Here is a 144,179-nt window from a genome sequence, read left to right on the forward strand (position 1 = left end):
TATGGCTTCAGAAAACATCTGCTTTTGAAATGCTGGGAGGTACTCAGAGTCGAATTCTGTGAAGAGATTAAGATTCTTTTATAATTCAATTTCATTACAGCATCAAATAGAGCCAGACTTTTCTGTACCATTACCTTAATCCCTTCAGCACCCAGATGACACTTGGTTTTAATTCCTAGTTCTTTACTTTTGTTAATAATGTCTTTGTTCCTTTCTTTAAAAAGTTTATGCATTTTATTAAATCCATTATCAGGAAAAACCTTAAGTTTCTCTTCAGCAGGATGCAATAAAGAAATGTCTATTATTGTATGGAAGAGGTACAGTAAACAAAACCCTTCTGTGTGTTTGTAGAATTTTTTGACAATTAAGCCATTCTGGTAGAATTCTGTTTTAAGCAGCACTGGCGTTAAGTCTGTCATGCTAAGCTTTATATAATGCACACAACTTCTGGATTGCCGTTCTTTTCTGACAAATTTTTACTATCAAAGAAAGAACCCACAATACACCACAAAGTAGTTTTTCAATAAATGCTCATTTTTCTTTATGGCTTCCTTTCTCAATAGGTCTTTTCCATTAGTTTGTGTTTCAATATATGGTCACACTCAAATCTTACCAATCAGTTCATATCCCTTTCCCGCTTTTCTAAGGTTGTAACTACAGCTCTACTCACATGTACAATAAGTATAGTGTAAGATAATGGAAGAGTGTTAGATGAATATACTGCATATGTGTTTATATATTTTATTGTGGTCTTGAAAAAGAAATTATGTAGTTTAACAACTAAAGTCCAAGCTTCTTATTTTTATTTATTGTCTCCCTTAACTACAATAGTGTTCTACTGAAATTAATAAAGGCGACGCAATAGCGTTGTGATTGATACTGTTACTTTGCAGCTCCCAGAAGACTATACCAGTTTATATGTTTTCCCTGGTATTTCTCTGGACACTCTTGTTTTTGAAACAACAGTTCTAGATTGGATTAATATTACTCAATATGTAATGGAGTTATGGCCTAAACTGTGCTAGTCTATATTTTATGCCTGATGCTGTTGGGATGGTTTGGTAGACAATAGCCTGAAAATCAATGGTGGGAGAAACATGTTTTTGCTGCCTGGCTTTTGAAATAAAGCATTTATGCCGATTGGAGGTCTAGGAATACCTCATTCTGAAATGAAGTTTAGCTGGTATTCAGCCAGTACTGCACATTCTGTTCACAAATAATTCCACAGCTTGGCATTTGCCATTACTTTTTTAAATATACCATTTACAAAGCACCTATGGAGTTTTAAAAAGTTGAATGTCAAAATGAGTTTTTTTACAAATGACACGTACATTTTACTTTCTCAAAGCCATTCTGAAGAAAACAAATCATTTCTAAGGAAAATACAATAGTCTAACCTGCTCATAAAATGGAGAACTGGTTGAGTTAATTATTCGCAAGATTAATTGATTCTTTGATTTTGCCCAGATTACAGTTAAGAATTTTCTACAGATTTATTTTTCTTAAATGTAGTATTTATGTATAGTACTCAAGCAGTGAACAATAAAACGAGTCACTTATTGTATTCCACAAATATTCCACGTATCTCGACAGTAAATTGTTCTGTTATTTAAGAATGTTATGATAAACTACAACATTTGATCAAAGCAGAAAGCAGACTGATTTGTTGAACAGCTATATCCAGACTTTGTCCGAGAAAAGCTTTATCAAGACCTTAAAGATCCTGCTCATCATTCGCTCTATAAATGCGTTCTCTACAGTTTGACGAGTAATATAATCCTGTAATTCAGAATAATACAACATGATAGAAGAGTTCATTTGTATTTTCAGCAGTTAATATCTTCAGTGATAATAAATAGCTCACCAGGAACCGTAACCACATTTAGTTTTTTTATCATTGTATACTCTTTATAGTATTAACTTGTAATGCACATGATTAATGGAGTTTCCTGTTCAGACGTATTAAGTTCACATTGGCCCTAACCTTAAAGCATTGAAAGACAAATACATTTCAGACTTGGTTTGTGTTGCTGAGTGTGTGTTTGACTACTACACCCTAATACAGGTAGTTTATGAGGACAGCCATTAAGACAGGATAGAGATATAATATTTTTACAGAAACACATTCCAATCAAAATCAATTTTTTTAAAGATGGGAAATATGTGGCAAGACTTTAAATAATATATAATGTAAAACTATATTTGCATTTATATTTTCAAACAAACAATAGGACTGTTTTGACATTGTTGTTTTTCTGACAACTGCACTGTAGCAGATGGTTCTGGAACTGCAAATCCAATTTTGGAAATTCCACTGGCAACACAATTTCCTCTATGCACTGCTTATTCTTTGACCCCATTCATACAACCTTTACTCATTCAGGTTAATTCTAGTTATTCACCTTTTAAATTCTCAGATCTCTGAAGTAAGTCTTAGGCTATACGAAAATACCTTCATTAATCGCAGAAAATTCCCATTACTATTTGCCATCATGGCCATCAACCTACTTGCAGTTCACCTGCATGGCTGTTCACCTCTAGTTGTAATTTGTTTTTAGGAACATTTTGTAATCATATGAGCACCTTTTTGTATACATATAATTTATTTTGCACTTTATAAATTATTTTATTGTTATTTATAGCTCTTTTGCGACACTCATTGTGTTGCTGTGGTCATCAGACACGCATCAGACATGAAGGTTAATGTCATGTATTGTGCTATAAGGTGGTAGTGCACAGCTTTTGGCATGTATTGGATCCAGTAACCCTCAACCATTTTCTCATTAGTTTTAATGGAAGCTAACTGGTGCTTCAGAGAAGACATTAGTGTTAGGATTTCTTTTTTTTTTTACTTTTTTAAAAATTACTTCTGATTAATGGCTTTGGTTTTAGTTTGATTCTGCTCTTGTTTGCTTCCCAAGTTTCAGACAAATATCTGTCATTTGACTTCATTCCTACCATTTCCTCTCTGTTTGCTGCCTGGTTGCAGTCCTCAGTATCGTCTCCTAACTATTATATTTATTTGCTAACATCTCTGAATTAAGCTTGGTAGATTTGTTGCATTTAATGAACCCTTCCCACCAAACAATGCAATTTCTAATCTTCCACTTTCACTCTTACCTGTAACTCAAGCACATTTTATTTCCCAGCCACTTGTCTCCATTGTTACAAATGCATTTTTTCCAAATTCTCTTTCATAATTCAAGTGCAATCTATCACGTATGTATTTTTGCTACACCTGAACAACCCCTACAGGCCATTGGATATTGTTTTAATTCTTCTTTACTTCAGATATCAACCTTGTTCAGAACCTCACCTCCAAGGCTACATGAAATGATATCCAACAATTCTGGTTCTGTGGATGACTCTGCATTTTTCTTGTCTTATATATAAATGTCTACACTTGAAAGTGTGTATGTCTGTCCAGCCCAGAAGTGGAGTTGGGGTAATGGCTCCACCTCCAAGAAATCAGACAACTCATTTAGCCACTAATAACACAAGTAAGGCCAGCACATCAGCAAAACGAAACCTCTGAAGAAAGACAAGGTCACTTAACTGCTAACATCGGCAAAACGGTATCCCTTTTACTTTTCCTCCCACCGCTAATGCACAAGCGATGCAAGCACGTTGGCAAAACGAATCCTCCTAGGACAGAGATGCCCAGAGCAGTTCCTTTCAATTACCAGTTTTTTTCTGACGATTTCAATAGTTTCTAGGACCCCAGGCTTTTTACAGCACAGGCTTACACAAGTCAACAAAAGCCTATTTAATATTTTGCAATATAGATAAATAAAAGATCACTAAGCTAGAATCACATCTCTTTAGACAGTGAATATCATCAGATGGTCAGTCCAGGGAATAAATCACTAATCTTTTCTGATTGAAACCAACATGCACAATACTTCCCCCCAATGTCCATTCCTTTACTCCAGCCAGAAGCCATAGGAAAACAGTACAAACTATGCCTTACCAAAGTTATTTTTTTATCATAGTATTTATTGTATTATATGTTTTTAATCTATTGTTTTATATTGTACTCTAAATCATTATTGTTGTGTTTTTTATTCTGCTGAGGTATGCCTTTGGATCTCTCTTTAGATATTAGTAAGTATACCTAATCTAATTCAATGAATCTCTTTAGACAGGAATTAAATTCACTGCTTTTACAAATAACTGAATTTAAGTCACATTGCAGATGAAAGACCTACTACATGTCTGGGGCCAGACCCAGTAAATTACTAGCACTTAGACTCCAGAGATGTCATTCCCATGCTTTCATTATGACCATTAACAAAAATAAGGTCTTACCACCAAAAATTACACCGAAATTAATTAACCCTTTTCAAATTATATTGGTACTTTCAGAAAACACAATCTATTTTCTCTCTGATATTTATTCTTTTCTATACATTGTCATTCTCCCTAAACTTATTTAAAAAGAGGCTTTCCTATTAGATGTCTGACTTTTAATGAGGAGTTGCACTTTATAATTATCAAGGAGCACTGTGGATGATGCCACAGGGCACTGTGTTTTTAATGTTTTAATTATTTCATATTCAAATAATCCACCCTTTGACAATTCTAGGGAACAGTGGGACAGGTTTCAAATAGCATTTCAGAAATGGAGTGGAACTACAGTATACATTGAATATGCTCTAGTTCTATATTCACCAAGCATTCCTTAAGCAAAAAATGTTTCAAAAAATCTCATAAATGTAAAATGTCTTAAAAGTTACCCATAACAAAATACTACTCAAGCTCCAGCATCACTAGACCATATGTTTTAGGAATGCACTAAATTCACATAATTTTGGATAAAACTCTTCACATACTTTTCAGACAGACTTGGTGTCACAATCACTCCTAATCCATTAACAGTGATATTTGGATTACTCCCATATGAGATTTAAGTGCATAGAAATATCCTATCCCACACTACTAGCACTTAGACTTACTTTGCTCAACTGGAAGAATTACAACCCACCTTCCATAACTCAGAGGGTAAGTGCAGTTGTACATTATCTAAAATTAGAAAAAAAAAACAAATTCTGTCTTAGAGGACAGGTCTAAAATGCTTTTAAAAGATAGCTAGAATTCACTACTATAATTTCAGAATAAGCACAAATAAATAAATATTTTGGGGTTTTATTCTTGTCTTTTTTTTCTTTCTCTTGGGTCAGGGTTAAATTTTGTTTTGTTTTTTTTTTACCTTTGTATTTCTATTTTTCTTTTGTGTTCTCTCCACTGATTTTAAAGTAAATTTCTGTATCTCTTATAGTACTCTTATTTGTTTGTCTGAGTAGTATGCCACTGTAATGTTCTGCTTTTTGCAATTAAAATTAAAAATAAATAATACATTTTTAATTATTTCATCAATTTGTGTGTAATGCTCCTGTCCTCCTTTCAGTTTCCTAAATAGCTGCACTGCAAATGCCTATGATGTTGAAACTCTTAAAATCTATTCATACATCACTATTAAAGATTTATTTCTTAATGTAAGTAAATGTTATACTATTTCAACAAAAACAGATTCTACTTCATTTGTTATTTTATGTTCCCAGCTGTTTAAAATATGTTCTGCTTTTTACTAATAAATATTGAATCCGTTTTCTACAGTGCAGCAGACTGACTCTGGATTTTTTATTTTTATTTGAAAATATTTTCCTGACATTTTAAGTTAAAATATACTATATGCTAAAAAGAAGCTGTGTGTTAATAAATCATTTTTCACTCATGCTGTTTTAAGCTATCTCTGGTTTTTGCAGGAAATGCAGTTAGTATGCCTAGCCTACGAGCCACTAGTGCATACATAAGGTTTCAGACACCATGTGGCTTAGCTTTAGAGGTTAAAGTGATAAAAATATTTGTGGGAGTCCTAGTGTTAAAGGAAGATCACCGGCCCTAGATGACCTTTCATATACTTTTTGGAAGCATCTATCTGACCCACTTTTCATGATGTTTATTTTTGTCATCTCTTCCATACAACTAAACTCCTATCAATATGGCAATGTCTGTACTTTTATTAAAAATGGTATGGAGCACTACAAATTCTTGTGTAATACCTTTGATTCAGTCTTTGAACAAAACCACTTGCCTGGCACCTACAAACTATAACCCACAAGTTAGTATAGTTGAATCAGGTTATTTCTCTACAAGCTAATGAGACCTTACACTTTTTAATGCCTCCTCAAATCTCCTTTACATTTTTAATTTGTTTACTTTTTATGAAATAGCATTTTATTCTGGAATTAACTGGTCAAATTTCACCTTTCTTCCCATTCTTCCTCTCACAATGGACTAGTACTACCTTCTCCTTTTCTTTCCTTTTCCCTTTATGTTTTTTGTAATTCACATTCTGTCTATAACAAGTCAGTGTACTTTTTGGAATCCAGTAGCAAAAGTTGGCACCTTCATTCTTCAGCACAGATTTTACAGGTATTCCAGCAAACATCCTCTATAGCACCACCTTTAATTCCATGATATAACTGGGCTACCGTTCTGCCAACCATGCCATATGTCACACCTAGACTTAAGCAGGCCACCTTGGATGCTGGATGTATGTCACAAGATGGCCACCTTTAATGCAGGCTGTATAGTAATCATCTTGATGTAGGATGTGGGGCAGCCATGCTGAATGTAGGCCTTGGGGTACCTATCTTAGCTGCTGTTTACTGGGCAACGGTGCTGGATGTAAGGACACAAAGAACTTATGCTGAATGTTGGCCACAGACTAGCCCTGTTGACTGTAATCTGTTGGGTGACAATCTAGGTGTAGTCCACACAGCACCCATGCTGGTTGTAAGTCGTGGGGTGGTATATTGGAAAGTAAGTCACAGGGCAGCCATGGTGGTTGTAAACTGTAGGTGGGTGACAGCAGCTTTTGAAGCAGACCATGTAAAAGAGGTACATACTGTAAGATGGCATCTGTGGCTGGCCGTCTGCTCGTCTCGCTAATCTATGTTTTATCTTTGTTTTTATGTATTAGTTTATCTCAACGGCCACTGTCGTGATTTTTACTTAACATATTTTCTTGCCTGTTTTCCTCTCAATATTCATCTCCTGATGGGATTTTATGTGAACGTCCACCTTTGTTTTATTCATCTGCTGACTTCTTCACCTGGACACCGGTGTTCACCTACATCAGTGAGCTGAATGCCTCTTGGAGACGCAAACGCACCCGCACCCACTGCCGTCGTGGAAGAAGAACCGGTATTGTTAACACTAGAATTACCAGAGCCTACGAAAAAACTCGTAATTCCGTCCCACCTTAAACTGCTTCTTAAATCCCTTCACACCTCTCCGCCAGCGCCCTTTGTCTTCTAAATGTGCTGATAAAGAGAAGCTCGGAGCAGCCGGCTATTCCATCCCCCCACCAATTTAGAACGTGCACGAACTTCTCTCAGCTCATGCCTTGATTGAGTATCTGGGAGTGAAGTGGAGTTTTAGAGTGAAATAATAGATCGTTGTTTGGAACACACGCATTTCATGTCTGTTCCGTTTCTACAGTAATCTGTGTCAACACATTGTTAAAACAGAAACGTTTTTTATATTCTAGTAGTAGATGACAAAATGTAGGCATAAACTATATAATGTATGAAGCCTGAAGTCCAAATAGCAAAGAAACATTTTCACAAGAATAACACAATTGCGCTTTTATTCAAAATATAACTGCAGAAACAAAAGCCGCCTTAACATGCGACATTGACACCAGTTTATTGTAACTGCCTCCGTGGTTCAATAGACTCAGCCCCGCTTGGGAATCAAAAGGTCACGAGTTCGATCCTGCGCCCCTCCGTTTTGAGAAGTAAACTGCTCTTAGTCTTACTGTTTTAGAATAAAAGCATACATTTGATTTCAGTCTGTAACAGCCGGTGCAATTTATGATCCTTGTAAAGGTTAGCTTTTTTTTTTATTCACTTTTCATTCTCTCAGTCGCGCTCAGAATCAATCCATACAACCCCATCTGACACGGCTGTTTTCACTAAAGGCGCTATAGCTCTGCAGTGTACCACGATGCATACTAACGCCAAACACAACCCAGGTTCTGACACACAAACGCTGGTGAAGCTGCCTTCTTCGTATCTCACCGTCACTTGCTTTTCTTTTTATTCAGTTTTATTGAGTGTTCCTGCCAGTCCCCGCATGTTGCTGTATGCTTTTCTTTTGTACTCCAGGACATGCAGAGGAAAGAATGGTAAAGACCAGTAACCGCGCTATATGCAATCATCAGACACTCCCCATCTGCCCGTGTCGTTCAAACACAGGAACATATATTGGTGTAAAAGTATAACAAAAGTGCACTTTTTTCCATCGCCTTTTCCTGTAAGAAGCAATGTACACACTCTCTATGCTGTGGTTTCTATTACACACCTGAAAGAAAGAGACAATACATGTGAAAATATCCAGCATACAGCAACATGCGGGGACTGGCAGGAACACTCAATAAAACTGAATAAAAAGAAAATCAAGTGACGGTGAGATACGAAGAAGGCAGCTTCGCCAGCGCCTGTGTGTCAGAACCCCGGGGGCGTTAGTATGCATCGTGGTACAACGCAGAGCTATAGCGTCTGTATTCTGTTTCTTTTGTACTCCAGGGCACGCAGAGGAGAGAATAGTAAAGAGCAGTAAGTTCGGCGCTATATGCAATCATCAGACACTCCCCATCTGCCCGTTGTTTTGTTATACTTTTCAATACTTTTATACTGCTCAAACGGGCATGCTCAAAAATACGTGTAATGCCACTAAAAGTGCACGCAGACACTTCATTTCGCAAACAAAACAAGTGCACTTTTATTCAAAACTACCTGTATAACCAAGAAAAAGAAAGCAAGTTACAGTAGGCGATTGATACGACAGCTTGCATGGTGCAATGCTAAGAAGTGCAGATTTTCATTCCGTGCTATATAAAATCATCACATTCAAATATTAACAGTTCCCACACACCCAAGGACCGTCCTTCCTACATTTACGACCGTGTACTTGTTGCCGTGTACACACCTCTCTGTGCTATGGTTTCTATTACACTGAATGAGCACCTGACACTGTACTTTCTTCCCTGGGGGAAGGTCCCGCATCAGAGAATTTCCAGTTCCTGCATAAATTCACACCCGATCTGACGCTGTTCGTTTTCAAATAATATTGCATTAGTGCGATTATATTTTCACATATATTGTCTCTTTCTTTCAGGTGTGTAATAGAAACCACAGCATAGAGAGAAGTGTGTACATTGCTTCTTACAGGAAAAGGCGATGGAAAAAGTGCACTTGAATAAAAGTGCACTTTTGTTATACTTTTACACCAATATATGTTCCTGTGTTTGAACGACACGGGCAGATGGGGAGTGTCTGATGATTGCATATAGCCGAAGTTACTGGTCTTTACCATTCTTTCCTCTGCATGTCCTGGAGTACAAAAGAAAAGCATACAGCAACATGCGGGACTGGCAGGAACACTCAATAAAACTGAATAAAAAGAAAAGCAAGTGACGGTGAGATACGAAGAAGGCAGCTTCGCCAGCGTTTGTGTGTCAGAACCCGGGGGGGGGTGTTTGGCGTTAGTATGCATCGTGGTACACTGCAGAGCTATAGCGCGTCTTTAGTGAAAACAGCCGTGTCAGATGGGGTTGTATGGATTGATTCTGAACGCGACTGAGAGAATGAAAAGTGAATTAAAAAAAAAGCTAACCTTTACAAGGATCATAAATTGCACCGGCTGTTACAGACTGAAATCAAATGTATGCTTTTATTCTAAAACAGTAAGACTAAGAGCAGTTTACTTCTCAAAACGGAGGGGCGCAGGATCGAACTCGTGACCTTTGATTCCCAAGCGGGGGCTGAGTCTATTGAACCACGGAGGCAGTTACAACAAACTGGTGTCAATGTCGCATGTTAAGGCGGCTTTTGTTTCTGCAGTTATATTTTGAATAAAAGTGCAATTGTGTTATTCTTGTGAAAATGTTTCTTTGCTATTTGGACTTCAGGCTTCATACATTATATAGTTTATGCCTACATTTTGTCATCTACTACTAGAATATAAAAAAACGTTTCTGTTTTAACAATGTGTTAACACAGATTACTGTAGAAACGGAACAGACATGAAATGCGTGTGTTCCAAACAACGATCTATTATTTCCACTCTAAAACTCCACTTCACTCCCAGATACTCAATCAAGGCATGAGCTGAGAGAAGTTCGTGCACGTTCTAAATTGGTGGGGGGATGGAATAGCCGGCTGCTCCGAGCTTCTCTTTATCAGCACATTTAGAAGACAAAGGGCTGGCGAAGAGGTGTGAAGGGATTTAAGAAGCAGTTTAAGGTGGGACGGAATTACGAGTTTTTTCGTAGGCTCTGGTAATTCTAGTGTTAAACAACGCCGACTCAAGTCCCAAAACTTGGATTCCCGATGCCTGCGAGTCATCTATGACCCATCTTCTCCTGCACAGGACTCCATCCCTGGCCCATGGGCGGTGGATACCGGATTTAATTTCTCCATTTCAAGGCAGCATCACTCTTTCTCGGTGTGCTCTCGGGGAGTAAACGCTGCTAATCTTCACACGCTCACCCGTGCTCATCCCACAGTGAGCTCTTCTACTTCTATCAAGGCTGCAATCTTGAACGTGCGATCAGTGTTTAATAAAACTTTTATTCTGCAAGACTTTATTATCTATACTAATAAAAGGCAAAGCCCTCACTGACTGACTGACTGACTCACTCACTCACTCATCACTAATTCTCCAACTTCCCGTGTAGGTAGAAGGCTGAAATTTGGTAGGCTCATTCCTAACAGCTTACTTACAAAAGTTAGGCAGGTTTCATTTCGAAATTCTACGCGTAACTGTCATAACTGGAACCTACTTATGTACATATATACCGGCCATAGCCTGCAGCTTGGTCGCCATGTGAGGTGGAGTTGCATCCCTCATCATCACAACTCCCACATAATTGAGTGCCTGCCCATATAAGGCCGACCGTCATTGGCAATCCAATAGAAACACTCTGCCGCTAAATATTTGCGGGTGAAGGACTGTGCTTATGCAGATGAAGATGAGATGGTCAGGGTGGTGTTTGGCACAAACTCAGCGAAACTGCAAGAGAAACTTTTAAGCGCCGGGTCTTAGCTAACATTAAATAAAGCCGTGGACATCGCACGAGATAGCACAAGCACAGCTGAGAACTTTTGATGCATGTACTCCGAGCGGCTCACGTGAACTGACTGTGAATGCAGTACGCAGACAAAAAGCAACAGCTCCAAAGAGCGCTGAACAAAAATGCATTACACAATTGAGAAGGCAGCAAAAGAATATGAAGCGAGTGACGCATACAAGCATATTCTTAAGTGCAGCTACTGCGGAAACAAAGCACACAGTGGAAAAAGTGAATTCCAGCTAAAGGAAGACAGTGTAAAAAAAACCCGTGCATGCAGTGTGTGATGTCTCAAATAAAGAAGAGGACGAGCTGTTTATTGATGCAGTAAGAAAGGAATCGATGAATGAAACCTGTTATCTTTACAACGGTTGACAAACACGGAATGAAACTTGAACACAACACATCCTCCAAATAAAATCCTGATTGAAAGAAATAATAATAATCAAATCCTTGACAGCAACACTCATAACAGTCACAAAACAATTACATTGACAATCATGTTACGTTATTTTTAAAATGTTCCCTTTTCTTTTTCATAACTTCTTTAACACACTACTTCTCGACTGCAAGGTGCGGGTATTTTGCTATATATATATATATATATATATATATATATATATATACCCCGATTTACATACTGTCAAATAAACAAACCACACGCCGTTGCGCAATGCACTGACGTCCGAGGTTCGATTCCCGAGAGGGGGTGCAGTGAGTGTGTATGCCTGATGAGCCCAGAATTAGAGCGAAACACGTATCGCATACTCCTTGCATTATTTGACAGCAAAACTATTTCTATATATATATATATACACACACACACACACACATATATGTATATACGTATATATGTGGATGTATGTGTATATATATATATATGTATGTGTGTAGATATGTATGTATATATGTGTATATGTATATATATGTTTATATATGTGTGTATATGTATATGTATTTGTGTATATATGTAAATATGTATATATACAGTATATATGTATGTGTATATATATATATGTATATATGTAGGTGTATATCTATACTAATAAAAGGCAAAGCCCTCACTGACTCACTCACTCACTCACTCACTCACTCACTCACTGACTCACTCATCACTAATTCTCCATCTTCTCGTGTAGGTAGAAGGCTGAAATTTGGCAGGCTCATTTCTTGAAGAAAAACGCTGAATACTTTATTCGCGAGATACAAGTTTAATGAGAAGACACGAGGTATAAACTAGACTTTGGATCACTTTGTAACGGAGTTAAAATTGCTGTAGCGAGAAACTTTTAAGTGCTAGCTAACATTAAATAAAGCCGTGGACATTGCAACATCACACAAGAGAGCAGCTCACAGGAACTGACTGAACGCAGTATGAGTGATCACTTCCATGCATCAAACCTGTTCAAAAAACGCATTACACAATTGACAAGGTGGGAAAAGAATATGCTCCAAGCTGAACTCCACAGCTAACGCGGTCTTGCAGAAGCAACTTCGTCACGCTGCCACCAAATACTCACAGAAAAATCCACAAGTTAATACACACGCTGTCTCTAGAGTTTCTCCACACTCAATGTATTCCTCGCATCCCCGTTACACCCTCTGATCTCCCATTTCAATTCAGATGCCTCCAATTTCCAGTAAGGCTCTGCTTCGCGATGAGAAGTAAGAAGTCTAAGGGACAGACCCAACAAAAGGTTGCCATTGATTTCAGGCTAGATTGCTTTTTTCCTGGACAACTATACGTTGCATTCTCAAGAGTGAGCTCGCGCAGCTTCGTCATATTACAACCAAAATGCTGAACTGACAACGTGATATATAAAGAGAACTATAATAATTGTAATAAACGAACAATAAAACAGCGGAGAACCCGTGGATTAAATAAAAAGGCAGCTTCCTTTTCAAAGCAAGGAAAAAGGATGGCTATGGTATACAAAGAGATCCTTAACAAATAGTTATTGGTATATTTTGCCTCAGTTTAAAAAGGTTTTCTTTTCTTCTTAATAAAAATTTAAAAGCAGTTCGTCGTTGCGAAGTGCGGGGATTCTACTATATACAGTAGATGTATATGTAGATATATATGTATGTATGTATGTGTGTATATATATATATGTAGATATGTATATATATGTGGATATATATATGTGGATATGTATATATATATGTGTGTATATATGTAGATATGTATATATATGTAGATCTTTATATATATGTATATATGTGTCTGTGTGTATGTATGTATGTGTATGTGTGTATATACAGTGCATCTGGAAAGTATTCACAGCGCATCACTTTTTCCACATTTTGTTATGTTACAGCCTTATTCCAAAATAGATTAAATTCATTCAAATTGAGCTCAGGTGCATCCTGTTTCCCCTGATCATCCTTGAGATGTTTCTGCAGCTTAATTGGAGTCCACCTGTGGTAAATTCAGTTGATTAAACACGATTTGGAAAGGCAGACACCTGTCTATATAAGGTCCCACAGTTGACAGATCATGTCAGAGCACAAACCAAGCATGAAGTCAAAGGAATTGTCTGTAGACCTCCGAGACAGGATTGTCTCGAGGCACAAATCTGGAGAAGGTTACAGAAAAATTTCTGCTGCTTTGAAGGTCCCAATGAGCACAGTGGCCTCCATCATCCTAAAGTGGAAGAAGTTCGAAACCATCAGGACTCTTCCTAGAGCTGGCCAACTATCTAAACTGAGCGATCGGGGGAGAAGGGCCTTAGTCAGGGAGGTGAACAAGAACCCGATGATCACTCTGTCAGAGCTCCAGAGGTCCTCTGTGGAGAGAGGAGAACTTTCCAGAAGGGCAACCATCTCTGCAGCAATCCAGTAATCAGGCTGTATGGTAGAGTGGCGACACGGAAGCCACTCCTTAGTAAAAGGCACATGGCAGCCTGCCTGGAGTTTGCCAAAAGGCACCTGAAGGACTCTCGGACCATGAGAAACAAAATTCTCTGGTCTGATAAGACAAAGATTGAACTCTATGGTGTGAATGCCAGGCGTCACGTTTGGAGGAAACCAGGCACCGCTCATCACCAGGCCAATACCATCCCTACAGTGAAGCATATTGGTGGCAGCATCATGCTGTGGGGATGTTTTTCAGCAGCAGGAACTGGGAGACTAGTCAGGATAAAGGGAAAGATGACTGCAGCAATGTACAGAGACATCCTGGATGAAAACCTGCTCCAGAGTGCTATTGACCTCAGACTTGGGCCACGGTTCATCTTTCAGCAGGACAACAACCCTAAGCACACAGCCAAGATATCAAAGGAGTGGCTTCAGGACAACTCTGTAAATGTCCCTGAGTGGCCCAGCCAGAGCCCAGACTTGAATTCGATTGAATATCTCTGGAGAGATCTTAAAATGGTTGTGCACCGACGCTTCCCATCCAACCTGATGGAGCTTGAGAGGTGCTGCAAAGAGGAATGGGTGAAACTGGCCAAGGATAGGTGTGCCAAGCTTGTGGCATCAAATTCAAAAAGACTTGAGGCTGTAATTGCTGCCAAAGGTGCATCAACAAAGTATTGAGCAAAGGCTGTGAATACTTATGTACATGTGATATCTCAGTTTTTTTATTTTTAATAAATTTGCAAAAACCTCAAGTAAAGTTTTTCACATTGTCATTATGGGGTATTGTGTGTAGAATTCTGAGGAAAAAAATGAATTTAATCCATTTTGGAATAAGGCTGTAACATAACAAAATGTGGAAAAAATGATGCGCTGTGAATACTTTCCGGATGCACTGTAAATGGCAAGGGACCTTGTATGTAGCTGTAATATGCGTCACTGTATTGTGTGCCTTTAATTTTCTCTCTCATTAATACTGGTTTGTATTTCCGTAAAATGCCTGTGATTTTGTCTAACAGTAATACAGTGGAACCTCAGTTCACGACCATAATTCGTTCCAAACCTCTGGTTGTAACCTGATTTGGTCGTGAACCGAAGTAATTTCCCCCATAGGACTGTATGTAAATACAATTAATCCGTTCCAGACTGTATGAACTGTATGTAAATATATATATTTTTTTAAGTTTTTAAGCACAAATATAGTTAATTATACCATTGAATGCACAACGTAATAGTAAACTAAATGTAAAAACACTGAATAACACTAAAAAAACCTTGAACAACAGACAAAACTAACACTGCAAGAGTTTGCGCTATATCCTTACAACTTAATAAACAACCAAGAAATGTAACATTGCAACAATGCACGTGCGTGCCTGTGTGTGTGTCTCTCTCGCGGGCCTGCGTGTGTGTGTGTGTGTCTGTCTCTCGCGTGTGTGTGTCTCTCTTAAGCGCGCGCCTCTGTGTCTGTGTGTGTGTGTGTGTGTCTCTCTCGCCTGTGAGTGTGTGTCTGTTTGTCTCGCGCACGCCTGTGTGTGTGTGTGTGTGTGTGTGTGTGTGTGTGTGTGTCTGTCTGTCTGTCTGTCTCGCGCGCGCCTGTGTGTGTCTCTCTTTCTCTGCACAGGGAATGCACAGGAAGAGACTGAACACGTGCCGTGTGGCCCCGCGCACACGCACTATACCAGAAGACACACACACACAGACACCTGGATGCACACATGGGTTTTATTAAAGAGGATGATATATGTGTATATGTATATATGTAGATATGTATGTTTATGTATATATGTATATGTGTATATGGATATATATGTTTATATGTGTGTGTATGTATATATATATATATATATATATATATATATATATATATATGACAGCAACACTCATAACAGTGACAAAACAATTACATTGACAATCATGTTACGTTATTTTTAAAATGTTTTCTTTGCTTTTTCATTACTTCTTTAACACACTACTTCTCCGTTGCGAAGCACAGGTATTTTGCTAGGCTCAAATAATCTGGATTTCTTTTTCATCACTGAAACCTGGATTGTAAATGGTGACTCTTCATGGTTTACTGACTTGGTACCATCAGGTTATTCATTTTTAAACTCTCCCTGGCTGACTCGTCATGGTGGGGGCATTGCCACTGTTTTGAAAAGTATGTTCTTGTGTCGGAGCCTTACAAAAGGTCCGTTTAGTAGCGCGAACTGCAACTTTTTGAAGTGTGCAGCTCCCCTTCTTTGTTGTTTGCTGTGGTTTATAGACCTCCTGTAATTAATTATATCTTCATTTCTGAATTCTCTGATCTCCTGGCTGATATCACCATCTCCCATGAAAAAGTATTTTTTGTTGGCGATATTAACATTCACGTTGGTTGTCAATAGAAACTTTTGGCTAATGACTTTTTATCACTATTGGACTCATTTGATTTTATCCAGCATATTAATACGCCAACTCACTCTCTCGGTCACACCCTTGATCTCGTTCTTACACGTGATATTTCAGTTAATAATATTGATTTATGTGATGTTTCTTTTACTGATCACTTTTCTATAATGATGGATTTGAATATTACTGTAGATGTCCCTACTACTAATTATGCTCCATGCTGATGTCGCTTTTTAAATTCTTCTATTATGCCTGATTTTAAAACCATATTCTCCAGTCTTGATGTGCATGTCCAATATGATGGTATCGATGATTCTGTCTTACAATTTAAGTCTTCTTGTAAAATGGTTTTAGACTGCTCCCTGGCTAAATGAAACTACATGATCGTTGCGACACGCCTGTAGAACTGCGTAATGGCGTTGGAAAAAAGATTGTCTGATAGTTTCTAAACAGTTTTTTAGGACTTATCTATTCAACTTCCATGTTGCAGTTATGAAAGCTAAACACGATTTCTTCGCTGATTTAGTATCCCGTCATTCTAAAAATCCTACGGTGTTATTTAATTCAATTAATGCGCCCATTCACCCTCATTCTGTGATGGGATTAAATAACACTGTTCTTAAATGTGAGCAGTTTCTTTCATTCTTTGTCAGTAAAATTGATAAAATTTGCTCTGTTATTGTTCCAACTGGCTATGAACTTCCTACTGTTAATCATGGTATTGTCTTGGAATCTTTTGATCTTGTCTCACGATTGACACCCTTAAACCAGCTCTCCAGTCCTCTTGATATTGTACCACCACGCCTCGTAGTGGAAGCCTTTGATGTTTTGGGTCCATCTTTACTAGCCATTATCAATGGTTCTGTTAGTGAGGGAATTGTGTCCTCATTTTTTAAACATGCTACGGTACATCCCTGTCTAAAAAAAGGGCAGAATTACATCCTGGAGTTTTAGCCAATTTTCGCCCAATTTCCCAAATGCCATTTCTGGCTAAAATATTAGAAAGAATTATTTATAATCAATTGGTTGATCACCTTAACTCCAATAATTTATTTGAGATCTACCAATCTGGCTTTAGGCATTATCATGGTTTTGAGACGGTCCTCCTTAAAGTATTCAATGACATCTCTATTATTACTGATTCAGGTGGCGCTGCAGTCCTTGTCCTCCTGGATCTGTCCGCTGCCTTTGACACTATTGACCATGAGATATTGCTGTTGCGGCTTGAACATCTTGTTGGGTTTAAAGGGGCTGCTCTTAACTAGTTCAGGTCATATCTAACTGGTATACACTTTTCAGTGACTTTAAATTCCTCTTTTTCATCTACTGCTCATCTTAAATGTGGTGTTCCTCAGGGATCCATTTTGAGTCCTATTTTATTGAATATTGAAGATATTTTTAGGAAATTTAACATTTCTTTTCACTGCTATGCTGATGATATACAGGTTTATATTCCCGTCTGCAACTCTGCAATAAATCAACTGCACAACTGTCTTTCTGAACTAAGATCCTGTATGGCTAATAATTCTCTTGATCTGAATCAAAATAAAACAGAGGTGCTTATAGTGGGTCATTCATCTAAAGCCCAAATTGGTCTTGGATGACTCAGCTCTTTCTCTGTCTTTTGCAAACCTCAAGTCTGCAATCTTGGTGTTATCTTTGACAGTAACCTCTCTTTTGAGAAACAAGTTAAAATTTGTAGTCAAGAGTTGCTTTTTCCAGCTTCGGTCATTGGGTAAGATCAAGCCTTTTTTATCTTCTAGGGATCTTGAGAAAGCTACTCATACTTTTATCTTTTCTCACCTTGATTACTGCAACTCGCTATATTCTGGGATTAGCAAAACCCTGATACGCAGATTACAGTTGGTCCAGAATGCTGCTGCATGCTTTCTGTTTGGGGCAAGAAAGTCTGATTCTGTTTCTCCAATGTTAGCTTCTTTACACTGGCTGCCTGTTAGTTTTCGAATTGATTTTAAAATCTTGTTGCTAGTTTTTAAATCTTTACATGGGCTTGTTCCTGCCTATTTATCCGAATTGTGTGTTTTACACTAGCCATCTAGAGTGCTTAGATCTTCTGGTCAGTTGTCTCTTGTTGTCCCTCGTACCAAATGTAAAACTAAAGGGGACAGGGCTTTTGCAGCTGCTTCTCCTCGCCCGTGGAACTCTTTACCTCATTACATAAAGGAGTCGTCTACAATTGAACTGTTCAAAACAAGATTAAAGACTCATTTCTATTCACTTGAATCCTATGACCTTCAATAATAGATAGATACTTTATTAATCCCAAGGGTAAATTCATACTGATGGTTTCCTCATTGTGATTATGTTACATTACTTCTATTTGTTATTTATTTTATTTATGTTCATTTATTTTATTTTTACTTATGTTATTCATGTTAATTGTATGTTTTTCTTTTATTCTATTATTGTAAAGCACTTTGGCCAAAGCATTCCTATGTTGTTTTAAATGTGCTATATAAATAAAATTGACATTGACCTATGTGTGGGAAGTGAAAAGAAGACTTATGAGAAAGAAGATTTTTGGAGTGAGTTGGAAGAAGTGATAAATAGTGTATCCAAGAGACAGAAAGTGTCAAGGAGAGGAATGAAGAAGGTCAGATGATAGTGGATTTTGCCAAAAGGATCAACAGTACAGAGTAATGGGGATTGTGGAAGACAGGTGAAAAAGAGAGTGCAGGCAGGGTGGAGTGGGTGGAGAAGAGTGTCTGGAGCAATTTGTGACAGATGGTTATCAGCAAGAGTGAAAGGGAAGGTCTAAAGGACAGTAGTGAGACCAGCTGTTATATGGGTTGGAGACGGTGGCACTGACCAGAAAGCAGGAGACATAGCTGGAGGTAACAGAGTTAAAGATGCTAAGATTGGTGCTGGGCGTGATGAGGATGGATAGGTATAGAAATTAGTACATTAGAGGGTCAGCTCAAGTTGGACGGTTGGGAGACAAAGTCAGAGAGGCGAGATTGCATTGGTTTGGACATGTGAAGAGGAGAGATTTTGAATATATTGGGAGAAGGATGTTAAGGGTAGAGCTGCCAGGAAAGAGAAAAAGAGGAAGGCCTGAGAAAAAGTTTATGGATGTGGTGAGGGAGGACATGCAGGTGATGGGTGTAACAGAACAAGATACAGGACAGAAAGATATGGAAGAAGATGATCCGCTGTGGCAACCACTCACAGGAGCAGCCGAAAGAAGAAGAAGACCTATGTGTGGTAAGTGTTGGTCAGGGTGGCATTTTAGTGTTAGATGAGCACAGCACATGCACAGGCAGTGCAGAGATTAGATCTGGCGTGATTCTGGTGTCAGATCCACCGAGATGAGGTACTGTACAAGAAAAAATACAGAGACTCACAAAAAAACCTGGCGGGTATGTTTCTGTTTCACACACATACAAAAACACATACCACTGCACTCTTTACCCCATACACACATAAACACATAAACATTCACCTGCACTCTTCCCATACAGAAACTAGATTCATATTCATTAATAATAATAATTATTATTATTAGTATTAAAGAACAAAACATATACCTAAGTACTTTGAAAGTCATAACTTTAAATAAAGTGTTTAAGAACTACCAAAACCTATTCCCATATTTACTATTATTATTATTAAAAAAGGAAAAAAGGAAAATGACTTTAAGAAACTACTGGAAAAACTCAAGCATACTGCTCATATCAGTTAATCAAATTAATTTTAGTGCCACATAATGTAATTGTTGTCATAAAATTTTAAAAACATTCAGTATCTAGCTTCAGAAATATTCACAAATTAATAAAGCAGGGGGGTGGCGCAGTGGTAGCGCTGCTGCCTCACAGTTAGGAGACCCGGGTTCGCTTCCCAGGTCTTCCCTGCGTGGAGCTTGCATGTTCTCCCCGTATCTGCGTGGGTTTCCTTCGGGCACTCCAGTTTCCTTCCACAGTCCAAAGACATGCAGGTTAGGTGGATTGGCGATTCTAAATTGGCCCTAGTGTGTGCTTGGTGTTTGTGTGTGTCCTGCAGTGGGTTGGCAGCCTGCCCAGAATTGGTCCCTGTGTTGGCTGGAATTGGCTCCAGCAGACCCCCGTGACCCTGTGTTTAGATTCAGCGGGTTGGAAAATGGATGGATGGATGGATAATAAAGCAGGAAAAACAAAACTGCAGCAACACATCCACACAAGACTTCATTGTATAAAAAAGATCCACCTCAGTATAATTTAGAAGCAACCAACACAGTGATACCTGGAAGTATGACAGCAAATAAAATTTAAATAGCAAAAAACAATCCAAAAATGCAACATTAACAACTTAATTAGGGGTGGTCATATTTTACATATTTATAGTAGACTAAATTAGACAGACCTATCTTATTTTACATAGCTGTTTGTTTAATACTCAACACTTCATTTTACAATTGATATTATCAATGGAACATCAGGTAAACTTTTATTTTGTAATTTCCTCAGCTCTATTCATGGCTAAAACACAAAAGGTTTGTCTTTATGATATATTACGGAAAGCTAGTGGCATCCTGTACAGAGTTTACTCTCAGGATGGATGGAGTAGTATTTTTTATTTACTTGTTTGTTTGTTTGTTTATTTATTCATTATTTTAACTGAACGTTCCATATGTGAAAGGCTACTTAAAAATTGTTTAACAAGGCTAAGTCAACAATAATTTTTCAGATGTGAAGATGACTGTCTGTACCAGGTGCGAAAGATGTTCTACCGTCATAACTTTAAATTATATATTATTTAGGTCAGGGGTATGCAACATTGGTCCTGGAGGGCCACAGTGGCTACAGGTTTTCGTTTCAACCCAATTTCTTAATTAGAAGCCAATTGTTGCCAATCTCAACAATTTTATGGCTTCTAAGGGTTCAATGTTAGGTTCTCATATCATAGATTTTCTCCTTTCCAAGGAGATCACTTAAGCGATTTGAAGCCTAAAACAGATCATTTTCAGCTTGTCACATTTTTCTCTTAAGTGTTTTATTAAACCAAACAGTGAATGATGAATCCACACAGGTGTAAATGGAAACAGGTTAGATGGAGAATTGCTGGCTCCTTTGTCATTTGCATCTTATTGCTAATAAGAAGCCATTAAAACAGTGAATGCAGCTGTTTAAGACTGAAATAAGCAATTAAAGGTTGGGAACTTTAACAAGTGAGACACTTCACACTTCAGTAATAAGTGCTTCATCAGCAATAATTGACTTCTCATTAAGAAACTGGGATGGAACAAAAACCTGTAGCCACTGCGACCCTCCAGGACTGACAATGCCTATCCCTGATTTAGATTATACACTTTATACATTTATATATATATTTATAAATATTACTTGACATTACAAATCTGTCATCCACCAGGTGAATTAGTAATAGAACAATCCAAAGAATTATACTTTCTACGACACTAATTGGAATAGATTAAAGCATGACCCTTACAATGCTGTCTTACATGTTATTTGAGTGTCCTACATCAAACCAGAATAAACAAGAAAATGTTGAAGCTTATTCGGCCTGAAAGCCAAAATTTTAATATGTCCTTTCAGACATAGTGTTTTTTTAAATTGAGCCCACTGATAAGATTTACTCTAGCACCATGGGAAACCAACATGATACTGACTGGGGAGACTTGCTGTCTGGGCTTTGAAAAGCTGAGTTGATGTTTTTAATATTTTGCAGTAGAAGTAGTGTTGCCATTTTGGGAAATGTCAAACTGGGTACATCCACACAATTTTCTCATTTCAGAGAGATATAGATGCTTTTTATTATTTTCCTAATCAGCATTTCCATATTTTTCTTAGTTCTCTAAGAAACACCATAATATCTCATTGATGGAATTAAATGTTATTATGTAAGTCAGATCTACCAATACCACCAATTTCCATAGTCTTAGTTAACTGATAGTAAAAAATATTACTTAAAATCTGTCATTTGAGAAACTTTAATTTCTTGTCTCTTGCCTTATGTCTTTCCATTATGAAGGCACTACATTTTGTCATGACCAAGCCATTTTACCAGCAACATTTTATTTGACAAGCCCGAGAGCGGCTAAAATGTTTTTTTTTATGTGGTGCCCTTTTTTAGCATCTTGATTTATCATGACTTGTACGTCTTCTGCATAAATTGTCCCTTGCACTTCATCTCATGCATAGTCTGTTATTTTAAATGCAGGCCTGTGTTGTATTAGGAATAATAAATATTACATTTGTAAATGGTTGTTCATAATGTTTTAATACTTTGACACGGCTCCCTATTTTCTAAGTACATGCAGCAGTTTTCTTTTTTTGGTCAGCTGTACCACAGTTTTGTAGAGTAACATCTACAGGTCATTTTTTTAATTGATATATGAAAACTGTAATTTTGACTGTGTAAAAAGTCTTATGAAACATCAGCTTACCTATAAGTGCTTACATATGTAAAATAATTCAACATTGTATTACATTGTTTCACATTACTATTATTGAAAACTTGGGATTTATTGTTCTGTTAAGAAATTCTTTGTCTGCTTAAAGTTTCTTAGAAGTTCTGCCCTCTCTAAAAATGATGTTCCCTCTTTCTCTATTTTGGCTTTTAATGGAACTATTCAAGCGTATTTTGAGAGTACATCAAAAAAACGTAAGGATAAATTTCCTTCAATTTCGTTGTAAAAGTGACAATGACAATAAAGATCGATCTATCTATCTATCTGAATTTTGAGTAATTTGGAGTCTTTTTTACCAGATCCTCTGAAGTGATTGTCCTATTCCTCTCAAAACTGATTTTGCAATCAGTTGTGTACACTATAGGCATTCCCTGGTTTCTTGCCAGATACTTACCCTGAAGTCCACTGCATTTCTTGAAAGTCTGCCAACACTGCCAAAAATGTCAAGTTCCATGGGAGTATAAATGATGTACAGTATGATGTCAGTCTGGCTGGTACAGTTATGCCTGCTTCATCCATAATTGATCACATCTCTTCACACACGGTGTACTTCCAAAGCTGCCTTCATCCATCCATGCCCTATATAAAACATGGCTGCCCTGCAGCCTTATTCCAAAATGACTACCCCAAAGAATAAAGTCAAAATAAAATCATTCCACATTCCAGCATGGCATCCCACAGCATACAGCCAAAAAAGCCTCCCTACTGCCTACATCAAGCATGGCCACTCCACACACTATTTCCAAGATGACCGTTGACTCTCAAACCTCAGATGCAGCATGGATGGTTTAACTTCCATTAACTTAGGTACATTACTGGCACGTGTTTAATGCTTCAAGCAAATATGCTACTCTGATTGGTGTAAGAAAGTGAAGGCTTTTGCTACTTACAACATATTGCATAATGCAGCTTACAAGCCTTTGTCTGTACATTTAAGGTAGCAGCATGGCTTACTCTAGAATCCTGTTCTTGAATACTGTTTTTAAGTATAGCACGTTTTCCTCCAAAAACCCCAATCAATAATATATTTAGTTAAAATATGTGCACAGTTTTTAAATAACATTTTATGGGTTTTGCTAATGAGTTTACAATAGGCACTGTTAGTTTTGAAACAATTTCATAACTGTCTCATTGGGTCGTTTATTTATAACTGTTTCTGTAATTTTATCTACCAATGTCTCTCCTCACATATTTCTTCTCTTAGATCTCTCTAATCTGTCTTTCTTTTACTCAGAGGACAATTTTATTCTTGAGTGCCACTGCCACCAAGTTTACTCTGGCCTCTTATTTGAACATCCTTAAGTCTTTTTCTGCTGATTTCTCAAATGAGGTGTTCAGACTTTGTACGTATTCATCAATTCCCTTAACAATTTATACAAATGGGGGTGTAATTGTCTAGGAGTGCTTTGTCTCTTCATTTACATTCTTTGGAACAATATATTGAAATAATTTTGATTTGAGGTTTGGATCATCAAGAAATTAAAATATTTACTTTTTTATTTGTATTGTTATTCACAATGTTATATTTGTTTAATGTTATGCTCTGAATTCTCTTACAAATCCATCTGTTATCTAGGACATGTGGTTGTCATCACTAGGTGTGTGGTCATGGAAGTCTTACATGATGATGTCATCAGCTTGGCTATATAAAGGTTACTGTGGTGGACAACACTTTCTCCAGGATTGCAGATTCTCTCTAGAGACACTCCCTGCACACTCCCTTTTAATTATGACTTAGTAAATTATATTGGGCTTGGTGTAAGACTTGAACAGTAAATACCTCTGGTAATGAACTTGCTTAGTTTCTTTACCATGATTCTATGTCTTCTGTGTTAAAATCAATTAATTTGCCATTTTCCACCTTGGCATAACAGTGGCCACCATGACAGCTATATAATTCTGTATTGAGAATTCAAATATTTTATTCAACAGTAAATGTAATTAATAACTTTGGTTTCTCAGTGAGTTTTGATTTACATTAATATACATACAAACAACTAACAGACAAGCAGGATGTTTAATTTTTTTGTGATTTTCTCAGCAATTTCTGGAAACTCAGCTGGAATGTATTGTTTATTATCTGTATTTATCGGACATGAACTTCACCCTTTAAGAAATATTGTTTACCAAAAATGCACCAAATTATAAAATTGTTACTTTTTATTTTTTTTTAACTTATTCCTCTATTAATATATTTTTCATTTTTCATGATGAAAAATTTGGGGATCATTAGTAATCATTCATTACATGTAATTCCAAAAGAAGGGACTTTGAAACAGCATCAAAGTATGCCTACAAATACACTCCCAAACAACTTCAAATAATTCTATTTTAAATCAGTCTACCTTGTCTGCATTTTGAGTGTTTCATTCAAATCTTTCAATAGCTTACCTCAGCTTGGAATGGCAATATGCTACAGGAGCTGAATAATAATGCTGTTATCTTTGTGGTATTTAATCAGCTTTAGCAAGGTCTAGAATAGTGGATTATTTAAATTGTAAAGGTTCAAAAAAATCAAAGTTTTGGTCTTAAACCATGGATATCCAATACAGAAGAATATTTTGAAACATATTTTATTTAGAGCTTCAGAAATCCATTGATGCATTTACTTATGATTCAGAAGCACATTAAATAGAAGTGTAAGTTTGGCATAATGAAAACGTGTCAGTTAAGCTTCCTGTCTTGTTAACTGGAATGTGAAACACAGCTGGTGGATTTTAATTAACACGACAGGTAATTTACACATTCTTCTTGAGTATTGCAAAATATATATTTGTTACATACCTTATTAAAAATAAGGTTGCTATTTTACTTTAAAGCAAAGACAATACAAATGGTGAAGGAGAAATGACAAAATAAAACACTGTTAGAATGTTGTTTTTATTTTTAACTCTTTTTGCACTGGAAAAATGCATTAAAAATTGGGACCAGATAAGCAGGGATTAGCGTTTTTCTCTGTAACAGAAATAGTTATTCCAACTGTCTTACATCTGAGCATTCATTTTTTAAACCTGGTTCTTCCTGTAAAATATTGAGGGGAGCCAGGAACCATCATTAGCTGAGTATATAGTTTAGGCAATACTTAATATAGAACAAAGAAGGAGACAGAGCATGTAACACAATTTGAGCATCACAAATTATAGACATTGTTTCTCTTTTAACATATTTTACATAAGTAAAGATCCCTGTGCATCTGGACATTGAAATTTTTGCAAGAGAATCAACCAATATTTATCCTTCTTATTTCTTGAACAGGCTGCAGTGCATAACTTCCTTCACATAGAATTTTAGGGCATACATTAACTGCTGTATTGTAAGTGCAATTATAAAACTTGCTAACTGAAACTACTTCTGTGGGCCATTATGACATGAATGTATACAATAATCAAAAGGTGAATGTATACAATATTCAAAAGGTGAATGAATGTTGATTCAAAACATTTCCTTAGACAAATCATAGAGATTCTTACCAGAACCCACACTCAGCAGCTTACCCAGTTAGAAGGGATCATCAGGGGCCTCATGTATAACACCATGCGTAGAATTCACAATAAAACATGGCATACGGACAAAAGTGGAAAGGTGCGTACGCACAAAAAAATCCAGATGCATAAATCTGTGTGTATGCCAATTTCCATGTTCTTCCGCTCCAAAGGGAAAAGTAACATACGTGCACATGCATGCCTCCACTCCCCAACTCCTCCCAGAATTATGCCTCTTTGAATATGCAAATCAATATAAATAGCCCTTAAGCTCAGCGTTCTGTGAAAAGACAATGGCAAAAGCACGGGGGGAAATAGAAGAATTTCACTGAATACCAAGTTGAGGCAAGGAAATAGTACTATTTCTACGGTTTAAACAGTAATATAAACAATAAAGGGAAGTTAATCGAGTGACATAGAGTGTCGGAGAAACTCAAAAGCTCAAGTTCACAAAATCGCACAGTGCCTGAAATAAAAAAGAAGTTGTCAGATATCAAAGTCGCTATGAAATAGCGAGTCATAGCCCACCATTTGAGTGTCATATGGAAGCTTATTAGGGTACAGAGAAAAGAAAAACAAAATAGGGACACAGTTGAAAAAGTCCAAATGTTAACTTTAATCTCAAAATTTCACTCGAATCACGTAGCTTATTTTGTCATTAAAGTAGAACGTCATAAACTTCATCTTAAAATCGTTTAATTTACTACTTTCTCAAATCCCATCATAACTAAAGTAGCACGTTAAATGCTTTGTTTTGTATGTGTTCTTCTATGTGCTCTATGTGTGTGAATCACTACGTGCTTCTTAAACGGGTTTTTTCTTCCTCCGACAGGACACAGAATCCATTTCATTTGTGATATTACAGCTCTCTGAACAATTTAAATACTAAGATGTACACTTGATATCATTTTCATGATGATAGGAATTAAAGCATGTATTAAACATGGGAACAAGGTGTTGCAGTGATAGTGACGAGCTGGAGCCCCGTCCAGAGATGGTTCCAGCCTCCCACAAGATGCTTGCTGCGCCATGCGCTACCTTCGATGAAATAATTTATTGCAGCAGTACTGTCTCTTTCAAAAGTACTAACCCCCAATTCCTGTCCTTATTTTTCTTTCTCCAAGTAACTAATCTCACAATCAGCTCTGTAATAGACATAAAGCCATCTGTAAGCTTAGAATGCAGATTCTTCAAAACTTTTAAGTAACATTGAAATATCTTCGTAGTACATGTTTAATTATTCTATCCATCTATCCATCCAGTGTTGCGCCAATCCCAGCAAGTATACAGGCAGGAATAATCCCTGAACCGGGTGCCAGCTCATCGCTACCGCTGTCCACCATATTATTTAATTATTAGCAATATAGATTATTTAAATTGTCTTAAAATGTTATCTGTATAATGTAATAAATATACCATATATACTAAATATGCAGCATTTCATCTTAAAAATGATATCAAGAGCTCCAAGAAGATAGCGCATGGAAATCTAAATCGACTTAGAAGCCAGTAGTCATCATCTGTAAATATGCGCTTTATAAAGTGGCTCAGGTTGTGCAATATGATAACTGTATCACAAGTTTATAGTGAGGTAAGTGTACTTATAAGTACAAACAGTTCTACCAGAAGCACTTGATGGACTGATTAAGTGTGTTTATAGTTCTTGGGATGAAACTGTTTCTGAACCGCGAGGTCCCTATAGGAAAGGCAGTGTGCATGGCTGAGGCAACGTATACTTGATGCTGTATACCTATAATTCTCTTTCCGATCAGCTGCTTGAGAGCTGTGATTTCACAATCAGATACAGTGGGTTAAATACTCTGAGTGGTGCATTAAGTGGAACAATGCTAAAGCAGCTATGGTATTTGGAATAGTTTGTCCATTCCGTGGACCACTATATTGTTACAGGTTAATTACAATCAGATGCCTTAAACTAATAAATGATATGCTGTTAATTTCAGTGTATTTAATAAGGCCATGTGAGGGATGTGGATCTAAAAAAGAAATGGAAACCACACTGGAACAATAGAACTGCTTTAACGTTGGGTGTCACCCGTTTGCAAAACCGAGCAGAGAACTTGCATACACCAAGGATTTAGCTGGCATGAAAATTTATTTTTTATACATGTGGCCCCAAGTCTCATACATATTTGTTAAGTTTGTAATATTCTTCAATCTAGAAATATTTTTTGACATAGCTTTCATTCTTATTTGTAATACAATTAAACTGATATAATCCTTAAAATTGTTGTTACAAACTTGATCGAACTATATTTGGAGATCATTTTCTCTTTCACAAAAGAATTACAAGAACAAGCCTCTTACTATTATTTTGAAACTTGAGCCTACAGATAGGAAAAATGATAGGTAACAATCTACAATGACTTCTCACGTAGTTTCTTGTGCTAAAATACAAATAAAATTACTAGGTAATTAGGGGAAAAAGCAGAGGTGATGTACCTTTGTCAGGAAACATGATATTTCTTACAGTACTTTTATTTGGCCCTTGAGCAAGGCCCTTAACCTGCAATTGCTGAGCGCTTTGAGTAGTGAGAAAAGCGCTATATAAATGCAAAGAATTATTATTATTATTATTAAGCACAGAGACTGAGGAGCTTTTGTCCACAGTTTATACAAGTTTATCTTGAATATGTAAAGTGTCTAGAACTATATGATACTAAATTCTTAACTCTCTTACATTAAATTATTATGTAATTATTTTGTTATTACTTATTGATCATATAATTAAAATTCTATTTTGATATTTATAAAGTCATGTGGTATTGTTATCGCCATTTCATACTCCTCACCAACATCTATGGCTAAAATAGGCTAATACATAGAAGGAAATTATAGTGACATTTCAAATAAATTGCTGTTACTTTAACAGTAATCAGAGGGAAAAGAACATTTTACATTTTGTAGTGCACTAATGTATCTCACTTCAGTGTAAGACATGTTGGATGCTGTGATAATTTGGCAGTGGTATCAAATTGTTGTATTAACCTTAACCTGCCCAGAAATACATTTCACCTTAGGCAGTGTCACACACGTGTGAATAGGAGGCAGCTGAAGGGCTTAACGACTGATAGTAACATATCTTCCTGTGGCAGAGTGCACTAACTCTTTTTCTAAGTCTCCTGCTGATCTTTCCTGGGAAATCCCACCAGGAGCTGCTACATCAACATGGGACACATTTCCGGTCCCGGCCCTGAGGACATCATTTCCTGTCCCCACCCCGAGGATGACGTCACTTCCTCCAGACTCCCTATAAAACCTCACTCCCTTCCTCTGGATTTTAGTTCTGTTTTGGACTCTGTCTTGAAAACACTAATCGCTCTAAAATTTTTTTTTGCTTTTGCAGCCAGGAACACATTATACGGGTGGCTGCCGCAGACCTTTGCAATGTCTGGTGTCCTTCCTTATTACAGTGGCATAGCCGGCAGGATGACATCCCAGAGGAAACTGGGACAGAACCCAAAAGCAACAAAGGTAGAAAAGTACCGGGGCTGAGTTTCTGGATGGGGAGTGCTTCAGGGGTCAGGAATGACCAGGCACGGGCGCCGCTCCACAAAGACATCCCCGGGCATAAGTTCTACAGAAAGGAGAAGGTGAAACGGACCCACAGACATGGGCTGGTTTCTGGGAAGGAAACAAAGAGGGCTCGTAATGAGGGCTTTCCCCTGGCCAGCAGGTAAAACAAATTATGTACTAGGAATTAAAAGTAGACGGGTCAATCCCTGAGCAGGTTCTGTCTCTGTGGGAACAGGTGGCTCTGTGGCTATGGCCATTTGACAGGACCCCTTATCAGATTGTGGAGCAGGTGACCTGCTACTTTTGCTTCAGTGACTACCCAGGACCTTTGCCCAGCCGGCCTGGGGAGACTTCCATTTGATCACTGAGCTCACAGGGCTCATACAAAAACAGAGTAAAGTCTTGAAATCTGAGAGGACAGAACGACCCTCTGGTGGAAACTCTACGGACTATGTCCCACTTAATAGATCTCTCCCACTCAAAATGGAGCCCTTGCCTAAGTCCCCGGTCCCTTTGGTGTGTAACCCGTCCGGGAGCAAGGTGGACTGCAGGAGGGCGTGGGGATATTGTTTGTGTACCCTTAGCAACCCCCTGGCGGCTTCACCTTCCGGAAAAGTGCTGGTAAATGGATACAAGGTTACAGCATTGTTTGACTTCCGGCAGTAATACAATATACAATGAAGTTTGTATATATAAATCCGCCCAGTGATAAATCTGTCAAGGGCGGAAGCTTAAAATACTCATGGCGGCAGTCCTTCCAGACACCCCTTTTTCTGTAATCCTAGGACGGGACTGGTCTGATAATAAATATGGTAGACTACTAAGCACTCCTGGTCAGCGGTTTGGCCTCGCGATAAATGAGGGAGGCTCATCTCAGGCTACCCCCACGCCGTGTATCCAGCCGGCTGAGAGCAAGTCGGAAAAACACGAGGCTGGCACGGAGACTGCTGGTCCATCTCGGGCAGTTATGTCATCTACCCGCGCCCCGATGAGCCGGGAGGAATCCCCACCCCTTGAGGTCTCTTCAGATCCTCTGTATGACTTACATTTTCAATTCAAAAACACACCGGTTTCTTTCAAGAGAGAGCAATGGAATGATGACTCTCTGAAGTATGCAAAAAATGCAGTCGTTTTCATCAATGGCCAACACACGCATCAGCCCATGCCACAGGGACCTCGCTTCATTATTGAAAATGATCTGTTGTATCGGGTCGGCAGAGCATGAAGGGCAGGACCGGAAGTTGCTGCTTATCCCACGAACCTACCGACGGCAGGTCTGTGACTTGGCGCACAAGCACCTACTTGGAGGACATCTTGGCTCCGAAAAAACCTTGGAGCGATTTAAACTCAGATTTTTCTGGCCAGGGATCAATGAGGAGGTACACCATTTTTGCATTTCCTGTCTGGAATGTCAACTACGGCAAATTCCTAGGAGGGACCGTGCTCCTCTTGTTCCCCTTCCCCTCATTGACGTTCCTTTTAACCACATTGGGGTCGATATAATAAGACCCTTGGAGCCCTCAGCCCGAGGACATAAATATATATTAGTCCTCGTGGATTATACAAGCCAATACCCAGAGGCTGTTCCTTTGTGCTCGGTTACCTCTTAGGCAATCGCACGGGAACTGGTAGGGGTCTTTGCACAAGTCAGGATCCCTAGAGAAGTCCTAACGGACCAAGGGACTTCCTTCACCTTGGAAACGTTCAAGGAGACTGACAAGTTGCTGAAAATCAAACACTTAAAAACCTCGGTATACCATCCTGAAACCGATGGTTTAGTAGAGAGGTTCAACCAGACTCTCAAACAGATGCTGCGCAAGGTGGTCAACGAGAATGGGAGGAATTGGGATCAACTCCTCCCACTCATACTCTTTGCGTATCGGGAAGTCCCACAAGCCTCTACGGGCTTCCCCCCTTTTGAGTTGTTATACAGGCGGCAGCCCCGGGGAATATTGGATATTTTAAAAGAAAGGTGGGAAGGAGAGGCCTTTCCCTCAAGAAACATACTCGAATATATCGCTCAGTTACACAATAGATTTGACAAAATTAGACCAATTCTAAAGAGTCATATGGAGGAGACACAAACAGCAAAGGCCCGTCTTTATGATCGTGGTACGTCCCTCCGGGAGTTCCGCCCAGGGGATTGGGTCATGGTCTTGATTCCCACCTCTCATTCCAAATTGCTTGCCCATTGGCAAGGCCCTTACGAAATTAAGGAGAGGGAAGTATTGGTTGATTATTTGGTGAAACAACCTAATCGTCGACCAAGCAAGCGGGTGTATCATGTAAACTTGCTGAAACTGTGGAAGGAAAGGAACCTCGATCCCTCCTCTGGTTAGCCCCGCTCACTCTTTGCTCAAACAGATCCCCTTAATTTTGGTGAGGAATTATCGTTCAGACAGAGGCAGGAGCTGGAATCAGCTATCCACTCCGTCCTAGAGGTGGTGAGTGAAACACCTGGTCAGACCTCTCTGGTTGCTCATGACATAGTGACTGAACCGGGGCTCATTCTCTGAGAGCGGCCCCATAGACTCCCGGAGGCAAGGAAAGCTGAGGTGGAACTGGAAATCAAACGAATGCTGGAACTAGGAGTGATTGAGGAAAGTTTTAGTCCCTGGTCCAGCCCCATCGTCCTCGTTGCTAAGTCCAACGGCAGTTGGAGGTTTTGCAATGACTTCCATCAGCTTAACCAAGTGTCCCAGTTTGATGCTAATATTATACCACGCGTGGACAACCTCCTCAAGAGGCTGGGACAGGCTAGATTCTTGACCACACTTGACATGACAAAAGGGTACTGGCAGATTCCTTTAATAGAGTCCGCGTAGGTCAAGACCGCGTTTAATACCCCTAGCGGACACTCGCAGTATTGTGTCCTTCCATTCAGGTTACACGGGGCTTCTGCAACTTTCCAGCATCTGGTGGACAAAGTGCTCTGGCCCCATAACGCATATAGTGCTGCATACCTGGTTGACATCGTCATCTTTTCTAGCACATGGAGGGAACACGTGCAGCAGGTCACATCAGTATTGCAGACATTAGGAGAGACTGGGCTTCGAATCAATCCCAAGAAATGTTTCTTCGGACTGAGAGAAGCTAGATATTTGGGCTACCTAGTGGGCTGGGGTACTCTGAAGCCACAGTGTTCAAAACTAAATGCCATTCTGAAATGGCCCCGTCCGCGAAACAAGAGACAGGTCCGATCATTTCTCAGTTGGGCCAGGTACTACCGCTGGTTTGTACCAAGACAAACTGACCCTTAACTGAATTGACAAAGAAAAGTGCTCCCAACCACGTGGTATGGACTGACAAGATGGAAACTGCATTCGGTGACTTGAAACAAGCTCTAACTTCAGCACCTGTATTTATAGCCCCTAACTTTCCTCTTCCATTTATCCTCCAGATAAACACAGGCTTGGGAGCCGTGTTGGGCCAGAGCGTCAATGGTGTTGAACACCCCATCATGTACCTAAGCCAGAATCTGTTAGATCGGGAGACCTGGAGCCAAATGTATAATGCCGTGCGTAGAACTCAAACTATAAAATGGCGTAAGCACAAAAGCGGGAATGTGCATACGAACAGAAAAATCCAGATGCAGGAATCTGTGCATATGCAAACTTCCATGTTCTTCTGCTATATAAATCCCGATCAGAGTGAAAAGTAACGCACGTGCACACGCCTGCTGTCCTGCCCCAACTCCACCCAGAATTACGCCTCTTTGAATATGCAAATCAAGCTCAGCCTTCTGTGAAAAGGCAATGGGAAAAGCACAGGGGGAAAATATAAGAATTTCAGCGAATACCAAGTGGAGGCAAGGAAAAACATACTATTTGTTGGTTTAAACAGTGACATAAACAAGAAAAGGAAGTAGATTGAGTGACATAGAGTGTCGGAGAAACTCGAAAGCTCAAGTTCACAAAGTCGCACAGTGCCCGAAATAAAAAAGAAGTTGTCAGATATCAAAGTCGCTGTGAAAAGCCGAGTCGTAGCCTGAGTTTCATATGAAAGCTTGTTAGGGTACATGGGGGAAAAAAATAGGCACACAGTGGGGGAAAAAGCATGAAATGTCAACTTTAATCGCGAAATTTCCGCTTTGATCACATAGTTTATTTTGTCATTAAAGTAGAACATCATAAACTTAATCTTAAAATCATTTAATTTACTAGTTTCTCAAATCCCATCATAACTAAAGTAGCACATTAAATGCTTTGTTTTGTATTTGATCTTCTATATGCTTTATGTGTGTGAATCACTACATGCTTTCTGGCTTTCTCTTCCTCCAACAGGACACAAAATCCATTACATTCGTAATATTACAGCTCTCTGAATAATTAAAATACTGAGATGTATACTTGATATGATTTTCATGATGATAGGAGTTAAAGCATGTTATTAAACATGGGAACACGGTGGCGCAGTGATTGTGTGCAACCTTTGATGAAATAATTTATAGCAGCAGTACTGTCTCTTTCAAATATACTAACCTCCAATTCGTGTCTTTACTTTTGTTTCTCCAAATACCCAATCGCCACACAATCAGCTCTGTAATAAACGTTAAGCCATCTGTTAGCTTATAATGCCGATTCTTTAAAACTTTTAGGAAACATTGAAATATCTTCGTAGTACATGTTTAAATATTCTATCCTTCATGCCAGTCCCAAAGAAGCATACAGTACGAGGCAGGAACAATCCGTGAACGGAGCGCCAGATCCTTGCTACCGTAGCGACACTGTGTCCTTTAATTATGAACAATATAGATTATTTAAATTAAGTTAAAGTTTTATCTGTATAATATAATAAACATATTTTGCTGCATTTTATCTTAAAAATGATATCATCATATGTAAATACGTGCTTTATAAAGTGGCTCAGGTTGTGCAATATTATAACTGTAGTGAAAGTTTACAGTGAGGCAGCGTGTGCTTTATAGTATTTGGAATAGTTTGACCATTCCATGGACCATTTATATTGTTACTGGTTAATTACAATCAGATGCATTAAACTAATATACAATATGCGTTTAACTTCAGTGTATTTATAAAGCCGCGTCAGGGACGTGGATCTGAAAAAGAAAGATAAACCACACAGGAACAGAAGCACTGCTTTGACGCTGGGGGCTGCCAGTCTGTAAAACCAAACTGAGAACTTGCGTACAACAGGGTATGAGGTACCGTGAAAATGTGTGTGGCTTTATGCCAAGTTTAGGTTTTATACATCTCAATTTGAACGTGTAAACGTTCTTACGCAACATTTCTGTGCGTACGCACCATTTATACATGAGGCCCCTGGTATGCACCGGTGGAGAAGGATAAAATGGGTGATAAAATGGGCGATTACCCAGTTGCGGTACTACCTTTTGGGCTAGGAATTCACTCTGGTGATGGACGATGCACCGTTAATGTGGATGGCCCTTCACAAGGAGTTGAAACCACGGATCACTAGGTGGTTTCCTGACCTGCAACCGTACAAGTTTTTGCTCATTCATCGGAAGGGGTCTCTTAATGCCAACGCTGACGTTCTCTCTCAGGCTCACGACCTCTCGGTGCAGGTCACCCGACCTGACGGGTCTGGGCTTAGGAGGGAGCCTTGTCACACATGTGTAAATAGGAGGCAGCTGAAGGGCTTAATGACTGATAGTAACATATCTGCCCAGGCGGCAGCGGGGTGCACCAACTCTTTTTCTAAGTCTCCTGCAGATCATTCCCGGGGAAATAGCACCAGGAGCCGCTACATCAACATGGGATACATTTCCGGTCCCGGCTCCGAGGACGACATCATTTCCGGTCGCCGCCCCAAGAATGACATCACTTCCTCAAGATTCCCTATAAAACCTCACTCCCTTCCTCTAGATTTTAGTTCTGTGTTGGACTCTATCTTGAAAACACTACTCGCTCTAAAAATTTATTTTGTGCTTTTGCAGCCAGGAACACATTATACGGGTGGCTGCCCCAAACCTTTGTAATGTCTGGTGTCCTTCCTTATTACAGCAGCTTGATTCAAAGTTTTACTGGCTTGCATCAAGTTCTGGCATCACAATGTATCATGAATGTGCCAAAAATGACAAAAATACACAAAAATGACCCTCTCGGCATTTTATGTATAGAATTTATAGAACTTCTGGCTAAATAAGATCAATCCAGAACAAAATCTTATAAAACAAGAAATATTTATTGGCAATTGACAAAAATAAAGCAAAATGTTTTGAGTAAAAAGGTAATCCACAGCAAATAAATCAAACAGTTGTGCACTTTTACAACGACAATGAATTACTGAAGGACCTACCCTCTAGCCTCCAAATACATAGGTTTAATGCACTTCTTTACTATAGACATCATGGCGGCTTTGCTGTTTGAAGTTCCACTAATAAAATAGTTAAAACACAGTAGACTCAACAATCAAAATAGTAAATGATAAATAAACAGAACAATAGCAACAAAAATACGTAAATGCAATTAATACCCAACAAATCATAATTACAAAGAACAAAGAAGACTAAAAAAAGGAAAATAAACAGAAGTTGGGGAACATGCTGGCTGAAATATGACATAAATAAACCCAGTTATAGAGTAAATGATTAATAGTAAAATGCAGGCACAATATATGCTACAGGAAAGAAGCTTATATGGTTTACTTTTCACATAATGGTTGATTAAAAGTTTTTAATATGTTCACAATGCTGTTTACTGTATTTTGTATCTTCATTCAGCCTGGACAGTTTTTTCTAACCTTTTTTCTATTGTGGCACACTTTTTGTAGCCAAAAACATCCTAAGACACACCACTGTTTTGCTAACCACAAATTCATTATATCTCATACATGTGTTCAACTGTCCAAAGGGGCGAGACTACTGGAGAAGCTGGTAAAAAAGCAGCTCCAAGTTCGGCATCCACAGATACAGCACTTAGTGAGCACTTTTGTGGCATCTTCCAGGTGCTTTTTCCGTTTACCCACCACTCTCTGCTTCAGAGGCAACTTGTACAGTATGTCTACTATCCACTGGCCCAGACTTGCTGGTGATCACACATTTAGGCAGATGGATTCCAGCAGCCGGGAGACACCCAAAGTACTCTTAAGTGCTGTGTCTGCAACATAGTAATTGCAGAGCTGCTTTACAATGTTTTACAATACACTTTACTGTATGTTTCAATATAAAGTGTATGCATTTCAGTATAAAGTATATATTTATAAAGAAAGAATATCTGTCCCTAATGGTGCCCCGTAGTTTAAAAAAAAAAGTATTTTTTACATCAACATATTGCAACTTAGTTACTTAATTAGCAAAGTTGACCCCATGTTCTACTCTTATACTGGTGATACTCACAGGAAAAAGTAACGCCAGAACGCAATGTGTCTTGGAATTAGTGATTTCAGGATATGGATGGCTGCCAGGATCCTCCTGCAGTTAAATCCAAATTAATCAGTGTGAAATAACTTTGACAACATAAGAGATTTGACTCCTCATTAAGTCTGTTTGTGCAAAATAAATCCATCCAACATGAGCAACCAGTCTTGCAGTTATATGTAAGAGCATCCTGATATTTGATTCCTACATCTCTACTATAATAAAAAATTCAGTTTTAGCCATTTACAAGAATCACCAGGTTCTGTACCTATTTTCCAAGTACTAACCTTGAAGTATTTTTCCATGCTTTAGATGGATTACTAAACATAACTTTATAGTGGCCATTCTTCTCCTTGAATCTTTACTTAACTCAGACAAGTAAATTACCTTACTTTGGGTTAATTCTTACTGCAGTCTCATCTGATCTATACTAATAAAAGGCAAAGCCCTCACTGATTGACTCACTCACTCACTGACTCATCACTAATTCTCCAACTTCCCATGTAGGTAGAAAGCTGAAATTTGGCAGGCTTATTCCTTACAGCTTACTTACAAAAGTTAAGCAGGTTTCATTTCAAAATTCTACACGTAATGGTCATAATGGTCGAAAATGGTCGACAATGTCCGCAATGTTGTACTTTCTTATTTATGGCCCCATCTTCACGAAATTTGGTAGGCGGCTTCCCTGCGCTAACCGAAACTAATGTACTTACTTATTTCAATGGTATGACGCCACTGTCGGCCGCCATATTGAAGTTTCCAATGTCACCAATTTTCAAACTTCCCGTGTAGGTAGAAGGCTGAAATTTGGCAGGCCCATTCCTTACAGCTTACTTACAAAAGTTAAGCAGGTTTCATTTCGAAATTCTACGCGTAAAAGTCATAACGGTCAACAACGTCTGCCATATTGAACTTTCTTATTCATGGCCTCATCTTCACGAAATTTGGTAGGCGGCTTCCCTGCGCTAACCGAAACCAATGTACATACTTATTTCGGTGGTATGACGCCACTGTCAGCCGCCATATTGAACTTTCCAATGTCACTAATTCTCCAACTTCCCGTGTAGGTAGAAGGCTGAAATTTGGCAGGCTCATTCCTTACAGCTTCTTACAAAAGTTTAGCAGGTTTCACTTCGAAATTCTACGCGTAACGGTCAACAACGTCCACCATGTTGAACTTTCTTATTTACGGCCCAAAATTCACGAAATTTGGTAGGCGGCTTCCCTGCGCTAACCGAAACTAATGTACTTACTTATTTCAATGGTATGACGCCACTGTCGGCCGCCATATTGAACTTTCCAATGTCACCAATTTTCAAACTTCCCGTGTAGGTAGAAGGCTGACCTCATCTTCACGAAATTTGGTAGGTGGCTTCCCTGCGCTAACCAAAACCGATGTACGTACTTATTTCGGTGATATGACGCCACTGTCGGCCGCCATATTGAATTTTCCAAAGTCACTAATTCTCCAACTTTCCGTGTAGGTAGAAGGCTGAAATTTGGCAGGCCCATTCCTTACAGCTTACTTACAAAAGTTAAGCAGGTTTCATTTCGAAATTCTACGCGTAAAAGTCATAACGGTCAACAACGTCCGCCATGTTGAACTTTCTTATTTATGGCCCCATCTTCTCGAAATTTGGTGGGCGGCTTCCCTGCACTAACCAAAACCAATGTACATACTTATTTCGGTGGTATGATGCCACTGTCGGCCGCCATATTGAAGTTTTCAACAGTCTTTGTTACTTATGGGCCCATCTTCAAGAAATTTGGTACACGGGTTCCCAACGCTAACTGAATCCTACTTACGTACATATATACGTCCATAGCCTGCACCTAGGTCATCCGTGTGAGGCGGCGTTGGGTCCCCACGTTGTTGACTGCCAGCCTATATAAGACTGTCCGTCGATCCGGTCTCTACATTCCCTTCCTTACTTCGCCACGGGATTCAGGTCTCCCTACTGATAACTACAGCCTTTTTGTTTAATCCACAGCTTCTCCTCTGTTTTATTGTTCGTTTATTATGATTATAGTTATTGTGTATGTATTTTAGACTTACTTTACATTGTTCAGGTATTCATTTCCTTTATCGTTCCAACTGTAATCCCATTAACATGTCTATCGAGGTGATCACCATCGATCAAAGAACTGTCACTTACCGAGTGGTTTCCATGCCCGGAGATGGCACCTACCTTCATTCTCTTTGTTACATATTGCACGCCCATATCAGGCTCACTCTTGATATCCGGAGGAACATTGTGTCTTATGTATTGAATGACTGGGACAGGTTCAAGGTGTGGACTGATGACGGTACAGGAGATAATTATATTACACAGGAGCACCATAAGAGTGAAATGCTTAAGCCCTTCACCTATGGTTCTGCATGTGAGTTGATGGCTGCCGCTGAATTGTTCGGTTGTCGCTTTCAAGTGTAACTAAATGGCCAAATATTTTACACCTTTCGACAACTGCCAGTGCCTCTTAAACATCTTAGATTCCCAGGTGACGATTTCAGTAGTGGACACTTTGATGTTTATGAATGTTTAAACTCTCAAAAGCTGGATGTGAAGTTATCGATGAAACCGGTTGTATGCTTACAATGCTTGACAGATGCCGAATGTCACTTCAACACAACAAGTCCTGCAAATACTGTTGTAATTGAAACAAACCATGAAACTCAAACCGATTATGACAGCAGCAATACAAGCTGTGAGATTTGAGACAAGATTACTGTTCACATGGCCAGCTGTACGTTGCATGCTCAAGAGTAAGCTCAGCGCACAGTTTGGTGATATTACAACCGGAGGGCCGTACTGACAATGTGGTATACAAAGAGATCCTTAACAAATAATTATTGGTATATTTTCCCTCAGTTTAAAAAGGTTTAATTTTCTTCTTAATATAAATTTTAAGGCAGTACTTCGCCGCTGCGAAGCGCGGGTATTTTGCTAGTACTGAATAATCTTCAAAACTCACTACATTATAAAGTTAAATGTATGCTTCAATGCTCAAAAATACTTCACTGCTCACACCATATTCCTGGTTCATAATGATCACATTATTTCAAGACTGCTGAAATTTTGTGTATTTGTTTGTTTCGAGGCCACCATTTTTCATGTCTGGTAGCCATGATGCTGTTTGGTTGCTGGGTGAGTGACACAAGACCCATGACATCATTGCACATCTTTTGTTACCTTTATTTCAAGTTAAAAGAATTAGTTAGCATCACTGTTTTTATTTAGTATGAATGACTTGGTTATTAATGTAAATTAACTTTTCAGCTTCAGCTGGGCTAATTTTCTACTGAGAATTTTTTAAAAAGCATTTATACTTTTTCTTCTTTTTAGGGAAACCCCTTCAATTGACAGCTTCAGTTTATGACAACAGCAATCCTCACTGACAGAATCTGAAAATTTTTAAAGGAATTTTGTTCAGTATTGTTCAATATTACATCAGTCGCTTTGTCAATCGAGCATAAGGCAGGAGTCAAAATGAAATGCTTGGATGCCAACCATGCCATCCCATTTATTCAATATAATTAACAGGTTCAAAGTAACAAATATTCACAGTAAATATGCAAAAGCAAAATATAGCTCTTGTCTGTACCTTAAAGGCTCTGGAGAGCGGTCAGGCTTCAGTGTCTTAGCTCCAAAGCATGGGTGGCTCATCTGGCAAATTACTTTTATAGCTTGTGGAATGAAAGGGGCCAGATCATTTACTCTTAATGAGTGTCTTCATAATGCTGTGGGTGACAAAAGAGATAGAACTGACAGTGATTGCATCTTATGGTGTCCCCGGATGATAGTGCTTACCTCGGTGACCCTGTGATGCTCATATGTGACAAACTAAAAGAAGGATGGTCACAACTAGCGACTAGGTTGTTAAACCTTAAGCAGGTAAATAAATCTATTATTAACTGTACATTATATTTTGAAGATTCTCTCCTCAGACACGTGCTAGGACAACGATATATAAAATACACATTTTAGAAACTGACTATCAAAGGGGAAAAAGAATTACATGGCCAGCTATAATATGAAGAAAACTATCCAAGAGTTTGTCAGTCTAATTCTAAACTTAGGTAACAAGTTATCTAAATTAGAGATACATTTATTTGACATTATTATCTTGACAACAAATGTTAACAGACTGAAACAGCATGCCTTTATTGCTTTAGGAAAGTCAGTTGTTGGCCTAAGTGAACAGAGGCTAAGGAGTCGAATGGGTTGTGTATTCACTGTTAAGAAACTGATTATTTGAGAAATAAATGCCAAATTTGTCTGAGTGTAACAAAATATTTGACCATACTTTAGTGCAGTTGAAGACTGCATATGATTAGTGTTTGGGTAGCTCTATATAATTTAAATATTCTCCTGATTTAAAAATAAAACAAAGATCCAGACCATCATGGGAGTCAAATTGGTTTAGATTTCATAGAAGATTTAACCACAAATCTACAAATGACAAGTAATAATAATAATAATAATAATTAATAAGTTTTATTTATGTAGCGCCTTTCATACACTCAAGGACACTTTACAATTCAATACAAGACAGTAGAAATTACATACATGAAAATAGTAGAAATTACATGCATGAAGAATAATACTCATTGAAGAGATGTGTTTTTAATAGATGTTTGAAATTAATAATAGACTTTTCCATGTGAAGGCTGAGAGGGAGAGAATTCCAAGTTTTAGGGGCTATCACTCTGAAAGCACTGCCACCCATAGTTATTAACCTGTATTTCGGTACAGTGAGTAACTTAGCGTCCAATGATCATAATGCACGGGCAGGAGTGTAAGGAAGCAGCAGCTCAGACAGATAAATGAGGGGCAAAACCATGAAGGGCCTTAAAAGTGAGAAGGATAATTTTATATTTGATTCTTGAAGAAACTGGTAACCAATGTAACTCATAGAGGACAGGAGTGATGTGAGCAGATTTTTTAGTGTGTGTAAGTAAACGAGCAGCAGAATTCTGAACATATTGTAATTTGTTGATATATTTAGTCGGGAGGCCATAAAACAAAGCAATGCAATAGTCCAGACGGGTAGTGATAAAAGCGTGAATGAGTGACACCTTCCATTTTAATAAGACTTTTCTCATTATAAAGTTATCAGTACCTAATAATTCTATGGTATGTCTGGTTCAAACAGCACAACCCAAATACAAATCTTTGGAGTTGCCTGTAATCTACGATTATGACACTGAAAGAATTACAAAATGCTTCCTTATCTAAGTGTAGGGTGTAAGCATGTTTGTATTACTTTATTATAAATTTCAAGTAAGCAATTATTTGTGACAATATTGTTGGTTATATCACTCGTGGCTTTTTAGTTGATAAGTTTTCCTATTAAACTGTCCTTTTTCCATTAAACTGTCCTTTTTTGTGTTGTTTTGCATGCTTGTGGCCATGTTGTTTACATTTGCTATGCCTATTGTTACTTGTCACTTGACAACAGACTTGATGCAGAGATTACATGATATTTTATGTCATAAGACCCACCTATAAAAGATGGAGGCACAGCTTTTGGATACTTTCAAAACAATTTCTTCTCATTGTGGCCTTTGATTTAATGGACTTTGGTTAAAGGAAGTTCTTTTGAGTGTTGTTTTGACCTCTTTTGGCAATATTTTGTCTGTTAGACATTCAAAGATTTTTGTCCAGAATATTAATTTGGTGCACGCCCAAAGCATATGGCCCAGTGAGAGGCTGTAATGTTCACAGGTTGAATTTTGGCCTGGATACATTTTGGAGATAAATGTGCTCAATAAAAGATTTTAAGCTGAATGATTGTATGCTTTGTACATATGGAGCTAGAGTGTATTCTATGCATGGTTACCTTCCACTTCTTTTCTGAGATGTTAAGTAAACAATCATTTCCCCAACATACCCTGGGATCTTTGAAAGGAAGGGATTTTAATATGTTTTTATATATTATTCACATGCTGTCTGCGCCTTGAAGACTGATTAGTATTTCTTCAGGAAAAGAAATGAGTGGGACATGAAGAAAATTGGGCAGGTTCCTTATAGCAAAGTTTGTAATTTGAAAGTAGTAGATACTGTGTTGATGGGAAGTTAAATTTGTTTATAAGATGTGAAGACATCATCTATATACAATTCTCTAAGTAATCCCAGACATTTTACAAACATTTAAATACTATGTAGGCTTGAGAGGGTAGAAAAAGGTGACTATTACATATAGGTGCAACAAATAAAAGCTTCTCTGCCTTAAGGTGCTTCCAGCATTGGTTCTATATTCTGAGTGATTGATAAAAAACTGGATTATTAGTATATTGAGGAAACTTGTATTTACTGGGGCACAAAGCAGGTCATATAAAGAACTAAAGCAAGATTTTATTTTTGTTGCTGAACAGGCTTCTGTACATCCATCAGTCCATGTGTCAATTTTCAGGCGCCTCATGCATAATGCCGTGCATAGAATTCACACTAAAACATGGCGTACGGACAAAAGCGGAAATGCGCATATGCACAAAAAAAATCCAGATGCATGAATCTATGCTAATGCCAACTTCCACGTTCTTCCACTACATAAATCCCGGTCAGCCCTGCTGCCACTCCCCAACTCCTCCCAGAATTACGCCTCTTTGAATATGCAAATAAATATAAATAGCTCTTAAGCTCAGCGTCTTTTTTGTGAAAAGACAATGGCAAAAGCATGGGGGAAAATAGAAGAATTTCCGCGAATACCAAGTGGAAGCAAGGAAAATGTACTATTTGTTGTTTTAAACAGTGGTATAAACAAAAAAAGGAAGTTGATCGAGTGACATAGAGTGTTGGAGAAACTCAAAAGTTCAAGTTCACAAAGTTGCACAGTGCCCGAAATAAAAAAGAAATTTCCACTTTAATCATGTTTATGTTGTCATTAAAGTAGAACATCGTAAACTTAATCTTAAAAGCATTTAATTTACTAGTTTCTCAAATACCATTGTAACTAAAGTAGCACGTTAAATGCTTTGTTTTGTATGTGTTCTTCTATATGCTCTATGTGTGTAAATCACTACGTTCTTCTTAAACAAGCTTTCAATTCCTCTGACAGGACACAGACTCCATTACATTCATGATATTACAGCTAACTGGATAAATTAAATACTGAGATTTATCATTGATATAATTTTCATGGTGATAAGAATTAAAACATATTATTAAACATGTGAATACGATGACGCAGTGATAGTGACAAGCTGGCACCCCGTTCAGAGATTGCTCCTGCCGTGTGCTACCTTCGATTAAATAATTTATTGCAGCAGTACTGTCACTATCAAACGTACTAACCCCCCAATTCCTGTTCTTCCTTTTCCTTCTCCAAGTACCCAGTTGCCACACAATCCGCTCTGTAATAGATGTCAAGCCATCTGTAAGCTTAGAACGCAGATTCTTCAAAATCTTTATGGAAAATTGAAATATCTTCATAGTACATGCTTAATTATTCTATCCATGTATCCATCCAGTGTCACGCCAGTCCCAGCAAGAATACAGCACGAGGCAGGAACAATCCCTGAACAAAGCGCTAGCTCATCACTAGTGCTGCGACACCGTATTCCTCACATGTTTAATTATTAACAATATAGGTTATTTAAGTGATGTTAAAATTTTATCTGTATAATGTAAAAAACATATTTTGCTGCATTTCATCTTAAAAATGAAATCATCATATGTAGATATGCGCTTTATACAGTGGCTGAGGTTGTGCAATATTATAACTGTATCACAAGTTTACAGTGAGGTAATTGTACTTATACTGTAGGTACAAACAGTTCTACAAGGAGTACTTGATGGCCTGATTGAGTACATTTAGAGCTCTTGAGATGAAACTGTTTCTAAAATGCGAAGTCCCTACAGGAAAGGCTCTGAAGCATTTGCCGTGTAGGAGCAGTTCAAACAGCACATGGCTGAGGCAGCGTGTGCTAGAAGCTGTACAGTAATCCCTCGCTATATCGCGCTTTGACTTTCGCGGTTTCACTCTATCGCGGATTTTAAATGTAAGCACATCTAAACATATATCACAGATTTTTCACTGGTTCGCCGCTTTCTGCGACAATGGGTCTTTTAATTTAGGTTACATGCTTCCTCAGTTTGATTGGCCAGTTGAATTCATACAAGGGACGCTATTGACGGATGGCTTAGAAGCTACCCAATCAGAGCATGTATTGCATATTAACTAAAACTCCTCAATGATATAAGATATGCTTCCCGCGCTGTGCTTGTTTGCTTCTCTCTATCTTTCTCGCTCTCTCTGCCTGACGGAGGGAGTGTGAGCAGAGGGGCTGTTTGCACAGAGGACACAGACGCTCCTCTACAAAATGCCGCTTTATCGCGGTGCTTCTGTATACTTAAAAGCATGTATTGATTTTTTGATTGTTTGCTTTTCTTTGAGCCTCTCTGACATTCTCTGCTCCTGACGCGCTCCTTTATGACGGCGCTCCTTTGAAGATAAGATATGTTTGCTTTCTTTTAATTGTGAGAAAGAACTGTCATCTCTGTCTTGTCATGGAGCACAGTTTAAACGTTTGACTAAAGGGTGTTATTTCATGTCTAGAGGGCTCTAATAATGTTAACAGGGTGGGAGAGTTTATAAGGGCTTAAAATATATAAAAATAACCACACAAACATATGGTTTCTACTTCGCGGATTTTCACCTATCGCGGGGGGGTCTGGAACGCAACCCCCGCGATCGAGGAGGGATTACTGTATACCGATAATTCTCTTTCCGATCAGCTGCTTCAGAGCTGTGATTCCACACTCAGATATAGTGGGTTAAATACTCTCAGTGGTGCATTGAGAAAAAACAATGCTAAAGCAGCTATGGTATTTGGAATAGTTTGGCCATTATATTGTATTATTATATTATATTGTTACAGGTTAATTACAAACAGATGCCTTAAACTAATAAACAATATGCGGTTAATTTCAGTGTATTTGATAAAGCTGCGTCAGGGACATGGATCTAAAAAAGAAAGGGAAACTCCACTGGAACAAAAGCAGTGCTTTTGCAAAACCGAGTGAAAAACTTGCATATGCCAAGGATTTAGCTGGCCCGAAAATGTGTGTGGCTTTACATCAAGTTTAGTTTTTATACATGGTGATGTGAGTGTGGAAACAGGCTTACGCAACATTTTTCTTTATAGCTTGTAAATTTTCCACCTAGTAATAAAATTGAAGATTAAGTAGTGCCATGCCCCCTCCTGCTTGAGGTCTTTATAGATGTGTGGATAAAGTGTAGTATGTGTGAAAGTTTCAAATTTCAAATAAAGGAGGATATAATTAAATCTGATTTTTAAAGAACAATTTGTTAATATATAATATATATATATATATATATATATATATATATATATATATATGAAAGGTGTTCCAGGCACGTCCAACCGGGAGGAGGCCCCGGGGAAGACTCAGGACACGCTGGAGGGACTATGTCTCCCGGCTGGCCTGGGAATGCCTTGGGATTCTCCCGGAAGAGCTGGAAGAAGTGGCCGGGGAGAGGGAAGTCTGGGCTTCTCTGCTTAAGCTGCTACCCCTGCGACCCGACCTTGGATAAGCGGAAGAGGATGGATGGATGGATGGATATATATGAATGCTCTGAAATACAAAAAGAAGCTTGGGATGGATGTTCAGCTTGACAGTATTGATTCTCCTTGCTAATGTGACATAGAGGGTAGATCATCTGTTCACATCTTGTTTTTTTTCCATGCAGATAGCAACATTTGTTATAAAAGATTTTTAAATTTACTTATGATGTTAACCCCTATGTATTTAAACTGATCTGCTAAAATAAATGGGTAGGCATCCAGTCTAATGTTGTGTGCTAAATAGTTCACTGGAAAAAAGCACACTTTTATTCAAATTATTTTTGAGTCCAGACATCTTTTGAAAATCTGCTAGTGCATTGAGGACTACTGGTATGGAAGTTTGTGGGTCTGACATACAGTATACAGTACCATATCATCTGCATAAAATATTTTCTGTTCAAGTCCTTTTCTGGTAATTCCTTTTATCTCTGATGCATTTTGAAAGTGAATGGCCAATGGCACAATGGAGATTGCAAAACACAATGGTTTTAGGGGACATCCTTGTTGAGCCCCATATTCTAGCTTGAAGTAGTTTGAAATAATGTTAATACAAACAGAGGCTTTTGGACAGGTACAAAGTAATTTTTTGCTTACCTATATGTTGAACCAAATCCAAATGTGTGCAATGTGGTGATAACATTTATTATAATACTGTATAAACATATTAGTTTCTGTTGCTCACCTTTGCTAATTAAAACAAAACTTTATGATATGATAATGTATTAAGTTTAATCCATAAAAATGTTATTTTGAATATATTTATATATTCCTTTACTAACCTTTGTTGGGCATGGATTCAGTTCCAACAATATAAATTGAATTATAGAGGAGTTAATAGGGGTGAATGATTTATTAAACGCACACAGTAACATTACTGCTATAAATTCACATGTGGCTAAAATTATTGATGTAACACCATAATTATTAGAATATGTTGGGTAGTATAAATAGATGTTCACTCTATGTCAGTACTAGTTCAACCTCCATATTATAATTTTTTTTTTCATTTAATCTTGAAATGCTTCATGAAGTTAAACATTTAACTATGAACATCTTGATCTAAATTGTGGAGAAAGTATTTAGTATTACCACCTCGGACCTGCTTTTCTGCTTTACAGAGAACTTGCACTTATTTCTCAATGAAAGGCAGAGTTTCACTTTGAAAATTTTTATTAAAATGGTAAAATCCATTCACCCACACAAGATTATATTTTAAATGTAGTATTAGCTTAGGAATTGTATTTATGCATTGCCAGGGGTGACTGTTATTTTCATCAAGTTCAGAGTAACATTTCTGATTGTAGTGATTCACAGGCCCCAGAGACACAAGCGATACAAGCTATGCTACTAAACAAATCAAAGAAGTTAAGTTGAGCCACAGTATTTTCTTTAAACTAAATCAATGATTCTTTTTCATGAGTGCAGTAATGGGAAACATCAAAGGAAAGTGTAAAGTTGGGCTTTTAAAGAGGTGGCAAACTCATAATAAAGTTCTTTTATTGTGTATCAGATGTTAGTGTTAAGCTGAAGAGATTTCTTGTCTGTATTTTATTTATATTTAAATACTATGGGTGAAGAATCAAATGAAATAGATCTTTCTTTTCTCTTTTCTTTTTAAACAAACTACAGAAAAGCATAGACAGCTAAACTTGAATTCTTTAGAATATTAAGCTAGTTTTCTGAATCTGGAAATCCTAAAAGGTGATTCAATGTGGAAGCTAATACTGTATTTCATTCATACGAGAGTGAATTGGTTTTATTTACTCAGGCTTTAACTAGACTGAAAGATTCACTACATCCAGCCTATTTTTTGCTTTTTCTTAAAATAACTTCAATAGTAGTTCTGAAGTTTTTCAAATATACCATTTGTTTTGAACATTTTTGTTGCTTGCCATTTTTTGTTTCAAACTTGCACTGTATGTTGCAGGACACGAGAAATTTTTTCACAATTGGTGAGTACTGCCTGTATATACTTTCAATGTATTTCTTGATGTAACTGTTGTTTAAGGTACATTTTCTTCTTCTTCATCATCCTTTCTCACTTTTTGGTGGGGTCGATCCATTTGACCAATCTGCACCACACTGCTTGGTTCGATACCACATTTTCCTATATGTTTTATTTTGCTTTATCCATTCATCTCTGCTTTGGCATCCCTCACTTTCTCTTCCCTTGTATTTCCATTCCCTTTATTCTTTAGCTTCATATTTTCACTGTCTTTCCTCATCACATGTCCATGCTACTTCAACCTACTTGCCTGTACTTTCTTAGATATTTCTCTCACTTTTGTTGTACCTCTGATTGTCTCATTTCTTATTCTGTCCTTTTTTGTAACTCCACACATCCACTTCACTATTCACATTTCTAATACATCTAACATCTTTTACTGTGCTCTCTTTACTGCCCATGACTCGTCTCCATACATCATTGCTGAACTTATGACTGTCATAGAAACCTTACCTTCACCATAATTCTTCAATTATACAATACTCCTAATACCTTCTTCAATTTGGTCCAGCCACACGGCACGCTGTTTGTTATCTCTGAATCTAATTTTCCATCTTGGGCTACTATTGATCCTAGATATTTAAAATGTATCCACTTTTATTCAATAGCTCTCCCTGCAAGATAACTACAGAGTCATCATTCAACCTCATATACTCTGTTTTATTCCTATTTATCTTCAATCCTCTTTTCCACTTCCAACTTCCTCACCACTTCATCATTTCTGGTGCTACACAACACAATTTCATCAGCATAAAGCATGCACCATGAGGATTGGTCTTTTATCCCATGACTCAAACACATCCACAACCAGATCAAATAGGTAAGGACTTAAAGAAGATCCTTGGTGCAGACCTACTCTAATTGTGATCTTGTCTGTTACCCAGACATTACTTTTAATCTGAGTTCTCACTCATTCATACAAAACCTGGACAATCCTCACATACTTCTCCAAATCAATAAACATATTCAAAACTTTCTGTTTTTCTCAATGCTATTCTATCTGCTGCCTCAATGCAATGACTCCACCATTTGTTCATCTCCATTGCATAAAAGCAAAATGCTTCTCCCCAGTGGTAGTCTCTTCACTAAGCCTTCTCTCTATAACCTTTTCCCAGCTTTTCATTGTGAGTGGCATTAACATTACCCCTTTATAGTTCCCACAATCCTGAATCTTGCCCTTCTCCGCATAAATGGGTACAATCACACTGGTCCTCCACTCGTCTGGAATTCTCTCCTGTTCATAGATCTTCTGCAACACATCTACTCCCTGTTTCCCTAAGCCTCTTCACGCTTCTGCTGGTATTTGATTCGGTCCTGTTGCCGTTCATTTTTTCATTCTTTTTAATGCTTCCTTGACTTCCTTTCTCCTTGTTCTTGGCACTGACTCTTCTCTTTGGACTTATTTTCTTTTAATAAAACATCTACCATTAAGACTGGTGTACTGCGGTCTCAATTTTGTGTATTGTGCATTCAATCCCTCTGACTTCACCCCTCTTTATTGACCAGGGATAAGCTACACTTATAAACATGCTTCTTCAGACTATTCAGAATGTCTGTTTATGCTGCTTGCATAGCATAAATATAAGATTTTCAGATGCTGACAATTTCACTGATCTAAACTTCTGCCGTACAGAACATAGCTTATGCTTTTTCCAGCTTAATGACTTGTACCCTCTGAAACTCTTGTCAACTTGTGATGCTCATTCTGATGTTAAAATATAGGCTCAAGTCCAATGTTTTCTTTCCAGTGTTTTACGTGCTGTCTGTTATGTTTCAGCCAGTGTTTATTCCCTAGCTTGTGTTTATTTTCTCTTCATAAGAATTACTAATGAATGCTTTGAAATCAGTTCTTTTTTTTTTGGCCCATATCTCCCTGGCTCACTAGTGTGAGAAAACCCACACATGATATACCATTCGACTTGACTTGATTATTCAGATGTAAGATTTTGAGCTATTTGGGCTTCCCACTGTTTTTTGCCCTCTATATCTTAAAAACTCAATTTTAGGCCATATATGAACCATATTTTGTACAGGAAAGTGCACCCTTATGATAAAGAGTAAACCATTATGTGTCTTTATCAAAAATGATCAGAAGGACTACAAGTTGTTCACCCCATAATGGGATATGAGGGGACAAAGTTATTACCTTTCACAAAATTTAGAAAAATTGGGAATCGTATAAATAAGAATGCAGAGTGTCGTTTTATGCTATTTTAAGGTTCCTGATCACACATATGATATTTTTCATATTGGATTCTTTATCAGTGGCCCTAGTCCTCTAAGAGCGACCAATTTCAAATATAATCATGTAGGGTATCATTTTAGACTAGTTCAAAGTCAGTGACATTATCTTTCATTCTTTACTAGGCAACTAGCCCTCCATCAACCTATGTCAGAGGGTAAAAGATTAATCATTTTTTTTACAATTGAATTATTATTTTTCATATTTTTGTGTAATTTCTGTTAGTTTTGTTGTAATTATGTATTGTTACTTTAAATGTGCTGTCATTCCATGCACTTTGTTAATGGAGCCACAGGAGGTACGGTCACCCTGACGTCACTGCTTTAGTTTCCTCCTACAGGCATTATAGTCTCTGTCAAAATTGAGATTCAGCATTTTATCATTGTGTTGGTATTAGAGTCTGTGAAAATTGCTATTTCTTGTTTGCTGTTTTATAGTTTTCTTGCCTGCTTATTGGATTTGCCTTTGGAATTTGTGTATTGGGACTTGGTTGCTTAGATTGTCTTTTGCCCAAATAATTTTTTTCCTCCTGCTAATGCTCATCTTGTTTTTCTTTTTTTTTTGTGTAAATAAATTCTGAATTTATGACAATACCCTTTTGTTCATAAGTCAGTGTTATGATTTCTCTCTCCCTTTCAAGACATTTTTGTAAAGTTTGGGACTTTCTTTATATTTAGGAACTTTTACCACCACTTCCCCACTCTGGTCTTGAATAGGCCAAAGCTTGCAGATAGTAGACGGGAACTGGCTGACTTGGGTCAAGTTTCTGCTAGGCTGGCCACCGAGGGTCCTGTGCCTGCTTTTAGAGTTTTGACTTACTTTTGGATTCCTCGCTTCCTTTCTTACCATGTTTATGAATCCATGTTACCACATAATTCTTCATTCTAAAACAAAGCAAAAAATGTGAAACAATTTGATAAAGACACTTTAGAATACATGGTCCGTGTACTTTTTGGTATTTGAAATTTCGTTTTAGAAGCAAAAACGAAAAAACGAAAATGAAAGGAATTTTCAGATTTTGATTTTTGATTAAACAATAAAATGAGGGAAAACAAGGTATTTTTTAAATCTATGGTAAGAAATAGCAGTCATAAACTTAAAATTCCACATACTTTTCTGGATTTATTTGTGATTCAAATAATGAAAGTGTAATAGCTCAAAAACAACAAAACAGACGCATTTTCGTTGCCTGAAACCGGAAGTACTTCTGCGCGATTTTTGACGATACGTGCGAACACTCCCCCTCACAACACATCGATCAGGCCTTACACTCGTATCAGCAGAGGATGGACCATTACGTTGTTTTTCATAACAGTAAAAGAGTGACACTCCGGGACGAGGACATGACTGCAGAAAAACTGAGTCGCATCATTCAGGTAAAAATACAAACTTTGTTTCATTGATGCAGCAGTTCTTTTATGAGCATTATTATTGTTACTTACTGCGAAACAGCTAACATCGTGATTTAATTTACCAACACTAAGTCTTGCAGTTTTTATAGTGCTAGCATTTTGAAAGTGTGTAAATGTGTGAATGATGGCTCGTTGACTTTTACCGGGTACTAGTTACTAGCTAATTATAGTATTAAAAGTGCGCACAAGTGTAACACATGTTAGGAGGGAAACATGATTTACAGAAAGTTTTCTTAAACAGGTGTCAGCACACACTCTGTACATCACGGATGACTCAAACGTGGCCATGTTCCCCGGAGGAGCCTCTGGTGTTTTCAGCACGTTAGACCTGACACCCAGAGGTCACTATGAGGTCCACGGAGAAGATGTGGAATCAATGCCAGCAGCAGGTTCCAGCATTCAGCGTTTCGCATTTATGCGAGCACCGGCTGTGGCAGCGGCTGCCGCTTCACATTCCCAACGTGCTACATCAAGTCCCCCTGTGACCTCCAAAACATTTCAGAGGTAGGGTGTGTCAGTTCTATTGAATATTTGTTATATATAAATTACAGAACAGACAAAATGTAAAGGAACATAATTCTCCGGACGAGCATAAATAGGTGAATTGTTAAGAGAATCAAAGATGTGCTAGTAGAATTGGCCCAAGTAGCAAACAATCACCAAATGGATTTGTGGCCTGCTGCCTTTTACAAGAAATGTAAAATAACGTTTTGTTTTACAGATCAGTGTACCTTGCAGAGGTGGTTGGTGGGAGGCTGATTCCCAACAGAATGGTGGTTGTATGATTTTTAGAATGTGAAGCTACCCTTCAGGGGATAGTAGGAAAAGTTCAAGATGCCATTGGCAATTACAACCCCATAATTTTGACAGATGCACAGGGCAATGCAATTCTGGAGTCAGAAGGCACAACAGGTGAGCCACAGTATTACAGCTAAACCCATAATATCCTATGGAGGGACACTTACCAGATTCTTTGTAATATTTAGTTTTAGGGTATTAGCTTCTAAACAGTTTTCTTCGGTTTTGTTTTTCATCCATAGGGTCACAGTACTGGAAACAAAATGCACGAAAAGTTCTTGCTGTACCTGAACAAGACTTTAATAGCCTCCAGGGAACAAAGAGGAGGAGACTGAGGTATGTAAATCAATACACATTTACATGCTATAGGATGAACAGTAATAATCTCATAGCAGTAAGACATCATCACATCTATCAATACAGGTACGTACCTTTAAGCCAGTCAGTACCCATTGACATTTGATTTTCCATTTGTATTTGTAGCAACCGTAAAGATGATGACAGTGCCGGTTTGGGAGAAGTCAGTGACAAAATAGAAGAGTTGGTGATGGCATCTCAAAGTCTACCAGCTGTTACAGCAGCAATCAAGGATCACTGATCTTGCAGTTACTTAGAGAGTCATACTCACTGCTCCCAAACTGCAGACCATTAAGGAGGGATTTAGCTGTGTGGTTTGTATGAGTATGTTCACAATTTGCAAAGTAATTGCACTACATCTAAACTAACATTTTATAACACTGTTAATTGTAAAAATATTAAACCGCATTCAAGCAATATTTTGGTCAAACTTATTTTTAACAAGTTAGCTCTTTACTTAGCAGTGTCCATTTAGAGACTTGGGACAATCAAGATGCAGCTCTACTATAACATAATAGTCCCAAGCTCATATGCACATTTAGTTGAGCTGAAGATGTCCCTGCTGTCTTGACTACGAAAATATAGCTTTTCAAACTGATTACAGTGTAAGTGATGGGTGATAAGTTCCACAATCATGCAAAACCTAAAAGTTCAGAGTTAAAATGGGGCTGCAGCTGCCTACATTAAATCAAACAAAACTTTGGTGTGCCAAAAAAAAGTGGATTTCAATTTTTCTTCCTGCCCACAGATCTCAGTTAAGAAAACCTATTCCCCTTTTTAACAATAAATGTAAAAGCAGTTTTTGCACAGGAAGAGGACGGATTTTGTCCCCCATCAATAACATTGAAAGTGGTTATAGAGAGGGACTTTCTCAGACCAGCCTGAGCAAGAGGAATTACTGCACCAAAAACTTTCAGTATATATAGGTATATGCGGTCTGTAAATTAATGTCATAAGACAGACTTGGAACATACAGTTTGAACTAAGTTCTAGGTAAATGGATAACAGTGTCATTTTTCTGATTTACTTTTGCAGACATCATTGAGGAACCAGTGCTGTCACGGTGCTGCAGAAGCATTATTGGCTGCAAGACATGTGTGGAGCAGTGGCTACAGACATCTCCGCATTGTGCAAAATGCATGGAGGCCAACAGCGGTGTTATAGAAGTTACTGGTCTAACAGCTGCATTTTCTGTATTGAAATCATTTTTTACAGATCAGTAATGTGGTGTATACACACACACACACACAAAGGTTTACATTTCCTGTGTTCAGTTTTCAGATGCAGCAGTTCATACATTTCCCCAAGTTATATTTATGAGAAAGAGCAGAGCTTCTTTGTATGGTGTAAAGTCACCGTTTACAGCTCTGAAAAACAAATGTGAAACGTCAGGATATTTTTCTGCAAAATTACTCTCCGTTCTTAGTTTGTCCTGTTCTGTTGTGGAGGGATCAACTCCAAAAGTTGAATATTCTTTGAGTGCAGACCCCAAGTGCTGCCTGTAAAGGTCTGCAGCTTCAAGTGCATGTGGTAAGAGTGCTGGAGAAATCCTTCTTTTACACCCAGGTTCCGCAAAGTGATTTGGTATGCCTTTTCCTGTCAAAATAAGAGCAGGTGTTTAAACGTGGTCATTATCAGGATTGTAATCATTCTCACACTTTTTTTTACCTGGGATTCTATGAGCATTCCATGATTCTGCCACACTTGCAAGACCAATGTGGCACAGCTGGCAGGTCAGGTTGGACACACAGTAACGCACAAGGTTGTCCTCCATATCTATCTCCTCCTGGTCCATCAGCTGGAGTAGGGCCATTTTCAGTGGATAGTTGACACGGTTGTTGATCTCAGGCCAAAGCCTTTCAACTGTGTGGTTCTGAGTTAGCAGAAACATCTCTTAAATATGTTTTACAAGTATGTAAATAGAAGTATAAGAATTTCAGCTTTTATTAATGGTACGAAAATCTTACTCTTGTGGATGAAGTCTGTAAATATGGTGGTCTCTCCTGATTGAAGCGATGATGTGACAGCATCTCCTGCATGAACAGTGTCAAATAAAATTCCTTTCCATGGTCCACTCGCACCTGGTCCCACATACCATAGGTAATCACTGCAGGCCTGGTACAGGACAAATAATGAACATTTTACTGTCTTTTCAAAGTATTTTGATTTTTGACCAGTTAAAGGGGTTATTTTTACATTATTAATGTTGAATGTACCCATTCGTGTTAATTTGTGTTATTTATTAGTTGTTGGCACCATTCCTACCCAGAATGCCTTAAATTTCTTTGTAAGGTCACTGTCCTGTTCAGACTTTGTAGATGTGTGTCAGTACAAATGAAAAATGTGGAAACCCAAGAACTTTGTTCTATTCATAAATGACCACAGTTTAACCGTGCAATAAATGTGAGTTCTGATTCATGTGCAATTCTATTTTATTTTTCTCACTTTTCATCTAAACACCATATACATTTGTCAACATTAAGTTGAAATACTGATCAAAATGTTTGGTAAGTTAATGTTTTATAGTCCAGGACATGACACCAGAAACATCTTGTGTATTTCTATTTTAAATTCAAATATTGTAAATTTTTTGTGCCAGTTAAAAACAGATAAATGTGATTTCACAGAGCCCAATAGGACTTGACAGTTCATTACTACATGTCCATCTAAACACTGTTAAGTCAGTAATAAAATAAAAGGTTTGTGAGATTGTATTACCTGAAAACATTTTCATAGATGATCATGTTGTTTTTGATAGGCATTTTGGAGTGACTCACAATCTTTTTGCTGAACCCATCTATAGCTAAAACATGGGTGACCCCAAACATCACAAGTTTTTCATTTTGGTCCAGGTGAAGCTTGTGCCCCATGTATTCAGCATGGTATGGTGTGGGATTAAGATTCCGAGCTCCCTTAAAAAAAAAGTCACAAGAATAAATGACAGCAAATAGGATAAAGAAAGATTTTATCATTAGCTGAAGAAGTGTCCACCAATTCAAACTCTATTCGGTGAAACAGAATTACCATTACAGGTGTTATATCATAAATCTGACTTTTGAATACAGTTCTGGCAGAAGATTACCAAATAACATACTTGGCATCTTGCTCCATGATAAGGTTGATGCACCTCTCTTAAAATTGACCCAATTTGTCCTTCTGCAGCATGTATCCCTTTCGTGGACAGATAACCTTTCATCATTTTGCGGCCATATGTTGGGCCCACCTGTTTAAAATAAAGTTCATAATAGAACAACAAATGTAAGTAGCATATTCTAAAACCAAATGTGTAATGCTAAAGCATTATTGGGCTAATTAACTATACTAATATCAGTGACAGACGGAGGATGCGGGTTTAATCCATGCTCCCATCATCCTTACGGGAGCCCTTGAACCCTGCACCATCGGTAATGTTGAGGAACTCGGCAGTGAGGCATAACAATGAAACAAGGGGATGGTGTAAAAGTGCTTTTATTAAAACAACAACAAAAACAAAGTGTCCAAATAAGTGCAGTGCGTTTCAAAATCTTCCTTAAATAATCCATTAAAAACAGAAGTGAAGTGGAGGTTTAAAAAATAAAAATAAATAAATGAATCCTTTAAAATGAGGTTAAAACAATGGCATGAAGCACTCCTTTAGAAACACAAAGCCCGGGGTCTTTTACATGGCGAATCACCTGCTTCTCCCATCGGGCTTCTCAACAGGAGAGTCGCCCTACCTGCAGCTGACCTTTCCACTCCTGATCTGTAGGCTTCCCGATTCCTGGCTTCAGTTTAGCACTCTCCAGACTGAGACTTAGGTTCCCCAACGGCCAGGGCACTGACGCTGGGGAATCCATCTCCCAAGCCTCATTAGACCTGCTGTCTTCCATTGCAAGCCATCCTTCTCTCTGGTTACTTCCGCTCCTCACAGAATGCTCAGTGGAAGTGACCACAATCGACTGCCCTAGGTGTCGGCCAAACATCTCACTAGGGCTCAACTGTCCAGCTGCCTGTGAGCCTTCGCTTGCTCACACACACGCTCACACACACCCACACTTTCTTCCTCAGCTACGTCCGTCCGTCCTGTCCTGTCCTGTAGTGATGGGAAGTTCGGATCATTTTACTGACTCGGATCTTTGAGTCTCGTTCAGCAAAATGAACGAATCATTTTTCGAGTCATTTCGTTCAATTCTGTTTCCGGCTCAGACTGAGTTGGTTAAGCTTATGGGGCTGTCACGTGATGAACGAACGACTCGAAAAACCCGAAGACTCGAAACATCAATTCCAATACTGAACGAATCACTCCCACGAGACGACTCGTTCTTCCCGAGTCACATTAAAGATTCGTTCAAAATGAACGAATCGTTCGAGAACGACCCATCACTACTGTCCTGTCCTGTCCTGTCCTGTCCTTATCCCCCTGCTAGCCGCCTCACATTTCTATTTAATATTACAGGGACGTGGATCAGCTGTGGCAATTAGCAGCTCCTCGGAACAATTACGGATGCGGACGACTCCTTACCTGTGCACTTAAGTGAGAATCACCCGCATCAACAAATCACCCTGGGAACCGATCCACCACACTTACCACGCCCCCTCTCTACAGTAAGCTGCGAGTGCTGCGATTATTTATTTAAAACTGGCCCTCTTGACATGAGCTGTGGACCTGCTATACCACACAGACATCTTTTAAATAACAACCCACCGCCTGCAAGACGCATGAACGCACGCCCACACAGTCTCGAAATAACCCCCCTACCCCAAGTTAAGACAAGCAGACACAATCATAAGGTGTAGGAAGAGAGTGCCTTACCTCATTTATAGCTCTTGCCACCTCTGTTTCCAAATGTGTGTCAGAGAGTCGACAGCCCGAGATTTGCTCTGCACAAAACTTTCTGACATTTCTCGCAGAAAACCCTCTCACTTCTCCGTGTTGATATGACAGACGCTCAGATATAATTTTCGATGACAGGCCTTGTTTTGCCATCTCTAAAATCATGTCTGAGTACTGTTGCAACGTCATGATGATGGTCCAGTCTACACAGCAGTGACCTGTGTTTGCTACAAGTGGCACATTACCTGACCAGGTTGTTGACCTACAAAAACGTCCGGTTCAAATAAAATAAATAAAGGTCATTTTCTCGTTCTCGTTTCTTGCATTTTTCTTTTCTGATGTGCGAAAGAACAAAAGGAAAAAGTAATTGTTTTGCGATTTTTATTTTTCCTTTTTAAGTTGAAAATCAAAAAAGTGTTTCTTTTTCTCTTTTAAATGATATTTTCTGAAACGAAATTTCAAATACCAAAAACTACAAGGACCATACATGAATTCAATTTTGGATTTTAGCACAAATAGATTGGTAAAATTAAATTAAAAAATTAACAAATCTGAAATTGTAGGTGATATTTTGAGGATAAGTAAAGAGCTGAATAAGGTTGATAATGTACTAATGGACATCTGTAAGATTTTTGTTGACAGAGGTTCTAATAGCAATGTGGGCAAAATTACCAAAACAGATCACTAAAGTAATGTTAAACATCTTGCAGACATTCTTCTTCTTCTTTCGGCTGCTCCCGTTAGTTGCCACAGCAGATCATCTTCTTCCATACCTTTCTGTCCTCTGCATCTTGCTCTGTTACACCCATCACCTGCATGTCTTCTCTCACCACATCTATAAACCTTCTCTTAGGCCTTCCTGTTTTTCTCTTGCCTGGCATCTCTATCCTTAGCATCCTTCTCCCAATATACTCAGCAGCTCTACTCTGCACATGTCCAAAGCAACGCAATCTCGCCTTTCTGACTTTGTCTCCCAACCGTCCAACTTAAGCTGACCCTATAATGTACTCATTTCTAATCCTGTCCATCCTCATCACACCCAATGCAAATCTAAGTATCTTTAACTCTGCCATCTCCAGCTCTGTCTCCTGCTTTCTGATCAGTGCCACCGTCTCCAACCCATATAACATAGCTGGTCTCACTACTGTCCTGTAGACCTTCCCTTTCACTCTTGCTGATTTCCGTCTGTCATAAATCACTCCTGATATTCATCTCCACCCATTCCACCCTGCCTGCACTCTCTTTTTCACCTCTCTTTCACAATCCCCATTACTCTGTACTGTTGATCCCAAATATTTAAACTCATCCACTTTCGCCAACTCTACTCCTTGCATCCCCACCATTCCACTGACCTCCCTCTCATTTACACACATGTATTCTGTCTTGTTCCTACTGACCTTCATCTCCTCTCTAGAGCATATCTCCACCTCTCCAGGGTCTCCTCAACCTTCTCCCTACTATCGCTACAGGTCACAATGTCATCAGCAAACATCATACTCCACGGGGATTCCTGTCTAATCTTGTCCGTCAACCTGTCCATCACCATTGCAAATAAGAAAGGGCTCAGAGTTGATCCCAGATGTAATCCCACCTCCACCTTGAATACATCCGTCACTCCTATTGCAGACCTCACCACAGTCATACTTCCCTCGTACATATCCTGTACAACTCTTACATACTTCTCTGCCACTCCCGACTTCCTCATACAATACCACAACTCCTCTCGAGGCATTCTGTCATATGCATTCTCCAGGTCCACAAAGATGCAATGCAACTCCTTCTGGCCTTCTCTATTCTTCTCCATAAACACCCTCAGAGCAAACATTGCATCTGTGGTGCTCTTTCTTGGCATGAAACCATACTGCTGCTCACTAATCATCACCTCACTTCTTAACCTAGCTTCCACTACTCTTTCCCATAACTTCATGCTGTGGCTCATCAATTTTATCCCCCTGTAGTTACTACAGTCCTGCACATCCCCCTTATTCTTAAATATTGGCATCTGTACACTTCTTCTCCACTCCTCAGGCATCCTCTCATTTTCCAAGACTCCATTAAACAATCTGGTTAAAAACTCCACTGCCATCTCTCCTAAACACCTCCATGCTTCCACAGGTGTGTCATCTGGACCAATGGCTTTTCCATTCTTTATCCTCTTCGTAGACTTCCTTCTTGCTAATCCGTTGCACTTCCTGATTCACTATCTCCACATCATCCAACCTCTTCTCTCTCTTGTTCTCTTCATTCATAAGCCTCTCAAAGTACTCTTTCCATCTACTCAACACACTCTCCTCGCTTGTGAGTATGTTTCCATCTTTATCATTTATCACCCTAACCTGTTGCACATCTTTCCCAGCTCGGTTCCTCTATCTAGCCAATCAGTACAGGTCTTATTCTCCCTCTGTAGTGTCCAACCTCTCATACAACTCATCATACTCTTTTTCTTTAGCCCTCGCCACCTCTCTCTTCACCTTGCACCTTATCTCCTCGTACTCTTGTCTACTTTCTGCATCTCTCTGACTATCCCACTTCTTTACCATCCTCTTCCTCTGTATACTCTCCTGTACTTCCCCATTCCATCACCAGGTTTCCTTTTCCTCCTTCCTCTGTCCAGATATCACACCAAGCATCCTTCTTGCTGTCACCCTTACTACATCTGCTGTAGTTTCCTAACTGTCTGGTAATTTTTCACTACCACGCAGTGCCTGTCTCACCTTCTCCCTAAACTCAACCCTGCAATCTTCCTTTTTCAACTTCCACCATTTGATCCTTGGCTCTGTCCTCACTCTCTTCCTCTTCTTGATCTCCAACGTAATCCTACAGACCACCATCCTATGCTGCTTAACTACACTTTCCCCTGCCACTACTTTGCAGTCTTCAATCTCCTTCAGATTGACTCTTCTGCATAGGATGTAATCTACCTGTGTGCATCTTTCCCCACTTTTGTACGTCACCCTATGTTCCTCCCTCTTCTTAAAATATGTATTCACCACAGCCATGTCCATCCTTTTGGCAAAATCCACGATCCTCTGACCTTCTTCATTCCTCTTCTTAACATGATATCTACCCATCAACTCATTGTCTCCTCTGTTCCCTTCAGCAACATGCCCATTGAAATCCGCTCCAATCACCACTTTCTGTCCCTTGAGTACACTGTTCATCACTTCATCCAACTCACTCCAAAAATCTTCTTTCTCATCCATTGCACACCCAACTGGCCGGGCATATGCACTAACAACATTCATCATCACACCTCCAATTTCCAGCTTCATAATCATTACTCTGTTCAACTCTCTTTTCACCTACAGTACACGCTTGACGTGCTGTTCCTTCAGAATAACCTGTACTCCATTTCTCCTGCTATCCACACCATTATAGAACAATTTGAATCCACCTGGCCTTACTCCCCTTCCATTTAGTTTCTTGCATGCACAATATATCAACCTTCCTTCTCTCCATCATATCGGCTAACTCTCTCCCCTTACCAGTCATACTGCCAACATTCAATGTTCCTACCCTCAGTTCCGCTCTCATTACCTTCCTCCTCTCCTCCTGCCTCCAGACACGTCTTCCCCCTCTTCTTCTCCTTCTTTGGCCAACAGTAGCCCAATTTCCGCCAGCACCCTGTTGACTAACAGTACTGGTGGTGGTCGTTGTTAACCTGGGGCTCGACCGATCCGGTATGGACACTTGTATTGTTGTCCGCATATTGATTTGGCAAAATTTTACACCGGATGCCCTTACTGATGTAATCCTTGGGACCAGTACAAAGAAACACACTGGTTTGTGCATCCCCTTGCAGACATTAGTCCTACAAATCTTGAAGGATAAGGAAGGATTTGCTAGCATGTTTGTGTCTCTCTTTAACAAACTGCTACTGTTTCAGATAATAAGAATAAACCATTATTATAGTCAGAGTCTGTAGTCTATGCACACAAAACTTCAGTTTTTACTGACACCTTCATTATGCTACTAGTTCCTTTTTTTGCTGCAGAATTTTTAAACCATTCATTCAAAGGTATGATACATTATTTTGAAAGCATTCTTCCTGTTTGTGTTGCTGTAATAAAGGATCCACCTAACTTTGCATCTGTTGCTTTTTCTTTTAGACTCCCAGCTTCAATGCCTCCTATTGTTTAGCTAACACAAGTTTTTGTCATAGTCATTGTCATAGGGCTTTCTGCTCCTGCCTTCATCTGTGTACCCTGTTCTGCTGCATCCCATGAATGGGTGTTCTTGAGCTGCTGCCTGTCTTATCCACTGTGCCAAATGGTGGGCAGTATTCTGTTGCCTGAGAGTGTCTCACCACCTCACTCCATGTTACAACACTGTACCTTTATTGTTTTGCATACTCCTGTTCTTATTTACTGAGAATGTAGTGATGTTAACACTACGTTAATTCTGTAATCTTCTAGTTTTGGAAAGAAAACCCAAAATGTATCAATGTATCCTCTAATATTAGGTTAGGTTAGGTAGATTTAATTATCCAAGAGGGAAATTTGTTTGCAGCAGGAAAGTACAGTACTAAAACAGAAGACATCCAATAGATAATAGATAGATAGATCCAATAGATAAGCAAAGACATAACATTAGACAACAAGATTAGTACAAAGAAGAACAATTACTTTCAACATTACACAAAACAATAATACAGAATTTAACATTTAGCAGCATCCCTACTAGTAGCAGAATTTAAAATGATTATAGCTCTAAGAATAAAAGAATTCTTAAACCTGGTGCTCTTTACCTTTGGAAACCTAAATCTGCAGCCTGATGGCAACAGCTGCAATTTAGAGAAAAGAGGATGGCTCCTGTCTGACAGAATTGAATCGGCATTTTTCCTAACCTGTTTGTAATACATTTCAGTGAGGTTTGCTGTGAACCAATAATTTTACTGCAAATTTTATAATGTTGTTAAAATTGGTTATATTTTTATTGCTGAGGTTGCCAAAGCAACAGATTATGGCAAATGTAACAATGGATTCAACAAAGGACTTGTACAAAGTGTCATTATGGTTTTGTCCACTTTAAAACAATTGAGTTTCCTAAGAAAGAAACGTGAGTGCCACTTTTTACAAATTTACTCTGTTTTAAGATCAAGGTTTTAGTTTGTTATCAATGTTTGTTCCCTGATATGTGTATTGTTCTACCATCTCCACTGCCTCCCCTTTAATTAAAGTTGAGGCAGTGGATGGTGGAGAGCATCTGAAATCTACCACCATTTCTTTTGTCTTAGAACTATTTAGTTTTAAATTGGAGCTATCACACCATTGTACATACTCCTCAACAGTAAGTCCATGACTGTCTTCCTTATCTTGTAAAAGACTCACAATGACAGAGTCGTCTGCAAATTTTAGAATATGTCTATGCTTGTGTGAGCTCCTACACTCATTTGTATGTAAGATAAATAAAAGAGGAGATAGGCAGCACCCTTGCGGAAGACCAACAGATGTACTTAAGGCTATCAGAGACACAGCTATTGACACTCACTCTTTGTGTTTTGTTTGTTAAAAAGTCCAGAATCTACCCCACCAAGTTAGGGTCCAAACAGAATTGATCCATCAGTTTGTCAACTGAATTGTAGGGCTGGATCGTGTTAAAAGCTTACAAAAATCTATAAACATCAATCTTGAGTGTTTTTTATCCTTCCAAGTGTTCATACAGTAAATTCAAAAGTGTTGCTGTGGCATCCTCCACACCCCATTTGCTGTGTATGCAAATTGGTAAGGGTCCAGAAGAGCCTCAGTTTTGTTAAGTAGTTGTCTCTTAATTAACTTATGAAAGTATTTCATGATATGAGAAGTTAATGCCATTGGTCTAAAGTCACTTAATGCTTTGGGGTGTGCAGTTTTTGCCATTGGAATACCAATTGCCTGTTTCCAAATGATGGGCAATTGCTGTAAGTCTAAGAACATTTCCTACACTATATAGAGTAGAATATTGGAGATAGGTCCACTGTACTGTAGTGAAGCAGATGGCCACTTATTCTGTCTGGACCCAAGCTTTTTATGATATTTATTTGATTAAGGACCTTTCACACAACATTCTCGTTAAAGAAGGGCTGACTCCTAGCTCCAGTCCTCAGTTTGTTCTTTTGCTGACTTACTTCCAAAGCAAAATCATGTCATGCAAATCTTGAATAGAACTCATTAAAGTTTTGTGCCAGCTGATAGTCAGTTTTGACCCCCACCAGTTCAACTCAGTTATTGATTTTTGTATGAATGCCAGCCATCATCTTCACTTTACTTTTTTGGGGGTATAGTGGTAGATGGGTTTTTAGTGCTGGCCCCTAACACCTCCCAAAAACTGGCTTTGAATCTTGACACAGACACTTTCTTTCTCTGAATAGTCTGGCTCTCCACTCACATTTCATAATGAGCAAATATAAGCTTAGCTATTATAGGAACTGAATGTATGAGTCTGAACTGCAAGAAAGTAGAGTAAGATCAATAGTAGTTTAGCATTATATGAAGGATTTGTTCCCATTTTACTCCCAATTCTCCAGGATTAGACTTTGTCTCCTCCATGACCCTGCATTGAATTACATTTGTTTGAAAAAAATGGATGCTTTTTAGCAGCATTATATTACAACTGTAAAACTCATTTTGAGTCTTGTTAAAACTTGTCAGATACACGTCCTTGGTCAATGATGAAATTTTATTGAATATCTATTTAATATTTAAAATTTACTTCACTTATTAGTTTACATTTTTGACACTGTACATGGTGTTAATGATGTAGTATAATATAGACATTGATCAAGTTTTCATTAAGGAAACTATCTTGTGTATTTTCTTCTCATGAAATTATACAAGTTAAAAATTTTATTTAAAGGTTTTTTATTTATTGTTATTTTCAGACACTGACAGTTCAGATATAAAAATATGAGAAATACTGCTTAAAGGCATACATTATTTTTATTTTGCTGACAGAAACTTTATAAATATATAAGTGAAGGAAGAGGAAGTCACCCACTGTCTCACTGTTGAGATCGATAATATCTAGTTCGATAAAACTGACCTTGCAAATCTATAGCAGTTAAATCTCTGTCACAGAGCCTGACAGCAGTTGTATATTGACTCAGTAGTCCATACTTGAATACTAAACTATTCAAAGTGATCTTCCTTGTCTTTCTCATCTGATTAAATCTGTTTTGCTTCACAATGATGTATTGTGATTATGCGGTAATCAAATTATTTATAAATTGTAAAAATATTATTTTATTGTTCTGCAGAATTTTAATAGGGTTATATTGTTAATACTGATGTTCTAGTAGCAAAGTCATGAAACAAGCAGAGAATATTTCTATCCCAGATGTATTTAGGGGCAGTCTATTGTTAGTTAGGTCTAAGTGTTTAATGTACTTTGAGGAGCAAAGATTGAGATACAGGAACACTCCTTATGTGTTACTTTTGGAATGCAAAACAAGGCCCAAATTTAGGAATAAGTTGCGATGTGTGACCAAAGATTTGTTTTAAATCCATGCAGGCTGTGAATGTTTTTTGGCTTGGTAATGGGTCCAGATACAACTTTACATGTTATAAGGAGGTTTTGCAATAAGCCCTTAAAACTAAACAGAAGGGTTTTACTAGAGTTTTAGGTTAGTAGAATATAAGATTAGATTAGATTAGACATACATTATTAATCCCATGGGAAAATTCAGATGCATGCAGCAGTAGAAACATAAAAAGCTAGGATACTGAATCACAGGACAGATAATACAGCCAATCAATCAATCAATCGATATCAATCAATCAATTTTATTTCAAGTGCAAAATCACCTTGCAGCATGGTCCCAATACACTGTACAAATTAGAAGAATGTATGAGACATGATATAAAGTAAGCAAATAAAATAGAAATTATAATAAAACCACATCAGTGTAATAGGAATAATAACTAATAAAAGTGGAATAAAATAACATTAAAACATTAAAAGTTAAGGTATGTCAGCAAAGGAATAATATAATAAGGAATATTTCAAGGATGATAGACCTAACTGAATTCTAAGGCACATTGTAATGAAGGGAGTAAAGATAGTTTTTCAGTAAATAAATAAATGTATACAGTATTGTGCAGATATTTCAAAATGAACTTAAAAAGTACGTTGGGAGGAAGCACTGAATTGACTAATAGCACCGGATAGATAAAAGATATCCAGAGGTGCTTCTTAGCACAACGTTGTGGAATAAGCCTTTGGCTAAAAGCGTTGTAAGAAAGTGTCTCCTAAATGGGATGGAAGGGATTTTTCATGATGGCATTCAATTTTGCCACTATCATTTTTTATACAGTAGCTTCCAGTGTGTCCTGTGATGGATCAGACTTTCTGTATGTTTGTTCAGGCTTTGTGCTTGTAATTGTAATTATAATATGTCTAGGGTTGCATAATTTTTCATTCACAAAAATAGCAAGTTCGCCTCTCTTCTTCCTGCTGCTTTCACTCCTTCTTCTGTCTGATTTCTAGTGCAACCACAAAACCTCACAGCCACATCTCTGTAAAGCACATAAGTTTGTATTCTCTTTGGCTCCTAATCAATGTTGAGAGCTCATCCATTTTTCTTGCATTGCTAATGATAACAGAAGGCAGTTACAGGCCACACTTCTAGAAAAGGTTAGTGGGAGTATTTTAAACTAGGTGTAGTAACAATGGTTACTATTATTAGCCCTGTCATCAGTGAGACTGCTTAACAATAAGAGTATATTACTAATATTTAAAGAATATTACAAGAATACAAATATTACAAGAAAAGTAGTTACAACTTTCACTAATCTGGGTAGATATGTGTCTGAGAGACTGATAGATTCTTTCATGTTCACAATTAGTGATTAGTGAAACATTTTTTGTGCAGAAGAATTTGCAAGAAAACGTTTCGCTTCACAAAAAAAAAATAGAAGAGTTTTGCAATTAGCAAAATTAACAAAACAGCAGTTTTCAGCTCATCTGAAACCTTTTTTCTCCATGTGTGTAGGATTATTGGGAAGTTTATTCTGCTGCAAACCATGACAAGGGGGCAGATGGAGAGCATTTACCCACAAACACTTCTCCACAGCTAAAATCTATTGGCCTGGGTTCAAGGCTACTGGTGAGTATCTGGATATTAGCGAAGCCACAAATATGAAAGTGGGTTAGGGTTTTAAATTTCAGCATGAACAATAAGTAGACAAGTGTAGCCAACACAGAGATTTCTGTGGCTTAGTCCCGACTACTGTATTATTTATTGTGCAACACGCACTCATGACATCAGTGGGCAAAAATCCAAAAGCCCTTTTTTTTTTGCACCCTTCTTCCATACCTGATACACAATGCAGTTAATTCCAGTTTAGACTCGTACTTGTCATCTATGGGGAAAAAATAACAGCCATTGGTTTAAATTAGTTCTACTCGTATTTTCTATAATAGCAATGCAGAAGCAGACTCTATTAAATTGTTCTGTGCATCAGAACTTGGTGAAGTTTAGTTTCTTGTCATCTCTGTAAGCCATCTTCTTACTTGGGGATCATATTTGGTAATGAACTAGATCAGTTCTCAAAAAGTTGCCCTTGTTCAAGGCATGGTCAACACCTTGCCTGTGGCCACTGTCATGCATGCGCATCTGAGGGTTCTCTTCCAGGTTCCACCCAGATATATAATACCAATGCAAGCTGAAAAGGGGTGTTGACACTAATTGTGTTGTTTTCCTTTGCCTCCACAGTACCAAGAGACTGCCGAGTGAGGGTAACTGACTCTGCCCCTTCTGGTACCTAGAACATATATGCCCAGCTGCTCAGAATTTGGCATCATTTGTTGGCAAGAGAGCTGGAGAAACAGAGTTCCTTCAAGTTGTAATAAGAAGTCTTGATAGGCATCACCTTTCTGTTAAGAATGCCAGAGGGTGACATTTATTTCTGTAATTGCACCATTGAGCACAATTTTCTTTTGATTTTTGAAGTAAACAAGGACAGCAAGGATGGCTCATTTATCATTGTTATCAAACTGTCATTACCTTGGACAACCATGCCATAAAACAGTGTACTTGTTTGGCACAACAACAACAATGACATTTATTTTATAGTACTTTCAGGACAAAATCTAACATAAGGTGCTTTACAATTTCTAGCAAGTGGAAACAAAGAAAAACAATAATCAATAAGCTAATTATACTAGGGGTCAGATTGCACAAAACAAACAATTGTTCAGAGGTACTTCAAGATGTTTCCAATTTTTTAGAAAAAATGATAAGACCATGGTGGCATTGTGACTCATATGCTTTAGTCCCATGGCTATTGCCCTACCAGGCTGGATAACACTTTATAAATCAAGGACAAATTAGTATTTCTGAATCCCTTAGAAATTGTGTAATTAAAAATCATACAGTAACCAAAATTCTTTGACATACTTCATTCTAAGAAAGTAAAATAATTTTCACTTGACTGAAAAAATGGGATTTCAGATTCTTTGGGGTAAAAGAAAATCTGCTCAATTTGGATTGTTTAAGTATCTTAACTAGTGATGATACATAAAGTTGCAGGTTTTCACTTCTGCAGCGGTCCGGTGCCGCTAAGATTTACACCGTTTGAGAGATGGTGATTTATTTATGTTTTTGGTGGAAAGTCCAGGGACCCACCAAGCCTTGGCCCGACCTGCACTCACTCACAAGCAGAGACAAAAAAGCAACTGGTAATAAAACAAAGAATGTATTAAACACTAAGAACTACACGCTAAATAATCCCACCCCGTCCCCCTTATGGTGATGTACAATAAACACAAACAAACCACAACAATAAAACACTCAAGACAATGTCGTTATACAGTCCAACACAGCAAAAACAGGTGAAATGATATACAGTAGTATGGAGATGAGAATCCTGAGAACAGCTTCCATAGAAATGAATGAAACAGTTCTAGCAGTATTCCTAAGCAGCGAGGGGTGAGATTTCCAGGAGTGCTCTTTTTGAAGACGCACAAAAATTAATCCATCACTATAACATGACAGGCAGGCACAAAACAGTCCATTCATCTAACGTGAAACGATCCAGGGAACAATTGGCTTTTCAGACAACACATTGGACAAGATACACAAAACACCGATTTCTTGTTGCTCCGTCAGGGATGCCTTTTCAACTTTCCCGCTGGCCTTGTTCGTCCTCAGCTACTTCCTTTCCTATCATCCTATGTGGGTAACCCCCTTGGGCTGCTCCCTACATTAGCACTGCTACACTTCTTTTAACTAAAAACAGTTGGTCATTCTGATCCAGGTGTGTGGTTGTGCCGGTGATTTTGATCATTGCTCCTAATATCATGTTGAAGCCTTGACGCAAGAGTGAAAACAAGTTTCTGAAAGGTGCACTAGATACAATATATGGACAAAAGTATTAAGATATACCTCTTAATTATTGAATTGAGGTGTTTCAATCAGACCTATTGCCATAGGTGTATAAAATCAAGCACCTAGCCATGTATTCTCCATTTAGAAATATTTCTGAAATAAAATGGGTCATTCTGAAGAGCTCAGGGATTTCAAGCATGGTACTATAGTAGGATGCCACCATTCCAATAAGACGATTTGTGAAATTCATCCCTGCTGGATATTCCATGGTCAGCTGTAAGTGGTAACATTGGAAAGCAACTCAGCCATGAAGCAAAAGTCCAAGTAAACTTGCAGAGCGGGGTCAACGACTGCTAAGGTGAACGATGTGTAAAAGCCACCAATCCTCTGCTGATTCCATAGCTGAAGAGTTCCATACTTCCACTGCCATTAATATAAGCACAAAAACTGTGATGCGGGAGCTTCATGGAATGGGTTTCCAAGGCAGGTAAACAGACTTGACCTGAGAAAACTGTGCAGCAGTGGGAGTATGTGATAGTAGGCTGCTTGCTGCTTGACGCTTATGGAGAGGTGCAAAGCAATATAAGGTGGGACGGATCTACGCATTTTTTCATAGGCTTTGGTAATTCTAGTGTTAAAGTCTGTGTATTTGAATGTCATTAAAGTCCCTTTTGGTGTAATGGTTAGGCATCCCAATACTTCTGACCATATAGTATATCTTTATATATAATATGCTACCGTGGCTGTTCGTTTGTCTGTCCAGGATTTTAAATCACATGTTGCTCGCGGACCGTTTGACCTATTGACCTGAAATTTGGTACACATATACTATGTGTCATCTACTATCTGCTTTCGAGGTGATGATTGACCTCCAAGGTTACTTCTCTTTTTAATTTTATTTTATTTTATTGTAGAATCAACTCTCAGCAGCGGCCAGCAGGGCCGTTCTCATCCCTACTATATTCGCCGTTCTCATTCCCCTACCTCTTCTATCTTAAATCATTCTTGAGGCAGATTGAAGACTTAAGTGCCAGCTTAACACTAGAATTACTAGAGCCTACAAAAAAACTTGTAGATCCGTCCCACATTAAATCCATTCACACCTCTCCATCAGCGTCTTTTGTTCTGTAAATGTGCCGATAAAGACAAGCAGCAAGCAGCCTGATATCCCATCCCCCACCGCCGCAGAATGTGCACAAACTTCTGCCAGTTCATGCCTTGATTGATTATCTGGGAGTGAAGTGCTGGAGTTTTAGAGTGGAAATAATAGATCGTTATTTGTAACACATGCATTTCATGTGTGTTCCGTTTCTACAATAATCTGTGTAAACACATTGTTAAAACAGAAACTTTTTCATATTTTAGTAATAAATGACAAAATGTTGGCATAAACTGAAATATTAAAGAAAACATACTAAGTAATTGCAACACAAACACTGACTTAATCAGTTTTAACGCGAAAAGATGCCGATGAAAGAAAAGAAGAAGCCATCCGCTAGGGTGAAGAAAAGAAGAGCTGCTCAGGAAGGAGCAAGCGCATCCTCCTCTGAGCAAACAAATGCTAAATATACAGAGAAAGAGTATGAAAACTATGAATGCTCAAGTCAAGTGTATTCACTGCATGTTATTATACAGTACATCGTAACTGGTATATTATATACTGTATGTTTGTTGTGAGACAGAGGTTGGGGGAGTTTTAATTGATCAATGTAATGATTTTAATGCAACCCTTTTTTAGCTTGTGCTGGCGCACAGTGTACATATGATGGCGTAACAAAGTGATTGCCGATGCTCTTATCAGGAGACGCCAGGAGCAACTTGATTTGTGTAAACGGGACCGAGTTAGCGCAGTGAAGAATAATAAGATGTTTTTTTTCTTGTATTTGGAGAGAAAAGACTATTGATATCATGACTATCGATGTCCCAGGCCAGATAAAAAATGCCAGTGCTGCACCCAAGCAGTGACCAAGCAGTTGAGATTGTTCACAGTTATAAATATCTGAGGACAATAATAGACTCAAAACTGACCATTAAAGAAAACACAGAAGACATCTCCCATAAGGGACAGCATCAACCCATACTGTTTAATGAAGCTGAATCTTTTAAATATGAGTCCTACCTGTAGCTCTCTTCAGAAAACACAAGCACAACTGTTCTTTGAATTAACTGATGGTTTATTCAGATGTTACCCAAACAAGTATTATTACCCAATTTTTCTCCATCATGATAACTAAAATAAATAAATATACAGTAAATTAACAGATAAAAACACAAGGGTATGATTGAACTTTTTTCTTGTATTAAACCTATACAGAAAACTAACTTTACTTCACTGTTTTACTTATAACGACTTCAGACTTGCATGTAATTATCTATAAATGATTGCAATATAAATTCAAATAAATCTACTCAACATTTAATAACATAATATAGTATTCTACTAAGAAAGTTGTTACTTTAATCTTGAAAGAAAAAATCTGTTCTTAATAAGCAACAATAGCTTAATGGACATGTACTAATTTAACGTTACATTTAACACAAACTTCAAATAAAAATAATTTAATTTCCAAATGTATCTCATTGGATGCTTGCAAAAGGAAGAAAACACTTAATTTTCTATCTGTTCATAAACTCTGAAAACTGTGGCACATCAGTGAACGCTCTTCAGATTCATGCAGAACCCCTTTTTACTTTTTAAAGAATGCGGCCAGTTCCTAAACATCCTACACCAACATTGTTTGCTCTAGAAACAATCGTCTTTAAACTTTGTTCACCCCCTGCAGTTTATACTCATATTGAAAGCAAACATAAGTAGTGCAACAATTTACTGACAGTTACACTACCATTATGTCACGCTTTTATAAATCTTATATTTTAAATGTTCTGCTGTCCTGGTTTCAAAATCTTAATATCAGCAACAAAACCAGAGTAAGTCGAATTGTAAAATGGAGCAAAAACATTACAGGGTTTCAACAATCCAGTCTCACACACTTGTTAACAAGGACGTATCACAGAAAGCAGAGTGTATTGTGTGAGACAGGACAAACCAAACATTTTCAATTTTCAGTTGTTACCTTCAGGTCAAAGAATTGAAGGTTCCATGGATAGAAAGCAACCGGTTCAAGTGTTCTTTCATTCTAACTGCTATTAATCTTCTAAATAAGTTCATTTTCAAGAAACCTCCACAGATAAACAAATGGTGTTTTCATTAATCATCAGAAAAATCTAAATGTTGGAAAAGTTGTATCTTTAATATGGTTGATCCAATGTTTCACCATAAGTATAATGCTCATTGCTATATTTTATATATTTGTACTATACTTATATTTGATATTATTCTGTGGTCTCTTTGTGAAAATGGTTGAAAAAAAAATCCCTCATGGGAAAGTATAATTGAATTGAACTGAATTCACACATTTGGCTCAGAAAATACAGTACATTTATTCTTTAATAATAAACGTTCCCTAAGGCAGTTATCGTTACCAACAAAATTAAATACTATCAGTCTTAAGTTAGCAATGGCACTGCTATAATATGCCTTCTACAGTAAATTTCACATTTAACGAGACAGTTATTTCTTGGTTTATTATTTTAGTGAACATGATAATGAGAGTAAACATCTATTCTTTGTATAAATTAGATACCTTATCGGTTTAATTCCAGCATTCAAAACAGACCTAAGTAATAATGAAAACATTTTAAGAAAGATCCATCCATTTTCCAACCCGCTGAATCCAAACACAGGGTCACGGGGGTCTGCTGGACCCAATCCCAGCCAACACAGGGCACAAGGCAGGAACCAATCCCGGGCAGGGTGCCAACACACCTCAGGACACACACAAACACACCCACACACCAAGCACACACTAGGGCCAATTTAGAATCGCCAATCCACCTAACTTGCATGTCTTTGGACCGTGGGAAACCGGAGCGCCCGGAGGAAACCCACGCAGACACAGGGAGAACATGCAAACTCCAGTGAACCCGGGTCCCTTAACTGCGAGGCAGCAGCACTACCACTGCGCCACCATGCTGCCCTTTAAGAAAGATGTGTGTTTTAAATAAATTCTTAATTTGTTAATAATTATTACAATAATGAATACATTGTAACATAGCCATTTTCAGGTTAAAAAAATGTGCATAAATCAAGTGAAAAAATAAAATTAATAAAATCTAGAAATAGGGCTTTGTGGTCATACTGTATGTTATGTAATTTTCTAATCCACGTAATCCAGACCAGGGTCATGGGGAGACCTGGAGCCTCATGTATAACGCCGTGCGTAGAATTTGCACTACAGTGATCCCTTGCTGTATCGCGCTTTGACTTTCGCGGTTTTGCTCTATCGCGGATTTTATATGTAAGCATATGTAAATGTATATTGCGGATTTTTCGCTGATTCATGGATTTCTGGACAATGGGTCTTTTAATTTATGGTACATGCTTCCTCAGTTTGTTTGCCCAGTTGATTTCATACAAGGGACGCTATTGGCGGATGGCTTAGAAGCTACCCAATCAGAGCACGTATTACATATTAACTAAAACTCCTCAATGCTATAAGATATGCCTCCTGCGCGGTGCTCGATTGTTTGCTTGTCTCTGCCTCTATCTCACCCTCTCTGACATTCTCTGCGTCTGACGGAGGGGGTGTGAGCAGAGGTGCTGTTTGCACAGAAGCTGTTTGCCTAGTGGATACAGACGCTCCTCTAAGAAATGCCGCTTTATCGAGGTGCGTCCAAAAGCACACTTATTGATTTTTTGATTATTTGCTTTAATCTCGCGCTCTCTCTCTCTCTCTGACGTTCTCTGCGCTTGACGGAGAAGATGCGAGCAGAGGGGCTTTTTGCACAGAGGCTGTTTGCTTAGAAGATACGGACGCTCCTGTAAAAAATGCTGAAAAGCTACCTTCGCATTGATCCCTTCATTGCCGCTTCTTTATCGCGGTGCTTGCATACTTAAAAGCGCAACAGCCCTATTGATTTTTCATTGTTTACTTTTCTCTCTCTCTGACATTCTCCGCTCCTTACGCGCACTTTGAAGAGGAAGATATGTTTGCATTCTTTTAATTGTGAGAAAGAACTGTCATCTCTGTCTTGTCATGGAGCACAGTTTAAACTTTTGACTAAAGGGTGTTATTTCATGTCTAGAGGGCTCTAATAATGTTAAAAAACGTATTTAGAAGGTCGTAAACAGGTTTTCTATGCTCTAACTGCGAAAATATTAGATTTATAAATAAAGAATCCTACTTCGTGGAAATTCATTTATCTGTCTGGAGCGGATTAACCGCGATAAACAAGGGTTCACTGTATAACTGTGCGGAGAATATTTATAAACAGTGTGGGAGAGTTTCTAAGGGCTTAAAATATATAAAAATAATCATACAAACATATGGTTTCTACTTCGCGGATTTTCACTTATCGCGGGGGGTTCTGGAACGCAACCCCCACGATCGAGGAGGGATTACTATATAACATGATGTAAACACAAAAGCCGAAATGTGCTTACGCACAGAAAATTCCAGATGCATGAATCTGTGCGTACTCCAACTTCTTCCGCTCCATAAATCCCGATCAGCGTGAAAACTAACACATGTGCACATGCCGTCTGTCCCGCCCCATCTCCTCCCAGAATTACGCCTCTTTAAATATGCAAATCAATATAAATAGACCTTAAGCTCAGCGATCTGTGAAAAGGCAATGGCAAAAGCAAGAGGGAAAATATAAGAGTTTCAGCGAATACAAAGTGGAGGCAAAGAAAAACATACTATTTGTTGGTTTATACAGTGGTATAATCAACAAAAGGAAGTTGATTGAGTGACATAGCGTGTTGGAGAAACAAGCTCAAGTTCACAAAGTCGCACAGTGCCCGACATAAAAAAGAAGTTGTCACATAGCAAAGTCACCGTGGAAAGGTGAGACGTAGCCCACCATCTGAGTGTCATATGGAAGCTTATTAGGGTACAGTGAGAAAAAAAAGGCACAAAGTAGGAAAAAACCACGAATTGTTAACTTCAATCTCGAAATATCCACTTTAATCACGTAGTTTATTTTGTCATTAAAGTAGAACAAAAACTTCATCTTAAAATCATTTAATTTACTAGTTTCTCAAATCCCATCGTAACTAAAGCAGCACGTTAAATGCTTTGTTTTGTATTTGATCTTCAATGTTCTGTATATGTGTGAATCACTACCTGCTTCCGTTCTTTCTCTTTCTCCGACAGGACACAGAATCCATTACATTCGTGATATTACAGCTCTCTGAATGATTAAAATACTGAGATTTATACATGATATCATTTTCATGATAATTGGAATGAAAGAATGTTATTAAGAACACGATGGCGCAGTGATTGTTCATGTCTAATACAAGATGCTGCTGTGCCATGCACGGCCTTCGATGAATATTGTAGCAGTACTGTCTCTTTCAGACGTACTAACCTTCATTTCTTGTCCTTACTTTTCTTTCCCCAAATACCCAATCGCCACACAATCAGCTTTGTAATAGACGTTAAGCCATCTGTAAGCTTACAACGACGATTCTTCAAAACTTTTAAGGAACATTGAAATATCTTCATAGTACATGTTTAATTATTCTATCCATCTATCCTTCCAGTGTCGTGCCAGTTTCCGCAAATATACAGCGCAAGGCAGGAACAATACGTGCCCTCACATGTTTAATTATTAACAATACAGATTATTTAAATGAAGTTAAAGTTTTATCTATACTAATAAAAGGAAAAGCCCCCACGGACTGACTGACTGACTGACTGACTGACTGACTGACTGACTGACTGACTGACTCACTCACTCACTCACTCACTGACTCACTCATCACTAATTCTCCAACTTGCCGTGTAGGTAGAAGGCTGAAATTTGACAGGCTTATTCCTTACAGCTTACTTACAAAAGTTAAGCAGGTTTCATTTTGAAATTCTGCGCGTTACAGTCATAACAGTCAACAACATCCGCCATGTTGAACTTTCTTCATCTTGGCCCCATCTTCATGAAATTTGGTAGGCGGCTTCCCTGCGCTAACCGAAGCCAATGTACGTACTTATTTCGGTGGTATGACACCATTGTCAGCCGCCATATTGAAGTTTTCAATGTCACTAATTCTCCAACTTCCCGTGTAGGTAGAAGGCTGAAATTTGGCAGGCTCATTCCTTTCAGCTTATTTAAAAAGTTAAGCAGGTTTCATTTTGAAATTCTACGCATAAAGGTCATAACGGTCAACAATGTCCACCATGTTGAACTTTATTATTCATGGCCCCATCTTCATGAAATTTGGTAGGCGGCTTCCCTGCGCTAACTGAAACCAATGTCAGCCGCCATATTGAACTTTCCAACTTCCTGTGTAGGTAGAAGGCTGAAATTTGGTACTTATTTCGGTGGTATGATGCCACTGTCGGCCGCCATATTGAACTTTTCAACGGTCTTTGTTACTTATGGGCCCATCTTCAAGAAATTTGGTTCCCAACGCTAACTGAATCCTACTTACGTACATATATACATCCATAGCCTGCAGCTCGGTCATCGTGTGAGGCAACGTTGGGTCCCCCATCCCAACGCCTCCCACGTTGTTGGCTGCCTGCCTATATAAGGCCGTCCGTCGCTGCAGTCTCTACATTCCCTTCCTTGCTTTGCCACGGGATTCACGTCTCCCTGCTGATAACTACAGCCTTTTTATTTAATCTACGGCTTCTCCACTGTTTTATTGTTCATTTATTACGATTATAGTTATTGTGTAGATATTTTAGACTTACTTTACATTGTTCAGGTACCCATTTCCTTTATCATTCCAGCCGTACCCCCATTAACATATCTATCGAGGTGATCACCATCGATCAAAGAACTGTCACTTACCGAATGGTTTCCATGCCTGGAGATGGCACCTACCTTTTTCATTCTCTTTGTTACATATTGCACGGCCATATCAGGTTCACTCTTGATATCCGGAGGAACATTGTGTCTTATGTATTGAATGACTGGGACAGGTTCAAGGTGTGGACTGATGACGGTACAGGAGATAATTATATTACACAGGAGCACTATAAGAGTGAAATGCTTAAGCCCTTCACCTATGGATCGACAACCGCCAATGCCTCTTAAACATCTTAGATTTACAGGTGACGATTTCAGTAGTGGACACTTTAATGTTTATGAATGTTTAAACTCTCAAAAGCTGGATGTGAAGTTATCGATGAAACCAGTTGTATACTTACAACGCTTGACAGATGCCGAATGTCTCTTCAACACAAGTCCTACGAATACTGTCGTAATTGAAACAAACCATGAAACTCAAACCGATTATGACAGCAGCAATCCAAGCTGTGGGATTTGAAACAAGATTACTGTTCACATGGCCAACTGTACGTTGCATGCTCAAGAGTAAGTTTAGCGCACAGCTTGGTCATATTACAACCGGAGGGCTGAACTCACAATGTGGTATACAAAGAGATCCTTAACAAATAATTATTGGTATATTTTCCCTCAGTTTAAAAAGTTTAAAAAGTTTTCTTCTTAATAAAAATTTTAAGGCAGTGCCTTGCCGCTGTGAAGCGCGGGTATTTTGCTAGTATATACACAGTATATCTCTATATATATATATATATATATATATGTGTGTGTATATTTGTAGATACTGTATGTATATATACAGTAATCCCACCTTGATCGCGGGGGTTGCATTCCAGAACCCCCCGCGATAGATGAAAATCTGCGAAGTAGAAACCATATGTTTGTATGGTTATTCTTATATATTTTAAGCCCTTATAATTTCTCCCACACTGTTAACTTTATTAGAGCCCTCTAGACATGAAATAACACCCTTTAGTCAAAAGTTTAAACTGTGCTCCATGACAAGACAGAGATGACAGTTCTTTCCCACAATTAAAAGAATGCAAATATATCTTCTCACCAAAGGAATGCATGTCAGGAGCAGAGAATGTCAGAGAGAGAGAGCGAGAGTGAGCAAAAGAAAAGCAAACAATCAAAAAATCAATACGTATTTTTGGGCTTTTAAGTATGCCGAAGCACCACGATAAATCAGCATTTTTTAGAGGAGCGTCCGTATCCTCTAGGCAAGCAGCCTCTGTGCAAACAGCCCCTCTGCTCACACCCCCTCCGTCAGGCGCAGAGAATGTCAGAGAGAGTGAGAGAGACAGAGAAAAGCAATCAAGCACCACGCGGGAATCATATCGTATATCATTGAGGAGTTTTAGTTAATACATAATGCATTCTCTGATTGGGTAGCTTCTAAGCCATTCGCCAATAGCGTCCCTTGTATGAAATCAACTGGGCAAACAAACTGAGGAAGCATGTACCATAAATTAAAGACCCATTGTCCGTAGAAATCTGCAAACCAGCGAAAAATCCGTGATATATATTTAGATATGCTTACATTTAAAAAAATATGTTTATATGTGGATGTATGTGTCTGTGTGTTTGTGTGTATATATGTATATACTGTATATATGTGTATATATATATGTGTATATATGTGTATATATACATGTGTGTATATATATGTATGTGTATATGTATATATATGTGTATATGTATATATATGTTTATATGTGTGTGTATATATATATATATATATATATATATATATATATGACAGCAACACTGATAGCAGTGACAAAACAATTACATTGACAATCATGTTACATTATTTTCAAAATGTTTCCTTTTCTTTTTCATTACTTCTTTAACACACTACTTCTCCGCTGCGAAGCGCGGGTATTTTGCTATTCTGTATAATATAATCAACATGTTTTGCTGCATTTCATCTTACAAATGATACCGTCATCATATTTAAATACGCACTTTATAAAGTGGCACAGGTTGTGTAATATTATAACTGTAGTGCAAGTTTACAGTGGGGTAATTGTACTTATAAGTACAAACAGTTCTACAAGGAGCAATCGATTGAGTGTGTTTATAGTTCTAAAGCAGTTATGGTATTTGGAATACTATGGCTATTCCCTGGACCAATATATTGTTACAAGTTAATTACAATCAGATGCATTACACTAATAAACAATATGCGGTTAGTTTCAGTGTATTTATAAAGCTACGTCAGGAAAATAAAGAGTAACCACACAGGAACAGTAGCACTGCTTTGACGCTGGGTGCCACCAGTCTGCAAAACCGAGCAGAGAACTTGCGTACGACAAGGTATGAGGTACCGTGGAAAAGTGTGTTGCTTTACGCCAAGTGTAGGTTTTATACATCGCGATTTGAATGTGGAAAAGTTCTTATGCAACATTTCTGTGCGTACGCACCGTTTATACATGAGGCCCCTGGCGCCTATTCCAAGCAGCATAGGGCACACACAAACAAACAAACTCTGTGGCCCTTTTAGTGTTGCAAATTCACTTAACCAGCTTGTCTTTGGAAAGTGGGTGGAAATCTGAGCACCTGGAGGAAACACATGGAGAACATGGAGACTTCATGTAAGGAGGACCCAAGACATGATCCCTGGTCTCATTACAGGGAGGCAGCAGTGCTACAAAGATCTGACTATATTTTTAAATCAAATTAATGGCTCCTTGAAAAAAATAGTATTAATTTCTACCAAAAACGTACACATTTTGGGTGATTACAGACTCATCAATGGCAGTGTAAGTGCAATGCTATATTTTTGTTGACAACACCCACATAAGTGTGTCTACATTAAAAGACATGATGTAACGTTTAAGATTTAATGTACCGTATATGTGGAGTGCCTTACTTTTTGATGACAGTGACTGAATGTACAGTACAATGCTTGCCAGGTGAAGTGTGAAAGGTCTGTTTGTTACCTGACAGCTTTAATCTAATCTTTAAATGTTTGCACTTAAGCACTAATCAGTTCTGATCAGATGTGTCAATGATCACAGTCAGTTTCATCTAATTTAAGTGAACAGTAAAAACAGGTCTTCAGAAAAAACAACAGCAGGCTTAGAGGGGAGTTCTTTATTCTTTGAAGTCTAGTTTTTGCTTGGATATTTGTACTTTTTTCGGCATATGAAGCAAGTTATTGATTGGGATAGTAACTTGAGGTCTTAAAACAGTGTGCATTTGTTTTACTCATGACCTTGGCATAGCTTATGCTATCTGCTGTTTTTGAACTAGTTGAAGTGCATTAACAATCTTTAGGGCTTCTGTACAGTAACAATATAATAAATCACGCAATAACAAAGGAATTTATGAGCAGAGGGTAAAAGGTTATAAGCATTTGCCAAAAATATTTTTAATCAGTTACATAAATGGTACATTTGTGTATTTATTTTTCACATTTTTAAAGCTACTGTCAAAATTATTTTCCCCACTCGTATATCTGGTCAATATATTAAGTACTCTTTTGTTAGCTACAGTATTTGCAAAAATAAGTGCCTACTGGATTTTAATAAAGTACATCTGTGTACTTTTCTTGTAGAATGTGCAAAAGATGCATAATATTAAACATGTTATTTATTCATCAGTCCACTTCTGTACTGAAACATATACTTTCCAAAAAATGTACTGTATTAGTTCATCTGCAAAAATATCATGGCATATTAAACATCTGAAATGGAAAAGCAACGTTACGCTTTCCTGATGTTGCAGTTCAGCAAGATTTTACATTTCAAGTGTCTCCATAAAACATAAAATTTTCTATTATTTTTTATTTTAAAGGTTTTTACTATTATTTATGTTGCATTAGAAATACCTGAGAGAAAATAATGTTGTGCTCAACAATGGGGGAAATAAAGTAAAATACTTTTATTACTCTTTTAAACTTTACTGGGTATATTTTTAAATATTATAATCATTATATTGTATTTTACATGCTGATTATCTCTTTTGTTATTTTAATATAAGTAAATTGTTACATTTCATATCATAATCATTTTGATTACAAGCACTGCAAGAGCATTATTATTTGTATGAGGAGAAGTAGATTAATGGTCAACATGTAACAGTTGTCTAGACCAGGGGTAGGCAAAGTTGGTTCTTGAGAGCCGCAGTGGCTGCAGGTTTTTGTTCCAACCCAATTGCTTCATTAGAAACCAATGATTGCCAGTCTCAGACCTTATTTAATTTTATGGCCTGTTAGTCTACAATGTTAGGTTCTTATTTTTACCAAGGGTATCATCCAAATGATTTGAAGCCTAAAACTGATAATTTTCAGTCTGTCACATTTTTCTATTAAGTGTTTTATTAAATCAAATCAAAAAGTGCATGAGGAACACACATGGACACAAGCTAGATGGAGAACTGCGGGCCGCTTTGTCATTTACATCTTATTGCTAATAACAAGCCATTAACACACTGAATGCAGCTGTTTAAGATTGAAATAAGCAATTAAGGGAGGGGAAACTTAACAAGCGAGACCACTAAAATGAAGCATCAAAATGTCATTTAAGCAATAAGTGTTTCATCAGCAATAATTGACTGCTCATTAAGAAACTGGGTTGGAACAAAAACCCTGCACCCACTGCGGCTCTCCAGGACTGACATTGCCCATCCCGGTCTAGACCAGTGCTTCCCAAACTCAGTCCTGGCAACCCTGTGTGGCTGTAGGTTTTTGTTCCAACCAGCTTCTGTTTTTAATTGGACTCCTGGGCTATTTAAGTGAACTGTTATTGCCCAGATTCTGTGTCTTGGGAACAATATAGAAATCAGAAAACTAAGTTTGGTAAAAACATCCATCCATCCATCCATCCATTGCCTAACCCGCTGAATCCAAACACAGGGTAATGGGGGTCTGGTGGAGCCAATCCCAGCCATCACAGGGTGCAAGGCAGGAACAAGTCCATGGACAGGTTGCCAGCCCACCACAGTTGTTAAAAACATTTTATTAAAATGTACCAAGCATTTATATGGGAATAATGTATTTTTTTTCTTTTTAACAATATTTTCTTCTTGACTTCCATTCTTCTTTTCCAGGTGTTCTAATTGTTTAATTAATCCATTATTTCCTAATTAGTGGGTCTGATGCTAAAGTAATTGCAGTCTTTGATTATTCAGTGTTGTTTGCCAGCCTATCTGCTCTGCTCATTTTTAATTGTTATTAATAAGATACAACGAAGGGGGAAAAATGCACAGAGAAAATGGGAAAATATAATGAAATCAACAAAAGAGAGTTAAGCATTTAAATCCTTTGCAAAAGAAGGAATATTTCTAAGTGTGTTACAAATGTAAAAATCATGCTCATGTGTTTTTCTGAATGTAAAATAAAATAAAAAAAAAAAATCAGCTAATTAAATGAGATCAGTGTTACCAGGTGTTGTCACTGATTAGGAACAAAAACCTGAAGCCACAGTAGGTCCCACTCCCCAGGATTGAGTTTGTGAAACACTGGTCTAGATAATTTGCGTTAGCATTTCCATTAAATATGGCTATATTGTTTCTTGATGCAAGGTTATTCCTCCTTCAATCCATTTATTTAATTAAACCAGTTAGTCCAGTTTGATGGTTCCTGGGACCAGAGAAAGTTCTGGTAGTTTCAGAAGCAAGGGTGACACTACTAAGTCTATCACAGAGCACATGTCTGTGCACATCAACTCTGCTCAGGCAATTTATAGTCACAGTCAATCTATTATGTATGTCAATGGAATATTAAAGGAAAATGGGGGTGCCTGGGAAAAATAATAGACCTACAATTCTAGAAATGGGGATTCAAACCCAGTAACTTAAAATTATATGATAGAATCATTAACTACTAACATAATCAACACTACTGAATTGTAAATCAATCTATTACTCCATCTATCCATTTGTTTTCGGTTACACGATTCAGAGTTATGGTGAACTACAGCTAGCAACATTAGGCAACAGGCAGAAAAATTTACCACCCTGGTCCTCCAATTACTTTTACAGAAGGAAGTGACAGGGCTAATGCCAACACAGCATCATAACCAAGAAAACATCAGGGCATTAGCACTTATGCGGTTAATAAAACTACTACCAGACAGGAGGTGCATTTCAAATAAGACATCAGTATTATTTTTCCCACAATGTATAGTAGCTTTTCATAATAATGACTGGCACTGAGTACTGTAAGTTGTTCTTATTTTGTGATGCAGCTAAATGAGTTTGCTAATACAGGATGTACATCTATAAGGTGGATGAGTACCAGTAGTCCTTGCTACCGGGACAAAGTTGTGCCCGGTGGTAAAGTACTATGAAAACAATAGATTTTTTTTTCACTTTACATGATTTTGTAATGGAGTTACCAACATAAGTAAACACTAATAGTCTTAAGCCAGCAATTGCACTGTTATGTTATGTTATGCCTGCTGAAGTAAATTTCACATTTAACAAGACACTTATTTCTTGGTTGATTGTTTTAGTGAAGATGGTGATGAGAGTATATATCTATTCTTTTTAGAAATTATACAACTGATTTATTTAACTTCAGCATTCAAAAAACAGACCTAAGTAATATGAAAACTTTTTTTAAATAAGTGTGTTTTTAATTATTTTTTAATTTGTTAATCAGTGTTAAATCAATGAATACATTCGAACAGAAAATCAGACATCTTTAGTATAGAAAAATAGACTTGTATCAATTAAGTGGAAGAATAAAATCAAATTAATTATCTTTGTTTTCTACAGTGCTGTGTTAACTATAAAATTAAGGTAAACTGCATCATTATCGTTATTACATCTCCACAAAATGTTGATTTGAAGTAAAATGTATGCAAAAACATTTTCATTATCTCCCAGGTAATATGAGATGTTGTCAGTCAAGAATGCACTTTATTATCTTCAGGTCTGATACAGAAGTTTATATTGTAATGAAAACAGAAAAATGTAAATCTGTATCTTTTTCTTTTACTGCAATGGGCCAATTATTGTGATTTCACAATGCCAATCACCTAACCTTTAAAGACCTATCTAATCAAATTAACATCAAAGAAAGTTTTAAAGGGATTGTTAGTCCAGGTTAGCTAAGTGGGTCAGATGTACAGTATGTTACTTGAATTATGCTAGTCAGACTCTTGTACATTTCCAGTAAATTTTATGTGGCTGTTTATGCTGTGGCCATAACTATGTGCAGACCATATTTTAAATTAAGTAGCATGGTTAAGAAATTTGAAACATGTAATTAATGTTTGCAAAACGTCCAGGATTAAAACACTTTCAGATCTGTATATAATGTCTTTGCAACTTATGAGCAAGTATGCTTCAAATTTAACTTCCCATCAACACAGTTTTTCCCCCTGTTTTCAAATCCCAAACATTGCTAAAAGCAACCTGCCCAATTTTCCTCACCTCCCACCCATTTCAATTCCAGAGGCAGTACTGCTCAGTCTTGAAGACTCAGACAGCATCTCAATAATATAGAAAAATATTTTAAAGTCCCTTCCTTTCAGCATCAGTCCGTAATTTGGATGTCATCTTTGATCAGCTTCTTATTTTTCAATCACACATCAGTTCAATAGTACAGACAGCCTTTTTTCATCTTCGCAACATCACTCATCTACATTCTTTCCTCAGTGTGAAAGATACTGAGTAACTCATTCACACTTTCATCACTACCCGTCTGGACTATTGCAATGCTTTGTTTTATGGCCTCCCGACTAAATATATCAACAGATTACAATATATTCAGAATTGTGCTGCTCGTTTACGTACACACACACTAAAAAATCTGCTCACACTCACTCCTGTCCTCTATGAGTTACATTGGTTTCCGGTTTCTTCAAGAATCAAATATAAAATTATTCTTCTCACTTTAGCCCCTCATTATCTGTCTAAGCTGCTGCTTCCATACACTCCTGCCCGTGTATTACGATCATCTGACACTAAGTTACTCACTGTACCTAAATACAGGTTAATAACTATGGATGGCAGTGCTTTCAGAGTGAGAGCCCCTAAAACTTAGTATTCTCTCCCTCTCAGCCTTTGCATAGAAAAGTGTATTATTAATTTCAAATATCTGTTAAAAACACATCTCTTCAATGAGTATTATTCTTCTTCATGTACAGTATGTAATTTCTACTGTCTTGTATTGGATTGTAAAGTGTCCTTGAGTGTATGAAAGGCACTACATAAATAAAAATTATTATTATTAAAGACCCCAGAGGACACTGGGGAAATGATTTTTCACTTAACATTTCTGAGAAGGAGTGTAAGGCAGCCATGTACAGAATTCACTCGAGCTTCATATGCGCAAATCACTCAATAATTAAACTTTAAATCTTTTATTGAGCACATTTATTTCGGGTTTAAATTGTCCAAAATGTTTCCAGGACAAGATTCAATCTGTGAATGCTGCAGTCTTGCTCCACCCACATTGGGTCACATGTTTTGGGCGTGCACAAAATTAACAACGTTTTGGACAAAAATCTCTCCACGCCTATCAGACAATCTTGGTGTAACAATCACCCATAACCCATTAATGGCTCTGTTTGGTGTACTCCTGGATAGGCTCAAAGCGAAGAAGGACAAACTGACTGTAATTACCTTTACCACACTACTAGCACTTAGACATGATTGTATGGAATGTTGTTTTCTTCAAATAATATCAAATAACAAAATTAAATAAAAAAGTAAGAAAATCGGCTTAAGGCAAAGGGCTTCCTGTTAACCTGATCAAAAGTTAAATATCTTTGGAATGAAAAGGAATAAGCTGTTTAGAAGGTTCTGAATTTTTTGGAACAACTACGAGACATTTTCTAGCAAGGATCACTTTCGGGAGTACACAGAATTTTGTTCTGAATGAAAATGGCAGATACTTTGTTAAGTATAGTTGCCTTAAAGCAGGTGTAAGTATTACGAATAAGACATTAGAAGGTGTCTGATTGAACTGATCTAACCTCCTGGTACAGTAAAAAGGTTGAAGTTGTCAATTTACTTGCAATTCAGATGGAACACCAACTCCTGTGTGGACTTGAAGATTAACAGAGCAAGTAAAAACAAAATTCAAATATAAGTACAGTACTTCACCATTTGAATCTTATGTCATGCTGACATAATCTTACAGTAACACAAAATAACTATGCTTATGTTAAATTCATCTTTTTCTATATCTTGAATGCTCTTTACCTTGGTTTTTACTTGTGCTTATAGTATGTGATGGCCATAATAATTTTGCCAAACCAGTTTCCTTGAATATGCCTAATAAATGTCTAATGGCCTGGTGTTATGGGGTGGCTTAACATTATTTGCAAAATTACATTGTTATGGCAATTGCCTTTAAGAAAAGGTATCACACGCAGTAGACAAAAAGAACAAAATCAGTCTCTATGCGTAAATATTTTGTTTTTTGTGGAATGAGAATTTGAAATGCTTTAAAAGAAAAAGTAACGTTAGCATATTTTGCATTTTATTCATTACAAATATATTAGAGTACATCAGTGTTTGCATTAAAAATAAAACATAGATTATCTGGTGTTGGCTGTTTTGAAATGACCAATATTTCTTGTAGAAATCTTGCAATTGGCAGAACACTATGAACATATGAAGTTCAGAATGCATTACTGCATGTCAGAGCAAATACAGGCCTCTGAGAATATTGCAGCATTTTAGGAAAGATGAAAAAGATCCATCCATTGTCTAACCCGCTGAATCCAAATAGGGTCACAGGGGTCTGCTGGAGCCAATCCCAGCCAACACAGGGCAGGAACCAATCCTGGGCAGGGTGCCAACCCACCGCAGGACACACACAAACACACCAAGAACACACTAGGGCCAATTTAGAATCGCCAATCCACCTAACCTGCATATCTTTGGACTGTGGGAGGAAACCAGAGCACCCGGAGGAAACCCACGCAGACACGTGGAGAACATGCAAACTCCACGCAGGGAGGACCCGGGAAGTGAACCCGGGTCTCCTAACTGCGAGGCAGCAGCGCTACCACTGCGCCACCGTGCCGCCCTTGTTTAAAACATTAAATCTTTAAACATTACTTACATCTTACATCAACACAAGCCTTGGCAAAGGATAATTACATGGCCTCACAAGATCAGATGTCGTTTACTTGTTACTTGCAAAGTGTGGCATCTTGCCACTGTCTTAATGCATAAAGTCAGAATTTTGGTCAGTACTTATTTTATACGTTTCCCCTAAGTGGTTTGGTTTAAAGAAGAGGAAAGCAATAAATAGCATATATGTACACACACACACACTATCTATATGTCTAACTATCCACTTACAGTACCTATAAAACAGTATTTGGAAGCTTTCACATTTTATTATCATACAACATTAGATTGAATTACAAATTGAAAAGAAAGTAGTGAAGAGTCAAGCAAAATGACACCTTTTATTGGCTAACTAAAACGATTAAATATGCAAGCCTGAAGAAGGACCCTGAGTTGCCTCAAAAACTTGCATATTTTAATCTTTTTAGTTAGTCAATAAAAGGTGTCATTTTGCTTGCCTTTTCACTACATTCATAATGGCTAACATGGTACAACACCCTAGTATTGCAAATTGAAAAGAAAAAATAATTGATTGCACTAAGTGCTCAAGTCAGTGTTTAGTAGATGCACCTTTGGCAGCCATGACAGCATTGAGTCTGTGTTCACAGGTCTCTAACAGCTTTGCATATTTGGACACTGCAAATTCTCCCCATTCTTGTTTTACAAATTTTGTAATTTTACATCGTGATCATGAGTGAACAGCCTTTGTCAAGTCCAGTCACAAATTCTCAATTTGATTTAGATCTGGACTGCAACTCTTAACATTATTTTTTTTAAACTATTCCCGTGTAGTTTTGGTTTTATGTTTGGGGTTGTGGCCTTGCTGAAAAACAGATTGTCTCCCAAAGTGCAGTTTTCTTGCAGACTGCATCCAGTTTTCTTCCAGCATTTCCCTGCATTTTGCTGCATTCATCTTAGTCTCCACCCTCATAATTATTCCAGGGCCTCCGGGTGCAGATGCCATGTTTTTCATAATGTGCAGTCTTTGGCTTACAGCAAACATGGTGTTTAGTCTTAAAGCTCAAAGAGCTTAGACCATAGAACTTTTTTGAAGCTAACTGCAGAGTCATCTACTGGCCTCAGATATTTTCATGCATCCATCTGCCAACTTTCAATCACATTTTCATAGAGTTGCTTAGAGTGATCTATTTGGCTTCTTTTTGTCAGTTAGGCCATGATACTGACTTACCACAATTTGGACTTTCCAGATAAAATTCATTTATTCTACAGTCAATTGAAACCCCTTAACAAAAGTCAGGTGGTCTCCCTTTAACTTATTATGGGACTTCTAAAACCAGCTAGCTGCACCAGTGCTGTGTTAGGTATTGTAATATTAAACAGGATGAATGTTTATGTAATCAATTATTTTGTGTTTTATATTTGCAATTAATTTAGATTACTTTGAAGTATCACACACGCACGCTTAGGAAGCAGCCAACAAGTTCTAAGGTGAAATATATTTTGCGAGATAAGGGGTTGATTATAGGCACTAATGCCTCTCTCTATCCATCTACAGAAACAAAGAAGAAAAACAATAAGTCACTGACCATACTTCCAGGTTCTTAAAATGGCCACAGTCCCACAATCCATTCCATCGATGATATCACTTCCGGCTCCACCATAATAATGTCAAGTTTAGCCAACCCCGATGACGCCACTTCTGGCTACGCCAGAAAGACATCACGTCTGGTCCTCTCTGGTGATGTCACTTCCGTTTTGTCATTTCCTGTCATGACCATTTCCTGCCAACATTTTCTGCTATATAAACCACTGTACCCAACATGTTTTGTCAAATGTCTCATATCTTGACCTCATATTTTGACTTTTTGGCCTCATTTTTGCATATTGTCAGTCAGAGATTATACAGGGACATTCCCCAATTCTTTTTGAGTATTCCACAATTCTTTTCCTATTACGGCAGAAATTTGTTTTCACTTTGACAATACTGGTGAAGGATCTTTTTTGTTTTGATAAGTGCTGAAAAAGTCAAATTATATCCACTTTTATTCAATGTTATACAAAAATGTGAAAACTTCTAAGGACTGTTTTCTTTTTATAGGCATTGTATCTATACTAATAAAAGGCAAAGCCCTCACTGACTCACTCATCACTTATTCTTCAACTTCCCGTGTAGGTAGAAGGCTGAAATTTGGCAGGCTCATTCCTTACAGGTTACTTACAAATGTTAAGCAGGTTATATTTCGAAATTCTATGCGTAACGGTCATAACTGAATCCTACTTACATACATATATACGTCCATAGCCTGCAGCTCGGGTGCCGTGTGAGACAGCGTTGTATCCCCCATCCCCACGCCTCCCACGTAGTTGGCTGCATGCCTATATTGCGTCCCCCATCCCCACGCCTCCCATGTAATTGGCTGCCCGCCCATATAAGGCTGTACGTCGCTCCGGTCTCTTTATTCCCTTCCTTGCTTCACCACGGTATTCATGTACCCCTGCTGAAACTGCAGCCTTTTTATTTAATCCACGGCTTCTCCGCTGTTTTATTGTTCGTTTATTATGATTATAGTTATTATTTTAGACTTAGTTTACTGTTCAGGTACGAATTTCCTTTACTGTTCCAACCGTACTCCCATTAACATATCTATCAAGATGATCACCATCGATCAAAGAACTGTCACTTTTCAAGTGGTTTCCTTGCCCGGAGATACCACTTACCTTTTACATTCTCTTTGTTACATATTGCACGGCCATATCAGGCTCATTTTTGATATCCAGAGGAACATTGTGTCTTATGTATTGAATGACTGGGACAGGTTCAAGGTGTGGACTGACGACGGTACAGGAGATAATTATACTACACAGGGGCACTATAAGAGTGAAATGCTCAAGCCCTTCGCCTATGGTTCTACATGTGAGTTGATGGCTGCCGCTGAATTGTTTGGTTGTTGCTTTCAAGTGTACCGAAATGGCCAAATATTTTACACCTTTGGAAAACCGCCAATGCTTCTTAAACATCTTAGATTCACAAGTGACGATTTGAGTAGTGGACACTTTGGTGTTTATGAATGTTTCAGCTCTCAAAAGCTGGATGCGAAGTTATCAATGAAACCAGTTGTATGCTTACAACGCTTGATAGATGCCGAATATCACTTCAACACAACAAGTCCTGCAAATACTAACGTAATTGAAACAAACCATGAAACTCAAACCGATTAAGACAGCAGCAATCCAAGCTGTGAGAAAACAGTAAAAAGGAGGCGCGTCAGACGTTGTGCTACATTTTCTGATGCAGCTAGACGGAAACAACTTCATGACGCTGCCTCCAAATACTCGCAGAAAAATCCAAAGTTAATAACTATTGCTAAATACTCACAGGCAAATCCACAACTTCATAGAGACACTGTCGCTAAATATTCGCAGGCAATTCCAAAGTTAATAGACACGCTGTTGCTAAATACTCACGGGCAAATCCACAAGTTCATAGAGACGCTGTTGCTAAATACTCACAGGCAAATCCACAAGTTCATAGAGACGCTGTTGCTAAATACTCACAGGCAAATCCACAAGTTAATAGAGACGCTGTTGCTAAATACTCACAGGCAAATCCACAAGTTCATAGAGCGCTGCCGCTAAATACTCGTAGGCAAATCCACAAGTTCATAGAGACGCTGTCACTAAATACTCACAAGCAATGTTACGTTATTTTTAAAATGTTTCCTTTTCTTTTTCATAACTTCTTTAACACACTACTTCTCTGTTGCAAAGTGCAGGTATTTTGGTAGTATTTAATAATTTTAAGGTAAATTACCTGCTCAGCCCTGTTCTTGTTGTGTTTGATCTCAATAGCATTTTTAATGAATTTATGTCAAATGCCACGTGAAAATAGTGTTATAAATGTTCTAACTTTGAAGGTGGACTTGTTAACTCATAGATAAAGAAAATTAATTAACAACCCTGACGAGGGGACAATGTATTTAAAAGAAGTGGATAAAATACTTAAACAATGCCATTGTTAAACTGCCATATTAAAAAAAAGGAAGAAACACAACCATTTAGTTGGTGAAATGGCAAAAAATAAAAAAATTGTTTTGCCTATCATGGAAAAGAAAGTAACCTTCCGTACTTCAGAAACTTAATATATGATTAACTGGCTCCATGGGGACAAAATTCTAAAACTGTGCAGTGTTTGATGTGCCACTAAGAGAATAAAACTTCATTTTTCTTTTCAAAGAAAATATATCGATATTGATGGCTATTGTTGTACAGAGTATTCTTTTAAAACTGATGACTCAGGAAGCACACTTTTACATATGCTGTATAACTGATAACTCTGGGGACATTATATATGAAGTTCAATTATTTTGAAATAAGAAATTACCGTATTTTTCCTACCAGAGCTAAAATGTGCAGACTTACTTATAACAAAAAGAAAGAAATGTGGAAAAAGCTGGGTCTGCAGTCATTTGAAAGCAATCTTTAGCCAAACCATTCCTTTGCAAGTGTGACTTTCTATTTAATCATTAAATCATTAAAAAGGAGAAAAGTGTTAAAGTTAATGAGCCATATTATTTAACATGAGCTTATAGTACCTAGTGCCTGCATAATGAGAGACAAGTGAGGAGCTTACTGATATCTTGTGTTAGATCTTAGCATAGAATCACAAGATATGAAAAGCTGTCAGTCACCTTTGAAATAAAATTGTAATAAACAGATAGCAGTTAATTTGAGATGGCCATGCTTATTGCCACTGGATATATGTCTATTAATTCATTTTCTAATCCGCGAGCAGAATGTAAGAAAATAATAAAATAGATTGAAGAGTCATGGTTAAGTGAATTAATATAGCTTCAGTTCAAAACAAATACAGAAAATGATTTTCAGAATTATCCACAAGAAATCTTGCAAAAATCTCAGATTTTCAAGAGCAGGACCAGTTCATAGCATTGGGCTTTACCCTACTAACTTATTTACTCCATGAAACCAAAGCATATCACCTTAAATGTGAAGGGGAGTTCAGCATCGTAAAGTTTCAATAAAAGGCTGTTTAGGTAATGCCATCAATTGTCATTCAGAATAAAACCGTGTATCGAAAGTCTGAAGTCCAAATGTTTGCATTTGACAAGTAATGATAGTATGGTAGTCAAAGGGTGTGGCTTCTTTTGCCGTGTGTCAAATAGTAAAGCACACCACAACACTCAAAATCAAACCAAAAAACAATATTGGCAGACCATAAAAGGATGTCTTGGAGTTTGTTGACTTTTCTGAATTTCAGTCTTTGCAGTGCTCCAAAACAGATTATTTTTCTTATTCGCTTTTTATTTTGCCTCAGTTTGTTCTTTCATATTTTTAGCAAACTTTGCAACCAATTACAACATTCTTTGAATTTTGTCATTATGAATGGTTATTATTGCAATACAATAAATAAAAAGATTTTTTATCAATTCATAACTGTACAGTGGATTAGCACCCAGTTTGCAAAATAATCATGGCAATAATGTTAGATACTTTTTGTGTTGTATTCAGGTTCTTTTTTTGCCTTGCATTTTTGTATTTGTCAATTTTATTGTGCTGTGATTCACAGTTTTGCAGTACCTGAAACTCAGTTAGGTTCTGTGTATATACGTGTGTGTGTGTGTATGTATACAGTTATTTTTTACACACTTAAAAATATTCTAGAATTATTCTGTCCACACCATTTTGCATTCTTTTTTTTGATGGTCACCACAATTTGTTGTGTTTATTTGTTGTTTATGTCATGTTTTTATCGCCAACTATTTTTTTGCTTGATTTCTTAGTTTATTTCAAAAAATGTTTCCAGGGTTTTGAAAAGGAAAATACTGGTTTCATTTATTCTTTTAAGCAATATTAAAATTCTGCTTTCCCATTGCAAAATATTTTTTTCTTATGGGTGCCACCATGTTGCAATTTTTTTGTTGATGATGACTATGCCATTAACAGGCAAGATGACTAGGAGTGTGTGATGCATGACGTCATCAACATGACTGTTTAAAGACCAGCGTTGTGCACTGATCATCTGAAATAAGAAATTTCTCCCAAGAAAAACTTAAGTGATTGTAGAGGGGCTATATAAATAAAATGTATTATTATTATTATGATGATGAGGATGATGATGAAGAAAATGTATTTTCTTCCTTGAATTTGAAAACATCAGCAAAATTTGACTCTGGTTACGTGTTCCCCTTTTACTAACAAATCCCACATTGTATTCAATTCTATCCTCGCTTCATTTCATGAGCTTTGTTTATTTATTTCACATCCTCAGGGTTACAACCTTTTGCTAGCTGGTTAGACTTTGTGACTTCTCCCAATTCCCTTTTCATTCCAATTTACTGATAGCCAGTGCTGTAATACAGTTTCCTATAACATGACATGGATGTCATGTGATATTATTTCAACAGGAACCGCCTGTAAAACATGGCCGGTCATGGCTTCTGCCATCCGTGTATTGGATTTAAAACTTAATTTTTCTTTCTTTGTGCTAGTTAGAGGTAATCGACCAAGGTAGTTTTAGGAATTTTGGTTTTTAATCTTTTTTGATTGTACGTTTTAGTCTCTATCAGCCTTTTTCTGATTAAACTGACTCCATCCTGTCCCAAAACTTAGTTTTTGTCAGCCCTTTAATTATCTACATCTATTTTTTGCATAATTCTTAACCAGTCTCAGGGAGATTATAACAGCTTTAAGTTGCTTTCCTTTATGTTATTATTTTAGCTAATTCATAGTCCATAGAGTAAGAAAAAAATGTCCACCTGGGTCAACTGCGTAGCACATCCAGCCATCCAGTTAACAGTACTGTAGTTCTGATTACATTTTCATCTTAAAAAGCCTTTCTTTACTAGCTTAAATATACGTGGGGAAGGATCAGCTATATACTACATATTTCAGATTTACTCCTGGAACAGAATGACATATATATTCCACCCCTCCCAAGTTTCAGTACCAGAGGTTGAAAACAATTGCACTGATGACATGTTTATTTTCAAGAAGCTGAGACCCACAACATCTCTGTAATAGGACCCTACCCCTAGGACCTGGTGTTTCCATTAACAGTAGCTTTCCATTTGCTGTGTGTTCCATTTTCTTTGGGTGTCTTCTGTCTGGTATTTTCCATGTTTCATGCTATCACTGTACCCTTTATAAGCCTGGCAGCCTTTCCTGACTCTGGAAACCTGTCATTTTATTTATTTACCTGTAACACAGACTAACAAATTGAAAGTCAAGCCTGTCACATAGTGTGTACAGGAAAATAAATTACATTTTGAGATAAGAAAGATATACATTTATTCCTGCAAAATTATACTGCAAAATGCATGCCTTTAGTTTTCTGTGTATGGTAAAAGGTTGCATTTTTGTTGGAGTTACATGCAAAATCTGAAATTATTTTCATGCATTCAGTCTGTTAAAGCAATTCGTGTCAAGCATAGCATAGTGCTTTTCATTGCTGCAGTTTTAAAACCCAGCTGACCAGTCATTTTATGGGAATACCCAGCATGGCACCCGGGCTGGCTAAAAGAAGAAAATAGAAATGAGCTTTGATTGGCTGGATATTGTCATGTTTTCTTATTTGATAATTATTAATGGGGTATTTGGCAAAGAGGACAGTAACACACTAGGCTTCATCTAAATAACTCTTACATATATTATCTTTTATTACCCAGCATGCATATATACGAACTTCCAGATGTCTTATAAATCTTGCAGCATCAAGCATTATAAACATTACATTTTCCAAAACAAAAAAGACTTCTGTTACTATTACCAATAACACATTATAGCCAGCTTCCATGGCATTGCCATAAAATACATAATTGGAATGTTCTCAATGTGCCACATAAAATAACTGATAATATAGGTATCAACATGTAATACCAATGATCCTTACAGCAGGCTTTCGATATAATTAGCATATTTTATATAATAAATGGGTATCTAATGAGGAAAGAAATTTAACACTGTGACATTTCTTGTCATTGCATACTTGAATGATTTAAATAAGTATTAACAGATAACAGAACATTAATATGACTAAACAACATTCACTTTGACACTCTTCAAAATCACAGATCAATGATTTTCCTTGGCTGAATGACTCAACCCACCCTGGTGGTTATGGAATCTTGTGATTCACCTAGTTGATTGCTTTCCGAAGAGGCTGACAATGACTGACTGATCTTCATTTATCTTAGTTGTGCATGACTCGATTTGCATATCATTTGGAACAGGGTCTTCTTTTGTGTGCAAGAGATGATGCCAATTACGCTGGTAGGTATCACCTACTGGGCTGCAGATGTAATAAGATCTGTCAGTGCTTGCAGGCTTAAGAACAATGGCAGGTTTCCAACGGCCGTCGCCTTGGTGGTACCTGACTGCAGAACCACTAGGCAAAGGTCTGGTACTTCTGTCAAAGTGTTCTTTCTGATGCTCATGACATTCTTTTCTCCAAGCCTGTGCCAGGTTTGGGTTTGGTACCTGTAGTTGCAGCTGACTAGCTGTACTGGGAAGGATGGATCACAGCCTATGGCTCATCAACAGCTGAGCCGGTGATTTAAAGTTGTCAACTGGGGTGTTCCGATACTCGAGCAAACTTAAATATTGATCTCGTCACTCCACTTGTGCTTTAGTCATGACACTTTTGGCAGTTTGAAATGCCCTTTCAGCCAATCCATTGTTCTGGAGGTAATGGGGGATTGTAGTAATGTGATTGAAACCCCAAGCATTAACAAAAAGCTCAAATTCTTGCAAACTGTAGCAAGGACCATTATCACTAATGGTAGTCTCTGCAATGCCATGCCTTGCGAACATTGCTTTAAGTTGGTAAATGACTGCTATTGAGGAAGCACTTTTAAGTTTCTCTGACTCAAATATCCTGCTGTAATAATTCTTTAATAATAATTCTTTGCATTTATGTATCGCTTTTCTCACTACTCAAAGCGCTCAGCAATTGCAGGTTAAGGGCCTTGCTCAAGGGCCTAACAGAGCAGAGTCCCTATTGGCATTTACAGGATTCGAACCGGCAACCTTCCGATTGCCAGTGCAGATCCCTAGCCTCAGTCTACACATGACATAATTGTCACCCTCCCATACAAACAAGTCGGTAGCAACTGTCTGCCAAGGTCTCTCTGGCACTGGGTAAGAGATCATGGGTTCCTTGGCATTTTGATTTCTGCGTTCTTGGCATATACTGCATTTGTTATCATGCTGGGCCAGAAAAGTATGGCTCTCACTCTATGTTTGTATTTTTCTATGCCCATATGGCCTATGTGTATTCTCTGAAACATCTCCTTTCGTACAGCCCTGGGAACAACTATTTAACAATATGCCATTTGCCTGGAATATTTCATCTCTATAATTCCAATATTCTGAAATAACATTTGGGCACTTTTTCCTAACCTTTGGCCAACCTTCTTGGATTGTTCTGACATTTAGCTGAGGATCTTGTTCTGTTGCCGTCCTGATTTCTACAAGTTTCTTGTCACATACTAGCATACTGCGAAGTATGCTGTGGATTTGGATAAGCTGATAAGGGCTTGCGGTGTATGAATTTCAAAGGCTTATGGTCCGATTTGACTACTATGCTGCAGCCATATACATATTCATGGAACCTTTTGCCTGCGGTGGGTTGGCACCCTGCCCGGGATTGGTTCCTGCCTTGTGCCCAGCAGACCCGGGATTGGTTTGTGCCTTGTTCTCCAGCAGACCCCTGTGTACCCCGGATGGATGGAACCTTTTGCAGCTGAACAGAACTACATATAGTTCTTTCTCAATTTACACATAGTTTTGTTCACTGGGGTCCAGGGATTTAGAAGTGTAGGGCTCTGGCCTGCCCTCTTATAGGAGGACAGCACCTAAACCATGCTGTGATGCATCCACCTGTGGGCAAAGCTCTTTGCTTGGGTCATAATATGTAAGAATTGTACCTGGTTCCTCTGTAAGCAGTCCTTTCACCTACTCAAATGCTTTATCATGTTGTACTTCCCAGACAAATTCATTGTCCTGCTTCAAGAGCTGCCTCAAAGGGGCATTTACTTCTGAAAGTTTAGGAGTAAATTTTGCTAGATTGTTAACCATTCCCAATATTGTTTCTAATTCTGCTTTGTTTACTAGTGCTTTCATTGACTTCATTGTCTTTATTTTTTCTGAGTCTGGCTTGAACCCATCACTAGTAAGTTTGTGGCCTAAGTAGTTCTCTTCCAATACACAGATAATGGCTTTTTCTGGGTTTAATTTTATTCCCTTTTCTCTTGATCACTGTAGCATTGCTTTGAGATTTTGGTTATGTTCTTCCTTTGTGTAACCATATACAGTATATCAGTATGTCATGAACGATAGCAACCATACCACTAAGGCCTTCATATGCTTCATTAATTCTCCTTTGAAACTCGTCTGGTGCCCAAACATTCCCAAAAGACAGCCTAAAGAACCTATACCTACCAAACATAGTGCTAAAAGTAGTTAGTAGGGATGGCTTATGACTCAGTTTTATTACCAAATATCATGATCTAGAATCTAAGACACTAAAAAACTGTGCTCCAACTATCCATCCATCCATTATCCAACTCGCTATATCCTAACTACAGGGTCACAAGGGTCCGCTGGAGCCAATCCCAGCCAACAGAGGACGCAAGGCAGGAGCAACTAGCTTGGGCACAACTTGTTCCAGAGTTGGCAGTGGAAAATGAGGTCTCTGGGTAGCTTTATTAAGGTTACGTGGGTCTAGGCATAATCAAAGTTTTTTTGATTTGGGCTTCCCTTCCACCAATAGGGAGTTTACTCATTCCGTTGGTTCAATTACTTTGGTAATAATTCCAACTCATTCCACGTCTAATTCTTACTTTTGCTGATCTCTAAGCGCAATGGGGATTCTTCTAGCTGTGTGTACAACAGGAACTGCTTCCTGTTTAAGGCGAATATTGCATTCCCTTGGGAACTGACCAATGCCCTGGAAAACATCTGAAAATTTCTCTAAAATGCGCTGGCTTTAGGATGGGGTTTCACTGATTGACATGACTAGTTTTATCAGCTCCCTGGTAAGGCCATGCCCTAATGCCTAGGATTGGTGGGGCATCTGTATTCAGAATGTAAAATTCTAGATTAACTGTTTTTTCTTTGTATTTGCACATTAGCTCACATGTTCCCTAAATATCCAATACATTGCCTCCATACCCTACAAGTCAGCATTTTTGTCTGCTTTATTGAATATGCTGGAACATTATGGAGAATAAATTTTCTGTTAGTATGTTCACCTGTGCCCCTGTGTCCAACTTCAATTTTATTTTCTGATTCATTCCTGCTTCAATGTCAACAGGTTCACAGCCTAAAATTGCACATTCATTTGTGACAGTGTCAATGTAAAGTTCATCGTATGATTTGGCCTCTCTGCTCTCTAGCACCGTATGTACTGGTTTTAGTCCTGGGGCATATGTAGTGTTCTACACACTCTTGCAAAGTGATTTTATTTTTTATTGCATTTACCACATTGCTTTCCTATTTCCGGGCATGCATCTGTATCTTTGTGCTCTTTTCCAAATCGTCTACATGGCTTGTTTCCTTGGTTGCCTCTCTATTTTTTTTTTGGTGGGGTCTGCTTTGCATTGCCCTGATTTAAAGCTTATAGCATGTACAGACTGCCTACCACTGGCCTTGCTAGCGTCCATCATTTTCAATTGTTCCTGTGCTAACCCGTGTAAATGTGCAATGTCTATTGCTTGTTCTAATGTTAACTCTGCACCATGGCTTAACAGCTTTTCACGAACCTTGGTTGACTTAGTCACAAAGATAATGCGATTTCTGACCATTTCATCGCTGTCTGTGTAATTACAGTCCTTTACCAACAGCTTCAACTTTGTTACAAAATGTTCAGTGGTCTTGCAATCACCCTGCATTTTTTTCATGGAACTTGGACCGCACAAATATAGGGTTGGCATTCGGTACAATGTACTCAGAAAACTTATCATAGTATGTTTGCAGTACCTAAGCTTCGTCGTTTGACAAGGTCCATGTATTTAAGACATCCCGTACTTTTTCTCTGACCCATTAAAGGAGGTAGCTGCATTTTTCTACTTGTTGCCGAAAATGCCACCAGGCTTCAGGCAAATTGGAGGACTCCCAGTCCATCCGTGGACAAGGCATGCCAGCAAGATCCAATTGTATTTATTCTGACACCGCGTCATGTTTCTTTATTGGATATTTATTAATAGGTTTATTGGCAAGGAATATAGTCACACACCAGGCTCCATTTAGATAACTCTTACATATATTTTTGTTTATTTCCCAGAATGTGTACATATGAACTTCCAGATTTCTTAAAAATCTCACGTCATCAAGCATTATAAACATTACAGATATTATTTTCCTTTATTAACTGTCAGTTTATTTTTTGTATATGCAACTTTTAAATGCTTAATTATATACTGTATTAGGTAGCAGTCTTGGAACAGTACATATTTTCATACTTCCTTCCAAACAATAACACAAAACCAAATGGAAAAAAATCAAAGTAGCGAAAATAAAGAAAAAGAAAAAAACAATCAATAAAGTACCAGAATAATGTGCAATATTCATATTATATTTATGCATTTCATCTATTTATGTATATGCTACATGCTTATTAAGTTGAACAGAAACACAAAAATATTTTAGCTTAGTTTTGAGAAACTTGCATGGCACACACATTATTTTTCACTTTTTACAATATGTGAAGCTGGTTTATTGAGATCTGAGGAAAGAATGAAAGAAACAAGCAAAAAAGAAAGAATGAAGGTGGTGAGTTTGTACTAACTACTCCCTCTGCTGTGCTAACTTCACAATTTGCAGTGCAAAATTGTGCTGTTCTCTGTTCATGTGAGGCAATAAGCCCCCCAGTACACCATTTTCAAAAGGCTAGATTCCTTAAACAGATTCCAAATACATTAATCACTTGAATCAGCAGAACACAGCACTTACCTGACTTAAGCAAATCGTCTATTTCGGTAAAATAAGTAAAAGCTGAACACAGCCCAAGGTCTGCTGTACTTTTTGAAAATCATTCAAAATGGTGATGGTCTTTTAAATTATATTTTATTGAATACCAGAAACATGCAACATGAAATGCTAAATTCTGACAGTTACAAATAAATTGTAATTCATTTTTTGTTCTGCATGGACTGTTTTGGTTTGACTCATGGCACAGGCAAACAACTTCAAGTCATTTCAGCTTTTTGTTCTCATTCCTTGCAAAGGAGACATGTTGCTGATGGCATCAGAGTAATTAGAATCATAAGCTCAGTTTTGGCCCCGCAGCCTTTGACTTCAATTAATGACAGCCTTCCATAATAAAATAAATAAACATATTGAGCAAAAATATTGCTCTTGGCACATTTTTAAACTAAATTTGACAATTCAGTTCTATCTGTTCCATCCATTTCATATCTAATATTTGGCTGAATCCATGAAAAGTGAGGCAGCCATCTGGTTGGTTTATTATTATGATCATTTTTAAAGCAACTATAATATATGATTTAGGATGCTGTAAGAACACACTGTTTTCTTAATAAGACATTTTGCTCTAAAATGATCACTTTCAAAGGCAACAAGATGTTAGGTATTGTTGATAAAAAACAGGACAGATAAGAAAATCTTTTGTAGGTTCAAGGTCAAAATCTGTCGGTTACAATGTTTTATGATATGGCATTAAGAAGCCTAAATTATGAAAAGACTGTAAACAGATGAATTAATTGGTTCCTTTTATCACGAATATGTAACCTGAGCAAATTTTATCAAAAATGATGTAACACAATAATGATGCTTAATAACAGTTTTGCTTTTGTTTCGGTTGGCTTCTGACTGTTATAGCTAACAGTAATGGGAGCAGAAGACTACATCAACCAATTGGATTAGTTATGTTTACGACAATGGACCATTAGGGGTTAATGACCTGTATAGAAGACAGGGGTCCGAGTGGCAAAAGCCCATGTTGAGAATATGATCATGGTGCCTCTTGTGCTGAGGCCAAGTACCTTTGTCCAGAAGTAACAGAGTGCTTAAACGTGCAGACAGCCTTTTGATCTATGACATGTTTACATCTGTTTGATCACAAGTCCATTTTTTTACTTACCATCTCAGTAACCACAAAGAAACGTAAAAAAAGAGATTTTTATTAAATATTTTCACAGATATGAATGTTTTTTAATGTCACTGTTTTTAAAAATTCTAATCTGTGTTGCTTCTATTCATTTTGATACTGATGGATAAGTTGCATGTTTTTAGTCAATGGTAGTAGTCCACTTCTGGTTGTGAGCAACCCATTTTGGTTTTGGATTCTAAAAAGCATGTCATGCATTTTTCTTCTTCCTTATCCTATTGTTATACCACACACCTGACCAAAAATATCATCATGTGTTTGAATACATCTCAGAAAGTACCCATACATACTTATTATATGCTGTTTACACTGGCCATGCTCTTGCAGTTTCATACTGCTGATCTATTTAAACTCAGTTCTGGCATTCCTTCTGTACTCTGTCATGGAGTCTCTTACAGCATCCTTAGTATCAGTTCACATGTTCAATCTCAGCATTTCTGCATTTTCCAAAAAATTTTGCAAGAATATTTTTACCAGGCACTCTGACACAAAATGGCCTGATTCTTATTAAAGGTTGATCATAAAAATAAGGTAAAGGCCAAATTTAGTAATTTAATGGTTGAGTATGAAATATTGAGATATATCTTCATGTATTTTTAGGCAGAAAAAGTAAAAATAATTCAATAGCAATAAACAGAGAAACAGTGCTAAATATCTTGAATGCATAATAAACTTATTATATACAAAGTGGGGATATCCTGAATGTTTTGGAGTAAATGGTGGAGAAATTCACACACTAAACACAAGTAAATAAAAACAGAGAGTCAAAAGAGACCACAGCCAAAAAAAAGTTAATAAAAATCAAAATCTCAAGTAAAAATAAGAGAAAAAAAAAAACAATTCGTCATCAATTCTGGAAAAATTTCCACAAAAAAAACTTCTTTCTTGACATTTCCTTGATACACTGAGTGATACCTGAGCTGTTGGGTGTTATCATTTCATGCCAGAATCCAGAATAGCAACTGACCCTCGTAGTGAAAACAATATAGCAATATCAATAAATACTAATGGCACAAAATTGTGACCAAAACATAATGATAAAATATTATAGAGTACTTAGATGAGAATAGGTCATTCAGCCAACAAAGCTCATCAGTCCTGCCCATTTAATTCTTCCAAAAATAGATTAAGTCTAGTTTTGAAGGTTCCTAAAGTCATACTGTCTACCACACTACTTGGTAAATTCTTCCATGTGTCTATGGTTTTCTGTATAAAGAAAAACTTCCTAAGGTTTGTGCAGAATTTACAATTAACAAGTTTCCAACTGTGCCCCCACAGTTCTTGGTTAACTAATTTTAAAGTAAAAGTTCCTTTTCAATTTTTAAACACTTAAGTCATGTCACCGCTTAACCTTCTTTGGCTTTAACTGCAAAGGCTCTGCTCTTTTAATCTTTCCCTCTAACTCATCTCATGTAGTCCTGGAATAAGCCCAGTTGCTCAGTACTGTAGATGAGGCCTCAGCAGTGCATAATAAAGCTTGAGCATAACCTCCTTGACTTACTGTATATTCTACACATTGTGCTATATAACTTAATATTCTGTTAGTCTTCTTAATGGCTTCAGAACACTGCCTGAAAGTTGATAGTGACGAGTTAACTACCCATTGTGTATTCAGATATAACATTTTTACTCCCTATGTGTAATACTTTAAATTTACTTACATTAAATTTCATCTGCCAGAAATCTGCCCACACCTGTACGCTGTCCAAGTCCCTCTGTAATAATTCAATGGATACTAGTTTATCTGCTAATCCAACTAATTTAGTATGATCTGCAAACTTAACCAACTTGTTATTTATATTCTTATCTGAATCATTTATATGTATATTAAAAATATACACCACTCTTAACTTTATCCAGTTCCGATAAGGTTCCTCACATAATAACCTTGGCTTCAAGTGTTGAACCAATTCTGCACCCATCTTTGACCTCCCACTTCTTTTAGTTTGATTCCCAACCTCTTATCCTTATCTGCGTGTACCTTATTTGCGTGTTGTCTAAAAGTCAAGATAAATACAGTAATATTATATGAACCACGCTGATCATAACATACTGCTAGGCTCTGTGTGTAAGCTGCCTCCTGCACCCTGTATGACCTACAATGACATCACACCTGTCATCTCCAGTCCCTTTTCCACTCCCTAGATTGTGTATCTCTTCTGATCAAGTGAGCTGGGAAAGCTCTGCATAAACAAGGCTTCGGGGCTGGATGGATTCTGCCCCAGAGCGCTGAAAAAATGCTCCAGCCAGCTCTGTGGGGTCCTTCAGCTCAAGGTATCCCTTCCTCTGTATTTGCAGAAGGTTCCCCAGCTGTGGAAAACATCCTTTGTGGTCCCAGTGCCAAAAAAGGGTATTCCAGTGATCCTAAGGACTTCAGACCAGTTTCTTTTACTTCATACATCACTAAGATCTTTCTTCTACTTGGACAAAGCTGGTACCGTAGTCAACACCATCCTAGCTGAGGAAAAAGCTCAAGGCTTTGAATCTTGATACTCCCTTAGTCTCCTGGATCTCCATGGACTACGTAAGTAACAGACAGCAGTTTGTGAGGCTGAGGGACTGTGTGTCAGAAATGGTGGTGGGTAATACTGAAGCACTTTGGGGAACTGTCCTATCTCATCCTCCTGTTTACCCTGTACACTACAGACTTCCAGCCCACTGCCATCAGTTAATTCATTGCTTAACCCAACATACTCATTCAGGTTATTAATTTATTTATTTTGTGATTGATTAATTGATTGGTTGTATTATCTATTTTTTATGGTATATTTGTATGTATATTTTAATTCCCCTTTACTATTCCTGATAAACTTCATCTCCTCCTTGACTGTTCTTTTACTACAAAATGCTAAAATAATCCCTTTGGGCCATCTTTCACCTTATCTGCTATATTACTCTCTAACTGCTAGTTAGCTTCCCAAATATCCTTCCTAATGGTTGCCTTCATGTTCACAAAAACCCTATGATTTGAATTGGAATTATCAGTTGTATGCACCTTTTACAATTGTTTTTTTTTTCTTTGGCAACTCCTTCTTAAGCTATTGAATAGTTTTCTTTAATTTCCACCTAATTCCAACTTTTGGGACAACTATACTTGTGCCTACCATAAATGTAAAACATTTTTAAACCTGTTCCACTGCTTCTCAACTGATTTTACTAAAACAATAATAATATAAATTCCATAAAATAAATATAAAAGTACAAACAAAATAACCAAGGATTATAAAAGCCTAAACATAAAAGAAACTAATTAAAATTTTGTATAACCCCTAAATTTTTTAGCAATGAAAATATGCAAATTCACACCCAAATTAACAGTAAAATATACATTTTTTTTCAACTTGTCTGCAAGTGGAATGAATGCTAGCATTTTTGTTTTCATGGATGTAAAATTCAGAAAGAATAACATTTTGATATTTGAAATTTTGATATTTGAATGTCATAGATGCAGCCTGTTGTAATTTATTGTGTTTCTAGTAGAGGTTTTGTGTGGAAGTGAGAAACATTTCAAAAACTGATTCTTTCTACGGTTATGTTAGCTAAGCAAACAGTACAACATACATTTAAATAATGCCACTTAAAAATTCCTGGCATAATATGCAAAAACTGAAATTGAGTATCCGATGGGAAAACTGCACATAGCCAAAAGGGAGTTAATGAAATGTAATTTTTTGTTGTTTTTGTGAACTGCCAAATCAGAATATACTATCAAGCACTTTGTTTACATTTTATTTTTGTGAACACAACACATACATTTAGAGTAAAACACAGTTCAGTCAAAGATATGTTCACATGAGCAATGCAGTGGTAGGTCCACAGTTTTTCAAAAAAATACACACAAGAATGAAATCCATCAAACTATGAACAAGCACTCCACCTTTTCACCTACTCACATCATGGAGCTTTACTGCGAAAAAAGGCCCAATGTGATTCCATGTATACTGTGTATTAACACAGCAGCAAAAGTAAAAAAAAGGCTTTGTAATACAATTAATAAAAACCTGACATTTTTAAAAAAAACATCTTGTGTTTCTTGGAGAGGGAAGATAAAACATCACTTTCCCATTGATTTAAGAGAGCTGGAATACGACTCTTCCATTTCAGCAAAATGAGTTGTATAGGATACCCCAACAGAATTTCCCTAACATAATTTTACATTATTTAAAATATTACTGTTATGGGGCTACGAATGATCTTATGACATGAGAACATATTAGCATATGAAGCCCTCTCTAAATGCCACAGAAGGGTAAAGGGGTAAATACCACCAAAGAAGGTAAAGATTCACGACAACATGAGAAAGGCATGTGCAAGTAATATAATATGTGTAAACTATATGCAAAGCTTAGTGACAATAAAAAACTGGACGTATTTGTTCCTTAATTGCTAAACTGATGGATCCCCTAAGTATTACTGGGACAGGATGAGCTGAGAATTAACCTACATTTGACTGCCAAATAACATCTTATATATACTGTATATATTTGTGCTGTATAATGACTAAAATATATTGTTTCAAAACATTCCATAACTTTCATTAAACATTATAATATGATGGTTGATTATATTATTTTAGATTCTTAGGCTTTAAGTAGCTAAACATCTACAATATGTATTTGTGGTTAAATACGAAATCATAGAAGACTATGTCATAATCAAAATCAAAGCTCTAACACACAAATACACACCCACTCTATGCCATATGTGGGTATATTCTTTATTGTATATATTTAATGTAAAATTGTTTCAGGTGATTACACATGAATTTTCTCAGTGACTTAAACAATAAACTTTAAATGAATCCAATTACTGGAATCATACACAACAATTATCAGTGGTTTTGCTTATCACTGCTTGTAAATAAGTCAAATCATCCATAATGTGTTTATTTATATCTTTGTAACTATAAAGAAATTAGCATTATAAACAGCAAATTATTTTTAAAAAATTAACTATACAGAAAAGCATAAAAAGAACATAAAATACTTTTGTGTATCTATTCTGATTCTATTGGCAAACATTACAGACACACAGTGCAATTAAATGCACAGAGCAATGTTGTTATCCATATTTTAAACATATTTAATTTTTTTTTTTTTTGTTTTTCAAAATGTTTTGATATTACTTAAAGACAGATTATAGAAGGAAAGGACTGTAATCAAAAAGTAACCTTTCTCATGTTCTACACCAAAGTTGGTGTACCATACATCCAGTTTTCCTTGAAAACATCCTTTTCTTAGGCAACCATCTGGGTGTCTGGGAGAATTTTACAAAATTGTCAGTTTGTCTGGGTCTTTCACTCTGCGGCCCATCATTCTCAACCAGGTTTACTTTTTCCACTTCAACTCCTTTTTTGAATTATTAGCTTCCATATCATTCTTAACAAACATCAGATGGACCTGTAGATGACTAGTTCTTGAACGGTGCACCACTCACACAAATTATGGAAAAAATTACAAACGGCAAAACCCCTCTGCCTTTATATGGAAAAAAACTGCAAAGAGGACAACGCAACTTCCAGCCTCCTGTAACATGGAGAAAAATTCCAAAGGGAACCAAATATGTTCTTTTTTTTGTTTGTTTTTTTTTGTCTGGAAAGCTGTAAATATAGTAACTTTACACTAAATAAGGTGAATTTCCTGAAACAAAAGCAAATGAACACTACTGTTTCTTTTTTCTCTTTTTCTCTCAAGCACACACAAATTATAATGCTTCTAGTACATTTTAACAATAATCCTGTTTGACTGACTGGTTAGTGGCCTAAAAAGTAAAACCATATTCTAAAGATTTGTTAAGATTTTTAAGCCGTTTACCACAAAATACATTTAGATAGTGTTCTTATACAGATCAAGAACATTTGGCACTTTGCACATTCATTAGAATGCAGTTGATTATGTATACGCACTTGGCACAGTTATTTCACTGCTAGGTCAAGTGAATTGCTCAGGGTCATACAATTTGTCAGAGTTTTGGTTTGAAGTAGCAGTCTTATGGTTTATAGTTCAGCTAGTGCCTCTGGGATTTTGCCTCCTTTCTGAGAATGCACATTAATTTCTGATTCACAAAAGCCAACAGAATATAATTTCACATATTTGTACTGGAATGACTATATTGTGACTCAACGATTTGTCTATTGTCTACACATCACTGGCACACACAGATTTTCACCAGCACATGCATGCATTTGTAGGAAACGAAACACACACAAGAATGAAATCCATCAAACTAAGAAAATTAAGGTTCCAGGGGACAATATAATCATTTTAAGTTTCAAAATAATCTTGGATGTGAATTTTCAAGCTTCACAATGATCTTGAATTAATGTATTTGTGGGATTCTGTTATTGAATTACTGTCAGTGCTATGAGGAGAAGTTAATGGTCCATTCTTCAAAAAAGAATGGGAATTTGCAAAGTGAAATTAAAGTAATATACATTAAAATAATGTCAGATTTGAAGCCACACATAATAATAGTATAAAAATAATATACTTATGTGTGTCTGCATTAAAAAATTCAAACCACAAGTATAGTATGCAATGAAAGAGGCAAGAAACTGTTCCATTTAAATAACTAATTTTTATATACAACACACTTAAAGGGATACAAGTCTAAATGTATTGTGTTATAGATTGAGTAAAGTGACTTGTAGGTAAAAGATTCCTCAGCAGCAATTAAAAAACCATAAAGGAAAAATAGTAACGAAGACCTTTATGAAGTTATAAATACTGCAGCTCAGTAAGACAGTGATTACTGCTGTTGCCTTAATGTACCAGAGAGTTTAATCAAAATCCACTCATTGGTGCAGAATGTTGGTAGAGTTTGTACATTTTTGTATGATATATTTTTGGATGTCATGATTTATTTCTGCATTTTGAAGAAAAGCTTGCTGTGATGATTGGCACAGTGGGAGCGATTGTGGGTCTGTCTGTGTGTGTGTGAGTGTTCTCTGTGATGGACCAGAGTTTGTTTTTGCCTTCAGGTAGATTACTGCAAAATTATGAAGCCCCTGAAGGGAGATGGTGTAATTTTTGTTCTAGAGATGGTATACACCATGTCTCTTTAGTGGTGTGGCCAAAAGTCTGAAGTGTGCCCCTGTGATCTGTGAAGTTTACTCTGAGCACATTATTTTATTAAAAATGGGTAAATGAGGTGATAAATACATATAACAAGAACTACACAAATCAACTGACAAAGAGAACCTGATAAAGAGATGGGAAGAAATAAGTGGCAAATGACTCAGGCAGGTTATTTCAAAGTGCTAATTTGCCCTGTTGGTGATGATCAATATAAGGCCAGGGGCCACTGCTAGTTTGAGTGTCTGTGTGCACAAATTCCATGTTTGGTGAAGGCATGTTCTTATTTTGGAACCTGAGAAAAGCGTAACGCTCTGACAACTGCACTGGACCTTTGAATTCACCTATGGACAGGTGGAAATCATCACTCCTATGCGTACACAAGAAATATCCCTTCCACATTCTCTCTCGGAGAGGTCAGAGCTGACTGAAGGAACCCCGCACTGCATCACACTTTTGCCAAACGCTTTGCTTTGAGTATTATATTATTGTGAGTGTTCAGCTGATATTAAACATAAGTTAAGTATATTTTTCCTTTAGTGTTGCTGTTACTGTTTATTTCTTCCTTTTAGAATCACCACCATATATATATATATATATATATATATATATATATATATATATATATATATATTGTAAAAGAAGCACTTAAACATAATCTTTAAGTGTTGGGGAATCTGTCCATGTATACTGTAAGAACCGGTTTTGCTTGAGATATAGTCAGTCATGAAATACAACAGCAACAGACAAAGTACATGATGATCGGTGGACATTTTATGCTGTGGGGACGGAAATGGAAAGGGAATGCTGGGAAAGGAACCGCTGAGGTAGATGGGATTTGGTGACGTCATTATTGGGGGACCAGAGGGAAGGAAGGAACTTGGAAGTGGCTTGTTCTGCTAGCTAGGGTTTTCGGGTGAATTCAAGGCTGCATTTTCTCATCTTTCCTATCGGAACAAAGAGAGAGTGGTTAGTACACTGCCGTCATCCCTTGACGTTCGATTTTGCACTGCTCGTTGGGTCTTTAAGCTGCTCCATAAACACTCGTGCATGACAACATATATATATAATATACAGTATATATATTGTGAGAGATGGATGGGGTGGTGGGTGGTGGTTCTCTAGCCCTTCAAAACAACCTGCTTCTGTGACAGTCAAAAATGTTTAATTTCGACAAATTAGTTCAGAGCACTCTGCTGCCATTTTACTGCACCCCAGTCCTTGTGCTTTCATGTGTAGGCGAGCTGTTTGGCTTTATTTCCACCACGGGGGAATGGTGTTTTACTTGCAACTTTGGTTTCCCCTACTACTGCGTTTGTAGTCCTACTGCTCATTTGTTTGTGTACATAGACAGCACATCTGAGAAGACGTCTCTGCCATGAAATTACTGCTTGGGAGAGAAGTTGTTAGTGCAGGTCAACCACTTTCTGGCTCACTTTTTTCATAGTGAAATATCTGCTGGTTAAACCACCAAATCTACTGCAGCTTTACCTTCTTATTATTGTTGTCACTTGCCTCGTTTTATTCCCTCTAAACAACTGTTTCAGTTTCAATGATTGAATAAGTCACATTGGTTCAACCTGCACATCATTCCATTGATCATTAGAAGCTATTTGTTGAATTTGCTTAATTAAGCACTGGACTAAGACCCTACAAAGATCTCATGTTCTTTAACTGGAAGTGTTCAATTACTATGTAAAATTCTTTCTTTAAGGGCATTCAAATATCTTCACTTTTTGAAAAGGTAATGTTTTGAACTCTAAAATTCACTCTTTCTAATCCAGAAGACCTAAAATGACTGTCTAGGACAAGGAATTTTGTGAACTGTCTAAAGTGCTTAAGACTTTTTTCTGCGAAACTATGTCTATATCTTTATCTATATACTGCACACACACACACACACACACAAACACACATAAATATATTTGCATATTATCATCACAAAGGGTTTAATCAACATAATGTTATATTAACACCTGTTTCAATATGTTTATGAGTTTTAAATTAGTTTTGTAAATTGCCTCATGCTATTGCTCAAGAGGGAGTCTTTAATCTTCTATGTATGTTAACAGATTATTATTGTGTAGTTAAGACCACATATGGTTATGTATTCAGGCAGGATAGTCCTAAGAGTTGACTTGCCATGTGTTGTTTCATGCATAATGTGTGCTTGCTGTGTAAAAAAAAAAAAACTGCTTAGATTTGTGTAACAGTATACTCATACATTTAAAATTAAGCCATGATAAAAGTAGTAATACAAGTAGCTGGAACTTTGCTAAAGCTAATTTAAAAATCATCAAAAATTAGGAACTGTTTACTTGAAAAAAACTGAAAGCAATGAGGCTAACTAAGTAGATGAATACAGATTATTTAAGTTAATGCTTTAGCTAGAGTATAGACGGGGACAGAATAAAGACAAACTGAAAGTAAATCCTGCCAGGTTGTCTCCTCCCTTGAAATAAATTGCTGTAAATTGTATGCAAAATGCCTTACAACAGCAACCTCTTTAATCAACTCTTTAAAAACAAATTAAATTCAGAACCCAAAAGCCAATGACTGAGGTGCTATACAGCTGATGAATTTCTAACATTGCTCTTTCTACAGTGTACCTTATACTGTCAGAGTTGCAGTAAGGAGTTCACAGTAGTGTTCTTGAAAGAAGAGGTGGGAAGTGGCAGACTATCAATCACACTTTTTTGCGGTTAAAGCCAAATATATTCAGTACCTCCAACTTTTGTGCACACACACACTTTCTAAATATTCTCTTTAATCTGTATTTATAGCAGCTTTATTTATTAATGTGATACATCTATTTTGCTCTTGGTGACAGCAGACTTGTTTCTGTTGTCTTTTTTGCCAAACACAGTGCTAGAGGCAGTAGATATCTTGTTTATGTGTCCTGGCATCTTTCTTATGGAACTGGTGTCTCTTCTTATTGGTTTCCAATCCACTTGATGCCCTTCTGTGGCACAAGCTGTTTGTCTTTTTTCTTTCTTTAACCAGCTTAATAATGCTTTTAATTGGGAGCTGTTTATCTGTGCTCTTAGCTGCCCCCTTCAGCTGAAAGCATTGAAACTGTAAGAATTTTCTGCTTCTGATCCTTAACATGTACTCCAGTATAGTTTTGTGAAGATTTTCTTGGTTGCAGACATCCTGTTATTTCAACTGCCATTTTGTCCAATACTATCCCTGGTAAAGAATTCTGATTTTTCTGATTAATCTGATGTCACATTACGCAATGTTTTGTCATGGGATATGTCAAATCTGCCAATTGCAGTTGCTGATCTCATGGCTGCACCATGTCAAATTACACAACTGAAAAATCGCAGCACATGTCACATTTACCGACCGAGTGCCAGTCTTCCAGTGCAGTCTCTCTTTTATGACAGCCAACAACATGTGCTGTGTGAAGGATTAACAGCTGCAGTGAATTCAGCAGCAGTCTCTGCCCTTAATTTCTTTTCTCCATTCTTTTATGGCACAGGCACTGGAGGGCCACACTGGCTGCAGGTTTTCATTCTAACCATCTTCTAAATCAGTGACCAATTTTTTCTGCTAATTAACTTCTTTTGTCTTAATTTTAATTAACTTGACTCAGACCCCTTAGTTGTTTCCTTTTCCTTAATTAGCAGCCAAACAATAATGAGACACAAAACAAACAATCTCGTGACCAACTTACCTGTGCCCATCACACAATATCTGAAAATAAATAAAGGTGAAGGTCTCAGTAAGGTTGATCTCTCAGGTCACCAAAACATTTTGTTGGTGGTCTTAGGAAAAACAGAATATCAACAGTTTTGGAAATGTGTACTGTGGCAGAATGAGAGCAGCAACAAGCCATGGAATTAAATAACAGGCTTAATTAACAGCAAGAATGGGCTTCTCATTAAGAGATTGGTTGGAGTGAAATTGGTTGGAGTTTGAAGCCCTGATTTAGCTGGTCATGTGTTGGCTCGTTTCACATCTCATTGCTGTTTGGCTGTCATTTAACGAAGAAACGAATCAATTCAGAGCACTGAATCCTTAAAAACTGGTCTATTAAAATGAAGGGATACGAAATTAATAAGCAGTGAAAACTTGTCACTGATTAGGAAAAGAGTTAAAATGAAAACCTGCAGCCACTGTGGCCCTCCAGGTCCAGAGTTCAACACCCCTGTTTTATGGTATGTAAAGACAAGTTTTTATTGTGTTTGTGAGCTCCAAAGCCCCAGTGCTGCCTGATGGAGCTGGTGCTATATTGGTGCTGTGTGAGGAGTAAATACTGTAGCTGTTGTGCGTTCAGCCATGGTCTTTTTTTCTTTTTTCCATTCTGTTATTACTTATAAAACACAAGACATCAGACATACGAGCGTCTCTTCAATTTGTGAGGTTCTTCGTTGCTACATTCTATGCATTGAAATTCCAAGTGTGAAAACCAAACCTGTTTGACTTTGTCTTAACTAGTTACAGACTAGTTGATCTCTGTCGTTCTGTATGTCACATTAGATGATCATCTTCACAGAAGCACACTGCTAATTCTAAGTTTATGTAAATAAAGGCTACAACTGAAAATTGATGAAAAAGTAATTTAAAGTGACATGGGATTTATATATAACTAGCCAACCCACGGCGTAGCATACGCCGCATAATTATCAACGTGAACAGTCAACGTGGCTCACAGCTGCATGTGGACTGTAGCACAGACCAAAGCGAGTGAGGATGTGTTTGGTGATATGTTGGGAGCAGGCACATGAGCAAGCAGTGTGTGTGCCTCCAGAGTGAGGGTGGACGCGGGAGGAGGGTGAGAGTTGGCGGGCAGGGCACTGTCGTGCATTCCCCATGACGCGGGAGGAGGGTTAGAGTGGGCAGTTGGGGCTCTGTCGTGCATACCCCATGGTCGGGTGACTTGGTTGATTATATATTTAGTGGAACCTTGGTTCACAACCATAATCTGTTCCAAATCTTTGGTCATAAACAGATTTGGTCGTGAACCGAAGTAATTTCCCCGATAGGATTGTATGTAAATACAATTAATCCGTTTCAGACCGTACAAACTGTATGTAAATATATATATATTTTTTAAAGTTTTTAAGCACAAATATAGTTAATCATACCATAGAATGCACAGCATAATAGTAAACTAAATGTAAAAACATTGAATAACAGAGAAAACTACCACTGCAAGAGTTTGCGCTATAGCGCTACAAACCACTCGCTAAAAACACTTTTTTTAATGAGTTTTAAGCACAGGGAAAAAAATTTACATTTGAAAAATCTGTAATTGAATAAACCACCAAGAAAAGTAACATTGCAACAATGTGTGTATGTGTGTCTGTGTGTGTGTCTCTCTCTCGCGCCTGTGTGTGTGTGTGAGTGTCTCTCTTGCGCGCCTGTGTGTGTGTGTGTCTCTCTCTCTCGCGTGCCTGTGTGTGTGTCTCTCTCTCTCGCGTGCCTGTGTGTGTTTCTCTCTCATGTGGACTATTGCACAGACGAAAGAGACTGAGGCTGTGTTTGGTGAGTTGTTGTGTGCAGGCACATGAGCAGGCAGTGCACATGCCTTGAGAGCGACGGTTTACGCAGAAGGAGGGTTACAGTTGGTGGGCGTGGCTCTGTCGTGCGTATCTCATGACGTGGGAGGAGGGTTAGAGTTGACGGGCGGGGCTCTGTCGAGCATATCCCATGGTCTTAGAGTTGGCAGGTGGGGCTCTGTGAGTTGGCGGGAATGGCTCTCTGTCTTGCTTGCGCTCACTGTCTTGCGTGCCCTTAGTGAATTATATATATATATATATATATATATATATATATATATATATATATATATATATATATATATATATATATATTTTTTTTTTTTTTTGTTATTTCTTGGTAAATACTGGTTACTTTCTTCTGGTCATAAGATCTGGAATTTCGTCAAGTCTGGGGATTCTTGGTGTCTTAAATATTTCTGTGAGCTTTTCCATTAAATCCCTTGTGTGTTTTTGTACTGATCTCGCAAAGGGAATCAGATAAGGTATGGAGAAAGGCATTAGCTCCAATAATTTCATTTGGGCACAGCCATTTTGAGTATAAAGTTCATATACATAAGGTATGGTTGTGTTTGTTTCAATGCGTGCTTTCTGTCCTTGTGTTAGCCCATAGCAGGACAAAATTCCCATAATCAGTGGCATGCCACTCATCCAAGTCATAATATGCCGGGAGCTTCTTACCTATAGAGAATGGGGCTGGGAGGTGGATCAACTTTTGTAACTCGTGGTGGTATGTTCAAAAACTAGTAAATATGCTACATCAGTCTGAATACCTGTGCCAGTCCTAGGCTCCAGACACTCCAGGTTACATTCTTCACACTCTTCTATGCCTCTCGAGTTCAGTCTTGCCAACTACATCACTTGAAAATCAAATGACGAGTTGGGCTTCATTTGAATTTGAAATGTGTAAATAACAAAGAGTTAGCAACAAACCTGCAACTATAAACACAGTCACAGTGGCTTAGTTTGATCTTCCTGACATATGCTGGTCTAATGACTTTAGAATGGGACATTGCTGTGAATGTATATACAGTACGTATATTAATGTATATCTCAGCTGAAGAATTGAAAACAAAACTAAGTACAATTCTCTTGTGCTTTAAATGTCTTTTTGGTTATCAGTCCCACAAGGTTCTTGTGCTGCGCCTTTCTGTGAGCATATTGGGCCTAGATGTTTCTCTCTAGTTGTTCTCCCGGTTATGAGTTCTTGGTCTGTCTCTTTTCTTCACACTTTATTGTCCTGCACACAATCCTTTTCCTCCTTCATGTTACTATTCGCCTGGTAGCCAGTATATAAATTTAGACATAAAATGTGGGATCCTGAGTGGGATGACTTTATAACTACGTTAATAAAGGCACATAACATAACATCAACACATTATCTTATTGAGCTTTGTAATTCACTGTATAATATTCTAGTACTATGAGCCTTGTGTTATTGTATAAGGTCACTAGAAGTTACACATATTTAGAAGATAATAAATTTCTGTTTGCTGCTAGTTTATCTCTATGAAGAGATTTTTTCTATATTTTTCTATATACTGTATATTCAGATTATTTGACATTCTGTAAGTGTTATCATAACACCAAAGTAAATCAAAGGCACTCATATAAACTAAATATCTTTTTTTTAATACAATGAAATTGAAGATGTATTCAATTCATCAGGATAAAGGTTTAATTAAACTACATATGCAGTTCATATGCAAAAAAAACTTTATAAGCCTCAAATGAGCAAGGCCAATGAATAGTTCTCTATAACCTTCAATCTACTGCCATACTACTTTTTGTATATTTTTAAGAATATCCTTTTTCTGTTTGCATTGTCACATCAGTAAAAGATACTGCTGCATTGGCCTTGATGTAACCAATAGGTTTTGGGTCCAATATTGCTCACATTCTCTCAGCTCTTTTGTTCATAGAGCTGCTTAAAATCAAAAAAGGTTGGGTGGGTTTGTACTTGTGCTGACAGAAACTGGACAAATACAGTATATTCAATTAGTTTTATTATAAGTATTTTAAAAATCAATAAAGAATATACCATCTGTTACGTTTCAGTCCTATAACTTGAATGCTGACTAGTACAAATGACTAAATTGTGTTTCATCATATTCCAAAAAAATGATAAATCACTTTTACTGCCACTCTTGGAAACAAATTATAATGGGATTTTTTATCAAACGAAAAAAGGAAAAACAGGATACTTTGTTTCTAATAATGTATTTATATAATTAAGGCATATTTTATTAATCTTTTACAATCACATGCTGAATGTTAACAAATACATCTGTAAATGTCATGCAAATTTCTAATTACCATGAGTTCTGCAATTCAGATGTTTTTGTATAAGCAATAACTGTATATCATTTCATAACAAAAAAAGTTTTTTTAGGAATCCATTATGAAGATAGTGAAAATATTCTACACTCTCATGGGTACTGTGACAGGCGGCCACTGTTGTTGTCTGGCCGGGACGCCTGTGGAATGGAAGGACCGAGGAAGAGAGCACCTGCAAGGCCTTACCTCCCTTGGGATACTGGAGGACAGCTCTCACAATGTGCACCACCAGCACAGACTGGGAATGAGACTTTCATGCAGCCCTGTTGGCTCCCATGGGGTGCCACCAGGGGGAGTCGAAGAGTCCCGCAACAGATTTCCATCTCACCTGGGAGTGATTCCAGGTAATGCTGATGAAACACATGGGACACTTCCAGGACCTGCTTAAAGGGCGCTAGACACTGCTAATCTGGGGCCAGAATCGGGAGGAAGAAGATGCAGCCTACCAGAGAAGAAGAAGAAGAAGAAGACGTCGACGACCACCACCGCCACCAGCACCTTGAGGTGTTTAGTATTGTGTAATACAACTGTGCTGTAAGACTGGGAATGGAGAAGACTGGTTCTCAAGGAGAAGATTAATAAAACGAGTGTTGTGTGGTAAAAGCCTGTGTGTCTGTCTGCCTGTGTAGGTTAAGGGTGACTCAGCGCACCCTGGTCTCCATAGTGGCATCACAGTACATTTATAATTGTTTTGCTAACAGCATATTCCTTCTAGATTTTAGAACAGGTAGTAAATGTACATTGTTATCACTGTAGCTGTTTCACAAACCTAATACCAGTGTTAATTAAAATAGATTCACAATTGTTTGTCTATATTCAAAGAAATCACTTCTCTGATCTCTAGTTTTCTATTCACTTGCTTGATTCTACTGGATTTGCACTGCTATATAGTTTGTGTCCAAATATCGTATACAGCTTTATTTCTTTTTCCTTCTTACTCTAATCTGAATATGTAGGCTTTTTTTTTATTCTGTTATGCAGACAAGACTGAATAAGTATTGGTATGTGGTAGCAGTTCCTATGGAGGAGGAAGAGGAGTTAGATAAGCAGCAAAACATTTCTTATCTTTTACTTGTCTGGCACATAATTTGTGTTTAGTAAAATAACACTACTTTACAAAAGATAACAGATAGATAAGGGGTGCCCTTCAGTAAAATGAAAGTCAGTTGTAATACCTTCCAATTGAATTGTGTTGTCCAGTAGAAAAGGAGCAACACAGCACATTTCTTCTTCGGCCTCTAGCTGTAGCTATTAACAATAAATGTGAGCATCAAGCATCAACATTGCACCATGTCTTATTTGTCACCTCTACTCATCCTTTCTCACTTCTTTCTTGTAACTTGCCAGTTTTCTCTTATCACGCATCACTTTTTACTTCTCACTTGCCTTGTCTCACATTATATTGTCAGTCTTTTATTTTAAACAAAGCCATTTTAAACAGTGAAATTTTAAGGAGATTAAATGCAAAATATGAGGCAAGATATTTAAATTTATACAGTATTTACACTTACCCATATGAATACTTTTCCTAACACATTTATTCACTGTAGACTATTTACTCAAAAAACTTGAAAAATAAGTTGTAAACAAGCTGCGTTCATTTGGTGACATAAATGATTATGTTTAAGACAAGCTAAAATAAGGTAATTATAGAAGACACGTTTTTGCAGTTGAAGCCTGTTGGGTGTGTGTAATGCTGCTGCGTCATGGGTTCACGGTTCAGTTCCCTTAGCTGGATGTTGTCTGTGTGGAGTTTGGGGTTCCCTCTGGGTACTCTGGTTTTTCTCCTTCATCACTAAAGATGTAAGCAATGAAGTTATCGACTGCCACAAAGTGACGTCATCACTTGCCACTGGATTTCTGCTCTTTCACACTAGAAAATCAAATAGAGGTTGTGTCCTTTTTCTGTCTCTGCTACCCTGTGCCTTCATAGTAACCCCTGCAAAGCAATCGCCAAGCTCACATGTACGACAACATACACAACCATTTAAATACCATGCCATGTAAATGTTTCTAAATCTATCATAATGTCATAAGGCCATGTAGATATCTTTAGTTACGTGGTTACATGCGGTATACAGGTACTTCTTTTAGTTTTTAAAACTTAATTGTTTATTTACATAATAATGTAACTGAACTAGAAAAATGAAAATGAATGTAATGGATAGGGACCACCAGGGCATGCTAATGAATGACTCCTTGATGCCCAATTCTTATTGGAAACAAAATGGTCACCACTACTCATTTCATCCCAAGTTCATGCTAAAATTTCTATGCCCACTTGTGCTGCCATATTTTCGTGTCTGTGGCTTGTCATCATCTACTTCATACAGGGGGTATACCTGGCAATGGAGCATTGCTGCATTAGACACTGGCTCTCTTCTTTCTCACTTGCTGTTCCTTTACATACTGGCACATCCTTTCTCTCTCAACAGCATTTAGCAAATGACATTTCTCTTGTCAAAAGGATGTGGGCTTTCTCTCTCATACCAGAGGCATATTGTCTCCCCTTTTGAACACTATACATAGATAATATAAACAGGCATGGATAATGATGAGCTGCTGCTGTCAAGAACAGGCTTGGAGGTGATGGTAAAATGGTCAGATCTGCCCCGATGTACCACAGGTTTACATTTAAAGGCAATAATATGTGAATACAGCAGGTCCAGCTTGATGTGTCCACAAAAGAAACATGGTTGTGCCATTCCAAGTTGCTGCATTGAAGATATCTTTGTTCAGAAAACAATAAACTTTAGAATATTCACAATGGAGTGCCCGAATTTACAATAAAAACAAACTCTCCCAAGATGGTTCTCCACAATACCCAAAATACCACAATACTTTAATTCGCCATGAAATGTGATAGTTCTTTCAACTTAAAAATCGGTTGAGGCTGGTCAGTTTTAAATAGGTCAACTCTTATCATCAATAATAAATTGATTATTATTATTTCAAAGAAGTATCTGGCGTGCTAATTGATAATGTTCTTGACATAGTAAATTCGTCCTTAGATACGGGGGTCTTCCCAGACTGTCTTAAGACTGCTGTAGTTAAACCCCTACTTAAGAAACATAATCTTGACCCCTCGGCTCTTGAAAATTTTAGACCCATCTCTAACCTGCCTTTCTTAAGTAAAGTTCTGGAGAAGGCAGTCATTAGGCAGTTAAATGACCACCTAAATAAACATGCTATTCTTGATAAATTTCAATCGGGTTTTAGAACAAATCACAGCACAGAAACTGCATTTGTTAAAGTAGTAAATGATTTGCGAGTGAATGCAGACAGAGGCCATTTATCTGTTCTCATCCTCTTAGATCTGAGTGCTGCATTTGACACCATTGATCATAATATTCTTAGAAATCGCCTTAGTCAATGGGTGGGCCTCTCTGGCAGTGTCTTAAATTGGTTTGAATCCTACCTGACAGGGAGAAAATTCTTTGTTAGTTATGGGAATTACAACTCAAAGACACATGAATTCCTATATTGTGTTCCACAAGACTCTATCCTGGGTCCGCTGCTCTTCTCAATCTACCTGCTTCCGTTAGGTCAGATTATGTCAGGGCACAACGTGAGCTACCACAGCTATGCTGATGACATACAGCTGTACTTATCAATAGCACCTGATGACCCGATTCTATTGATTCACTAACACAATGTCTGACTTGTATCTCAGAATGGATGAATAGTAACTTTCTCAAGTTAAATAAAGAGAAAACTGAAATCTTAGTGATTGGCAATAATGGATACAATGAGGCTATTAGAAATAAACTGGATACATTAGAATTAAAAGTCAAGACGGAGGTAAAAAGCTTAGGGTAATTGTTGACTGTAATCTGAATTTTAAATCGCATATTAGTCAGATCACTAGGACAGCATTTTTTCACCTAAGAAACATAGCTAAAGTTAGACCTCTTATATCACTGAAAGATGCTGAGAAATTAGTTCACGCTTTTGTTTTCAGTCGACTAGATTACTGTAACGCACTCCTCTCAGGACTACCCAAAAAAGACATAAATCGTTTGCAACGAGTGCAGAATGCAGCTGCTAGAATCCTAACTAGGAAAAGAAAATCCAAACACATTTCTCCAGTTTTAATGCAACTACACTGGTTACCTGTGTCTTTCAGGATTGACTTTAAAATTCTGCTTATGGTTTATAAAGCCTTAAATAATCTCGCTCCATCTTATATATCAGAATGTCTGACACCTTATATTCCAAATCGTAACCTCAGATCCTCAAATGAGTGTCTCCTTAGAATTCCAAGAACAAAACTTAAAAGAAGTGGTGAAGCGGCCTTCTGCTGCTATGCACCTAAAATCTGGAATAGCCTGCCAATAGGAATTCGCCAGGCTAATACAGTAGAGCACTTTAAAAAACTGCTGAAAACACATTACTTTAACATGGCCTTTTATAACTTCAATTTAACTTAATCCTGATACTCTGTATGTTCAATTCATCATAATAACTATTCATGGTGGCTCTAAAATCTGTACTGACCCCTACTCTGTTCTGTTTCTTTTTCCGGTTTCTTTGTGGTGGTGGCCTGCGCCACCTCCACCTACTCAAAGCTTCATGATGCTCCAACAATGATGGATGGATTAAAAGGCAGAAGTCTACGTGACCATCATTTTCAAGTCCTTCCGTGAGAACCCTAAATCCAAAGAGGACTGTTTCATTTATGTTAGGTAGAATGCCCAGAGGGGACTGGGCGGTCTCATGGTCTGGATTCCCTACAGATTTTATTGTTTTCTCCAGCCGTCTGGAGTTTTTTTTGTTTTTTCTGTCCCCCCTGGTCATTGGACCTTACTCTTATTCTATGTTAATTAATGCTGACTTATTTTATTTTCTTATTGTGTCTTTTATTTCTCTATTCTTTATTATGTAAAGCACTTTGAGCTACTGTTTGTATGAAAATGTGCTATATAAATAAATGTTGTTGTTGTTGTTGTAAATTGGCCAGAGGCCAAATCTTAGCATCAATAATAAATAACAAGAAAAACGTTTTCAATGTCAAAAAAAGAAAAGAAAAGAAAGAGCATCTGTATAAAGGCTGCCACATGGTGCCCAGAAGTAGTTGAAAAGGCTTACATGAAATGTGAAAAGAATATGTTTTTATTTGTAGCTAATAACATAATGGCTATATGCACAATAGATAGAGACAGTAAAGCATACTGTAGATATGGCAGGAGTGACTAGGTGGTCGCATGTGTTTCTGTCACATCTCATCTGATGCAGCCTATGTGAAGTCAATATAATGATGCAACTACTCAACTTAGAAGACAGTTCTTTTATAATTTTTTTATAGTATACACGGACAATGCTGTGATGCGGCTCACAGTAATCAGTATGAGAGATGTGTATTAACATCACAAGATCTGGAGAAGTACTACTATTTTAGAATTTCACATAGTGGTGGTGGAGGGGTGACACTGGCACAAATTGGGCAGTAAATATAACATGGATTTGATTCCAGGAGGGTAATTTAATTGTTATACCCACAGCAGGCCATTAAATCCACAAATCTACATTGTCAGGGTGCAGTGAAAGGAGTTGCACCTTAATAATATGGATGAATTTATTGACCCTGTCACCTGGAGGAGAATGTGAGGAGAAAAATATAACTAATGTAGGGAGCAATGATACAAGTCAGTCATGAGCAGTTTTAGAGGTGACCTATTGAGGGCTGGATACAGGAACTGCACTGCATAATTTAGATACTAAAAAGCTTACAAACAAAAGGTGCAGATGCTCCAATAAGGAGTGTTTTTTTAAGTTATACTGTTAACCTTCACATTTCAATGCATATGTTTAGTTAGAGTGAACGTCTGCCCCCATAGTTTTAATGGAGTACCTAATGTCATGCTAAAAAAGTCCTCCCACATAAGACTTTCAGTCTCCAGAATTGTGCAGGTGACATTGACATTGTGCAAACTTGTGGGCTTTTCTAATACTGTAAACAAACTTCAAATGTTGAAAAAATTGAAACAGCTGAATGAATGAATCTCATGCTCTACAATATAGCGAAATAAAAAAGAATATTTTTGTGTTCATCATGGTTGTCATACCACTATGTGTATTCCCCTGTGGTGCTTTCAATTGCATGTCTTACATTGGGACTACAGTAGTTTGACATTTTATAATAAAAATGTTAAAAATTGAACCTATTACACACACTATTGTTTAAAAAGACTTGGATACCACTTGTGTGTGACAGCAGACAGCAGGTATTGTGTTTTTCTAAATGCAGCACAGTATTTGAGTCAGGTACTTTAATACAAGACTACAATCTCCTTTGAAAACAGTTTTCAGGAATACATTAGAAATGAACAAAGCAATTTTTTCTTCGACTGGCATGGCTTGTGTAGGCACACAAAGTACAGCAAGCATCTTTTTCTTATGTAAATTCTGCATGGAGAAACTAAAAAATAAATAGCAAAACATGAAGCAGTGAAGCATGGTAAATGTTCTGTCAATGAACAAACCGTACACACATACTATACAAATATACACAAAAGCATATCATTTGTTTTGACTGGGTATTGCAAGATATTATCACGTGATGAATAAAGTACATCTTGATAAATGTAAATGGGGGATGCAATGTGGCTCTATGTACAAGTTATGAGTTGTAAATTATGATCTGCACTGCAATATCTGTGGCCTATGGTATTTAAAAAAAATTAAAAAGAAGTTCCCTGGATAGAAGGTCATCATCTTTGACCAGCATTACCAAGATTATGGCTTGTTAGTAGTGAACATAACTGAACTACAAAATGAAGAAAAGCTGTACATAACTGATGATTACACAATCATTTCATAATTTACCCATAGAGCTTGTGCCTGGTAGCCAAACCTTGAAAAGATTTATCTGAAAACTCCCCCTTGGGTAAATTGGTACCTACAGAAAAAAAATCGACATTTCATTGCTTTTGCTTATCAGACCTTTAGGAACAAACGGCCCTTTAACTTTAGCATATTATTTTTTATGGGTCATTTACAAAATGTAGAATATATGGATTGTCCAGAACTGCATCAAGGCCTGTGAAGAAAGAGGATTTTGAGCTTACAGATATGAAGACTTACTACTTCAAATTCAATTTCAATTTAAGTGAATTCACAGTATAGTAAGATGATTTCAATATACTGAGATAATTGTATATTTATGTTTCTATAGGTTCTGTAAGGAAACATAATAGTGAATTTGATTTAAAAAAAAATACTAATTTGGAAACTAGTAGGTATCTGTAATTAATAGTAGCTGACTTCTATGCAAGTACCTGGTTTGACAGAAATTAGCAAAGTGGGGACATATCTGACACAAAAGCACAATGGCAACGAAAAGCCATAAAACCAGTTTTAGAAAAAAATTGAAATTAAACCATTGTTCAAATCGAAGAATAGTGATAAAGATGTCAATTGGTCATCAGATTATGCCACAGATTGTGATACTGACACCTGTTCAGTAGATTCTGACCTGCTTAATTTTCAGTGATGTTTGTGTTTGGTGCCAGCTTCATACAACTGCTGACAATCCTGCACCTCCTCATTGCCCATTTATGTGTAACCCTGGTCTAAAGATGTCTGTTGATGATGATTACCTAGATGATTTATGATTTGTTAATGATAGTCTGATGGAGGAAGCAGTGTCAGAAAAGTCACAGTAAACCATTTGCTTGCAGCAGTTGCTGTGCAAGACGTGTGGCTCTTTTTCAGTTCCCTCATACTACACAACATACTGGGTAAACCAGTCCAGAGATGGTTGTGGTTCACAAGCCAGTTGTTGTGGACACCAATTTACAGTTAAGTTATGAGTGAATCTTGTTTTACACTCGTTATGAAATAGCTGCATTTCACTAATAATAATGACTATGATGAAGCCAATCCAAGACACTGAAAACTGTACAGACTGTGGGATATTGTCGAAACTTTTGTGAGTTACAAGGGAAGGCTGGTGTGGATATAGTATGACACATCCAAATGGGCAGAATTTAGTTTGAAGTACTACATGCTATGTGGAACAAAGTCTTGGTATACCTGGAATTCGATACATTACTCAGGTAGAGGGACCAAGTGGAATGGCAAGTACAACCAATTCGGCATCACTTCATCATATCAGCTATTACTGGCACATCCTTTGTCAATCGTTATACTGTAACCTTGGTCAAGCAGTTTCTATACCTCACCTGAACTGCAAGAGTTTTTACTTAAAAAGGAACTGATGCATATGGCACTGCATGAATAAGCTTCCATGACATGACTGATGATTCCAGCCACATGAACACTTCAAGCTGAAGTGTAGTGCAGTAGATGTGTGGCAAAAAGACAAAATGATTGTAATCAAGCGGAAGGTAGGTCATGAATGACATCTGCTTCCTAAATACTGTTTACAATGCAGCAACTGTCAATGTTTATTTCAGAGGAAATGTGGAACATACTATGCTTGCACTGTGGTAGACTACAATAATACAATTTGCAGTGTTGATCATACAGGTTAGGCACTGATGTTCTACCAAGTCCGGTGCAAGCAGCAATATAAATATTACAAATAAATTGTTCAACAATTCTCGAATAGTGCCTTCAATCTTTCATTGCTCCTTGTCCCAATATACACACCCCGCTGGAGGACGACGAAACCAGAAGACCATAAATACTTGGCCTGAAACTGCTCTCATTTAGCTATAGGACTGTTTTGCACTGTTTGGGATGTGTTTGAACAACAAGACATAGGGGAATATACAGAAACAATTCAATTCTACATCAAGAACTGCGTGAAAATGTCACTTTCACAAAGAGGATCCAGAGTTTCCAAATCAGAAACCCTGGATGACAAAAGAAATATACAGGCACTCCACAAAAAATGCCACACTGCCTACAGGTCAGGTGACAAGGTGTTATACAGTACAGCCAGAGCTGATCTGAGGCCTATAAGAGGAACATAAAAGATCTCCTCACAGAGAACAAACCATGGCAGGTGTGGCAAGGAATTCAACACATTGCAAATTACAAAAGTAACAACCCCAGGTTTGTCAGCTCCAATGCCATGGGGTTTTGTGTAGCAATGGTGAAGTCATTAAATGTCCAGCACTGAAATCAGCTAGCGGGAAAAGGTGTAAGATGATCTGTATCCGTTGTCATAAAAACGAGTCCAAGACATTATAAAGGTTTGGGGCAGCCACCCGTATATTGTTTTTCCCAGCTGCAAATGGGTTTTCTTATCAAAGAAACAATGTGCATCTCACAGAGTCCAAAACAGAACTGACTATAGTAGCCCAAGATGGAGGCTTTAAAGGTCTTGTGAGGAAGTGACGTCAAAGGGACCGGCTTCGGAAGTGATGTCTTTGAGCTCAAGTGCATGCAGAAGGAACTCCGAGTCCAGCTCAGGGTGGCGAAAGAGCAGTACAGGAGAAAACTGGAGCAAAAGTTGCAGAATAACAGCTTGAAGGAAGTGTTGGATGGGATGAAGATCATCACTGGCTGCAGCTTGAAGCGGGATGCCACCATCGAGAGAGACGCGGAGAGAGCAAACCTGATGAACAACTTCTTTTACAGGTTTGACCACCCTAACCCACTCTCACCTCAGAGTACTGCATCTTCCACCCATCCTTCTGCTGATACCAGCATAGGAGAGAGTTTACCCCCACCCACAATTACAGCAGCCCAGGTAAGCAGAGAGCTGAGGAGACTTCGTGCCAGCAAAGCAGTAGGTCCAGATGGAGTATTGCCATGACTGTTGAAGGCCTGTGCATTGGAGCTGGGGAGTCCTCTACAGAACATCTTCAATCTGAGCCAGAAACAGGGGTGAGTCCCAAGGCTTTGTAAAACATGTTGCATCACCCCAGTCCCAAAAGTATCACGTCCTGGTGAGCTGAATGACTTCAGGCCTGTCGCTCTGATGTCACATGTGATGAAGAACATGGAGCGGCTGCTGCTTCACCACCTGAGGCCACAGGTCCGCCATGCCCTTGACCCTCTGCAGTTTGCATAACAGGAGAAGGTGGAAGCAGAGGATGCCATCATCTATATTCTACACAATCCCTCTCCCACTTGGACAGAGGCAGTGGTGCAGTAAAAATTATGTTTCTGGACTTCTCTACTGCCTTCAACACCATCCAACCTCTGCTCCTTAGGGACAAGCTGGCAGAGATGGGAGTAGATTCATTCCTGGTGGCATAGATCGTGAACTATCTTACAGACAGACCTTAGTATGTGCGTCTTGGGAACTGCAGGTCTGACATTGTGGGCAGCAGCACAGGAGTGCCGCAGAGGACTATGCTTTCTCCAGTCCTGTTCAGCCTATGTACATCGGACTTCCGAAACAACTCGGAGTCCTGCCATGTGCAGACATTTGCTGATGACACTGCTGTTGTGGGATGCATCAGGAGTGGGAAGGAGGAGGAGTATTGGAACCTAATAAAGGACTTTGTTAAATGGTGCGACTCAAACCACCTACAACTGAACACCAGAAAAAACAAGGAGCTGGTGGTGGGTTTTAGGAGGCCGAGGCACCTCATGGACCCCGTGATCATCAGAGGTGATTGTGTGCAGAGTGTGCAGACTTATAAATACCTGGGAGTGCAGCTGGATGATAAATTGGACTGGACTGCCAATACTGATGCTCTGTGCAAGAGAAGACAGAGCCGACTATACTTCCTTAGAAGGCTGGCGTCCTTCAACATCTGCAACATCTGCTGCAGATGTTCTATCAGACGGTTGTGGCGAGTGCCCTCTTCTACGTGGTGATGTGCTAGGGAGGCAGCATAAAGAAGAGGGATGCCTCACACCTGGACAAACTGGTGAGGAAGGCAGATTCTATTGTAGGCACGGAGCTGGACAGTTTGACATCTGTGGCAGAGGGACGGGTGCTGAGCAGGCTCCTGTCAATCATGAAGAATCCACTGCATCCACTCCCTCTGGAGATGATACTGTTCTCTCCAGACAGAGGAGCCGCTTCAGCAACAAACTGTTGTCACTGTCCTGCTACACTGACAGACTGAGTGTTTCTCCCCCACACCATGCGACTCTTCAATTCCACCTTAAACATTATACAATGATATTGTCTGTTATACCTGCCTTGCACTCTCTACCCTGCATTTTTTAACTTGCACTGCATTTTTATCACTATTTAATTAATATTGTTTTTATCAGTATGCTGCTGCTGGAGTATGTGAATTTCCCTTTGGGGATTAATAAAGCTATCTATCTATCTATCTATCTATCTATCTATCTATCTATCTATCTATCTATCTATCTATCTATCTATCTATCTATCTATCTATCCAAGAGTGCCAAAAATATGGCCTTATGCTATTGTCTAGATGATTGTGACTACTTTTATGCCAATTGTACTTTTCAGAAAGATGTTTTAGCCTCGTCCTCGATCACTTGCCTGCCACTGAATTCTTAAATCAAATCAGTCTGGTCCAAGCTTCTTTATCTTCTTTTTTTCTTTAAGCTAGCAATTTATGAAGGAGATTTTCATTAAACAACTAACCATCTGTAGTTTACATTAAGAGTGGGTGTGAAGTGTGAAACATTGACGTGAACATTGAAAAATGTGCTGACGATTGTCCAATCACATTATATTAAAAAAAAACTAAAACAATACCAATTCACTGTGGGGGAGTGTCTGGAGCATAGAGATCTGCGTCCCTTGAAAAATCTGAAAGCAACAAATTCAACGGCAGCCTCTGGTCCTAAGATCAAGAACTGACATACACACTCATTTGGCCATCACCCTTCACTCAGGAAATATAGGTGTTCACACAGACAGATTCAAGTTGGAATCAATTTTTAAAGGATCTAGACAGACACACACACACACACGCGAGAGAGAGAGAGACACACACATACACAGGCCCGCGAGAGAGACACAGACACACAGGTGCGCGCGTACATTGTTGCAATGTTACTTTTCTTGGTTGTTTATTAAATTACAGATTTTTCAAATGTTCATTTTTTTCTCTGTGCTTAAAACTCATTAAAAAACGTGTTTTTAGCGAGCGGTTTGTAGCGCTATAGCGCAAACTCTTGCAGTGTAAGTTTTCTCTGTTGTTCAAGGTTTTCTTAGTGTTATTCAATGTTTTTACATTTAGTTTACTATTACGCTGTGCATTCTATGGTATAATTAACTATATTTGTGCTTAAAAACTTAAAAAATATATATTTACATACAGCTTGTACGGTCTGGAACAGATTAATTGTATTTGCATATAATCCTGAGGGGGAAATTACTTCGGTTCACGACCAAATCGGGTTTCGACCAGAGTTTTGGAATGAATTATGGTCTTGAACCGAGGTTCCATTGTATTACTGTCAGAGAAAATTACAGGCATTTTGCGGAAATGCAAACCAGTATTACTGAGAGAAAAAATTAAAGGCACACAATACAGTGACGCATATTACAGCCACATACAAGGTCCCTCGCCATTTAATATACAGTAGACTGTTCCTACTAATGTTTATGCACTACTGTTCTAGCACCTGTTATTGTAACGGGCTTAATGTCTAGTTTGTAAAATAATTAAGTAGTATTAGGGTGTTGCACCGTGTTAGCCATTATGAATGTAGAGAAAAACCAAGCAAAATGACACCTTTTATTGTACTCCTTTTAGTTAGCCACTCTAAGTGATAGAATGTGGAGTGCAGCAGTCCATGAGAATCTTGGCGTTGAAACACTGTTTCATCAGGATGAGAGGAGGCAATTAAGGTATTTAGGGCATATAGTTAGAATGCTCCCTTGTTGCATCCTATGGGAGGTGTACATGACAATGTCCATTGAGAAAAGACCCAGTACAGGCCCAGGACATGCATCCCTGGGAACAACCCCATGAAGTGTCAGTAGCCGAGGAAAAGATGGCTTGGTCAGCTCCACTCAGCATGTTGTTACTGGTAATGATGAAAACATAACACAGAAGCTTCAAAACCTTGAAGTGTACGTAGAGTCACACATCTTTTTGCTTTTTTGACTGTGCTTAATTTATACTTTATCAAAATGTTACAAATGAAATAAACCAATATTTGAAACACTCAGCAGAATTCTAAGGAACTGTTTCGAGCACAGACGGATAGAGAAAAAATGTTTCAGCTTGAATGTGTTTTATTACACTAATCCATCCATTTATTTACTTAATTCAATAAAATGGTGAGTGAGCCCTTCAGTAGACCATCACATTGACCCACAGATGCTCACATTTATATGCAAGGACACCATGCTGATTTCATTCAAATGAAAATCAGGAGAAGTTCATGAGAATTAATCAATCTGCTCTTTAATAAAACTTGCAAGAGCTATTTGAAAAGTAATCAGGAAAAAAGATGAAGTCAAAACCTGAAGTTTGGGAAATTTGGGAATTCAAACACACCATTGGCAAAGCATATTCGTGAGGCAAAAATCATCCATCCATCCATCCATTTTCTAACCCGCTGAATCCAAATACAGGGTCACGGGGGTCTGCTGGAGCCAATCCCAGCCAACACAGGGCACAAGGCAGGAACCAATCCCGGGCAGGGTGCCAACCCACCACAGGACACACACAAACACACCCACACACCAAGCACACACTAGGGCCAATTTAGAATCGCCAATCCACCTAACCTGCATGTCTTTGGATCGTGGGAGGAAACCGGAGCGCCCGGAGGAAACCCACACAGACACGGGGAGAACATGCAAACTCCACGCAGGGAGGACCTGGGAAGCGAACCCGGGTCTCCTAACTGCGAGGCAGCAGCGCTATCACTGCGCCACCGTGCCGCCCAGCAAAAATCAAGTAATTGAAAATCGAGTAAATTAAAATTTTTCTGTTGAGAAAAATGTTGTTAGTAAGTCACATTTTGTGATGTTGGGTACAATATTTTATCAAGAAAAATGCTGTGAGTGAGAGCAGCACATTCCAAAAACTGAGGCTGCGTACACAATGATGCAACAGAACTTCAAAAGAAGCTTAGCATTCTAGAGAATCAACCACTTAAAGAAAGAAATTCTGCTTTTGAAGTTTGGCTGTATATTTTGACATAGAAGTTGGTTTTGTTCCATTAAGGCATAAGAAGATTTAACAATTACCATACCATGCTCTTAATAAAAGAAGTTTAAAATCTTTCTAGCTCAAAAACAAATACATTTTGCTCATTGGGACTTTACACTGTCTACTGTAAAGAATTGAAAGTTGTCTTTATTTTTGCTTTTTGAATCTTTCATTAGTTTTAAATACACCTCAATTAGATGTCCAGACTGCAATACACCAAACAAACAAATTCATAAACAGATGAGCATATTGATGTTTTTGGAGGTTTAGATTGCACATGTATGCTATTCTTAAAGATAAAAGGGGATAATCATAACTAAAACATATGAGATGAAGCTGACACTGTGCTACTTGTCCACTTCTCAGTATAAGGTAGAGGAATTTAAACAGACTTGGGGATGTGATGTCAAGATCCAAAGTTTGCTAACCAGAAAGTCAAAATGACGACTTGTTACTAACCAAAAACCAGTTCCTAATAATGGAAGGCTGACTTCCTCCACTGCAAAAGTCACATAAAGAATCACATACCCACACTTCATAATCTGAGATAATCTTTAAATACGTGCACTGGCCTTTATAAAGATGCTCTGGTTACATAACATGCCACACACTGCTGGACCATCATGTGCAAGATTGCCATAGTAACAGCTTTATATGATTGCTCTAAAATGACGGTGTCCATATCAGAACAAAATTGCACTGCAGGATAATACAAAATATTTCAAATTTTAGAGAACTTCTTCCCAAGAAAAACAAATGCCAGAAAGTAATCCCTTGGCCTAAAAAAAAACACTGTAATACATTAAGTATTACACCAGGGGTCTCCAACCTTTTTTCCCCTGAAGGCTACTTTTACAAAATGAAAGTGGCCAAGAGCTACTCATGTTTCCTTATTTCAACCCAAATAAATTGAATAAGCTTGTTTTGCCTGAACATTTACAAAATGTTGGTGTCCACAGCTCACATTTTGCATTAAAACATCATAAAAAATATTTAGTTCACCTGCAAGTGCATTTTGTATGTCTGTATGCATTTTCTAGTGCATCTCACATTATTGAATTAAAACATGAATGCTGTCAAAACAAAACAATGCAATTACAAATACATAAATATTCTTTATTCATTACATGTTACATGTCACTGTTTCACTTCACAAGAGTATTCACATTTCCAGTTGCATGTGTGATGTGTTTTTTAGTTAGTCAGATGACTGGCACTGCATAGAGTCAACAAGAGAGAGAGCTTTATGGTGGAGTGTAGCCACTTTTCACAAGAGAACTACTTAACGGATTTAGATTGGGTTGTTTTCTATAATTTGTATCATAGTTTGCTTGCGGTACAGATTTATTTGCGTGAATTCGAGATCCACGCAACGGGCCAAAGGGAGGGGCCTTCCTCGCCAGCTTCCTTAACTCCGCTTAGCTAGCGAACAAGAGACCAATTGAATTTAACTTTGTTTGATATTTAAAATAAAGTATTACTTAGGTCTTGATGAGTTTGAGTCTGAATATTCTCTTAAGTGTATGCCACATTGAAAAGATAAATTGCAATTCAGATTGTGGATCGTGATTTTGTGTTAAAAGGATCATGATATGATTTTTTGGAAAGATCGCCCACCCCTAATTTGACTAATCCAGTTTTCAAATTTATGTAGGACTAGCAAAATGCCCCCGCTTCGCAGCGGAGTTAAAGAAGTTATGAAAAAGAAAAGGAAATATTTTAAAAATAACATAACCTGATTGTCAATGTAATTGTTTTGTCACTGCTATGAGTGTTGCTGTCATCAAGGATTTGATTATCATTATTTCTTTCAATCAGGTTCGTATTTGGAGGACGTGTTGTTTTGAAGTTACATTTTGTGTTTGTCAACCGTTGTAAAGATAACAGGTTTCATTCATCGAAGTGTTCACTACGCAAATCGCTACTCGTGAATGTAAGATGTTTAACAGGCATTCCCGGTATTAACTTGTGCTAAACGTACCATGATATGACGTAAGGGGAGCTGACTGTAAAAAGGCAAGGAGGTGCGTACTTTGAACAAAAAGGTTTAAATAAAGAGCTAGGAAGGTGAATGGAAAGAAGCAGCCAGCGGTAAAGCAAGGAAGACTTCGTAATAAGGACGGTTCGGTGCACGTAGAAGGTGTAACAATAAGATTGTTAAGCCTTATGGTAATGTTCCCGCATGGAGGATTTAGAGAGACGCACTGGGAGAAGTATAATCTGAACCTCTCACAGTTTTGTTTATTTTCGGGTTGTAATGTTCATCAAATTTACGTATCATCTGGTCCAGTGGCGGACCGTGCATTTCACACCTAGGCCTTCAGTTGTCTGAATCAATCCGCCCCTCAAAAACTAATTTATGGTTATAAAAATCATCTTAATATGCAGAAATACAGTATAAAGAGCCACTGCATTGCAGATAGATAACTCCTGTAGCCACAATAAATGCCTTTATTGAATAGACAAATCAGGGGTGAACAAGTTCCTTTCTACTGCAGCCACAGCCGCGACACACATAAAAAACATCAATAATAACTCATAAACTTGCAATATTATTTAGGAAAATCGCAACATTTTACTCACCAAAAATTCGGAATATTTGTAAACAAAATCCATCCTCCTCTCTTTCCTCAAAAACAGTTCAATTACTCTGTCGTACAGATTATCCCTGCACTTCAGTTCCATCAAAAAGTCCCTTTCTATCGGCATCGAAGCTAATGCTGAAAGTCGAACCTGCCCTGTCGTATTTCTGGCATAAGTTTTAATTCGCTTTAGGGCTGAAAATGTCCGCTCGACAGAAGCAGTGTACACGAGAATGGTCACTGCAAAATATACCAATGTGTACAGCTGCCCCATGCTCTCATTCAGATTTTTCTAATGAAGGAAGTCAAGGAGATGAGTGGGAGATTTTCCTGCAAAATTATTCATGGCATACATTAAAGTCAGTTCTGTTTTTAGCTGAGACAGATCAAAAACTGCTCCGTGGCTCTTGTGTTAAACTGGAGAAGGCTGCATGCGGGAAATTTTTCTAGTATTCCTGAAACTTCTTGGGGTCGAGGAGCGTGACAAACATCAGTTTTTTGTAGTTATGAAATCTGGTCTGTGTCTGGTAAATAATATTGTTCAGAATCCTGCCATGGAGTTGGTGGTAGCGAGCGCGAGAATCTTGCGCTCAGAGCGCCTGTGGTGTGTTCGGTGGCCTTGTAGAGTTCCTCATATCAGCTTCTATCTAATCAATGGGTCTGAATACGGTGACGTTGCCGTACGCCTGCTAGAGGGCCCTACTGACACCAACTCAAAATCTGATTGGTTGAAGCAACAGTTTAATCGACATTTGTTCTGTGTTAGAGGGCCTAAAGAACAGATTGTGAAGGCCTCTCTGCCTGGCAACAAATGATGGCTGAAATGTGATTGGTTAAATGCTTTAATACGAAAATACATGTCTGGAAGCAGCTCAACCATCGGAAAACTATGAATGGAAGTGGACAGACTATTTGGAATTATTTAATAAGTATTCATGGACAAAATATAATTAACATCAGTTTGTGATTCAGATATTTTTTTAGGCCAGCAGAGAATGCCTTGCAGGCCCTGACAGCCCACCACTCAAGCTCATGGTTAACTCATCAGGTCTTATATCACCGGTCAGTGCCTGACACAATTCTCTGCCACTCTCTCCAATAAGATAACGGAATTATCTGACCCTAGTGTTTTCCTCTGCCTCCGGCATGTTTTGTGTATAATGTGAACTCGTCCTTCCATGTTCTCCATGACTCCGCCAGGTCTTTAGCATCGCGGCTTTATACTCTGCGTCTTCTCATTAAACTTGTATCTCGTGAATATCTTGTGCGATCTTGGGATGTCTACGGCTTTATTTAATTTTAGCTCAGACCTGGCACTTAAAAGTTTCTCTCGCACTTTCGCTGAAGGAGGGTTTCCGCAGTAGCTGCACTTATGAATATGCTAAGCACAGTCCTTCACCCGCGAATATTTACCTTATATGGGCAGGCACTCAATTACATGGCTGGCGTGATGATGCGTGACGCAACTCCACCTCACACGGCGACCGAGCTGCAGGCTATGGCCGTATACAGTATATGGATGAAAGTAGGTTCCAGTTATTACCGTTACGAGTAGAGTTTCAAAATGAAACCTGCCTAACTTTTGTAAGAAAGCTGTAAGGAATGAGTCTGCCAAATTTCAGCCTTCCACCTACAGGGGAAGTTGGAGAATTAGTGATGAGTGAGTGAGTGAGTGAGTAGGTGAGTGAGTGAGTGAGTGAGTGAGTGAGTGAGTGAGTGAGTCAGTCAGTCAGTCAGTCAGTCAGTCAGTCAGTTCGTCAATCAGTAAGGGCTTTGCCTTTTATTAGTATAGATTCATTAACCCTTTGGCGAGCTACTTTGAAAGGGGTTGCAAGCTACCGGTAGCTCACGAGCGATGTGTTGGAGACCCCTGTATTAGACCATTGTTGTTTACATTCCTAATCTGGCGGAGCCCGGAGTGACCTGTGATGCCACTCACAAGACTGTTGTGTGATTACAAACCCTGATACTTTTGTTTTTTTTGTTTGTCTTTTTCAGGGGATTTCAATCATGTCAACATTTCCTCCCACTTGACTGGTTTTATACACTGTGTTGACTGTTTCACAAGGGAAAATGAAACACTGGACTTGTGTTATACCAACATCAAGGAGGTCTACAGTGTTTCTGTATTACCATCACTTGGTAAATCAGACCACAGTCTGGTTTATCTATAGCCAGTATAAAACCCTTGTGTAATTCAGCATCCTGCAACTATTCGATCATTCAGGAAGTAGACACTTGAGCTAGAGAGTCTCTGAGTGGATGCTTTCAATGTATGGATTGTAATATACTACTTTTTCTGGCTGACTGTTATCTAAACACTTTCTATTCCTTCAAAGAAAATATTGAAATTCTTATGTCTTGACCTTGACTGCACAAACATTTTTTGAAATAATACATAAATATGTGGAATGCACATTCCTGTGCACGTTGGACTACGTACATTTCTGCAGGGATATTGTTGTACCAGTAAGAATTGTTCACTGCTTTCTTAGCAACACATCAACCAGAAAAAGGAGGCTTTCAAGGTTTGTAATAGGAGGAAGCTTAAACTGGTACAGCATGATCTGAAGATGAGCTTAAAGCAGGCAAAAATGGACTATAACTGAAAACTGGAGATGAGGCTTCAATACAATACATTAAAAAAGTGTGGAGGGGAATGAGGACCATTACTGGCTATAAACAGAAGGAGTGCCAAGCAACAGCAGGTTGCATTTAACCTTTTTTACAAAAGGTTTGACATGGCTAGTGTGAATAAAGGGTTTAGATATATGCTCACTAACCTTTTTTTGAAAAAGTTTAAAATTTACATATTGAGAATATGAACTGATTAAAAAAGCAATTAGTTAATGTAGAAATCAATTAATTAGATAGACTGAGGACCATGTCTTAGAACCAGCAAAACAGAATACAAAGATAACTTTACTTCAGAGCTCTAAACTGATAAATAGGCCTTTTCACTGATCTATCCAAATTGAAATCCTTACCTTGTACTTCCCACAAACACTGTGCATTAAAAAGAGGCCCAAACCATGAAGAGTTATTTATGATTTTATTAATTTGGACATACAACATGTGGTAGATAGGGGGCGCTCTCGCTCCCTTGTCCCCCTGTCCACGACTCCAGACACCAGGTAAAAGTCCACAAGTTGACTTTATTTAATCACCACAGTGCACAAAGCACACTCTCCACCACAATACTCATAAATCACAAATACTAATCACAATAAACAATCCTCCAGCTCCCAGATGCATTGCCACCCTTCCACCCAGCTCAGCTCGCCATATGGGAGCTCCCACAGTCCTTTTATATCTCCTGACCCGGAAGTGTTCCCAATCCCCAGTCCATGTGATTCTCAATCACTTCCGGGTCAAGTAAAAGTTCTTTTTTTCAACCCGGAAGCCCGTCGCTCTTCCTATGACGAACTTCCGGGTCATAGGGCACGAAGAAATCTTCGGTCCTCCCTGCAGCTCCCTCTTGTGGCCCCCATGGCATCCAGCAGGGCTGTGCATAAAAACTCCATTGTCCATGATGCCCTGCTGGTCTTCTGGGGACCTACATGCTGCAAAGAGGGCTCCACCTGGCGGCCTGGGGGTATTGGCCGGGATAAACGGCCGGCCATCCTCCACAAACATTATAGCAATCAGAAATGTAAAAGCATGATATGCTTCATTAACAATCCCAAAAGAACTCAGCAATCAGCTATGTACAAGTAGATTTTAAATCCTCTAACCATGATACAGCTAAACCTTTTTAAATATACTTTGAGGAAAACAACCGACTTTTCCTTTGATGAGCGGAATCAATCTGTGCTTACTAGCTGCAATCTTAGTTTCTAAATATCACAAAGAAAACTAAGTGTTGTTGACAAACATTTCCATAGTGTGAACATGAAATTAACACGTCTTTCTCTAGCACAGTTCTTGTTTTGCTTCAGTAATATTCTGATATCTTGATTAAATGTGTGAAAGCATGAATGAAAACCCAATTTTCACAATGTTTACTCATGAATTTACATTTCTGCAACAAGAATGAGGTTCTCACTGCTTATTTTCAGTTCTGGGTGCTATTTTTGTCTTTGTACGGATATTATGTTTAAAAAATCATATGTTATAATTAAGTTCTTTTAGTATGGAAAAGGTTCTATATAAATAAAACATTTTATTATGATTATTGTTATCATTATGTTGTAAGCATGTGGAATGAGCATATATATATGTATATGTATATAGAAAGAACATATATAGACATTGGTTATGGTGATTAGGATGGCAGCCATGGTAGTTTGGTGCTCCATCTCTGTCTGTCTTTTTGTGTTAAATTCATTGTCACCATGCAAAGTCATATAACATATACACGGGAAGAGCTTCTGAATATTGGTCGCAGTGTGCCACCTGTTGTGACTCCAGACATTATAAATACATCCATGGATCTTACAATTTTTTTGATCGTGGGTTTGCATAAAGCTAAACAGGTAGCCTGATGGTGGAGGACTAGAAGCAGAACAGCTGGTGTCCTGGTTCAATTCAGGAAGCAAGGACTATAGTAATAACTGTTTGGAATATGTCTATCTTACGTGTGCTAACTGGCGAACAAAGTCGATAAACTGCAGCTATTATGACTCGTACCAAAACTGACTTTGCTTTTATATCTGCTCTGCGCTTTACTGAAATGTGGCTGAATGACTCTATTCCCGACTCTGCATTGGACTTACCCGACTTTACGCTGTACTGAGCAGACCATGTTACTGAACTTTGCAACAAAACAAAGGAATGTGTTTCTACATTAATCAAGGTTGGTGTAACGATGTGACAGTTCTTCATAAACCATGCTCTGCTGTACTATAATTGCTTATTATAAACAGTAAGCCATTTTATTTACCTCATGTGTTTTCCTTAGTAATTCTAACCAATGTTTGCATTTGCCCTCGGGCTAATACTCAAAAAGTGCAGTGGTGACTTGCTGGTGTAATCACCGATATTGAAAAAAACAATCCAGACTCATAAATTATTATTTTGTGTGATTTTAATCATGTCAATTTTACCAAGTCCTTCCCAAATATCAACAGCAAAAAAAGCCCTACCAGAGATGGAAATATTTTAGATCTCTTCTATGCAGCTATTAAGGATGCTTATCATGTCTTCTCCCATGTCTTCCTTGGTAATTCTGAACATTCTATAATTCACCTTAATTCTGCTTACAGTCAAAAGCTGAAAGCTGTAAAGTTAGTAAAAAGAATGGTTAGAAAGTAGACTAGCAAGGCAATAGAGGAGCTTAAGGACTTCTTTGCCTGTACAGTGCCTTCAAAACTGCCACCTCCAACATCAAAAATACACAGATGCTTTAACTTTACATATTAGTTTTTGTGAAGATGTTTCCGTTCCAACAAAAACAATTTTGAAGTTTAGCGATAATAAGCCTAAGTTCACCCCTGAGCTAAGATGTCTGCATCAGCACAAACAGTGTGCTTTCAGATCTAGCAATCATGAGAATACAGGAAAGCCAAGTATTTCTTGGAGAAAGAGATTAAAGGTGTGAAAAAATGTACTCAGATAAGCTGCAGGAACAATTGTGTGTAAATGACAGTGCAAAAGTCTGGAGAGGCCTTGAACAGGTCATTGACTGCAGGAAACAAACATCAAACAGATCTGTTGATCCCAGTCTTGCTAATCAGTTAAATCGGTTTTATGGCCGCTTTGAAAGAAAATGGGAGATAAATCTACCTGGTGGTCTCACTGCTACTACTTTACTCCACTCTTCTTATCAGCTTCCTGCTCCTGTCATCACTACAAAAGACATCTGCAGCTTACTCAAAAAGCAAAATATTTAAAAAGCTGCAGGCCTGGACCTTATTTCTCTTTCCAAGCTCAGGCACAGTGCAGACCAATTGTCTACAGTATTTGCAGACATTTTCAACCAATCTCTGAATCTGTGCACTGTTCTTGCCTGCTTCAAGACTTCCATCATCATTCCAAAAAAAAAAAAAGTCAAAGCTCACAGGCCTAAGTGACTACAGACCAGTATCTTTAATCTCTGGGGTAATGAAGACCTTTGAATGCCTTATCTCAAGAAGGCTGCACAAGAATTCCTGGACCCATTTCTGTTTTTATACAGAGCTCACCAGTGTGTGGCTGATGCAGTGAATTTAGGTCTGAACTTTGTTTACCAACACCTCGATAAGCCAGGGACATATGTGAGGATTTTGTTTGTGGACTTTAGCTCTGCTTTGAGTACAATCATCCCAGATCTCCTGGATAAGAAACTCACCCAGTCCAACCTCCCTAGTTCAATCTGCCATTGGATCACATACTCTCTTACAGATATGAAACAGTATGTGTGGTTAGGGACAAATGCCTGACCCATTAACCCTTAGTACTGGTGATGTGTCTTTTCCCCACTACTCTCCTCACTTTATACAAATGACTATGCCTGTGACGATTCATCTTTCAAACTTTTCAGATGCCATAACACTAATAGCATAATAATTTAGACCTAACATGCAAAAAATTCAGGAGATCATAGATTTCAGGGAACAGTACCGGCTCACCTATCACATGCTATAAATGGTGCAGCCATTGGGATGACAGAATCATTTAAGTTTCTGGGCATTGTGCTGTCATGAAACTTTAAGTGGGACAATAGCAACACGTGCATTATTAAGAAAGCCCATCAGAGAATGTTCTTTTTGCATCAGCTGAGGAAATTCAATCTCCCTCAAACAATATTGGTCCAATTCTACACAGCCATCATTGAGTCCATTCTGACCTCGTCTATAACTGTCTGGTTGGTGCTGCCTCTGTTCAAGGTAAATCAAACCTGCAACACATCATCAAAGCCTGTGAAAGAATTATAGGCTGTAACTTACCACACACTGACATGATATATGAGTCCAGAGGGCCGTAAAGTTCATTGCTGATCCAATTCACCCAAGGCATCATCACCTGTTCCAGATGTGTACCTGACCAACACATCTAGTGTACCTGACCAATAAAGTGAATTTGATTCTGATTCTCATATCATTATAGTGGACAATCTCTAATAACCAGAATCAATAAGAGTTATTCTTCAATTTTAAAACATTTCTGATAGAGTGGCAGAAGGAACCCTCTCACAAACAGACATAAGTTAGAATATTTCAATTAATCATTTTTGGACAATTCCTGAGTACTTAATGCTTGGCTGCCCAACGCATATCAAGAAGATAAGGTTACTGTTCCCTCATATTACGTGGGTTATCATTCATCTGTGACCTTCTTTACTTTATTTTCTCCTTGTGTTCTTCTACTACTCTACCCTTCTCTGCATTGGACTCTTGTGTTTCTTCCATTCATCTTGGAATACATTTGGCTCTAAGCAGACATTTATATTTAATCCAAAGGATAATTTATACCTGTATTACATCATCTAGGCCTCTTTCATTCTTTGCAGAAGCAGTGAGTCCAGAGCACTTATATAGACCGTCTGGGGAGAACCTTTTAATTCAAGCAGTGAGAGAGATACCCTGCAGAATCAACCATGGGCTCTTGACCTTTTAAGAATGTAGCTGCGTTTTCCCAAAATTACCAGTTCTGTAGCTTCAACTCAAAAAAAATGGGATTCAACAAAAGCCTGACGCGTAGAAATGATTCCACAGACAAAATATCTTGGTTTTTTGTAAGTTTAGTTAAGTTTTGAAGTAAAATAATTCACACAAAAAGAAAAGATTAAAATAACAAAAAAGAAAAAATTAATGTTAAGAAAAGTTCAATTCTAAGCTTAATCTTGTTACATCACAAATCGTTACTTCTCACTTAACATTTCTGAACCATTTCAAAACGGTCAGAAAACTGTATGCTTATCCCATTTCTAAGCTTAAATGGGTCTTTCAAGTCCTTCTTTACTGGGACTTGTTCCAAACAAACTGAGCTTATTATCACACTGTTATTCAGTTATAGTAAGAAGGTTCTATCTCTTGCTAACTTATAGGGGGAAAAGACTATACCATAAGCTATGACTATGAAAGACATTAATATTCTATTCAAATTAAGCAAACATCAATGTGAGTTTAACTCAAAACTTTAACTTTCTAAGATTGGCTCTTACATTTCCGCCCCTAATTGGCTATGCAGGAGCTGAGACAATTACTTTACTTTACTTCAATATGAGCCAATTACTTTTATATTAACTATTCGTCTCAAATCATTAGCAATAACACTGCAAACAAACATTTTTTTTTTTTTTAAATTTCATATTTTAAACATTGGCTGTTTCTTGAAGTAGGCACAGTTTATTCACGGGTCTGTCCAGTGTGCTGGTTTTGGTTGCACACAAACTCTTCTGACTGCACCTTTGGCATCTGGCATTGTCTTGATGACTCGACCCATTACCCAGGAATTGCGAGGTGTAGCTTTATCTACAATTAGAACAACGTCCCCTGGTTCAAAATTTCTTCTTGGTGCAAGCCACTTTTGACGTTTTGAAGTATTGGCAAATACTCTTTTGTCCATCTTTTCCAAAACAAATCGCCATGTATTGAATTTGTTTCCAGCGTCTTCTTGGGTATGGTTCATTTTCTGAAATGAGTTTAGGTGGTATTTCAGGTTTTGTCTTCAATAATAACAAGTGATTGGGTGTGAGTGGTTCTAAATCATTTGGGTCATCTGATGTCTTCGTAAGGGGTCTGTTATTGAGTATTGATTCCACTCTACACATCATTGTAGGGAGGTTTTCATCATCGAGTGTTTGTTGGTTTAGTGTTGAATTTAAAATCTTTCTTATGCTTCTGATTTGTCTTTCCCACACTCCACCTTGGTGAGAGGCTGATGGTGGATTAAAATCCATTTGATTTGTTCTTGCATCATAGCGTCACTGATTTTTTTGTGTTCCAGTTTTTTAATAGCTTCTCGTAGTTCTCTTTCTGCTCCAACGAAATTTGTTCCATTGTCTGAGCGCATGATTTTAACTTGTCCTCTTCTATCTGTAAATCGGAGTATGGCTTGGATACAAGAATCAGTGTCTAAGCTATGTGCAATCTCTATGCGCTGCTCTGGTTGTTAGACATGTGAAGATTACTCCGTACCTCTTGACAAGACTTCTTCCTCTTTTGACTTGGAAGGGACCAAAATAATCAACTCCAACATTAGTGAACGGTGGTTGGTTTGATGCTAGGCGATCTTCTGGCAAATCTGCCATTTTTTGCTCACCTGCTTTCGCATTGTATCTTCTGCATGTTGTGCACTTTGAAATTATTTTTCTGATAGCTGAATTTGCTTGAGGTATCCAGTATTTCTGGCGTAATTGTGCGAGCACGTAGTTGCCCACAATGTCCGATGCGTTTATGAATATGCTGCAATATGAGAGAAGCAACATGTGAATGCTTGTGTAGAATTGCAGGATGTTTAGCTTCTTCGGGCATTGCAGCTTTACAGAGTCTTCCTCCAACTCTTAATATTCCATCTTGTATGATCGGGTCGAGTTTATAGATTTTACTGTTCTTTTTAACACAAGTCTTTTCTTTAGAGCTTTTAATTCTTCTGGAAATTCTTGCTGTTGACTTAGACGGATAAGCTCGGTTTCAGCTTTAACTAAGTCATCTAAAGAAATTGTACTTGGTTTTAAAGTCGTTTATATTTTTCATGTGTTTTGTGATTAGTGATTCTTGTTCTTTTGGATTACCTTTAATCTGACTGGCTTCTAGTTGAAATGTTTTTCTTTCATTTCTTAAGTGCAGCAATAAGTCTTTAAACTTGAGAAACCAAGCTACTGCTTTCTTCAAGCGATGCCAATCTGAAAAGTAAGTGATTAGTTTGTTGATGGGTTCGGTCACCTCCTCTACTCTCGTCATGTTAACTACACAAATTTTAGTTTCTGGATCATCTTCAAACAATGACTCATTCAGTTGGTCTGGTCTTTTTGGCCACTCACATTCTGACTTCAATAAGAAACTTGGACCATGTGACCATGTGGTGTTCTTGAGAAAGTTTTCTATGCTCAGCCCTCTAGAGGCTTGATCAGCGGATTAAGGACAGATGTGACATACCTCCACTGTGAAGGTTGTGAATGATCTCTGATCACGGAGATTCTGTTTGCAACAAAGGTCTTGAATCTAGTGCTTTCATTTGAGATGTATTTTAGCACCGTGGTGCTGTCAGTCCAAAATGTAGATTCTCGTAAGGGCATTTGAAGCTCACCTTTAAGCATTTTGTCCATTTTAACTGCCACAACTGCTGCTGTCAGCTCCATTCTTGGAATTGTGACCTGTTTCAATGGTGCAACTCTTGACTTGCCCATCAGGAATGAACAATGCCCTTTGCCCTCTTCATTTGTTAAAACAAGGTAGGTGACAGTGCCATATCCATCTTCACTAGCATCTGCAAAATGGTGCATTTGTGCTGTCTTTATGGTTCCAAACCCAGTAGGTTTGAAGCATCTGTTCACTTTATAGTCTGTAAGTAACTTCAAATCATCCATCCATTTTTCCATTTCTGAATGTGTTTGACTTCTACTTCTTCATCCCACCCATTTCTCTTTACATAAGTCTCTTAGAATAAGCTTTGCTGGCAGTAAGCAGGTGCTAGAAACCAAGTGGATCATAAACTGAGCTAACAACAGACAGGATACCACGCCTTGTAGCGGGCTTGTTTTGCAACTTAATCTGAAATTTGAAACTGTCAGTTTCTGTGCACCACTGGATCCCAGGGCACGCTCTGTGGGAAGGAGACTGTGGCTCAAATCTAAGTCCTTTTGTTCATGAGCTCTGTCTTCTTCAGGTATGGACAATAAAACTGCTCTGTTGTTACTCACCCACTTAGTCAAATGGAATCCCCCTTTGAGGCATAGAGCTTGGAGGTCCTTTGCCAGCTTTATTGCTTGTTCTTCTGTCGTCACTGACCTTAAACAGTCATCCACGTAGAAGTTGTTGAGAATGGTGTTAACAGCTTCCTCAGGAAATGTATCCCTGGCATCTTCGGCTGTTCTACAAAGCATA

Source organism: Polypterus senegalus, chromosome 10 (assembly GCF_016835505.1).
Source record: "Polypterus senegalus isolate Bchr_013 chromosome 10, ASM1683550v1, whole genome shotgun sequence".
Lineage (NCBI taxonomy): Eukaryota > Metazoa > Chordata > Cladistia > Polypteriformes > Polypteridae > Polypterus > Polypterus senegalus.